This window comes from Pipistrellus kuhlii, unplaced genomic scaffold, assembly GCF_014108245.1.
Source record: "Pipistrellus kuhlii isolate mPipKuh1 unplaced genomic scaffold, mPipKuh1.p scaffold_m20_p_3, whole genome shotgun sequence".
Taxonomy (NCBI): domain Eukaryota; kingdom Metazoa; phylum Chordata; class Mammalia; order Chiroptera; family Vespertilionidae; genus Pipistrellus; species Pipistrellus kuhlii.
Genome location: NW_023425529.1, coordinates 47,209,678 through 47,339,138, shown reverse-complemented (window position 1 = coordinate 47,339,138; position 129,461 = coordinate 47,209,678). Strand labels below are relative to the sequence as shown.

The following is a 129,461-nucleotide window of genomic DNA, read 5'->3' as shown; positions in this document are numbered from 1 at the left end:
TGGCTGTTGGGGCTGGGTGATCTGTGAATGTGGAAGGGGGTCCTCAGAGCTGCTAACAGAAGGGATTTCTAAAAAGCAACCCATTTTGTTCTGATGCAAAAGGACAGACTAAAAATCTTAAAAGTGTGCCGGCTGCTTGGACCCAAGGGGGGTAGGGGGGCTGAGCAGACTTGTGCGTAGCCCCCGTTGTTCACACACTTGGTATTTTTCCTCTTCAAATACTTGCTTCTGATTACTAAGTCCAATACACAGTATCACCCAGTTGGGGACACCCTGGGAGACTGCAGGGGAAAGTTGTTTTTCTGGAACCTGGGGATCGAAGCAGAAAGTGACCATCGGAGAGCCAGCTCTGGGGCAGCCCACCTCCACAAATGGTACTGAGTGCCACAGAGAAAGAAGGCTCTATACCCAGGCTAGAGAGGCCATATATAGACCTGGAAGTCAATAAGGAAACACTGCCACCCAGGGGCTGAATCACAAATTGACTCTGGGTAATAAAAAAGTAAAGGAATATGAGAAATTAAGACACCGCCTGCTTAAAAATCAGGCCTGGCTTACTACACTAAGGAGCAGTGGAACGCAGGGATCTGCAACACTATCCTGACTGGGAAACAGGCGTGCCAAACAGAACAACAGAGGAAGTGAATAACCTTCACTACTGCAAATTTAATTTTTTTATATTTTATATTTTTTATTTTAATTTTCTTCATCTTTTACTTAAGAAACTAATTTTTTCCTTTTTCCTCACTTGATTTTACCTTTTTATCTTCATTTCTTCTTTTTATTTTAAAATTTTAAATATATTTTATTGATTTTTTTACAGAGAGGAAGGGAGAGAGATAGAGAGCTAGAAACGTCGATGAGAGAGAAACATCGACCAGCTGCCTCTTGCACACCCCGTACCAGGGATGTGCCTGCAATTAACGTATATGCTCCTGATCGGAATCGAACCTGGGACCTTTCAGTCCGCAGACCGACACTCTACCACTGAGCCAAACTGGTTCCAGCGATTTTACCTTTTTAATTATTACATTTTTATTTTCAATCAGTATTATTATTATTACTATTACTACTATTATTTTACCTATTTTTTAATGTATCATTTTATTTTATCTTTATTTTACTTTGGGATAGTGTTCTACTTTCTATTTTCATCTTTCATTTAGCATTGTTTTACTCTATCTAAACTCTATCTTTATGCCATCACTCTATTCCTAACTCTTCCCCTTCTAGTGTCCTGTTTCTCTTATCCTTTTCCTGCTTTAGATTTTCCCTATTCTTTCTGTTTACCCCTTGATAAAATTTCACCCTACTTATATATCTAATTTCCAATGCTCTGCTCCAAGTCCATACACACCTTTCTCTTTGTTTTAACTTTCCAAAAAATTGTTTTTCTCTGTCACCTTATGTTTGCTTGGATGTTGACTATATCAATTCTTTATGTTTTTTATGAGATTGTTTTCTTATTCTTTTTTGTTTATTTTGTTTTTGTTTGTTTTTTGCTTCTGTTTTTCCTTGCCTTGCTTGATATTAGTTGTTGTTTGTAGTTTGTATTAATCTCCAGGTACTTGTTGCTGGCATTTGCTGTGATTAGTAGCTGTTCTCTTGGAGTTTTCTCCCCATATATATAGTTCCCATTTTTTTTCTTCATTTCTTTCTCTTCTCTATTACTTTTTTTTTTCCTTTTCCCAGTTACATTTTGACACTCTTCTTTTTCTTCTTCTACTTTCCCTCCTTTCCCTTAATTTGCCTTTCTCTAGTGGTCATCTTTATTGGAGGTTATTAATATTGTGAATAAATTTCTGTTCAGTGCATTGTGTTTTGTACCTGGTTGTGTTGTATCTCGTGACTTTAAGTCAATGCAGGAGAGAGAGAACTACATAACTAGACACCTAGAGAAGAGAGACCATGGGGAGACAAAGAAACAGCCTGTATATGAAGGAAAAGCAGGTATCACCAGAAAAGGAAGTAAATGAAACAGAGGCATGCAATATTTCAGACAAATAATTCAGAGAAATGGTCATAAGGTGGTGGAAAAGAATGGAAGACAAATTCAATAACATGAGTAAGAATCAAGAAGAAATGAAAAATGACATTGCTGCCGAGACCGGTTTAGCTCAATGGATAGAGCGTCGGCTTGGGGACTGAAGGGACCTGGGTTCGATTCCGGTCAGGGGCATGTACCTTCGTTGCGGGCATATCCCCAGTAGGGGGTGTGCAGGAGGCAACTGATTGATGACTCTCTCTCATCGATGTTTCTAACTCTCTATCTCTCTCCCTTCCTCTCTGTACAAAATCAATAAAAGATATTAAAAAAAATGACATTGCTGCTGTAAAGAACTCAATAGAAAGATCAAGAGTAGACTAGAAGAAGCAGAGGACTGCCTCAATGAGTTAGAAAATTCTAGAAAACTTGCCAACAGTCATACAATTCTAGCAAACCAGCTCCAGCAATACATCAGAAAGATCATACACCATGACCAAGTAGGATTTATCCCAGAAATGAAAGGATGGTATAATATCTGCAAATCAATAAATGTGATACATCACATAAAAAAATTAAGAGATAAAAATCACATAGACTAATCAATTGATGAAGAAAAAACATTTGACAAAAATCAAACATCGTTTATTGATAAAAACTCAGCAAGATGGGACTAGAAGGATCATATATCAACATAATAAAAGCTATATATGATAAACCTACAGCTAACATCATACTGGGCAAAAATTGAAACCATTTCCTCTAAGAACAGGAATAAGAGAGGGATGCCCACTTTTACCACTCCTGTTTGACATAGTTCTGGAAGTATTAGCCATTGCAATTAGACAAGAAGAAGAAATAAAAGGCATCCAAATTAGAAAAGAAGAAGTAAAGCTGTCCTTATTTGCAGAGGACATGATATTGAAGATAAAAAACCTGAAAAATGCTATAAAAAACCTGATAGACTTAATAAATGAATTCGGCAATGTAGCAGAATACAAATTTAATGCCAAGAAACATATGGCATTTCTATACACCAATAGTGAACTTACATAAAGAAAGACTAAAAAAAAAAAAAAAAAATCCCATTTACCATTGCACCAAGAAAATTAAGATATCTAGGAATAAACTTAACTAAGAAGGTAAAAGACCTATATGTGGAAAACTACAGGACAATGAAAAAAGAGATATAGGAAAATGTAAACAGATAAAAGAACAAATCATGTTCATGGATTGGTAGAATCAACATCATTAAAATGTCAATACTACCCAAAGCAATCTATAGATTCAATGCACTCCCCATTAAAATACCTACGGCATATTTCACAGACTTAAAAAGAACTATCCAAAAATTAATCTGGAATAAAAAATGACCCCGAACAGCCACACAATCCTAAGAAAGAAGAATAAAGTAGGAGAGATCTCAATACCAGATTTCAAGCTGTATTACAAAGCCACTCTTCTCAAAAACAGCCTGGTACTGGCACAAGAACAGACATATACACCAATGGAATAGAATTGAGAATCCAGATATCAACCCAAATCACTATGCTTAATTAATATTTGACAAAGGAGGCATGAACATACAATAAAGTCAAGACAGTCTCTTTAATAAATGGTGTTGGGAAAATTGAACAGATACTTGCAAAAAAAAAAGAAACTATGTCAACAAGTTACACCATACACAAAGATAAAATGGATACAGGACTTACAAGTAATATGGTAAACCACAAAAATACTAGAGGAATCCACAGGCAGCAAAATCTCAGACATATGCCAAAAAAACTTCTTCACTGATACTGCTCCTAGGGCAATGAAAGCTAAAGAGAAAATAAACAAATGGGATTACATCAAAATAAGATCTGTCATATCTAATATAAAATTATCTCTTTGTCTAGCATTCAGACATCAAGGATAACCCACAAATAAATGCCCTCTCCCCTAAAGCTCTAGACTAGATTGCATTAATCCGTTCTTTTGAAAGTTATACTGCTCTTGTTCTGCTACTCCATGATTCTTGCCTTTTCCCCATCACCTATTTTACTGGTGTATATATTATTGACTCCAATAATCTCTCAAGATTATCTATGTTGATCTTTCCACAGCAAAATAAACCATCAACAAAACAACAAGAAATCTCACTGTATGGGAGAACATATTTGCAAATGTTATCACTGATAAAGGTTTAATCACCAACATCTACAGGCAACTTATACAACTTAATAAAAGGAAGATAAATGATCCAATAAAAAAATAGGCAGGCAATGTACCTAAATAGAGTCTTTTCAAAAGAAGCAGAAGGAAGGCCAAGACACATGAAAACATGCTCAAAGTCACTAGTTACCTGAGAGATGCAAATCAAAACGACAATGTGGTACCATCTCACACCTATCAGAATGGCTATCATCAATAAATCAACAAACAACAAGTGCTAGCGAAGATGTGTAGAAAAAGGAACCCTCATGCACTGCTGGTGGGAATGCAGACTGGTGCAGCCACAGTGGAGAACAGGATGGAGTTTCCTCCCATTTGAACCACTAATCCCATTCCTAGGAATATACACTAAGAAACTGGAAACACCAATCATAAAGGATATATGCATCCCTATATTCATAGCAGCACAATTTACAATAGCTAAGATTTGGAAACTGCCTAGGTGCCCTTCAGCAGATGAGTGGATCAGAAAACTATGGTACATCTACACAATGGAATACTATGCTGCCATAAAAAGAAGGAATTCTTACCATTTGTAGAAACCTAGATGGAACTGGAGAACATTATGTTAAATGAAATAAGCCAGTTAATAAAAGAAAAATTTCACATGATCATACTCATTTGTAAATAATAAAGAACATTTTAAGCCAATGAACAAAAAGATAAATACAGAGGCAGTAAAGCATCAAAGAGGCTGTCAAATTACAGTGGAAGGGTTAAGGAAATGTTGGGGAGATAAGAGATCAACCGAAGGACTTGTATGCATGCATATAAGCATAACCAAAGTTCGCAAAACATCAGCTAGGGGATGGGGGGGGTGCGATAAGGGCATGTATAGGAGTGGGATGGGGGCACAATGGTAAGATATGTACACATTTAATACCTTAATTTTTAAAAATGGAGAGAGAAAAATAAAAAAAATAAAAACACTTCAACAATGAGATACCATCTCACACCTGCCAGAATGGCTATCATCAACAAATCAACAAAGTACAAGTGCTGGCGAGGATGTGGAGAAAAAGGAACCCTTGTGCACGGTTGGTGGTCAATTGTAGGTGGTCAATTTACCCACCCATACACTGTACCTAACTGCAAATTTCAAACAACAGACTATAATCGACTCCACTTGGCTCCTATCTACACCTAGTCATTCTCCTCTGTCCAAGTTCTCCTAAAAGCAGCTGGGGACTAGGAGGAAAATAAGATCTGTCATATCTAATATAAAATTATCTCTTTGTCTAGCATTCAGACATCAAGGATAACCCACAAATAAATGCCCTCTCCCCTAAAGCTCTAGACTAGATTGCATTAATCCGTTCTTTTGAAAGTTATACTGCTCTTGTTCTGCTACTCCATGATTCTTGCCTTTCCCCCATCACCTATTTTACTGGTGTATATATTATTGACTCCAATAATCTCTCAAGATTATCTATGTTGATCTTTCCTAAAGCACTCTGTAATGTCATAACACATTAGCTTTCTCAAAAATCCATATTTTCCACACTTATCCATTAGTTTTGTCTGTCTAAAGCCAAACTGGGAACAGGGGGAGAGATTGCTCACACAGGTGGCTCAAAGTAAATCTTAATCACAGGCTGTTTGTCTAGAAATAATCCCAATAAATGCATTCCTCTCACCAAACATAGTTTGAAAATTAATGTCACATCACCTAGGATCTTGGTTGAAGTGAATCGCTGATTCCTCTAAGATCATATTCCCCTGCTTCATGCAATCCGAAAGTTCTTCTGTCAAGGAGCTTCTTATTTGAAAGCTCTCGAAGAGCCACATGACAATTGCCATTTCTATGTAAAGATGTAAAGGTTGAGACTGTGTGGATTTGTAAAGGTTTTCAGGGGGTGGCGATGAACAGGGGAAGAGGGTTTTCCAGCCTTGTAGAGGAGATAGAGGAAGGACACTGGCCTCCATTTTACAGCAGAGAACACTCATCAGGACACCAAAGACTAATGGGAGGGAAAAGGCACTATGGAGAAAATGCTAAACCCTCCTTGCATCTCATGTTATTTGACCAATAGAACATCGCCACAGCGACAGAAGACAAAGCTCTCACTGCTACCATCGTGCTCTTGGGGACTATATGAGCATTATGAACGGGAACAAATAATAAATGTACAGTTTATTCAATGTTACCTGTCTGTGATTATAGAACATAAAATCCTATAACTGTGACTTTTTAAATTCTTTATCTAGCATTGTACTGTGACATTTTAAGTATTATCCAGCATTGTACTTAAATATAATAAAGACATATTGCCCAGCACAAAGTAAACTGTTCAAAATAAATAGGTTTTTCTACTTTCTGTAGTTATTTTTAATAATTCTCATTACTGCAGTTTCCACAAAGTTTTCTTACTCTCCTGATGTTCTCCTGTTAAATTCCTTGGCGTCTCTTTGGACTTCTTCCCCAATCTCCTATTAAAAGTTCAATTCCAGAGTTCTCAACAAATAGGGTTCATTAGCACACTCTCAATTTGGGCCTCCTGGGACCTTTCATTTCTTTCCTATGCTCATTATCTTAAGGTATTCCTAAATACAAACATTTTAAATATGTTTCAGCCTCGTATAAAATCAGATACAGCATATATCCGGGCTCAAACAAGTCAGAACAGAGGAATTAAGACTTTGAAGTGAGGATGCTTTTATTACCACTAATATAAGTATGCTTAACTTAAGTAAATCACATCTCAAAGGATTATTTTACAGGCCAGGGTACAATTTATTTTTCATTTTTTAACCAAATTTATTGAAGTTACATTGCTTAATAAAATTATATATGTCAGGGCACATTTTAAATTAATGTGGAAATAAGAAGTAGCAAGTGACAGATAAGCTCATATATGGAAGGACCAGTAGGGTTTTTTTCCTACTAAATTTTCATAAGCTTGTAAGTTTTTGTGAATAATTAGGTCAATAAGTACTGGTGGGAAAGCAAACAAGTTCCGTTTTATGCCACCTTTCATTCACATCTGACTTCTAACTTGTGATTCATCCCACGACATGTATGGGTAATATCCCACACCACTGCCCGGAAGTCAAGTGAGTGTAAGTATATTCTCAGCTTATAGTAATATAAATGTTATTTGTCCATGATTGTAGGACATAAAATCTAATAACTGTGACCTTTTTATTTAAAATGAACTTATACTTGTTTTATAGCCTTCATACAATATAGGCAGGTATAAGGGTATGAAAGTATAAAGTAAAAAGGGACAGTTCCCTGTATGTCCCCCACTTCCTCATTTAACTTCACCGAAGTAATACTGTTTATTGTTTTTCAGACATATGTGACAATATACATAAAATACGGTTTTATATCATATAAAAGATGTTTCTATCTATCTATCTATCTATCTATCTATCTATCTATCTATCTATCTATCTATCTATCATCTCTAATTGATTCCAGAGAGGAAGAGAGGGGGAGAGAGAACTAGAAACATCAATGAAGAGAATAATTGATTAGCTGCCTCCTATAGGTCCTCTACTGAGGACTGAGCCTGCAACCCAAGCCTAGGCCCTGACTGACCAGGAATCAAACCATGGCTTCCTGGTTCATAGATTGATGCTAAACCACTAAGTCTCTGCAGCTGGGCTGCATATATATGTCTTTTTTACAAAATGGGATGATACAATACACTATTGTTAACATATTAAAGTTAATTTGAGATACAAAAGAAAATGAGAGTTAAAATATGGGGAATCGTGCACCTATGGATGAGTACAGTGGGACCCGGAGGTCAGAGGGGGGAGAGGACTGGGAGGAGGAGAGCTATGAGGGGAAAAAGAAACAACTGGAATAATCTGAACAATAAAGATATATTAAAAATATGGGAGAGTTAATAATTCAAGCCTAGAAATATTTATTTGAGAGTTAGCAAGAGGATAGGATTGTTTCACTCATTTGGAAACTAGAGCGAGCAAGAGCAACTCCCGACAAATGTGTGTTTAGAAGAAAAAAGAGTAAGACATGCATGTTTAGAGTTCAAAGAAAAGAGGAAAAATTATGAAGTACCCATTAGTTAAAACCAGAAATTAAGAAGATACGAGAAAAAAATGCAGAAGAAGATATTAGAAGAAAAAAATCAAAGATAATGTAGAGGCAAAATATAAATATGCCTAATATTTTTCCATATGCAATCACCATTTAATAAATTTGTTAAGAAATTAAGAAGCAAGTTTGGTCCACCTGTGTCTTAGATTCAGAAGAATTTGCTAGCTGTGTGTTCTTGGTCAAAGCACTTAAACTTCCCCAGCCTCAGTTTCACCATCATTATCATTATTATCCTTACAGTATAATTAATCCACATTATCTCATCTGTAAGGTTGAGATAATGATCATAATCGCTCTTCCCTGTGTGAGGATGGGAAATCAGCACAACCTGGGAGTCAATTGTGCAGACCATGGAATCAGGTGGCACTGGGTCAGACTCCACAATTCACTAGCTGTGGAAGTTGGAACAATTTATCAACTGCTCCAAAACTTAGTTTCTCAATTTGCATAATGGGGATAGTAATAATACCAGTCTCAAAGGATTATTATGGGAATCAAGTAAAATAAGTGTCTATTCAAGTCTTTTGCCCATTTTTTCATTGGGTTGTTTGTTTTCTTGGTGTTCAGTTATATAAGTTCTTTATAAATTTTGGAAATTAACCCTTTATCAGATGCGTCATTGACAAATATGTACTCCTATTTAGTGGGTTGTCTTTCATTTTGCTGATGGTTTCCTTTGCTGTGTAAAAGCATCTTAGTTTGATTTTTATTTTGTTTGATTTTTATTTTGTAGTCCCATTTGTTTGATTTTTATTTTGTTTCCCTTGCCCATGAAACATATTAAAAAATATCGCTATGAAAAATGTCTATATTTTTTTGCTGCCTCTGTTTTCTTCTAGGTTCTTTAAAATTTCATAACTTACATTTAACTCTTCAAATCCCTTTTGAGTTTATTCTCGTGCATGGTGTAAGTTGGTGATCTACTTTCCTTTTTCTTTTCCTTTCCTTTTTTTTTCTTTTCATGTATCTGTCCAACTTTACAAATACAATTTATTGAAAGAGAATGTCTTTACCCCATTGTATGTTCTTGCTTCCTTTGTAAAATAATTTTTAAAAATTTCTTTATTTTTTTATGTTTTGTTAATTTTCACCCGGGGATATTTTTTCATTGATTTTTAGGGAGAGAGAAAGAAAGAGGGAAAGACAGAGAGAAACATCATGTAAGAGAAGCACGTTCATTGGTTGTCTCCTGCACAAGCCACCACCCAGGCTGGGTCAGGGAGGAACCTGCAACTGAGATATGTGCCCTTGAACAGAATTAAATCTTGGACCCTTTGGTGCATAGGCCAACACTATATTCACTGAGCCAAACCAGCTGGGATGCTTTGTCAAATATTAATTGACCATAAAGGTGTAGGTTTAGCTCTCTATTCTGTGCCATTGATTTATATGCCTATATTTATGGCAGTATCATGCTGTTTTGATTACAGTAGCCTTGAAGAATAGTTGGATGTCAGGTAGCATGATGCCTCCAACCTTGTTCTTCTTAACTCAAGATTCCTGAGGCTATTCCGGGTCTTTTGTGGGTGCATATAAATTTTTGGAATATTTGTTCAAGTTCTGTGACATATGCCATTGGTATTTTAATAGGAATTACATTGAATTAATAGATTGTTTGGGTAACGTGCATATTTAATGTGTTAATTATTCCTATCCATGAACACAGAATATGCTTTCACTCATTTGTAGCTTCCTCAGTTTCTTTCTTTAGTATCCTATAATTTTTAGGGTGTAGGTCTTTTACCTCTTTGATTCAATTTATCCCTAGGTACATTATTGTTGTTGTTGCAATTATAAATGCGATTGTTTTCTTAGTTTCTCTTTCTGATAGTTCATTGTTGATATGTAAAAATGCCCCCAATTTCTGAATATTAACTTTATTTGACATCTGAAATTTAGTTTTGTATCCTGCTACTTTACTGAATTTATTAGTTAATACTAGTTGTTTTTGGTGGAATCTTTAGAGTTTTCTATATACAGTATCATGGCATCTGCAAACTGGGACCTGAGGGAAAGCAGACACTGACTGCAAAGATTTAGAGACTGATATTAGTCACAATAGTCCACAAATTCAAAAAAATCTAAGGGAATTTGGGGATCTCTTTGGATACACAGTTATGATAGTATTGCTTATTCCCTCCTAATGGTCCCTCAACTATGACCTAACATAGTTCGCTTTCTTTCTCACACTTAGACCAAGGGAGTGATGGAAATAAGACACCACTACTAAATTAGCAGATAAAAGGTTAAAAGTCAGTATTCAAAGAGACACTAAAGGGAGAAAATGGTAACTTAGGCATTGGGTTAGAAGATGCACTAGGAAAGTATCGATACATGAATACCCTGAAAATGAGTCAAGGAAAAAAAATCCTCCTAAGTGGGAATTTAACAAAAATTCTTGTGAAGAGGCAGCCTCTATCCAATAGAAAAATCTCATTTGAGTCAAATTGATGGGTGGGAGTGGAGGTGAGGGGGTGGTGAGGTTGTTGAATCAAGTCAACAAAAATACCTTAGCTTCTCCTGAATGCTCCTGTGCTCTTCTTTCCTTCTAAATACCAGCTTTTTTCCCTTGTTTTTTCCTAGGATGTGAAAGTTAATGATGAAAAACCATACCTTTCCAACAGAATTCATTCTTCTGGGACTAACAGACATCCCAGAAATTCAACTTGTCATCTTTATACTTCTCTTTCTGACCTACATATTTAGTATTATTGGAAACCTGACCATCATCACCCTCACACTACTGGACTCACACCTCCAGACTCCCATGTATTTCTTCCTCCGGAATTTCTCCTTTTTAGAAATTTCCTTCACAACCACTTTCACTCCTAGGCTCCTGTTCAGCATCTTAACTGGGAAGAAGAGCATCAGCTTTGCCGGTTGCCTCACTCAGTATTTCTTTGCCATACTGCTCGGGGCTACAGAGTTTTACCTTCTAACTGCCATGTCTTATGACCGCTATGTGGCCATATGTAAACCCTTGCATTACACAACCATCATGAGCAAAAGGGTTTGCACCCAGCTGGTTCTCTGCTCTTGGCTAAGTGGTTTCCTGATCATCATATCCCCAATCATCCTGACCAGTCAGCTGGATTTCTGTGCCTCCAACATACTGAATCATTATCATTGTGACTATGGGCCCCTCATAGAGATAGCATGCTCAGACACAAGACTCCTGGAGATACTTGACTTTATCTTAGCATTTGTGACCTTGGTGGTCACTCTGGTGCTGGTGAGTATTTCCTATACAAACATCATCTGGACCATTCTAAAGATCCCCTCTGCTCAGCAAAGAAAAAAGGCCTTTTCCACCTGTTCTTCCCACATGATTGTCATCTCCCTCTCTTATGGCAGCTGTATCTTCATGTACATAAAACCCTCAGCAAAAGAGGGAGTTGCCTTCAATAAGGGAGTCGCTCTGCTCAATAACTCAGTAGCCCCTTTGTTGAACCCATTCATTTACACTCTAAGAAATAAACAAGTAAAACAAGCTTTCAAGAATGTGATCAGAAAGTTTATGACTCTTTAATGAACATAAAGACCTCTGCTGAAGGCTAAGGCAAACAGCAATTAGCATAAAAGTGCAAGAGAGACATTGGAAGGCCAATGGACTATCCTGCTGTGATTGCAATGTCTCAAGGCAATTTCCTGAGCTGATACTTTACATTGTATACCAAACTTTACCTTTGATTTACCTGTATGCATCGCTAAAAGGAAAATGTGTACTCAAAGTGAATAAAAAGCAGACAAGACTGGTCTCGGGTGCCACTTCAAGAAAAGGACTCCACCTGGCCCCCACCCCTTAATAATTCATATTTTTGTCTAGCATTTTCATTTGGGCATCAACCCCTCCTCTAGATCCTGAACCCTGCCATGCAGGTTTCAGAATACCTCAAACTCAAAGAAAAATCTGAACACATTTATGAAGTTCCTCTCCATGAAAACACAGGAGAAGTTCTCTAACACCCACCTTATTAAAACAATATCTAAGAGGAATTCATTAGGAAAAGATATCAAAGTTATATTTAAAACTTGACAATGAAGGGGAAATCTGCTAGAAACCCCCCCCCCCCCCCAGATTAAATATTTCTTTCTAGTTCTGAGCACTTCCTGCCCCAGACAGTCACTGTGCAATTCAACCCCTTCTTGACCTTGGACCTCAGCAAAAACTGCAAATGCCACTTGAAGGCCCCCTCGCACATGTGCCCAAGATCACGTCTTCCCCACTCTCCAAGGAGCTGCGGCAGAAGTACAGTGTCAACTCCATGCCCATCCACAAGGATGACGAGGTCCAGGCTGTTCGAGGATGCTACAAAGGTCTGCAAATTGACAAGGCAGTGCTGGTGTACAGGAAGAGACATGTCATCTGCATGGAGCTGGTGCAGCGTGAGAAGGCTACAGCACACCTGTCCACGTGGGCATTCACCCAGCACAGTGGTTATCACCAGGCTAACACTGGACAAAGATCGGGAAAAATTATTGAACAAAGCCAAATCTCAACAAAATGGAAAAGAGAAAGGCGAATATAAGGAAGAACTTTCTGAGAAAATGCAGGAATAAATGTAACCTGTTGGGCAACCATGGTTTAGCTGTATGTTTTGAGCCTGGTGTGTATTCCTTTAAACTTGTTCAAGATATCTCTGGAATATTTTGTTTCCTTCCTGGTTTGTTATTGATATGTGGCTCTATATATCTATTCTGCTGTTTGGATTAATTTTATGAATAAAAATTGGAAAGGTTTCTTAAAAAACAAATATAACTTTGTAGCAAATAAATTTTGAACTAGACATTTTGAAAAATTGCAAAAAAGAAAAAAAAAGAAAGAAAAAAAAGTAAAAACAACACCACACTTCTCATTCTTTTTTTGGAGATGACAGAGGATCCTCAGGTTATGTCTGACTTGATGTACATTGTTTTGTTATATTATCATTTCCCATTTATTTATAAAGGAGAAAGGTACATAATTTTGTCGTATATACATATGTGCTTTATGTTTTTTATTATTTACTATGGCCTGGTGCATGAAATTCATGCACAGGGCATGTCCCTCAGCTCAACCTGCACCCTGTCTGATCTGGGACCCCTGTGGGGAATGTTTAGCTGGGATTTGGCATTTCTCTCATAATCCAGGACCACTGGCTCCTAATCACTCCCCTGCCTGATACCCCTAACCACTCTGCCTGATGGCCTAATCCCCCACAAAGGCCCCCCTTCTGGCCTGGTGACCCCTAACTTCCTCACCCACCAGCCTCATTGACCTCCAACTGCCCCCCCTTGCCCACCTGCTCACATGCAACTGCCCTTTCCTGTGAGCTAGATCATGCCCAACGGCCCTCCCCTGCCAGCCTGTTAGCCCCCAACTCCTCCCCTCACACTGCCAGCTGCTCAGCTCCAAAGTTCCTCCCCTCCAGCATGTTTGCTCTTAACTGCCTCAGCCTCGGCCTTGCCACCATGACTTTGTCTGGAAGAAGGTCCAGAAGTTCTCTCAATCTAATCAGCATATTATACTTTTATTAGTATAGATTTCCCACAAGTTAAGGTCAGGAATTGTTATCTTTCTTTGAATTTTTTTTATTGTTTCACTTTATTACTGCTGTGTATGTGCTCCATACACAGGGATATAAGTGCTTATATAGGTGGGTTCCTATTTATGGGGAAAATCACATTACATTATGCCATAGGAAGGGATCTCTAATGTAACCCAATGACCTACTGTATGTTAAATTATATTAAATTAAAATACATTATTTGTTTTTTTAAAAGATATGTTTATTTTTTAACTTCTTTATTAAATTATTACATATGTATGCTTATTTCCCACATCACCCTCCCACCCCCCACCCCTGCTTTCTGTGTCCATTGGTTAGGCCTATATGCATGCATGCAAGTCCTTCAGTTGATCTCTCCTCCTTACCCCACCCTCCCTTACCTTCCCTCTAATGTTTGATGGTCTGATTGATGTTTCTCAGTCTCTGGTCTTGCTTTTGTTCATCAGTTTATGTTGTTCATTATATTCCATAAATGAGTGAGATCATGTGATATTTATCTTTCTCTGACTGGTTTATTTCATTTAGCCTAATGCTCTCCAGTTCCATCCATGTTGTGGCTAATGGTGAGAACTCCTTTTTTACTGCACCGTGTAGATATACCACTGTTTTTTAATCCACTCAGCTACTGATGGGCACATAGGCTGTTTCCAAATCTTAGCTATGGTGAATTATGCTGCTATGAACATAGGTGTGCATATAACCTTTCTAATTGGTATTTCTAATTTCTTGTGTATATTCCTAGAAATAGGATTACTGGGTTAACTGGGAGTGTCATTTTTAGTTTTTTTTTGTGTTTTTTTTTTTACTTTGGACCTCAGCAAACTCCATCCTGTTCTCCACAGTGGCTGCACCAGTCTGCATTCCCACCAGCAGTGCATTAGGGTTCCTTTTTCTACACAGCCTTGCCAGCACTTGTTGTTTGTTGATTTATTGATGATAGCCATTCTGACAGGTGAGATGGTACCACATTGTTGTTTTGATTTGCATCTCTCAGGTAACTAGTGACTTTGAGCATGTTTTCATATGTCTCTTGGCCTTCCTTCTGTCTTCTTTTGAAAAGATTCTATTTAGGTCCGTTGTCCATTTTTTTAATTGGATCATTTATCTTCCTTTTATTAAGTTGTATAAGTTGCCTGTAGATGTTGGAGATTAAACCTTTATCAGTGATAACATTTGCAAATATGTTCTTCCATACTATGGGCTTTATTTCAGTCAATATAGATGTTTCTTTCAGTTAATGTTTTGTTGATGGTTTATTTTGCTGTGCAAAAACTTTTTATTTTGATGTAGTCCCATTTGTTTATCTTCTCTTTAGCTTCCATTGCCCTAGGAGCAGTACCAGTGAAGAAGTTCTTTAGCTTCCATTGCCCTAGGAGCAGTATCAGTGAAGAAGTTCTGAGATTTTTCTGCCTGTGGATTCCTGAAGTATTTTTATGGTTTCCCATCTTACCTATAAGTCCTGTATTCATTTTAAGTTTATCTTTGTGTAAGGTGTAAGTTGGTGATTTAGTTTCATTTTTTTTGCATGTATCTGTCCAATTTCCCCAACATCATTTATTGAAGAGACTGTCTTGACTCCATTGTATGTTCATGCCTCCTTTGTCAGATATTAATTGAGCATAGTGGTTTAGGTTGATATCTGGATTCTCAATTCTATTCCATTGTTCTATATGTCTGTTCTTGTGCCAGTACCAGGCTGTTTTGAGAAGAGTGGCTTTGTAATACAGCTTGAAATCTGGAATTGAGATCCCTCCTACTTTATTTTTCTTTCTCAGGATTGATGTGGCTATTCAGGGCCATTTTTTATTTCAGATTAATTTTTGGAGGGTTCTTTCTAGGTCTGTGAAATATGCCATTGGTATTTTAATGGGGAGTACATTTAATCTATAGATTGCTTTGGGTAATATGGACATTTTAATGATGTTGATTCTACCAATCCATGAACATGATATGTTCTTCCATCTGTTTACATTTTCCCCTATCTCTTTTTTCACTGTCTTGTAGACTTCTTTAATTAAGTTTATTCCTATGTATCTTATTTTTTTTTTTTTGGTGCAATGGTAAATGGGTTTGCTTTTTTAGTCTCTGTTTCAGTAAGTTCACTATTGGTGTATAGAAATTCCATAGGTTTCTTGGTGTTAATTTTGTATCCTGCTACATTGCCGAATTCATTTATTAAGTCAATTTTTTTGATGGAGTCTTTTTTTTTTTTTTTTTTACAATATTTCATCTGCAAATAAGGACAGCTTTACATCTTCTTTTCCAATTTGGATGCCTTTTATTTCTTCTTCTTGTCTAATTGCAATGGTTAATACTTCCAGTATTATGTCAAAAAGGAGTAGTGAGAGTGGGCATCCTTGTCTTGTTCCTGTTTTTAGGGGAAATGGTTTTAGTTTTTGCCCATTGAGTATAATGTTTGCTGTGGGTTTATCATATATAGCTTTTATTATGTTGATATATGATCCTTCTATTCCCACCTTGTTGAGAGTTTTTATCAAGAAGGTGTGTTGGATTTTGTGAAATACTTTTTCTGCATCAATTGATACGACTATGTGATTTTTATCCCACATTTGTTTATGTGATGCATCACATTTATTGATTTGTGAATATTGTATCATCCTTTCATTCCTGGGATAAATCCTACTTGGTCATAGTGTATGATCTTCCTGATGTACTACTGGATCTGATTTACTAAAATTTTGTTGAGGATTTTGGCATCTATGTTCATGAGGGATATTGGCCTGTAATTCTCTTTCATTGTGCTGTCTTTATCTGGTTTGGGTATTAGGGTGATGATGGCTCCATAGAAGGACATTGGAAGTGTTTCTTCCTCTTGTATTTTTTGGAATAGTCTGATGAAGATTGGTTTTAGTTCTTACTTGAATGTTTGGTAAAACTTTACTGTGAAGCCATCTCCCTGGGATTTTGTTTGCTGGAAGCTTTTTTGGTGACTGCTTCAATTTCTTTCATAGTTACTGGTCTATTGAGCTGTTTAGATTCTTCCTGATTGAGTTTTGGAAGGTTATATTCTTCTAGGAATATGTCCATTTCCTCCAGGTTGTCCAGTTTGTTGGAATAGAGTTGTTCGTAGTATTTTTAACAATCCTTTGTATTTTGGCAGAATCTGTTGTTATTTCACCTCTTTTATTTCTGATTTTGTTTATTTGGGTCCTCTCTCTTTGCTTCTTGGTGAGCCTGGCTAGAGGTTCATCAATCTTGTTTTTCCTTTTAAAGAACTAGCTCTTGGTTTTGTTGATCTTTTGTATTGTTTCTTTGGTCTCTATGTTGTTTATCTTGGCTCTGATCTTTATTTGTCATTCCTTTTGCTTACACTGGGCTTTTCTTCTTGCTCTTTTTCTAACTTAGAGTTGTAGGGTTAGGTAATTTACTACCAATGTTCCTTGTTTTTTGCAGTAGGCTTGTATAGCTATGAATTTCCCTCTCAAGATTGCTTTTGCTGAGTTCCATAGATTTTGGATTGTTGTGTTTTCATTGTCATTTGTTGCCATGATGTTTTTTAATTTTTTCCTTGATTTCTCTGGTAACCCAGTCATTGTTTAATAGCATGCTATTTAGTCTCCATGTGTTTGATTTCTATGGATTGTTTTTATTGTAGTTGATTTCCAGTTTTATGCCACTATGATCTGAGAAGATGCGTGATATGATTTCTATCTTCTTTAGTTTGTAGAGACTTTGCCTGTGACCCAGCATGTGGCCTATCTTTGAAAATGACTGATGTGCACTTGAGAAAAATGTATATTCTGTGGCTTTATGGTGACATGTTCTGAAGATGTCAATTAATTTCATCTGGTCTAGTGAGTCATTTAGGATTGATGTTTCTTTGATGATTTTTTGTTTAGAGGATTTGTCCAATGGTGATAGTGGGGTATTAAGGTCTGCTACTATTATTGTATTGCTGTCAATCTCTCCCTTGATATCCTCCAGGAGTTTTTTTTTTAATGTATTTTGGTGCTTCTGTATTGGGTGCATATATGTTTACCAGAATTATTATTATTATTTTTTTAAAATAAATTTTTATTGTTCATATTATTACAAATGTTCCCCCCCCCCCCATTGCTCTCCTCTACCAGGTTCCCACCCCACCCTTTGCCCTTTCCCCACTCCCCACTCCCCTTCCATACCTCTGATTCTATTATATTCAACAGTTAATATTGTTCATCAGATTTAAAAAAAAAATTTCCTTGGTTTTTAGATTCACTTGTTGATAGTTATGTATTTGTTGTTCATAATTTTTATCTTTATTTACTTTCTCTTCTGAAAGAACCCCCTTCAGCAATTCATATAATTCTGGTTTGGTGGTGATGAACTCCTTTAGCTTTTTTTTTTTTTATTAGTGAAGCTCTTTATCTGACCTTCGATTCTGAGTGATAGCTTTGCTGGATAGATTATCTTTGGCTGTAGGTTCTTACTATTCATCACCTTGAGTATTTCTTGCCATTCTCATCTGGCCTGCATGGTTTCTGTTGAGAAATCAGCTGACAATCGTATAGGTGCTCCTTTATAGGTTACTACCTTCTTTGCTCTTGCTGCTTTTAATATTCTCTCTTTGTCTTTTGCTCTTGGAATTTTAATTATGATTTGTCTTGGTGTGGTCCTCTTTCGATTCCTTTTGTTTGGAGTTCTATGCGCTTCCTGGACTTGTAGGTCTAATTCTTTCACCAGGTGGGGGAAGTTTTCTGTCACTATTTCTTTCAGTATGTTTTTGGTATCTTGCTCTCTCTCATCTTCTGGGACCCCCATAATTCTGATGTTGGTTCGCTTGAAGTTGTCCCAGAGGTTTCTTACGTTATCTTCAATTTTCTGTATTCTCTTGCCTTCTAGCTTCTGCGAAGGAGTGTCTTCTGGCTCTTCGTGTTCCAACTCTTTGACTTGATTCTTGCAATCTTCCCTTCTGTTTTTAGGACTCTGTATAATATTTTTTATTTCAGTCAATGTATTCTTTATTTCTTGTTGATCCCTTATCATTTCTTGTTGATTCCTTATTAATTCTAGTTGATCTCTTTTCATATCCTCATAGGTCTTATCGATCTTTTCTAGGAAATTCTTGAAAAACCTTATAAGTGTAGATTTGAATTCTATATCCAGTCGCTTTTTGTCCTCCATTTTTTTTGTTTGTGATCTATTTTGTCTCGGCATTTTCGCAGCTTTCCTGAGTTGGTAGCCTTAAAAGTCTCTGTGCTCTGCTTGGATGGGGCGGGGTTTTAGGGTGGAGCCTACAGCTTTGGCTTCTGTCAGCCCCGCCCTACGTGGGTCCTTCAGTACTCATTGCAAGCACCTCTGAGAGAAAGGTGCCCTCGATTTTCGCCTGCTGCCAAACAGTCTATGCTCTCCCCCAATGAGCCCGGTATTGGGGTTCAGTTCAGTTGAAAGTGGAGTTGGAGGTGGCGCTCAGAGCAGTCTGGAGCCCCAGTCTCCTTCCCGTCATGGCAATCCCGCGGCACAGCCGACTGTCCCTTCTCTGCGCGCAGTGTGCGCGCCGTTGGGACCTCCTTTTCCCTCTCGCCGGGGTTCCGTCTTACAGCCAGGCTCCCTATGGCTGAGCCTGAGTCCCTGGGGTCTGGCCTAGAACTGGGGTTCAGAGCAGTCAGAACTGGGGCCCAGCACAGTCGGAGTTTTATCTCCTTCCCGCCAGCCAGGCACTCGGCCTCCCTCCTCTCCGGCTCCGTCCTCTCCGCGCGCCGCGTGTCTCTGTACCTTGGGCTTTTTCCAGCTCCTCCGCTCTTCCTTCTGGTTTTCTTCTTGCTTCTCGTTGTAGAATTTCCAGTCAGTCGACTTTCCTGTAGTTCTGGGTAATGTCCATTTTATATTTTAGTTGTATTTTATTGAAATTGTTGTGGGCGGCTGCAGCTAGGTGTTTACCTGTCAGCCATCTTGGAACGACTCTTCAGGTTTTTTTGAGAATTATTTCTTTTTTGATTTTATTTTCCATTAGTATTATGAAGTGGTCTTCCTTATCTTTTGTTATGTCCTTCACTTTGATATCTAATTTGTCAGATATAAGTATTGCAACCACCAGTTTTTTTTTTTTTTTTTTCCATTTCCATTCACGTGGAAAACCTTTTTCCATCCCTTCACCCTCAGTCTGTGTGCGTCTTTTTTTCTGAGGTGGGTTTCTTGTAGACAGCAGATATATGAGTTTGTTTTCTTATGCAATTGTTACACTTTGTCATTTGATTTGGACATTTAATCAATTTACATTTAAAATTATTATTGATAGATACTTATTTGTTGCCATTTTATTCTTTACCCATGTGTTTCTTCACTTCCTATTTTTCCCCCCACAGTATTTAGCATTTCTTACATTGCTGTTTTGGTGGTAATAAATTCCTTTAGTCCTTTTTTGTCTGTGAAGCTCCTGATTTCACCTTCAAGTTTGATTGATAGCCTTGCTGGGTACAGTATTCTTGGATTCAGACCCTTCCTTTTCATGACTTTGTATATTTCATTTCATTCCCTTCCAGTCTGATGAGATTCTGTTGAGAAATCAGTTGCTTGACAGATGGGTTTTTTTTTTGTAGGTAACTTTCTCTCTCTCTCTCTATGGCTCCTTTTAAGATTCTTACTTTGTAATTGGTGTTTGCAAATTTAATTATAATGTGCCTTGGCATTGGTGTTTTGGGGTTTATTTTTCTTGGGACTCTGAGCTTTTTAGATTTATGTTGGTTTTTTCTTCCCTATATTAGGGACGTTTTCTGGCATTATTTCTTCAAACAGGTTTTTAATTCCTTGCTCAGTTTTCTCTTCTTCTGGAACCCCTATTATGCTGATGTTGTTTAGTTTCATGTTGTCCCAAAGTTCCTTTTGGCTCTCCTCCTGCTTTAAATTTTTTTTTTCTAGAAGCTGCTCTCCTTGGGTATTTTTTCCCATTTATATTCTAGCTCACTGATGTGGTGCTCTGCTTCTGCTAGTCTACTTTTGATGCTTTCTATTGAGTTCTTTACAGCAGCAATGTCATTTTTCACTTGTTCTTAGTTCTTCCTCATTTTCTCTTTGTTCTTACTCATATTGTTGAATTTGTCTTCTATTCTTTTCAGCCACCTTATGACAATTTCTCTTATTTATTTTTCTGACAGATTGCTTGCCTCTATTTAGTTTACTTCCTTTTCTGGTGATGCATATGAAGTAAACTTTTATATGCAGGCTTTTTTTTTTTTTGTCTCTCCATGGTCTTTCCCCCCCCAGATGTCAGGTTATGTAGTTCTCTCTCTCCTGCATTGATTTAAAGGCACAAAATACAAAACAACCAGGTATAGCACAAAAGGCCCTGAACTGAAATGTATTCATGATATTAATAACCCCAAATAAAGGTGACCACCAGAGAATCACAAATTAGAGGATAGGAGAGAAAGAAGAAGTGGAAAAAAAAAAAAAAAGGAATGCCATAATGTAATTGGGAAAAGGAGAAAACAAAGTAAGAGAGAAAAGAAAAAGAGTAAGAAAGAAAAGGAGAACAAATATATCTGGGGAGAAAACTCCAAGAGAACAGCCACTAATCTCAGCAAATGCCAGCAACAAATACCTGGAGATTAATACAAACTACAAACAACAACTAATATCAATTCAGGTGAGGGAAAACAGAAGAAAAAAAACAAAAACAGAAACAAATCAAACAAAAACAAAACAAAAATAAAAGAATAAGCAAAACAATCTCACAAAAAAGCATATAGAATCTATTATCAACATTCAAGCAAAAAACATAAGGAGACAGAGAAAAACAATTTTTTGGATAGTTAAGACAGAGAAGAGAGAGGTGTGTATGGAGTTTGAGCAGGGGATTGGAAATTAGATATATAAGTAGGGTGAAAATTTACCAGGGGGTAAACAGAAAGAATAGGAAAATCTAAAGCAGGAAAAGAATAAGAGAAACGGGACACTAAAAGGAGAAAAATTAGGAAGAGAGTGATGGTATAAAGGTTGACATAGAGTATAATGGTGCTAAAGGAAAGATGATAATAGAAAGTAGAGCACTACTTCCAAAGAGAAATTAAAATGACCCATTAAAGAAATAAGGAAAAATAGTGTAGTAATAATACTGATTAAAAATAAAAATGTAAAAAAAAGGTAAAATCAAGTGAGGAAAAAATAAAAAAATTTAGTGTGTTAAGTAAAAGATGAAGAAAAAAATTTAAAAAAAGATATGAAAAAAGTAAAAAAATGTAAAATAGTGACAGTCAGTATAAAAGGTAAAAAAGTAGTAGTGAAGGTCATTCACTTCCTCTCTTTTTCTGTCTGGCACGCCTGCTTCCCAGTGAGGACAATGTTGCCGATCCCTGGGTTCTACTGCTCCTCAGCATTGTAAGCCAGTCCTGATTTTTAAATAGGTGGTGTCTTGATTTCTGGTATTCTTTTATTTTTGATTACACAAGAGTCAATTTGTGATTCAGCCCCTGGGAGGCAGTGTTTCTCCATTGACTTCTGGATCAATATGGCCTCTCTAGTCTGTGTTTAGATCCTTCTTTTCCTATGACACTCAATACTGGTTTGTGGTAGTGGGCTGCCTCAGAGCTTGCTCTCTGACAGACACTCCTTGTTCCAATCCCCAGGTTCCAAAAAAACAACTTTACCAAGCAGTCTCCCAGGATATGCTCAACTGGATGATCCTATGTATTAGGCTTAGTAATCAGAAGCAAGGATTTGAAGAGGAAAAACAATGGGTCTGCAGGCAAGTCTGTGCAGTTCTCCTTTCCTCCTTGGGTCTAAGCAGCTGGCACACTTTTAAGATTTTTAGGCTGACCTTTTGCATCAGAACAAAATGGGTTGCTTTTTCGAGATCCCTTCTGTTAACAGCTCTGAGGACTCCCTTCCACATTCACAGATCACCCAGCCCCAACAGCCATGGATTTTTCCAACCACATACTTCCCATGGTCCTCTGCTCCTGCAGTGTACGTGTTTCTCTCTCCTGTGGGGAACAGAGACCTCACCCTATCGCAGGCGAAATCTGACCTTTCTGTGGTGGAGTGTAGAGCTCCTCTGAATCCGTGTGTTTGTGCCAAGTGGGGACTGGTGTTCTGGGGTTCGTAGCTGTTCGGTGGTTGCCACAGTTATAGATTTTCAGGCTTCCAATAAGGCCCACTTTCCCCTTCAAGATGGCGTGGTCTCCGCATCCAAGCCTGTAGCTCTGGGAAGGGACCCAGCAGCAGTGGGGGCTGCCTGGTCAGGGAACCCTGTCCAGCAGTATCCCACCTTCTCCTGGAGTATAGCTGTCCCTTAACTGGCCAACAAACACTCCCTGTGTTTTGTAGAATCCACTCATGGAGCCATCTTGTCCTGAGCTTTTCTTTCTTGGAAGGTTTTTGATTACTGATCAAATCTCCTTACTCATTATTGGTCTGTCCAGGTTTTCATTTTTTCATGATTCAATTTGGTAGATTATATGTCTAGGAATTTATGCATTTCTTCTAGATTTTGTCTAAGTTGTTGGCATATTATTAGTCATAGGAGTCTCATTATCTAAAAAAAAAAAAAGTCCATATGAGGTATGACTTACTAATTTGTTGCTCTCAGTATATAAATTCTCAAGTTATCAAGTTTCTTCACCTTAAAAATATTCAATTCTAAGCTCCCTCATTCATTTGTCCATCCATCCATTCATCCATTCATCCATCCATCTATCCATCCATCCATCCATCCATCCATCTACCCACCCATATTTATTCATCTATTCAACAACTATTTATTGAGCTATCATTGCTTAGCTTTGTATATTTAATTGTGATCAAGAAGATATTATACTTGAACTCCTGGATCTTATAGACTACAGGTGAATACAGACTTTGAATATGCAATCATTACTTTAATATACTAGTAATGAGAAAGCACTGATACTAGTAATGAGAAACCATAGGGAATGTAAGTAGATGGATGGATATTTTATATAATTTTCTGGAAAACATGAATATATATCTAACTTAAATAAGAATTTTACAGAACTTAAATAAGAATTTTACAGAAAATGTGATGCAATTTGAGAGTTTAAATTTTATTTGATTAAAATTTTTTTCCAAATGCTGGTTGCAACTAATTAAATTTGTTAGGATTTTTTTTTATATCTTTATCATTGCGAGTATTACAGATGTCTCTCCTTCTCCCCCTACCCCCTCTAGCCCCATTGATCTCCTCCAACTGGATCCTACCCTGCCCCAGATGGTGTTCAGAGCAGTCTTGAGCCCCTGCCTCCTTCCCGCCAGGGCAATCCCACGGCACAGCCAACTGTCCCTTCTCTGCGCGCAATGTGTGCGCCTCCGGGACCTCCTTTCGCCTCTCCCCCAGGGTTCCGCCTTACAGCCCAGCTTCCTCTGGATGTGCCTGGGTCCCTGGGGTCTGGCCCAGAACTGGGGTTCAGAGCAGTCGGAACTGGGGCCCAGCACAGTCGGAGCTTTTATCTCCTTCCCGCTAGGGAACGCCAGCCAGGCATTCAGCCGCCCCGCCCTTCCTCTCCGGCTCTGTCCTCTCCGCGCACCATGTGTCCGTACCTCAGGCTTTTACAGCTCCTCCGCGCCTCCTTCTGGTTTTCTCCTTGCTTCTCGCTGTAGAATTTCCAGTCAGTCGACTTTCCTGTAGTTCTGGGTAACGTCCATTTTATATTTTAGTTGTATTTTATTGAAATTGTTGTGTGCGGCTGCAGTTAGGTGTTTACCTGTGCAGCCATCTTGGATCCTTCTCCTGTTTGCTAGGTCTTTAAATCTGATGTGTGCTTCAGTTATAGCATATCTCACTTTGAACTAGCTATATCTCAAGTTGTCAACAGCTACTCTTTGGACTGTTGAGGCCTAAAACATTGAATAAAGATAGCAAATAGTTGAATTGACTAATGTAACTAATTGGGTTATTTCAAGAACAACTATTTCTCCTCTACCCCCATTGACTCCCTCCACTCCACTCTCCATTCCTGTCCCCTCCCCAGGCTAGAACAACTATTACATGCTGTTATTGCTCAGATCCCGACTTACCACTCACCATGTGATATCACATTGAAAGATAAACTGAGTAGATAGAAAGTGTATTAATAATAGCTAATTAACTGCTTGGAAGACATGATATATATTTTTTCTTTTTAAAATATGTTTTTATTTATTTTTAGAGAGAGAGGAAAGGAGAAGGAGAGAAACATTAATTGGTTGCCTTTATACCACCTACTGGGGATTGAGTCCTCAACTCAGACATGTGCCCTGACTGGGAATTGCAGTGACAGCCTCTTGGTGCATGGGATGACACTCAACCAAGTGAGCCACACTGGCCGAGTGTGATATTTGGTTTTTGACTATGTCAATTAACAATTTTCTAAAGTTAAAACTATATAAAGTGTATACTGATGGAATTGTCACTCCCAAACAGTATGTTCTTCCTCTTTTTTTAGTATAGAGGAATATCATGTCTGTATGCTTATGAAATCAATCTAGAAGAGTGGAAGAAATTGATGATGCAAGGAGAAAGAGAGAGAGAGAGAGAGAGAGAGAGAGAGAGAGAGAGAGAGAGAGAGAGAGTTCTTAATTGTAGAATTAAGTGCCTCTTTGAGATGAGAGTGACTTTAGAAAATAAAAAATACCAATATGTATATAATGTTAATTATGTGCTAAGTATTATTATAAGCATGTTATGTGATTTATTTCATTTAAACCTCCCAGTAATTCTATGATGTAATTCTTGTTAAATCTACTTTACAGATTAGAACAGAGCACAGAGAAATTGAATACTTGCTCAAGTTCACTCAGAGAAACTGTTTCAAGCTCCCATGCACTTAACTCCTAAAACATGTATCACACTTCTGTTGTCATGAATAAGGGAACACAAAGTATGTCTTGATATCCTTCAGCTATTTATATTTGTTAACCAAGTGTTTTTAAATTATCTATTATAATAAAAGCATAATATACCAATTAGAATGGACAGCTAAATGACCTTTTGGACATCATTCTGGAAGAAGCAGTGTCAGCGGAGACTGAGGCAGAGGTAATTAGGGGTGATCAGGCAGGCAGGTGAATGGTTAGGGGCGATGAATCAAGTAGGCAGAACTGGAAAACTAATGAATATCTTGGGCACAACTGGAAAACTAGAGTTGATTAGGCAGGTTGGTAGGTGAGTGGTTAGGAGCCAGTGGTCCTGGATTGCAAGAGGCCAGTCGGATATCCCCAAGGATTCCTGGATTGTGAGAGGATGCAGGTCAGGCTGAGGGACAACCTTCCCCCCGCCATATGCACGAATTTCATGCACTGGACCTCTAGTCTCTCTATATAAAAGTCTAATGTGCAAAATGTCACCTTTGGAGTTCAACCAACCAGGAGTTTGATTGCTCATTATGATGTGTGCTGACCACCAGGGGGTTCCCTAATTGATGTCTAACTGCTCCCCTGCCAACCTGTTTGCCCCCAACTTCCCTCCTTTGCTGTCCTGGTCACCCCTAACTGCCCTCCCCTGCAGGTTTGATCACCTCTAACTGCCTTCTCTTCACGGAATGAAGAAGGCCCTGGCTGTCAGTTGGCAACCAAAGAAGGGAGGTGTCGGCTGGCAGCCAGTATCTGCTAGGAACCCTACCAATGCATGCATTTTTTGCACTGGGCTTCTAGTATTAAAATAATCATTCATCAAAGCCCTCTGCTGAGGACAGAGATGGAAAATAAGGGAATAGCCGAAACCAATTTGGCTCAGTGGATAGAGTGTCGGCCTGTGGACTGAAAGGTACCAGGTTTGATTCTGATCAAGGGCATGCACCTTGGTTGTGGGCACATCCCCATGGGGGATGTGCAGGAGGCAGCTGATCAATGTTTCTCTCATCAGTGTTTCTAACTCTCTATCCCTCTTTCTTCCTCTCTGTAAAAAAATCAATAAAATATATATATTAAAAAACAAAAGAAAAAGAAAAAGAAAATAAGGGAATAAGAGAGGAACTTAGAGAAAGTCAAGAGAAGGTTTCATCAAATGACTATTTTTTTTAAAGTTTATTTTATTGATTTTTCACAGAGAAGAAGGGAGAGGGATAGAGAGAAACATTGACGAGAGAGAAACATTGATCAACTGCCTCCTGCACACACCCACTGGGAATATTCCAGCAGCCAAGGTACATGCCCTTGACTGGAATTGAACCTGGAACCCTTCACTCCACAGGCCAATGCTCCATTCACTGAGCTAAACTGGTTAGGGCAAATGACTAGTTTCTTGACCTTTAAATAGTGCCCAGTTCCCTGGAGGAACAATCTGGAGAGTCTAGGTAGGGGATCCTCCATATATTTGCATTTAACCAGGTACTACAACTTGAAGCAAAGGAATTTCAGGATTTGTTTTTGAGCACAAATGTTTTGAAATAAAGCACTTCTATGATCCATCAAAGTATAGTGCTAGAGTGGTCAACTATTTAAAAATTTGAAAAATTAAGTTTATTGGGGTGACATTGGTTAATAAAATTATATAGGTTTTACATGTAAAATTCTATGATAATTTGTGCACAGGGTGTGTGTCCCTCAGGCCAGCCTGCACCCTCTCCAATATGGAACCCCTCAAGGGATGCCCTACTGGCTGTTTAGGACAGTGGATCAGGCTTAACTGGGCAGTCGGACATCCCTCTCACAATCCAGGACTGCTGGCTCCCAATTGCTCTCCTGCCTGCCTTCCTGATTGCCCCTGTTTCTGCCCACCAGCCTGATCACCCCCTACCCACTCCCACTGTCCTAATTGATGTCTAACTGCTCTCCTGCCAACCTGTTTGCCCCCAACTTCCCTCCTTTGCCGCCCTGGTCACCCCTAACTGCCCTCCCCTGCAGGGTTGATCACCTCCAACTGCCCTCCCTTGCAGGCCTTGCCCCTCCCAACTGCCCTCTCCAGATTGTCTGATTGCCCACAACTGCCTTCCCTTGCAGACCTGGTCTTTCCTAACTGCTCTCCCCTGCTGGTCATCTTGTGGTGGCCATCTTGTGTCCACATAGGGGCAGGATCTTTGACCACATGAGGGCAGCCATATTGTATGTTGGAGTGATAGTCAATTTTCATATTACTCTTTTATTAGATAAGATAGAGGCCTGGTGCATGGATGGAAGCAGTCTGGTTTGCTCTGAAGGGTGTCCCAGGTCAGGTTGGGGGTTCCCTTGGGACATGGGACAGCCTGGGTGAGGGGCCTGTGGTGGTTTGCAGGCCACCCACACCCCCTGGTGACCCAAGCAGAGGTTCTGGTATCTGGAATTTATTTACCTTCTACAATTGAAACTTTGATTTTTTTTTTTTCAGAGAGGAAGAGAGAAGAATAGAGAGTTAGAAACATCAATGAGAGAGAATCATCGATCAGTTGCCTCTTGCACACCCCCTACTGGGGATGTGCTTGCAACCCAAGTACATGCTCTTGACTGGAATCGAACCCAGGACCTTTCAGTCCGCAGACTGACGTTCTACCACTGAGCCAAACTGGTTTCGGCTACAATTGAAACTTGGTAGCCTGGAGTGGAGCCAAGCCTCCTGCTTGCTCCATGGCTGCCGCCATTTCTGTTTGGATTTGTTTACCTTCTATAATTGAAACTTTGTAGCCTTGAGCGAAGGCCTAGGCTGGCAAGGGCAGGTGGAAAGCTTGGTTTCTTTCATTGCCTGGGAAATCCAAGCCTCCCTCCTGCTCTCTGTGGCCGTAGCCATCTTGGCTGGGTTTATTTGCATACTCACTCTGATTGGCTGGTGGGCATGACTGGTGGGCATAGCTTGTGGGTAAAGCAGAGTGATGGTTAATTTGCATTTTACTCTTTTATTAGTAGGATAAGCCCACAGCCTCTGAGGGCTTAGGGAGAGAGAATAGAAAAATGGTGCCCTAAGAGTAGAAGAGAAGCCACTGTTTTTTTTTTTTTTTAAATATTTTATTGAGATTTTTACAGAGAGGAATAGAGAGTTAGAAACATCGATGAGAGAGAATCATCGATCACTTGCCTCTTGCACACCCCCTACTGGAGATGTGCCTGCAACCCAGATACATGCCCTTGACTGGAATTGAAGCCGGGACCTTTCAGTCGGCAGACCGACGCTCTACCACTGAGCCAAACCATTTTCAGCAGAAGCCACTGTTTTTATCTCCTTACTCTAGCACTGCTTGGATATTATCCTCAGAATACTAGACAGGTAAAACTGTTTCTTTTGATTGTTGTCCACAATAATAAAAGGAGGAATAAAACCCACCAACTTATACATTTAGGCATTGAACTTACCAATAGCTCAGGTGCAGAATCAGTAATTTTATTTCTTTGCTTATCAATACCTTGCATTATGTTCCAAGTATGTATTAACATAAGCCAGCTTCAATGAATAGTTTCATTAAAGCATGACATATTTTTCTTGGGCAAGCTCATTTAGAAGGAATTATATTCCTTCTCAAATTAATTTCTAAATACTCATATTGTAAAGGCTGGGTGAAGCCCTGGCTAGTGTTCTTAAAATGTGGCTTACACTAAATAATGTTCTTTCTTACCTCAGCATACTCAGAGATATCCAGGGCATGAATCCTTGCACTGGGCCTCTAGTATGCATATAAGATCTTTGGTTAATCTTTTCCTGCCCTTCCCCCTTCTCCCTCCTCTCTTCCCTCTCAGATTCATTAGTCTGTCCTATGTTTCCATGCCTGTGTGTTGAGCGTCTGCCCCCTGGTGGTTAGTGTGCATCATAGATACCGGTCAAATGGTGGAACAGTCAAAAAGTCACTTAAGCTTTTATATATATAGATGTGCAAGTACTCAGATTTCCAAAATGTTCCTGGTTCCATTGAAATTGAGCCCCTCCCACCACGTATTCCAATTTAAGTTGCTACACTGATCCATGTGTGAAGTTCTTGGTAGGATAATCTATTCCTAGTTAGTTGCTAAAACTCATAATTTGGAACATTCTAGATATAAAACTGTGTTGATTATGTGCATACATATGAGCCTAACCAGTGGTCAAGGACAATAAGGGGGTGGGGGCATGAGTGGGGGGGACTAGAATAGGGGGTTGAGGACAAATATGTGATACCTTAATCAATAAAGAAATTAAAAAAAAACTGTATTGGCCGAGACCGGTTTGGCTCAATGGATAGAGCGTTGGCTTGGGGACTGAAGGATCCCGGGTTCGATTCCGGTCAAGGGCATGTACCTTGGTTGCGGGCATATCCCCAGTAGGAGGTGTGCAAGAGGCAGCTGATCGATGACTTTCTCTCATCGATGTTTCTAACTCTCTATCTCTCTCCATTCCTCTCTCTGTACAAAATCAATAAAATATATTTAAAAAACAAACAAAAAAAAAACTGTATTGATATCACTAATTTCCCCCCCACTTTATGAAACAGGCATCCATGGCTAATATTAAAAAGGAAAGCAAAAACTTGTGGAAAAGTTAAAAGAATGGAGCCATGTCATAGGATTTGTCTGTTCTAATATCTAATAAAAGTAGGCAAAAGATAAAAAAAAAATCACAATTAACAAAAAATTACCAGAATCTGCCAAAAAGAGAGAGCGGGAAATATAATATAGTAACTTAAAAAGATATCAGCTAAGGAAAGCAACACTATATCCTTTTAAGGTATGTGAAAGGCTTCTGACCTTGCCTCTAGAAACCTCTTTGAACCATAACTTCTAGAAAAAGAAACGTGAGTTGGCAAAAATCTGATTATTTTTACTTCATTTGGAGAAAAATGGAGTGAATGTATATCCTTTAAGAAACTCTTCCTTTGTGGAAAGATGGAAGTTATAATGACTACAGTTGGAAAATAAGTAAAAAAGGGGAGGAGAATAAAAATTATTGACACTTAGAAGCATAATCTCCAGGGCTCCAGGATGAAGAGCAATGTCAATGCTAGACTTCCTTCAAGACAATGCTGGGAATATAACTTCCTTTCTTAAACCTTCAAGTAACTCTATAGCTAATCATTGAATACCTTCATGATTTGGCCTCTCATTTTCACCTAAAATTCATATTTTCCTAGTCTCCTAAATAAGTAATATGCTTTTTCCTTATATGGCAAATCATTTCTGGAAAACAGTTAATTTCTCCAATTGTTTTCTATAAATTTTCATTCATCCTTCTCTAATAACACCATGATATTTTATTTGAAAAATAAACTCATTACACAAATTTACAGTTCATACATCTTTCTGTCACACTAGACTATAGATTTCTTGAAATTAGGAGAGATGCTTTTCATATTTTTACCTTCAAAAGCCAGTTCAGCACTTAAAATATGGTACACTCAATACATTAAAATATATCTTTTTTTTTTTTTTTTTTAAAGTTTCACAATCTTTCTGATGGTGTCCTTGAATGCCTTCTTCACTTGCTGATTCCTTAGAGTGTAAATGAAGGGGTTTAACAAGGGAGTAACCGAAGTGATCAGCACAGCTATTCCTTTGTTAAAAGCACCTACTTCTTTTGTAGAGGGATTAATGTACATAAACATGCAGCTGCCGTAAGAGAGGAGGATGACAATCAAGTGAGAGGAACAAGTGGAGAACGCCTTTGTCCTCTGCTGGGCAGAAGGGATCCTCAGAATGGTCCTAATAATATACGTATAAGAAAGGGTCACCAGTAACAGCGTAACCACTAGAGTGACAGCAGCCACGAGGATAACCACGAGTTCTAAGAGCCTTGTGTCTGAGCAGGCAAGCTCCAGGAGGGGCCCATAGTCACAGTAATAGTGATTCAGCACATTGGAGGCACAGAAATCCACCTGGCTCATCAGCAAGATTGGGGGTAAGATAGCTAGGAGCCCCCCCAGCCAGGAGCAAAACACAAGTTGTATGCAGACTCTGCTGCTCATAAGGGTCAGGTAATGCAGGGGTTTGCATATGGCCACATAGCGATCATAGGACATAGAGGCAAGGAGGTAAAACTCCGTTGCCCCAAGAAATATAGCAAAAAAATATTGAATAAAGCACCCAGCAAAGCTGATGACTTTATTTCCTGTTGTGATGCTGATCAGAAATCTGGGAATAAAAATGGACGTGAAGGAAATTTCCAAGACAGAGAAATTCCGGAGGAAGAAATACATGGGGGTCTGGAGGTGTGGGTCGACCAGTGTGAGTACGATGATGGTCAGATTTCCTAGAACACTTAGCATGTATGTGAGGAGCATAAAGGTGAATATCATGATCTGAATTTCAGGTTGGTTTGTGAGGCCAGACAGAATAAACTCAGTAAACATGGTCCTGTTTTTCATTGTTGATCTTCAGTTGATCTAAAAAATAAAAACAAAAATGAGAAAGGTGAAAACTGAATTTTCTCAGGCTGGGAGAGATAAAGCTGACTGTCACTAATAGAATCAGGTTATATATTAATTAGTACTCTCCATCTAATTGACTCAAGCCAGTGTCCCATTGGACTGGACTAGACTCTATGGGCGCCCCAGGTCTTCTGCAGAAGTGACCTTTCTCTAAGTCCTATAGTTCCTCAAGTCCACCTATTCCTGTACTCTTAACAGAATATGTTACAAAATTTTTTTTTTCAGAACAATATGTTTTGTAACCTATTCTTTCCCCCTAAAATCTTCAGGAAATCTCCACATTTAAATCACTTTTCTCTGACTCTTATTAGTCTCTCCTACTTCTGTGCTCTTGATAGAAATATCTCTATCTCATTCTGTTTTCTGTGCTTTCTTTCCCTTCCCTGGTGCATTTCCCCTTTGTTTATTTATTTTTTCTTCTCCCTGTACCACTTGATGCTTCACTGGATATCTGTCATGGATCCCCCTCTCCATTACTGTCCGCGTCTCTGATTTCCTTGTTTTGTGCACCAATGAGAATTTCCCCTCACTGATTATGCTGAAGATCTGGATATAGAATTGATTTTCTCTATACCTCCACTCCTTTTGTGGGATGAATTTGTAATAGGCCTTTAGAACTTTTAAAATCTTGGTCCAACACTATCTTATTTTATGCCATGAGCATTTTTGTCTACGTGAACAAGGCTCAGGCATCAGTAAATAATATTAATTAGCATTTTTTTACATGTTTCTCTGCCACATTCAGTGTCCTAGGAATTTATTTTGTATATATCGCCAAGAAAAGATGTCTTTAGAGAGCCACAGGCAGCATCTCGGAGTGGATTTTGTCCCAGTCTTAAAGGCTCCCCAGTGGCAAACCCAGGACCACAATTCATTATGCTTTACACTTTCCTGTCTTCTATTCTTGGGATACAGAATCAGGAAGAGGGAGATCAAAGTTTCTAACAATAAGATTCTTTTGTAAATAAATTGGTAATCCCCAAGGAAGGAAACTTTGATGGAGGCATTTTGTGTTCATCTTTAGGTTTTTCTGATTAAGAGGCAAAGACAATTCTCATGCATATAGGTTAGAAAAATCATATCCTCACAGTCATTCTTGTCAATCTCTCTATTATTCCATACAGATTTTTGAGAAACTATTAATAGGTGATGTTAAACATTTATCTGAATCCCTTACAGCCCTCCCTCCTCTGTTTGTACTAACCTGTGGTCTTTGGCAAGTACTGTGTTTTCATCCAGATTTTCACAATTGATTGAGTTCATGATCCACTTTTATGGAATAACATCAGTGACTTTAAAAACATACATCCTTGACAATCTGAATGACTGCAGAGGGCTGTTTATCTTACTGTTCCTAAGAGGTAAATCAAAGGTGAAACATGCCATGTGAATCTCTGAATTGTAGGAAATGTAACATGTTTTCTATTAACTTCCCATCCACATTCTATCATTTTCTTAATAGAAGTAACCAAGTTTGTAGAGATTAATTAGGAAGGAAATATATTACCTTTCATTCTATGAATTCAAACCAGAATAAAATCACAGTTTCTGAGGGACACAGTCCTGCACATACATAATAAAAAGGAAAAGTAAATAAGCTACCCATCTCCTAGCAATGACAGAATTAGAAGAGAGGACTTCAATAGACTGAACATTCCTTAATATTTCTGTTTTAAGAGAGATTATTGTGAAGACCTTAGAAGACAGGGTATGAACTTTGCAGAGTTTATATTAGCCAGAGTGATACAGATTTTATCTGCCTTTTTTTTTTTTTTTTTTTTTTTTTTTTTTTGAACGGGCACATGGGGATCAATTTCCTGAAGAAGCTAAAGATGCCCTGAGGACCCAAATTCAAAATGTGCAAATAGAACTCAGTTGTTGATAATTTTGAGAACAAGTTGCCAACATGTGGCTGCAAAGAGAAGTTCCTGAGAGACATGATAAGGGTTCCATGAAAATCTCTGCCACAGCCATGAGGTTTGTGGAGTTGAGAGCAATGTAGTGAGACCTCTGGGAACTGGTATGTCTGACAATGCATAGTTCCTATTATGCATTGTTCTCATTATTTTTGCCTTTAATAACCAAATTTGGCCAGTGCTCAATCTTGGTATAAATGGATGCCACTTCACAGCGGATTACAGCCATCTTAATACCAGAGAATCCTTCATTAAGATCTCCATACTAAAATCAATATTCAATATTATAGTCAATATCACTCAAATTAATATTCTACTCATCAACTAGAAAATATTTTGCTTTTATAAATTTGGCTACTATGTTTCACTCTATGCATAGTTTCACAGTCTCTCAGAAGCATTTTTCTTTACAATAAAATTTCACTTAACTCCCCATGAGATATTTCAACAGCCCTGTCAGTGCACATACCTTTACGGGCAAGATCTTAACCACATCCAACTCATTCCAGGAACACAGGTGTGACATTATATTGATAACACCAACTTGCAAGGAAATTCAAAGAATATACACACTGACAAGGGATCTACAAACAATTGTCACAGAACTTTCCAATCAGGTTGGGCCATTGAATCCTGTGAAATTTACTTCAGTAAAATTTCAGGACATTACTCATCAGCCCAAGGATGATTTATACCTGATGCAGTAAGGAACCAACGCTTCCCTTTCATCAGCACTTTCTACTTTAAAATAGACTCAATATTTACTGTTTACTTGTTCCTCATTTAAAAATTTTAAGTCCATTATATTACTAGTTTCAGGTGTATAGCATAATGATTTGGTATCTCTATATTTTGAGAAATGATTACAACAAAAAATCTAATTAACATCCTTCATTATATATAGTTACAGATTTGTTTCTTGTGATGAGAACTTTTAAAATATACTTACTTAGCAACTTTCAAATATGCAACACATCATTATTAACTACTAGAGGCCCGGGCATGGATTCATGCACTGGTGCGGTTTCTCAGCCTGGCCTGCGAGGATCAGTTTGAAACTGGAAGTCTGATATCTTCCAAGGGGTTCTGGATTGCGAAAGGGTGCAGGCCAGGCCAAGGGAGCCCACCAGTGCATGGGGCCTCTAGTATGCATATAAGATCTTTGATTGATCTCTTCCCATTTTCTACCTTCCCCTTCCCCTTCCCTCTTAGATTCATCACTCTGTTCTACGTTTCCATGCATTGAGCATCTGGTGGTCAGTGTTCATCATAGTTACCAGTCAAATGGTCAAATGGTTGGAGGGTTGAATGGTCAGATAGTTGCTTAGGCTTTTATATATATAGATAGCCATTATATTGTATATTATATATCAGGTTCTGCAAGGCAGACAACATTCTAAGACAAGGATTATTATTAAAGTTTGCAATAACTTAGTTGCCATAATCTTAGATTTAAGAATCTGGGCTACCAAGTATATATCTATATCTATATCTATATCTATATCTATATCTATATCTATATCTATATCTATATCTATATCTATATCTATCAATATATATACTTTGGTATATATATATAGTTAAACTTCACCTGAGAATATTTTACCATTGATGTTTTTTAGAGAGAGTGGAAGGGAGAGGAAGAGACACACAGAGAGAAACATTGATGTGAGGGAGAGACACATTGGTTGCCTTCCTCATACACCCCACTATGGGGCTGCAATTGAGGTATGTGCCCTTGATCGGAATTGAACCCAGGATCCTTCAGTACACAGCCAGTGCTATATTCACAGAGCCATGCTAGCAAAGGCCAAAACATACTTTTAAATAATTTTTACTTACTTATTTAATTTTATTTTTTCCCATCACCATTTATCCCTTCTATTTCCTCTTCCACCTCCATCCCCTCACCTCCTAACACCTCAATCACCCCTATCCCCCGAGTTGTATGCCTGCTCTCTATCTATGAGTCTGTCTTTATTTTACGTGGTAGTTCAGATTATTCATTAAATTCCACACGTGAGTGGAATCATATGGTACTGGTCTTTTTGACTGGATTATTTCACTTAGCATAAAGTTCTCCAGGTTCATCCATGGAACAGACTGATGAATAAAGGGTAATACTGCCTTATTTTTTTTTATGGCCAAATAGTATTCTATTGTGTAAATGTACCACAGCCATTTTATCTACATTCATCTACTGAGGAACCCTGGGGCTGCTTCCAAATCCTGGCTATTATAAAAAATGCTGCAATGAGCATTGGGGTACATATTTCTTTTGGATTAGTATTTCTGTTTTTTGTTTTTTTTTTGAATTCCCAGAAGTGAAATCATTGGGCATAAGGTAGTTCTATTTTTAACTTTTGAAGGTAACTCTACAACCAATATGATGGCATAGGTACATGCCTGTACTCACTGTCTCCCACAACCACATCAAAATTACAACTGAAACACAGAGAAACCATTATCCAGAACCTCCTTAAATCTGGCTTAATGGAAGCCCTACAACTAGAGAAGTAAATAAGAAAGCCACTGAGCCGGGTAGGAGAAGTGGAGGCATGGAATGGGCTAGTCCGGCACCCATGTGTGTCGCTTTTTTGATCAGGAGGGAGATCGCCTCTGTGGAGGCCCTCTGTGAGGAGCAAAGTGGTCCCAGCCCCACACCGGACCCCTAATCCAGGTTCCCAGAGCTGGGAAGAGAAGTCCCCATAAATACAGGCTATAAAAACCAGTGGGGATTTCAGCTCAGTGACACGGAGGCTGTTGGAGACACAGGTGTTCCTTTTAAAGGGCTTGCACATGAACTGAACTTACAAGGTCCTGCTTCCTTTGGTCTCCAGGGCCAGGGTAAGGCTCTGGCAGACCCAGACACATACAAGGAGGAATTGGATTGTCTGTATTTGGACAGGAACTTGGTGATGGATTCCTATCAGAGGGAGGTGCTGATAGATGTTATTGTTCTTATGCTGGCAGCCATTTCTGTTTATTCCCTGAGATCCTGCCCCATCCAATTTGTAGCCACACTCAATCCGTGTTCAGCAACTTTTGAATATTAATGGCCTGTTCTTCTTCAGGCTTCAGACTTTGCTAAAATCTCTCAGACAAACTGCAGCTAGGTCAGGGAGCCCCAAACCTATTATATCAATAAAAGACCCAAGACCTGGCACTAGGACCAGCCTGTCTTGTTTCAGAGCTTGGCCTTTACTGGGTACTTTCTAACCCAATAAAAATAGAAGTCTGCAGATCTCTCTGTAGCTGCTGCTAGGTGTCCCCAGACAGTGGCTGATTTTGCAATTTCCTGAATACCCAAGAGCTAGGGCACACAGAATGAGACCATACCAAATTAAAACTCTACATATTCATAAGCTACACATTGAAGAGACAGACTCAGTGAGCACCAAAGTCCCACTGAAGGAAATACACTTACTGGGTGTCTCCATAGGGTATCTCCTGCACAGTAGCTCTCCAACTATAGTTGCAGCTGGCCCCCACAGCCAATTGGCCTAGGGGTCAATTCCTCCCAGTGACATCAACAGCAATCAAGTCTCAATGACAACCAGACTGCTCACAGCCCACAAAGGGGTGCACCTGGAGCTCCCAGCTCAGGTGACTGGGAAGGCTGAGCCACTGGGACCTATAGGACACCTACTACACAAGGCCACTCTACCAACTCAAAGAGACATAGCAGCCGAGATAGGTTTGGCTCAATGGATAGAGCGTCGGCTTGGGGACTGAAGGGTCCCGGGTTCGATTCTGGTCAAGGGCATGTACCTTGGTTGCGGGCATATCCCCAGTAGGGGGTGTGCAAGAGGCAGCTGATGGATGACTTTCTCTCATCGATGTTTCTAACTATCTCTCTCCCTTCCTCTCTGTACAAAATCAATAAAAATATATATATATTTAAAAAAAAGAGAGACATAGCAGCTGTATCCCATACTTAGAAACAAACACAGGGAAGCAGATAAAATGTGGAGACAAAGAAACATGTCACAAATGAAAGAAATGGAATAAAGCAAACTACTGGATATAGAGTTCAAAATTACGGTTATAAGGTTATTCAAGAATCTTCTTGAAACCTCTAAGAGACTTAGTGAAACTTTGAAGGATCTTAGTGAGAATAAAAAAAAAGAAAGAAAGAAAAAAAAAAAAAAGGAAAGGGATCAGTCAGAAATTAAGCATGCACTGACTGAAATAAAGAATAATATAGGATTCAACAGTAGAGTAGAGGATTCCAAGAATCAAATAAAAAAATTTGAAATATGAGGAAGCAAAAAATATTAAATCAGAAGAACAAAAAGAAAAAAGAATTAAAAAATATGAAGATAGTGTAAGGAGCCTCTGGGACAACTTCAAGTTTATCAACATTCACATTATGGGAATGCCAGAAGAAGAAGAGAGAGAGAGAGAGCAAGATAATTAAAAAGTTATTTGAAAGATATTGCTAAGACATATGTCTGCTATTTTGCTGCCAATGGAGTCTTGTAGGATTCTTATGGTTTCCCATCTTACATTTAAGTCCTTTAGCCATTTTGAGTTTGTCTTTGTATATGGTGTAACTTGGTGATCTAGTTTCATTTTTTTTTTTTTGCATGTATCTGACCAAATTTCTCAGCATCACTTATAGTATTTATAAAACCTATTTGAAGAAATATTTACAGAAAACTTCCCCTACTTGGTTTTTGTTTCTTGGGAGTTTTTTGATTATTGCTTCAATTTTACTAGTTGTAATCTGTCTATGCAAATTATATGATTCTTCCTGATTTAGTTTTGGAAGGTTGTAAGTTTCTAGAAATTTATCAATTCCTTCCAGATTGTACAATTTGTTGACACATAGTTGTTCATAATATTTTCTTACAATTCTTTGTATTTCTTTGTTGTCAGTTACTTCTCTTTCATTTCTGATTTTATTTATTTGGGTTCCCCCTTTTTGTCTTGATAAGTCTGGTTAAAGGTTGACCAATTTTGTTTATCTTTTCAAAGAACCAGCTCTTGGTTCATTGATCTTTGTATTGTTGTTGTTGTTTTTCTTTCTTTCTTTCTTTCTTTCTTTCTTTCTTTCTTTCTTTCTTTCTTTCTTTATTTTTTAAAGACACTATTTAATTTATTCTGCTGTTTATTATTTCCTTCCTTTTACTGACTCTGGGCTTTGTTTGCTGTTCTTTTTCAAATTTCCATTAATGTAAAGTTAGATTATTTGAGTTTTTCTTTATTTTTGAGGTAGGGGTGTAATGTTATGAATTCCCTTCTTAGGTCTGCTTTTCCTATTTCTCACAGATTTTGGTTTGTGTTCTCGTTTTCATTTGTTTCAAGTTCTGATTTTTTCCTTGACCTCATTGTTAACACATTTATTGTTTAGTAACATGCTATTTAGTGTTCATGCCTTTGTGTGTTTTCAGTTTTCTTCTTGTGATTGGTTTAAAGTTTCATGGCATTATGGTTAGAGAAGATGCTTGATATGATTTTAATCTTCTTAAAATTATTGAGACTTGCTTGTGTTCTAAGCTTTGTGTGTGTGTGTGTGTGTGTGTGTGTGTGTGTGTGTGTTCTTAGCTTTTTCTGACTGATTTCACTTAGCATGATATTTTCCGAGATCAGACGAGAATCGGGCGCCGTAGACCAAGAGGAAGATTTCTAGCATGATATTTTCAATGTCCATCCATGTTGTCACAAATGGCAGTATTTTATTTTTTCTTATGGAGAGTAGTATTCCAATGTATATATGTAGCACATCTTCTTTATCCAATCATCTAGTGAAGAACTTTGATTGTTTCCATTTCTTGACTATTGTGAATAATAATGAAATGAACATAGGGGTGCAAATAAATGTTTTTTGCATTTTTTAGGTAGATATCCAGAAGAAAAGTTGCTGGGTCATATAGTAACTCTATTCTTAATTTTTTGAGGAACCTACATACTGTTTTCCATAGTGACTGTACCAGTCTACATTCCCACAGCAGTGAATAAGGGTTCCGGATTCTCCACAACCTCTCCCACATTTGTTACTTGTGTTGTTGGTAATAGCCATTCTAACAGGTGTGAGGTGGTATCTCATTATAGTTTTGATTTGCATTTCCCTTTTAGCTAGTGAAATTGAGCATTCATATATCTGTTGGTCTTTTGTATGTCTTCTTCACCATTTATTTTTAACATTGTATATATGGGCTTTTAATCAATATAATAAGGAAGGAAAATATAAAATCCATCCTGATTGAAAATAAAGCATTAAAATAGTTTTTATTTTCAGATGACATGAACATCATTATGAAAAATAAAGGGAAATATAAAATAGGTATTAAAACTAACAACTGAGCTTCCGACAGGAAGAAGGTACAATGTCAATGTAAAAACAGCAATTGCATTTCAATAGACTAACAATGAACAATTAGAATTTGAAAATAAAAAAGAAGTTTATATTAAAACATGAGTTACTTAGGGATAAATCTAATAAATCTGTGTCATTTTTGAATGCTTAAAACTACAAATCATTGATGGGAAATACAGAAGACCTAAATAAGTGGAGAGATGGTCCATGTTCATGGATCTGAAGACTTCATAGTGTGAAGACTAGAGTTCTCCAAAAATTTTAAACAAGCTCTCTTTTTAAGAAGAACTTGACAAGCTGCATTTACAAATTTATATGTAAAAGGGAAGGACTAGGTAAACAACAATTTAGAATAAGAATAACATTGGAGGGAGGTCTTTTATAATACTGATCCTCCATGTTCTTTATTTGTGTCAAGAATGGTGTATTTCCAGTCATCCAGATTTAAACTTTACGAATGACTTTATTTTCCTCTTATTTCATACTAATCAGTCAGTAATTATCATAATTATTTATAACTTTTATGTCTGCCCTAAACATTTTACCCAGGTAGTAAGATTTGCTTAAAGAATTTTGAAGCACAGTCTCATTTGTTTGATACAGTTTTCTTGTAAGAAAGGCTTTCTGCTTACTTTTTTACCTTTCTCAATATGTCCTGGGTCTGATGAGAGTTCTATCTCTTCACAGGGCTTGACAGACTAGGAAACAGAATATCATGTTCTGGTCATATACATGAACTCTGGATCCAGGTGACCTGGGTTTGCATCTCAGCTTTTCTGTGTATTAGTTGTGTATCTTAGGCTCTATGCCTCAATTTGCTTATTTGAATAGTAAAATGATAACGGTAGCATGTTATTATTAACAAGGGGCCCAGTGCATGAATTTGTGCACGGGTGGGATCCAGCCAGCCCAGCCTGATAGAGGTGTGGGGGCCGATTAGGGGTAGGGCCAGCAGAAGGAAGAGCCGCAGGCAGTTGGCCAGCTGGCTCCACCCCCTGGTTGAACTCCTGGTCAAAGGGGACAATTTGCATATTAGTCTTTTATTATATAGGACTAGAGGCCCAGTGCACAAATTCATGCACCAGTGGGATCCCTCCCTGTCCTGTAGGATTGGGATGAAACCGGCTCTCCAACATCCCCCGAGGGGTCCTAGATTGCGAAAGAGTGCAGGCCAGGCTGAGGGACTCCACAGCTGCATCGGGGCCAGCTGGAGGGAGACTGGGGGAGGGCTTCAGGACATGTCTGGCCCATCTCACTTAGTCCCAATTGGCCTGACCCCAGCAGCAAGCTAACCTACCGGTCAGACCATCTGCCCCCTGGTGATCAATGCTCATCATAGTGACTAGTTGAGAGGTGGACCAAATGATCAAACAATTGGTTGGACATTTAGCATATTAAGCTTTACATATATATATATATATATATATATATATATATATATATATATATATATAAAATTAAGCGTTTTATACACATATATGTATATATATGTGTATGTGTATATATATTAAGCTTTTTATACATATATATTATGCTTTTTATGCACATATATGTATATATGTATACACATATATATTAAGCTTTTTATACATATATATTAAGCTTTTTATACATATACATATATATATATTAAGCTTTTTATATATATGTATATATATACATATATATGTATAAAATGCTTAATTTTATACATATACATATATATATATATATATATATATATATATATATATATATATATATAAAAGCTTAATATGCTAAATGTCCAACCAATTGTTTGATCATTTGGTCCACCTCTCAACTAGTCACTATGATGCGCATTGATCACCAGGGGGCAGATGGTCTGACCGGTAGGTTAGCTTGCTGCTGGGGTCAGGCCAATTGGGACTAAGTGAGATGGGCCAGACATGCCCTGAAGCCAGTCTCTCTCCAGTTGGCCCCAATATATATATATATATATATACATACATATATATATATACACACAGTATATACACAGTATATACACAGTATATACACAGTATATACACAGTATATATACAGTATATATATATATATATATATATATATATATATATATATAATATGCAATATATAGGGTTTCTAATACATTCTATTATCACCACACATATTACTTAGAGCAATGCCTGGCACATAGTAAATACTATTATGTGTTTTTATTATTTCACTTGACCACAGGGATCTCCCTTCTGTATTGAAAGGACACATAATCTGTGTCATCCACATGGCACTTAAATACAATATATAGTGCTCTGTGCAATTTCTGTAAAGTTAACGTTTTTAATGGTTGTATATTTTATATATTGTATTGTTAACAGCCTTGGGAAGATCAACTTTGTTGAATTTTCTGTACAGCATAGCAAAATGCAAAACACATATTCAAATACTTGTTAAATTATGAACAAACGGAATTGAAGGACAGATAATTTCTAGAGCTTTTTCTATTCCTAGGAGAACTGATTAACTCAGCAAGAGCCACATTAGCATTTTGGAGGTTTTTAAAGATTCAAGTAACAAACTTTGTCTCCCCCCTCAGATTTGGCCACTTTGGGATCAATTGTGCTGATGAACAATGCATTCCCTAGAGGTCTTGGTTCTGGGGGACTAATAAAGACCTTTTGTTGTCTTAAAGAATAAAAATTAAATAGTTGCTTAGCAGAAGTCAGACAACAAAGATTGGCGAGGAAGGTACAATGGGAGCATCAAACAGGTCACTAGCAGGTTAAGGAGAAGAATGAGAGATGGATTAATGAGGTTGAAGGGCATCCTCACATTGAGTGGCCTGCAAAAGTGATCTTTAAATTTTCTTTCAAATCCATCATTTAAGTAGCCATAGATTTTCTCAGCATAAAGAAAATAGTTGTCATTTAACTTGAGGATTGTATTTATTTTTAATAGGCTTTACTTTCTTTAGAATGATTTAGATTTACAGAACAATTGCAAAGATAGTATAGATTGTTCCTGTATATCAAATACTAAGCTTTGTGTATTAATATCTTACATTAGTATGATGTATTTGTTGCAATTAATAAACCAAAACCAAATCATTATTTTTCAATATTATTTTTCATTCTTTTATTTTTAAATTGAATTAAATTCCTCCATCACCTATACCCTCTTCCATCTCCATTCCCCCTCCTATCACCATAATCATCACACTGTTGTCCCTGTCAGTGACTTCTCTTTTTTTCTCTCTTGCCCAATCCCTCCAACCCCCAGCTGCCACCCCTGAACAGCTGTCAGCCCGCTCTCTATCTATGAGTCTGTGTCTACTTTGATTGTTAGTTTAGTTTGTTCATTAGATTCCACATATGAGTGAAATCATATGGTGCATGTCTTCACTGACTGGCTTATTTATCTTAGCATAAAGTGCTCTAGATCTCTCCATGTTGTTGCAAAAGGCAAAAATGCCTTATTTTTAATGGCCAAGTAATATTACATTATGTAAATATACTTCAGCTGTTTTATCCTCTCATCTGATGAAACCTTGAGCTGTTTCCAGATATTGACTATCCTATATATAAAAACCCTGGGTTATAATGTCCAGGAATAAGTGAGCTCAACCAACAGGAAGTCAGTTCTGCAGTCAGCTTCTGCAGCCAGTTCTGACTGCTTTCTCTGGAGGTACAGTGCTCCAGCACTGACTGCTGAAGGGACTGTGAATCAGGGACAGAGAGAGACCTGAAGAGATAATCAGGGACTGTGGCAGCTTTTGATCAGCACCTGCCTCTCTTTCTCTCCCAGTCTAGCCAGCAGCCACACCTCCAATTCTCTCCAGGCCTCCACTGGGGAGGCTGATCAACCCTGCCTTTCTGATCAGGCCCTGTTGATAGGCCTAGAGATACTGACTAGCATAGAAACTGACCAATCAGAACCAAATCTGGGTGAATTGTGAAGAGCCAAAGGCTGCCTAGGAGGTGGAGCTTTTTATGCTGACTGGCATAGAAACCAACCAATCAGAATCAAATCTGGGTGAGTGTGAGTAGCCAATGGGTGCCTAGGAGGCGGAACTTTTGCAGTTGACTGGCATAGAAACTGACCAATCAAAACCAAATCTGGCTCAACTATGAGGAGCCTATGGCTGACTAGGAGGTGGAGCTTTTGATGCTGACTGGCACAGAAACCAACCAATCAGAACCAAATTGGCTGGCAGAGGAGGGCAGTTAGGAAGATCAGGCCTGTAGGGGAAGACAGTTGGGGGTAAGATCAGGCTGGCAGGGAGGGCTGTTGAGGGTGAGATCAGGCTGGCAAACGAGGGCCGTTGGGGGCAAGATCAGGCCAGCAGGGGAAGGCTGTTGGGGGCGAGATGAGGCTGGCAGGGGAGGACAGTTGGGGGTGAGATCAGGCAGGCAGAGGCAGTTGGGAGCAAGATTTGTTCCGCAGGCAGAGGCAATTAGGAGAGCTCAGGCAGGCAGGCAGGTGAACACTTAGGAGCCAGTGGTCCTGATTGTGAGAGGGATGTTAGACTAAACTGGCTGTTGGACATCCCCCAAGGGGTCCCCAATTGGACAGGGTACAGGCTGGGTTGAGGGAACCCCATCTCCATGCATGAATTTCATGCACTGGAACACTAATTGTAAATAATAGTGCAATAACCATAGGGCACATATGTTCTTTCATATTGGTTTTTGGGGTTTCTTTAGATAAATTCCCAAAAGTGGGATCTCTGGGTTATAAGGCAGTTCCACTTTTAATTTTTTAAGGAAATTCCACACTGCTTTCCACAGTGGCTGCACCAGTCTGCATTCCCACCAATAGTGTGTGAGGGTGCCCTTTTCTCCATATCTTCACCAACATGTTGTTTGTTGATTTATTGTTGATAGTCATTCTGACAGGTGTGAGATGATATTTCATTGTGGTTTTAATTTGCATTTCTCCCATGATTAGTGACTTTGAGCACTTCTCATATGCCTGTTGGTCATCTGTATGTCCTCTTTGGAAAAATGTCTACTTAGGTTCTTTGTCCATTAAAAAAAAAAAATATATATATATATATATATATATATATATATATATATATATATATATATATGTATATTATTGATTTTGTACAGAGAGGAAGGGAGAGAGATAGAGAGTTAGAAACATCGATGAGAGAGAATCATCGATCAGCTGCCTCTTGCACACCCCCTACTGGGAATATGCCCGCAACCAAGGTATATGCCCTTGACCGGAATCGAACCCGGGACCCTTCAGTCCCCAAGCCGACGCTCTATCCATTGAGCCAAACCGGTCTCGGCTCTTTGTCCATTTTTAAATTGGATTCTTGTTTTCTGGTGTTGAGTTTTATAAACTTTTCATAAATTTTGGATATGAAGTCCTTATCAGATGTATTGGTGAATATGCTCTCCCATTTAGTGGGTTGTTTTTTCATTTTGTTAATGATTTCTTTTGCTGTGTTAGTTTGATGTAGTTCCATTTTTAAAATTTTTATTTTTTCCCCCTTGCCCAAGTATATCAGAAAAAATATTGCTACAAGAAATATCTGAGGTTATACTGCCTATGGTCTCTTCTTGAATTTTAATAGTTTTGAGTCTAACATTTAAGTCCTCATCCATTTTGTGTTTATTCTTGTGTGTGTTGTAAGAAGGTGGTCTAGTTTCATTTTTATGCATGTATCGTCATATTTTCAACAATGTTTATTAAATAGTCTATCATTGGTCCTACTACAGGTATTTAATTATCCATTAAATAGTCTATCATTAGTCCTAGTTTTAATTGATTTTCTGGAGAGAGGGGAAGGAAGAGATAGAGAAAAAGAAAGAGAGAGAGAGAGAGAGGAGAAAGTTGCCTCCCATACAAGGATTGAACCAGAAACCTAGGTATGTGACCTGACCAGGAATCAAACCCACAACCTTTTGGTGTATGGAATGACACTCCAACCAACTGAACCATTTGATCAGGTCCTTGAAATGTATTGTGTTTTTTTCTTCAGATATTGAATTCTTCATTTCTGACAGGTCCTTTTTTTATGGCTTCTATGTCTTTTTTCATGCTCCTGAGCATCCTTGTAATCATTGCTTTGAACTCTATATCTGGTAAATTGCTTGCCTCCATTTTATTTAGCTCTTCTTCTAGAGAATTCTCTTATTCTTGCATTTGGGTTCTGTTTTTCTGTCTCCTCATATGGCTGCTTCTTTGTGTTTATTTCTGTGTTTTAGGTAGATCTGCTATGAGACCTACCTTGGTAGTGTGGCCTCATGTTGTAGGTGTCCTTGGAACCCAGTGGTGTAGTCTCTTTGATCACATGACCTGGAGCTCTAGGAAAGTCCCTTTTGTAAGTTATGTAGGCTAACCTGTTGTAATTAAATCTTGACTGCTATTGGGCTGTTCAAGCATGGGATCCATACTTAGGCTGACTGCTGTGAGGCTTAAATCCCAACATGGCATGTGAGCTGCTGTTCATGTTCTGATCATATGATGTGGTATTCTCCTCAGCAGGCTTTGGTGTCTGCTGAGATCTTGCTTTGGATATACTTTGTGTGAAGCTTACAGGATCCTGCTCTGTTGTTATCTGAAGCTGGTCACTAGGTGTATTGCATAGGGGCCTCTTGCAGGGACTCTGATGTAGGACAACGTCAGATGTTGCCTCTGACTGGCCCTGGGAAACCTGTTTGGAGCTATGAATGATCCAGTTTGTGTCTGCCTCTGCTGGACCTGGGTGTGTGTGCAGAAAGGACCAAGTTGCACACCAAGTCTGGCCTTTTTTTTTTTATTTTATTTTTATTTTATTTTTATTTTTTTTTTTTTTTTTTTTTTTTTTACCAGCACTGAGTTTGGGAAAGGCAGCAAAGTTCTCTAAGAACCCTACTTGTTTAGTTTAGGCACTGTAAGAACCTCTGGCTGTACTTCTCTACAGGGCATAAGCTCTACCACTGAGCCAAACCGGCTTCAGCTCGATAGTGTCATGTGGCTTCTTCTATAAGTCCTTGGTGTAAGGCTTCTCTGCAGCTCTTCTTCAGGATGATTTTTCTGTAATTTAGTTGTAATTTTAGTTTGGTCTCAGAGGTGGTGAGTGAAGCTTCCACCTAATCTGCTGCCATCTTGGGTCTCAAAATGTTTTGAGTACATTTAATTATAAAACAAATTCTGTTTCCTGAAAGCTGTAGCCAGCAGCCCTGGCAGAAGAGCTTCTTTGAAGGCAGAGTGAATGACTTGAATCATTATCATTAAATGAAGTCCATAGTTTATTCAGATTTCCATAGTTTTAACCTAATCTCTGTCCTCCTCTCCCCACGACCCCCCTGTTCCACAATCCCCTGTAGGATACCACATTACATTTAGTTGTCCTGGGTTGGGGCTGAGGAGGATCCTGTAACCAAGGTAGGTGCCCATGACGTGCATGGAACCTGGGATCTTTTGGTCTGCAAGTCGATGTTCTATCCACCGAGCCAAATGAGCTAGGTCCAGGGCATGACTTATGGCTATTGATGTTGACCTTGATTGCCTGATTGAATAGTGTTTGTCAGTTTGTCAGTTTCTCCTCTGTAAAGTTTCCCCTTCTTTGGGATAGAGTATCTACATAAATTATTTGAAATACTTCTACACAGGAGATTTCTATCTTCTCTCTCATTTATTAATTTTTAAAATCATTTATTTATATCAGTAAGGGCTCCAGGAGTTTAGAAATTTTAAATGAAAAAAGAAGAAATGCCTTGGAGAATAGAGTCCTTCTTTCCCTGAATCCTTGTGAAGTCTAAAAGATGTTTGTACTTAAACTCTAGGCATTATCTTGTAGGAACAACTGAAAATATGATCAAAAGTAAAGGTACACTCAAAGAACCAGATAATGTTAATAGACATAGGTAATAGTTGCACATGTACTATAAAAGCAAACAATTTTACTTTCACAATTATACAACCTGAACAATAAAATGGCTTTTTAATTATTTAATGGCAAGAATTTCAATTATTTGGTCCAAAGTTCCTACATGACTATTACCTGTTTTTCCACCTCTCTCCCTCTTTCCTAAGTTTATCCTTTTTTTCTGCACTATATCTGGATTTGATCTTCAGTAGTCAGTCTATGCTAAGCAATCAAATGCCTCTTAGATGTCTTTCCCAAATTATGAGCTCTTTTGATATTTTATTGTAATTAATTCTCTTAATCTCTAACATTCTTCTTAAATCAAGGGACAACGTAAGTCTGATTATTGGAGAACTTATTTAACCAAGATTTAGTTATCCTACCCCTAAATTCAGGCTTATTCTCCTTGAGTCTAAGACTTGGCACCATCAATGTTAATGTTAGTGGAAGGCATCCAGCACTTGAAAGTCCTGTTTTTTTCCTCCCCATATTTCCCATGCAATAGTCTTCCAGAAAGGCCAGTAGAAACACTTTTTGTGTGTGTGTGTGTGTGTGTGTGTGTGTGTGTGTGTGTGTAAATTGGCTTAAAGAAAAAACATAATTATTTTCACTGATTTTGAAATTGCCCTATTAACATCTCATTTCTGAAAAATGGACATTGTAAAATGAGAAGAAGAGCTCTGGAATGCACACTTTTCTTTGTGATCACTTTTTACAGCTTCAGAAAGAATCTTCCGTTACTTTTGTGTAATCAGAGGCTAGATATTGAAGTATTCTCAACAAGTGAGAAATGGTCTCTCAACATTTATATTCCACATCATAAGAAGACTTTATGGCTAGACATACAACTTTATTTATTTGCATTTTCTTTTTATGACATTCCATATGTTGAGAATCTAGTCTCTAAAATGTGCATTTATTGAAGAAACCATTCAGAATGAAATAAACTCAAACAAAAGAGAAATAAAGAGCTTGATTTTGGCTTTTGCATTATAAGAGACAAAGGTTCTTGGGGGCAGAACAGCTTGATCAATCTCAGAATAAGAAGAAACCATTTATTTGGCAAATTAAATGAATGTCACCCATGGGTTAGATTTAAACTTAATTTAACAACCTCTAAAAACACTCATCGTCTCTCACTTCTTTGTGAGAAATGCAATCCATTTTATGGTGTCCTTGAAGGCATCTTTCACTTGTTTGTTGCGAAGGGTATAAATGAATGGATTGAGCAATGGGGCAACTGAAGTGGTGAGCACAGACACCACTTTATTTATGGCCACTCCTTCCTTCGCTGAAGGTTTGATGTAGATGAAGATGCAGCTGCCATAGGTGAGGGAGACCACAATCATGTGGGAAGAGCAGGTGGAAAAGGCCTTTTTCCTTTGTTGGGCAGAAGGGAACCTTAGAATGGTCTTGATGATGTATGTGTAGGAAAGCACTACGCACACTAACGTAATAATGAGTGTCAGCACGGCAAAACTCAAAACAACTCTCTCTATTAACGCTGTGTCCGAACAGGTTATTTGTAAAAGAGGAGATGTATCACAGCCAAAATGATCAATCACATTCGAATCGCAGAATTCCAGCTGGAGGCCCATGCTTAGAGGCGGGAAGATAATCAACAGGCCAGCAAACCAGCAGCAGAGAACGATTGTAGTGCAGACTCTGCTGTTCATGATGGTTGTGTAATGCAGGGGCTTACAGATGGCCACGTAACGGTCATAGGACATGGCGGCAAGGAGAAAAAATTCTGTTGCTCCAAAGAGGACAACAAAAAATATTTGGGTGGCACAAGCGTTGTAGGTAATGGTATTATCTCCAGTTATCATAGTATACAGGAATCTGGGAATACACACGGTGGTGAATGAAACTTCTAAGAAAGAGAAATTCCGGAGAAAAAAGTACATGGGAGTTTTAAGGTGGGAATCCAAAAGTGTGAGGGTGATGATGGTGAGGTTCCCAGACACACTCATCATGTAGGTGAGAAACAAGAATACAAAAAGCAGAACTTGCAGGTTTGGGTCATCTGTCAGTCCCAGCAAGATGAATGTGGTTATGGCTGTATAGTTTTTCATGCCTGCTTTGTGCCAAGTCAAATGTACTTCCACCTGAAGAGAGAAGTGTCATAAGAAGCTAGCAGCAGAATGTAAATGAAAACTCCCCAACAAGCTAGCTCACTTTATTCTTTTGCTTAATAAGCAATTTGTTAACAAAGTGCCCTTGACATTGTACTAAGAGGCATATATAGGAAATATCTAATACAGAACAAATGCTTATAATTCTTTGATTAGAAAGCACATGTACAAAGATGTCAATTAAAAACTATACAAACCAAAAAAAGTAAGTCAATTCTTCAACAATATTGCCTAGTAGTACAGATTTTGTCTTTATCATGAAGGAAATAGCCATTTTTGAAGTTTCTCCCTCCCATCCTTGTTTTTCTTTGCTTTTCCACACCCTACTGAAATGTTCCATTTTCAAAACCAAGAACGATCTGTTAATGAGTATTTTTGGGTTTTAAATAAAACTTTTTTAGAGCAATATTAGGATCACAGTAACACTGAGGGGAGATACCCAGAGTTCCCCTATACCTCCCTCTGTCACACAGGCACAGCCTTCTCCGCTAGCAATAGGCTCCTGCTGTGAGGTCCACTTGTTACAACTAATAAACCTACATGGATGCATCAAAGTCCATAGTTTACCTTATGGTTTACTCTTGGTGTTGTACATTCTATGGGTTTGCACAAAGTTTTAATTAGTATTTTACATTAATAATCTTCTATTGTTATGCCAGATGTTAACAGCGGCACATTCATTTGAAAGTGTTTTACTCTTTGTCATTTAAATTATCTCTAGATTGAGAGATAAAAAGTTTACAATACAGATATATCTATGTTTTGTTCGCCCATAGTTAGGCAAATGAAAGTATGTCTGACTGAGCCTCTTGGGGGACGGCTTATCCAGTGGGTTTCCTGAAGTGGCATAAAGAAATGTTTTGAAACCTGTGGTTTTGAGATAAACCACAATTCGTCCCACTCTGGAGTGAGCGCTGGGGCGTGGACGGAGCCCAGAGAGACTGACCCGAGGCTGTGCTTTCTTTGGCAGCCTGGCCAGCCCTGTGCTCTCCACAGCATTCAGCCCTCAGAATCTGTCTCGGGATATATCTTAGTGACTTCTGTGAATAATTGCTGCTGCCCTCCTCCTCGAGTCAGCTCTCCCTACTAATTTACCAACCAGCTATGCTCTCTGAGTTAAGAAAACAACAACACATTTTTATTCATTTCAGAGAGGAAGGGAGAGGAAGAGAGACAGAAATATCATTGAGGGAGCATCATCCACAGCTGCCTCCTGCATGGCCCCTGCTGCGGATCAAGCCTGCGACCCTGGCATGTGGCCTGACCGGGAATTGAGCCGTTACCTTCTAGTTCATGGGCTGATGCTCACCACTGAGCCACCCTGGCAGGGCTGTCCTAACTTTTGACACGGTAACTTGCTGAAGCAACATCCAGGAACAAGCGAACACACTTGAGCTAATCTTTGTAAACAAACAATACAGAGCCCTGTTGTACTTTCTGTTTTTCTCATGGCATATATCGCTGTCCATTTCAGTGCTTCCTGGGAGTTTTAAGCCTCCCTGGTATTCTAAGTTACATTTTTTCAGGAATCCCATAGAGGCTCAGGAAATTCCCCGTCTTTCATGTCAAAACTTACCCTCATTGAGATTCATATTTCAAGCAACTACTCTCAGGTACTCATCTGTAAAAGAAGACCTGGTAAGTGCATTCTCACTGGGCATATCAGTAGTTCATAATAACTCAGCCTATTGTCCTATAGTATGTCTCTGTGTTTTATTAGGGAGGATTAATTGTAAAAAACTACCTGCTCTTGCTGCAGGTTAGGGAGCTGGGTGAGTGGTTGAGATTCATTTCCTCCTTTCATTGATTTCCTATTGAGTAGCTGTTCATAGTTTCCTATGTTCACTCAGTGTCTCTCAGTTCTTTTCTTTTTACTAAAGTTGTCAATGCCATCTGTCACCACAAGCTGAGTTGGCAAAGTGCATATCACAAATATGATTTTGGAACAGAGAAAAGCTTCCCTTACCATATACTTATCAGGGGAAGACTCTGATAGGCCAGATTAAATGGTAGGCCAGATTTATCCCTGCACTCCTGATTTCCCTCTCTCCCATGGTAGAAGAATTAAATCCTTGTACTGGCTACTGGCATTGCTAACTCCAGCTCCCCTGGGCCTATGAAGTTCCTAGAATCTAAAATTACCCCCTGCTTCTCTTACCAAAACTCTGGTTCTTCTGTATTGGTAGGAAAGACCGGTGAACTCAATCATGATAGCATTTTCAAGATCATGAATTTCATGTTTCAAAATGGCTAATGTAATGTGTGTGAACCTTTAGCAGCATTGTGTTTTAACTCATGAAGCTTGTTAAACAAACACTACATGTAGTAATAGAATTAAGCCTGTGGTGGCAGCTCCTTTGGACATATAAATCTGCTTCAGACGAATTCAAACAACTTCAAAGAAATTGCTGGCCTTTACCAGCAACCATAGTGATGGTCTCTCTTATTTTGGGAAAGTTTTCCTGGGAGAACGGGTTATTTATTTATTTTGAGATTGGGTCAATTAAAGTTTAAACAATTTCATTACATAAACAATTTCATTACATAAGTAATAAATTTCACTGCCTCCCTCCCATAAGCGGTGTTAATTAACATTTTAACTAACATTCATAGGTAGGCCTTGATGATTTAACCCGTACAAAACTACCTGCTCTTGCTGCAGGTTAGGGAGCTGGGTGAGTGGTTGAGATTCATTTCCTCCTTTCATTGATTTCCTATTGAGTTAATGAAAATATATCTGAGGCACTCCGACCTTACCTCTGTTTGGAACAAACCTCATTCGGTCTTCATTGGGTCACGCTTCCTGTGGGCAGGAGAGTAGAGATTTAAGAAGAGTGAATGCTGTGCCCCCAGTGTCTTACTTCCTGAAAAAAAAAAAAAAAAAAAGGCAAAAAGGACGTAAATAGCAGATGGAAAATAAGATGAGGTTCCCTGTTAGATAATTTATAAGCCGATATCATTTAATTTCTGGGAAACCAGTGGATGTTACTGATTGGTGATGTCTTATCCATCACCTTCTATTATTCTGGCTCATCTTCCTCAACGCACAGTTATGACTGACTCTTTCCAAGGCGAAGGTGACTACGGCAGCAAATTCTAATTTTATGTTCCCTAAGAATAACAACATGTCAGAAGGACTGTTAAATCCCTTTCTTTAGTGCCAGTGACAATGACCTGAATTCCAGATTTTAAAACTGACTGTATTCATCCTCCGCCTATGTTTAGAGAATGAGGAAAAATATGTCTCGACAACAATATACTTACTTTTCTTTAAAACAATACATTTTTTTTAATTGAATTCAGAGAGGAAGGGAGAGGGAGAGAGAGAGAGAGAGAGAGAGAGAGAGAGAGAGAGAGAGAGAGAGAGAGAGAGAGAGAGAGAGAGAAACATCAGTGATGAGAGAGGATAATTGATCGGCAGTCTCCCACACACTGCACACTAAGCATCTAGCCTGCAACCTGGGAATCAAACTGTGACCTTTTGGTTTATAGGTCGACACTCAGCCACTGAGCCCTGCCAGCCAGGCTATACACTTACTTTTCTGACAGATCTGCATGAGGCCCTTGATGGAACCACAATCTGAGGAACACTCAGTTTGTGAGTTTTATGTGTTCTTCTGCTCCCGGTCTCACATGCCACCTATTTCCACACCAGGCTCACCCTCCACACAGGCATGTGTGTGTGTGTGTGCACGCGCGCATGAGACAGAACTCTCGTAGATTTGTATATATCTGATATAATTGAGCCCAGTCTCAGCCTCCTCTTCCCATACCAAGTCTAAATGCCATCTGTTCCTAGATTTCTCAGTTACTCTGTTCAGAGGAAGGAAAGAGTGGTGCAGAGATAAGGAAGGTTTCTCTCTAGCTTTGTCAGAGGGGCATTTCTGAATCTCCTGGGCAGAGGCAGGCTTCCCTGCAAATTGTATAACAGCAACATTTCTTTTATATGTTTAGTCTGCTACCAATGCACAGGGAACATGGGAGTGAACAACCAAATAGTCCTTGGTGACCCCGTTTCAAAAGTTACTAATGAGCTGACAGTAGTTTAATCAGCAGTGTAAACACACACGTAGCAATGGGAACAATGTCCTCAGAGACATGGAAGGTGGCCTGATGTCATCTGAATTCCATTTTGATCTCTTTGTTGAATCTTTATAATTCTCCTAGAATTAGACACTCTATTTGGCATTTTATATATCCCATATAATAAAGAAGTAATATGCAAATTGACCTTCATGCCCTCACACAAGATAGCTGTCCCCATGTGATCAAAGATTGCCACCACAAGATGGCCAGTAGGGGAGGGCAGTTAGGGGTGACCAGGCCTGCAGGGGAGGGCAGTTTGGGATGACCAGGATGGTAGGGGAAGTCAGTTGAGGGCGATCAGGCCTGCGGAGGAGGGCAGTTATGGAGTATCAGGCCTGCAGGGGAGGATAATTGGGTGGGGAACAAGCCTATAGGGAGGGTAGTTGGGGGTGACCAGGCTGGAAGAGAAGGGCAGTTGGGGGAGATTGGGCCAGCAGGGAAGCAGTTAGGTGTCAATCAGGCTGGCAGAGGAGAGGTTAGGAGTGATCAGGCTGGCAGGCAGAAGTGGTTAGGGTGAATCAGGCAGGCAGGCAGGTGAGTGGTTGGGAGCCAGCAGTCCCAGATTGGAGAGGGTGCAGGCTGGGCTGAGGGACACCTCCCCTGCAGTACACAAATTTCATGCACTGGGCCTCTAGTATAATATAGTATTTATCTTTGGTGTAAATCTTAGTAAAGTAAAAAAAAAAAAAAATCCCAAATTACCTATTTTACATATGAGGAAACTGAGGAGCAGAGAAATGACTGCACAAAACCACCAATTAACCAAAAAATGCGAACAACAAAAATCCAGAAAAAAGGGGGAAATTGAATCTGAAGAGGCAGAGCTTATTTCCAGAGGTGAGGTAAAGGAATTGAATGAATGTGGTATGGCCAGTATTCAGTATAGAGGAGGTAGAAAGAGAATGAGTGTATAGGAAGAAAAGTAAAAAATAAAATACTCAGTAAAATAAATAAATAAAAAATAATTAATTAAAAAATATATTAAAAATATATATTAAAAATTTTTCCTTTCTTTAATCTACTGTATATATGTAACTATTCATCTATTTTTAGAAAATAAGAATAGAGTAGAGAGAAGATAGGTCTACATTTGGTGTGTGAAACTAATTTAGCTATTAGTAAGAAGAGAGCAAGTAAGGAGGGGGAAAACAAAAGCATAAAATAAAAATAAAACAAACAAACAAAACCAATAAGAAAAAAATTGGCTAGTGCAGAAAGAGAAAAGAGCAGGGTGGATGAACTTGTGGCAGGGGAAAGAAAATTAGATATAAGAGTAAGCCAACAGAGACTACTATACTAGTAATGTTTCAATAAAGTGGATAAAGAAGATCAATTTTTTTAACAAGGAGTAAAAAGAAAGAGAGAAAAAATAAAGCAGGAACTTGAGAAGAGAAACAGGATGAAAAAGGGAGAAGTGAGGAAGAAAAGTTTGGCAAAAAGAAAAAAAATGAGATAAAGTAAAATAATGATAAAATATAAAAATAAAATGTAGAGCACTAGTCCACAAGAAATAAAAGGTTAAAAAATAAAAAAAAATAGAAAAAATTTAATTTTTTAAGTAAAAGATAAAAAATTAAAAAGTGAAAACTTTAGTTGAGTTTTTAAAAAATTATATTTTATTGTTTTTTTACAAAGAAGAAGGGAGAGAAATAGAAAGTTAGAAACATTGAGAGAGAAACATGGATCAGCTGCCTCTTGCACACCCCATACTGGTGATGTGGCCACAACCAAGTTACATGCCCTTGACGGGAATTGAATCTGTGACGCTTCAGTCTGCAGGGCGATGCTCTATCCACTGAACCAACCGGTCACGGCTCAGGTGAGTTTTAATGTCCTATGAGAGCTGGTTTAAGACCCCTCTCTACTGTCTATCTGTCACATTTTAAAAATTTTTTTTAAAATTTATTTATTTATTTATTTATTTATTTACATATTTTATTGATTTTCCCCCCTTTCCTCCCTCCCACATATCCCCTCCCTCCCCAGAGTTTTATGTCCATTGGTTGTATTTATAGGCATGTATACAAGTCCTTCAGTTGATCTATTATCTCACCCAGATCCTCCTCCCTTCCCCGCTGTAATTTGACAGTCTGCTTGTTGCTTTACTGTCTCTATATCTATCTTTTGGTTCATTAGTTTATAATGATCTTTATTATCCACAAATGAGTGGGGTCATGTGGTGTTTCTCTTTCATTGATTGGCTTATTTCACTCAGCATGATGTTCTCCAATTCCATCCAGGTTGCTGCAAATGATGAGAATTCCTTCTTTTTTATGGCAGCATAGTATTCCATTGTGTAGATGTACCATTGTTTTTGGATCCAATCATCTGCTGATGGACACTTAGGCTGTTTCCAAATTCTGGCTATTGTAGATTGTGCTGCTATGAACATAGGGGTGCATATATCCTTTCTGATTGGTGTTTCTAGTTTCTTGGGATATATTCCTAGAAGTGGGATTACTGGGTCAAATAGGAGTTCCATTTTCAGTTTTTTGAGGAAACTTCACACTGTTCTCCACAGTGGTTGCACCAATCTGCATTCCCACCAGCAGTGCACGAGGGTTCCTTTTTCTCCGCAACCTCGCCAACACTTGTCGTTTGTTGATTTGTTGATGTTGGCCGTTCTGACAGGTGTGAGATGGTACCGCATTGTTGTTTTGATTTGCAGCTCTCGTATAATTAGTGACTTTGAGCATATTTTCATGTGCTTTTTGGCCTTCCTTCTGACTTCTTTTGAAAATATTCTATTTAGGTCCATTGCCCATTTCTCAATTGGATCATTCATCTTCCTTTTATTTAGTTGTATCAGCTGTCTGTAAGTGTTGGAGATTAAACCTTTATCAGTGGTGTTATTTGCAAATATGTTCTCCCACACGTTGGGCTTTCTTGTTGTTTTGTTGATGGTTTCTTTTGCTGTAAAAAAGCTTTTTATTTTGATGTAGTCCCATTTGTTTATTTTCTCTTTAGCTTCCATTGCCCTAGGGGCAGTATCAGTGAAGAAGTTCTTTTGGCATACGTCTGAGATTTTGCTGCCTGTGGATGCTTCTAGTATTTTTATGGTTTCCCGTCTGATGTTTAAGTCCTGTATCCATTTTGAGTTTATTTTTGTGTATGGCGTAAGTTGGTGATCTAGTTTCATTCTTTTGCATGTGTCTGCCCAATTTTCCCAACACCATTTATTGAAGAAACTGTCTTGACTCCATTGTATATTCATGCCTCCTTTGTCAAAAATTAATTGAGCATAGTGATTTGGATTGATATCTGGGTTCTCAATTCTATTCCATTGATCTATATGTCTGTTCTTGTGCCAGTACCAGGCTGTTTTGAGAACAGTGGCTTTGTAATACAGTTTGAAGTCTGGTATTGAGATCCCTCCAACTTTACCCTTCTTTCTCAGGATTGCTGTGGTTATTCGGGGTCTTTTATTGTTCCAAATGAACTTTTGGAGAGTTCTTTCTAGGTCGGTGAAATATGTCGTTGGTATTTTAATGGGGAGTGCATTGAACCTATAGATTGCTTTAGGAAGTATGGACATTTTGATGATATTGATTCTACCAATCCATGAACATGGTATGTTCTTCCATCTCCTTACATCACATGTGTCAAACACAAGGCCCGCGGGCCAAATCCGTCCCGCCAGGCCTTGCAATGTGGCCTGCACCGCGCTGTCATCACTGCACTCCGCTGCATTTCCATCACAATGACAGTTTATGACTGTTCAGTAAACCATTCGGCCCGTGATTTAGGCTGGATTTTAGATTTTGGCCCCTTCTCTGATTGAGTTCGACACCCCTACCTTACATCATCCTCTATCTCTTTTTTCAGTGTTGTGTAGTTTTCTGCATATAGGTCCTTTACTTCCTTAGTTAAATTTATTCCTAGGTATCTTAATTTTTTTGGTGCGATGGTAAATGGAATTGCCTTTTTAGTCTCTGTTTCTGTAGTTTCACTGTTGGTGTATAGAAATGCCATGGATTTCTTGGCATTAATTTTGTATCCTGCTACACTGCCAAATTCATTTATTAAGTCAATAAGTTTTTTAATGGAGTCTTCTGAGTTTTTTATGTACAATATCATGTCATCTGCAAATAAGGATAACTTTACTTCTTTTCCAATTTGGATGCCTTTTATTTCCTCCTCTTGTCTAATTGCAATGGCTAGTACTTCCAGTACTATGTCAAACAGGAGTGCCGAAAGTGGGCATCCCTGTCTTGTTCCTGTTCTTAGAGGGAATGGTTTTAGTTTTTGCCCATTGAGTATAATGTTGGCTGTGGGTTTATCATATATAGCTTTTATTATGTTGAGGTATGATCCTTGTACTCCCACCTTGTTAAGAGTTTTTATCAGGAAAGGGTGTTGGATTTTATCGAATGCTTTTTCTGCATCAATTGATATGACTATATGATTTTTATGTTTCAATTTGTTTATGTGATGTATCACGTTTATTGATTTGAGGATATTGTACCATCCTTGTATTCCTGGAATAAATCTACTTGGTCATGGTGTATGATCTTTGTGATGTTCTTCTGGAGTTGATTTGCTAGAATTTTTTTGAGGATTTTGGCATCTATGTTCATGAGGGATATTGGCTTGTAATTCTCTTTCATTGAGTTGTCTTTATCTGGTTTTGGTATTAGGGTGATGCTGGCTTCATAGAAGGAGTTTGGAAGTGTTCCTTCCTCTTGGATTTTTTTGAATAGTCTGAGGAGGATAGTTTTTAGTTCTTCCTTGAATGTTTGGTAAAACTCTCCTGTGAAGCCATCTGGCCCTGGGCTTTTGTTTGCTGGAAGCTTTCTGATGACTGTTTCAATTTCTTCCCAAGTCACTGGTCTATTGAGATTTTTAGATTCTTCCTGATCGAGTTTTGGAAGTTTGTATTTTTCTAGGAATATGTCCATTTCCTCCAGGTTGTTCAGTTTGTTGGAATAGATTTGTTTGTAGTATTTTGTAACAATCCATTGTATTTCGGTAGGTCTGTTGTTATTTCAACTCTTTCATTTCTGATTTTGTTTATTTGGGTCATCTCTCTTTGTTTCTTGGTTAGCCTGGCTAGAGGTTCATCTGTCTTGTTTATTCTTTCAAAGAACCAGCTCTTGGTTTTGTTGATCTTATGTATTGTTTTTTTTTTGTCTCTATGTCGTTTATCTGTGCTCTGATTTTTGTTATTTCCTTCCTTCTGCTTACACTGGGCTTTTCTTGTTGCTCCTTTTCTAACTCTTTGAGTTGTAGAGTTAGATAATCTGTCACTCCTTTTTCTAGTTTTTTTTTGCAATAGGCTTGTAAGGATATGAACTCCCCTCTCAAAACTGCTTTTGCTGTGTCCCATAGATTTTGGATTGTTGTGTTTTCATTGTCATTTGTTTCCAGGATGTTTTTAATTTCTTCCTTGATTTCTCTGGTTACCCAGTCCTTGTTTAATAGCATGCTGTTTAGTCTCCATGTGTTTGATTTCTTTGGATTATTTTTATTGTAGTTAATTTCCAGTTTTATGCCATTATGGTCTGAGAAGATACTTGATATGATTTCTATTTTCTTGAATTTGAAGAGACTTTGCCTATGTCCCAAAATGTGGTCTATCTTTGAGAATGTCCCATGTGCATTTGAGAAGAATGTATATTCTGTGGCTTTGGGGTGGAGTGTTCTGAAGATGTCAATTAATTCCATCTGGTCTAGTGAGTCATTTAGGATTGATATTTCTTTGCTGATTTTTTGTTTAGATGATTTGTCGAAGGGTGACAGTGGGGTATTAAAATGTCCAACTATGATTGTATTGCTATTAATCTCTCTCTTAATGTCCTCCAGCAGTTTTTTTTTTTTTTTTAATGTATTTGTTTGCTCCTGTATTGGGGGTCATATATATTTACCAGGGTTATTTCTTCTTGTTGGATTGTTCCCTTTAGTATTATGAAGTGGCCTTCATTATCTCTTATTATGTCCTTCACTCTGAGATCTAATTTGTCAGATATAGGTATTGCTACCCCAGCTTTCTTTTCATTTCCATTTGCCTGGAAAACTTTTTTCCATCCCTTCACCCTCAGTCTGTGTGCATCTTTTTTTCTGAGGTGGGTTTCTTGTAGACAACAGATGTATGGGTCTTGTTTTCTTATCCAATCTGTTACCCTATGTCTTTTGATTGGAGCATTTAATCCATTTACATTTAAGGTTATTATTGATAGGTACTCATTTGACGCCATTTTTATTCTATACCCGTGTTCCTTCTTCACTTGCTATTTCTTTATTTTTACAGTAGACCCTTTAGCATTTCTTGCATTGCTGGTTTGGTGGAGATAAATTCCTTCAGTCTTTTTTTGTCTCTGAAGCTCCTGATTTCCCCTTCAATTTTGATTGATAGCCTTTCTGGGTACAGTATTCTTGGATTCAGACCCTTCCTTTGCATGACTTTGTATATTTCATCCCATTCCCTTCTTGCCTGATAAGTTTCTGTTGAGAAATCAGTTGCTAGTCTGATGGGGGTTCCTTTGTATGTAACTTTCTGTCTCTCTCTGGTTGCTTTTAAGATTCTTACTTTGTCGTTGTTGTTTGCTAATTTGATTATAATGTGCCTTGGAGTCTGTCTTCTGGGATTCATTTTGCTTGGGACTCTGCGAGCATCTTGGATTTGTGTGGGTTTTTTCTTCTCTATTTCAGGAAAGTTTTCTGTCATTATTTCTTGAAATACTTTTTCTATGTCTATCTCAATTTCTTTTCCTTCTGGAACCCCTATTATTCGAATATTATTTTTTTTGTATTGTCCCAAAGCTCCCGTAGGCTCTCCTCCTGCTTTTTAATCTTTTTTTCTAGAAGCTGTTCTACTTGGGTATTTTTTTCCATCTTATCTTCTAGCTCACTGATGCGGTCCTCTGCTTCATCTAGTCTACTCTTGATGCTTTCTATTGAGTTCTTCATGGTAGCGATGTCATTTTTCATTTCTTCTTGGTTCTTCTTCAATTCCTCATGGTTGTTCTTTAATTCCTCATGGTTCTTCCTCATTTCTTCTTGGTTATTGTCAAATTTCTCCTCCATTCTTTTTAGCCATCCTATGATCATTATTCTGAATTCTTGCTCTGGTAGGCTGCTTACCTCTGACTCGTTTACTCCCTTTTCTGGTGATGCCTGCTTTTCTTTCATGTGCGGACTATGTTTTTGTCTCCCCATGGCCTCTCTTCTCAGGATGTCTGGTTATGTGGTGTTCCTTCTCCTGCATTGATTTAAAGGTACAAAATACAACACTAACAGATACAACATAAGAGGCACTTAACAGGAATGTATTTGCAATATTAATAACCTCTAATAAAGGTAACCACTAGAGAAAGGCAACTTAGGGGATAGGAGAGAAGGAAGAAAGGTAAAAATCAAATAAAGAAAAATTTAAAAAAGTAAAAATTAACATTAAAAAAATTAAGTAAATTTAAAAAAATTAAAAAAAGATGGATAAAGAGATAGAAAAAGAGGAAAAAAGTAATGACAAAATGAAGTTGGAAAACAGGGAAAAAGAGAAAGGAGAGAGAGAGAGAAAGAGAGAGAAGAAGCAAACTAAAAGAGAAATGGGAAACAAACTATATATATGTGGAGAAAATTGCCATAGAACAACCACTGAACCCAGCCAATGCCAGTAACAATACTTGGTGATTAATACAAACTACAATATCCCCTATTATTAAGTAAGGCTATGATATACAGAAGTAAAAGAAACAAACAAAAACAGAGGATTTTTTAAAAAAAATACAAAGCAACAATAACAACACAGTAATAAGCATAACAATTTCACTAACCAGCATAAAAATTCACAATAATCAGCCTTCACTCAAACAATGCGAAAAGGATAGAGGGGAGAACAGTTTTTTGTTTTTTTTTTAACTAGTTAATATAGTGCAGAGATTGGTATTTATACACTTGGATCAGGGGTTGGAAGTTAGGTCTATAAGTATAGTGAGAGTTTTAGCAGGGGGTATACAGAAAGAATAGAGGAAAAACTAAAGCCAGAAAGGGATAGGATAAACCGTAGACTAAAAGGGTAAAGTTTAGTAAGAGAGTGATGGTGTAAAAGTCGAGTTGAGATAGGGTTGAATGATGCTATAGTAGAGATTAAAATAGAATGAAGGTTACTCCCAATGTAAAATAAAGAAAAAATAAAATGGTACTGGAGAGGAAAAAAGAAAAAAAAAGAAAAAAAAAAGAAAAAAAATTGCAAAATAGCAGTAGTAATAGTGATGATAGAGATTGAAAAATGTAATAATTAAAAAGGTAAAATCAAGTAAGGAAAAAAGAAAAAAAATCGTTTCTTAAGTAAAAGATAAAAAATGAAAATTAAATAAAAGATGTAAAAAATGAAAATAAAATAAAGAATAGTAAAATTAGCATAAAAATGTCCAGTAGCTGTCATTCACTTCCTCTGTTAATGTATTTGACACTCCTGATTCTCGGCCCAGACAGTCTTGCAGTTCCTAGCATTCCACTGCACCTCAGATTTGTAAGGTAATCCTTAATTTTAAGTAGGCTATATCTTAGTTATTTGTGTCCATTTATTTTTGATTAATTAAAAGATAAAAGAAAAGAAAAAGAAGAAAAGAAGGCAGTTTGTAATTCAGCTCTTAGGTGTCAGTGTTACCGGTTTGACCTCCCAGTCTTTTTGGTTGCTCTGGCCTTCTTTCTCTATGGCTCTAGCTGGCAGGGTGCCAGCTGGCTCCCAGACTCTCTTCTGGCTCCGATCCCTTGTTTCCAGGAAGGCAATTTTCCCCTGCAATTTCCCCGGATATGCCCAACTGGGCAGTCCTTCCCTAGTATTCCGAAGCAAGGGGGTGAAGGGGATCAGGCGCCAAGGTGTCCAGATGTTCCGCCCTTGGCGAAACAGCCGCGATTCTTAACACTCTGTCCAGTGTCCCCTGGTGTTTTAAAAAAGTTCCGCTTCTGGGGAGGATTATGTCAAACCCAGCACTAGGTGTTGCTGCAGCCTTCTTTGGGTGCCACTCGGCGTGCAGTAGTGCGCGCTCAGGCTACAGTGGGGGAGGGGCCGGAGCTCCCCGGCTACTGTAGCTGCCTGCGCCACGGGACCCCGATCCCCCAGGCTGTCCCCGCAAACTCTGACCTTTCCGTGAGTGACCGAAGAACTCCCCCAAATCCACGTGTTTGCGCCGATTTGGGCGTCTCAACTGCTCGACGGACTTCTCCGCTGTGGGTTTTCCAGGCCTCAGAGCTATCTGCCACATTTATTTCCTGTTAGGTAGTCAGAACCATTTTGAACTTCCCAGCCATCCATTGCTCCTCTGTGTCAGGCTCCACAACCTTGGTTTCAAGCAGGTAGGATCAATCCGGCTGCCTTGTTTTTCGTTGTATTTACACAGCATCTGTTTCTGATATGGGCTCTAGGTGGTGGTGTTCCTGTATTAGTTTCTGGGACCCCTTTACCCAGTCCCCAAGGGCTGCCTTGGGGTACTCAGAAATCTTATTTCCTTGCCGAGCTCAAGGCTGAGTGTGGCTGCGCTGCTAGGAGGAGTCTGGTCTTCAAGAGGAAAATGCCTGTTCAGGGTTGGAGGGAACATACTGTCCTGGAGCTGCCTTCCTGTTTACTTCTCCCTATTTTACTCCCCAGCTTCCACAAAGCCACCTTCGCCTGCACTGGAGTTTCAGTGAGTGTGATTGGAAGATCTCATGCACTGGGTTTAGTCAGTAAAAGCAAGGAAAATATAAAGACAGAACCCCGGAGTGGCTGTGTGTCTCCCTCCAACCCCCCTTCCCCTCCCTTGGGGACACTGCATGGCCCGTGCAGAGAATTTCTGGATGTCTTTCTGGGCACAGCCTCCATGGCTGTGGAGTTAGACCTAGAATCCTCAGCTGCCAGCAGCCCTGTTGACATCTTTCCACAGTTGAGTGCCAGGCTTGTCCCCACAGGACATGGACTTGGTACAGCGCAGTTTCCTTTTGACCCTCTAGTCCTGTTTGTGCGTGTCTCTCTCTCCAGCCCAGACCTCCACTCCTACCATTCTCCAGGCATCCCCCATCCCTTCTAACCATGAATTGTATGACCAGCTGTGTTTAATTGCCAGTTCCAGGAGGAGGTTATTTGATTCAGCTGTTTTTTCTCTCTGCTCCATGAAAAGGTAATGGACATGTCTGCCTGTTCAGCCACCATTTTGTCTCTCCCTGGACAAGCTTTTTAGGAGCCTGTGGTGGGGCAGGTGGGGGGGGGGCGCTAGAGTCTCAGTGTCTGTGGGATCACAGCTGAGGCAGCTGGTCCCTGGATGGTGTGGCTGTAGGGTCCTGGGTGGTGTCCAAGGTCTCCCCGGTGGAGGTGAGGCTGGGCTCCCAGTCACAGCCACTCTCCCCTTCAAGACGGCATGGCCTCTGTGGCAGAACAGGTTGACCTGGGAAACATGGCAGTAGCAGCAGAGGCTGCCCGACTAGGGGAGACTGGTCCACCCGCTCCAAACAGTCCTGTGTAATATAACTGCCCCTTAGTCACATATACACACATGCCCCCTTTTCACTCCCTCCCTCATTGCTGTTCTGTCGGCCGCCATCTTGGATCCTCCAATCTGTTCTCTTTGTTAGCTTTTTAATTTTATTTTAAAGGCTACAATTAAGTAAGATCACATGGTATTTGTCTTTCTCTGACTTATTTCAGTTGGCATAATGCCTTCAAGGTTTGCAGAAACATACAGGCTTCAAGCATACAATTCAATAAAACATCTGCACGCTGCATCGTGTGCCCATCACCCCAAGCAAAGTCTCTTTCCATCTCCATTTTCTTCCCCTTTGCCCACTTCCACAGAGCCGCCACCCTCCTTTCCCTCTGGCTATTACCATATTATTGTCTGTGTCTATGTATTATGTATACATGTTCTTTGGGCAATTCATTCTCTTTTTTTCCTCCATTCCTCCCCTCCCCTCCTCCTTCTGACAGCCATTAGTCTGTTACTAGCATACATGCCTCTGTTTCTATTTTATTTGTCAGTTTATTTTGTTTATTAGATTCCACATATAAGTGAGATCATGTGGCATTTGCCTTTTACTGGCTGGCTTATTTCACTTAGCATAATAACCTCCAGTTCCGTCCGTGCTGTCCCAAAAGGTAATAGTTCCTTCTTTTTTATGGCCCAGTAGTATTCCATTGTGTGAATGTACCACAATTTTTTAACCCACTTATATGCTAATTGGCTGTTTCCAGATCTTGATTATTATAAATAACTATGGGTGCTATGAACATATGGGTGCATTTTTTTTTGAATTTGGGTTTTAGGATTCTTAGAATATATACCCATAAATGGGATTGCTGGGTGAAAAGACAGTTCCTTTTTTATATTTTTGAGGAGAGTCCCTATTGTTTTCCACAGTGGTTGCACCAGTCGCATTCCCCCAAACAAGGGTCTCCTTTTCTCCACATCCTTGTCAGCAAGTGCTGTTTGTTAATTTATGATGGTAGACATTCTGGCAGGTATGAAGTGATATCTCATGCGATTTTAATTTGCATCTCTCATGATTAGCCGTGTTGAGCATTTTTTCATATGTCTATTGGCCATCTGTATATTCTCTTTGGAGAAATGTCTATTCAGGTTCTTTGCCCATTTTAAAAATTGGATTGTTTGTCTTCTGGTGTTGAGTTTTATAGGTTTTTTATTCATAGAGTGTCCCCCCAAAACGTATACACACACTTGGAATAATTATAAATGCAGTGTTTATTAAAATACATTTCATTTTCAAAATTGAACTATCAGTATATACACTGATGTTGTAACTTATAGTGTTGTAACTGTTACAGTGTATATACATTTTTTGGGGACACCCTGCATTTTGGAAATTAATCCCTTGATCAGATGTATCATTGGTGAATATGTTCCCCATACAGTGGGTTACCTTTTCATCTTGTTAATGGTTTCTTTTGCTGTACAGAAGTATTTTGGTTTGATCTAGTCCCACTTATTTAATTTTTCCTTTGTTCCTTTGCTTTAGGAGGCATATCAGCAAAAGTATTGCTATGAAGATATCTGAGGATTTACTACCTATGTTTTCTTCTAGACTTTTTATGACTTTGCATCTTACATTTAAGTCTTTTATCCATTTTGAGTTTATCTTGAGTACGGTATAAGTTGGTGGTCAAATTTTTTATTTATTTTGCCTTATAAGTCTTGAATTTAAGGTGTAATTGTCTTCCAATATTGTTCTCTCTCAAAACTATTTTAGGTATTCTATATCCTTTGTATCTATATCTGAATTTTAGAATTAGTTTGCCAATTTTTACTAATATATCTACTGAGATTTTGATAGAAATTATATTAAATGTACAGAAAATTTTGAGGAAAGTTGATATTGTAACAATATTGACTCTTGAAATCTGTGAACAAGGTATATTTCTCCATTTATTTTAATCTTTTAAAATTTCTCTCACCATGTCTTTTAGATTGGTATACAGATCTTGCACATATTTTGTCAGATTTATTACTATTTCATATCTATCTATCTATCTATCATCTATCTATCTATCTATCTATCTATCATCTATCATCTATCATCTATTTGTCATCTATCTGTCATCTACCTATCTACATCCTATATTTTTTGTTAATCTTCACCTGAGGATATTTTCCCAATGTTTTTAGATAGAGTGAAAGGGAAGCAGAGAGAGATAAAGAGAAAGAGAGAGAGAGAGAGAGAGAGAGAGAGAGAGAGAGAGAGAGAGACATTGATTTGCTACCTCCCTGTCAATGATATTATTTTATAACTTCAATTATTGATTATTTGTTGCCAGTACATAAAAATAAAAAGTGATTATTGTATATTGACCTTATATTTTGAGACTTGCTAATTAGTTCTAGTAGTTGTTTAAAAAATTACATTGGATTTTCTACATAGACAACCATCTGGCCTGCAATTAAAGAGGAATTTCTTTCTTCTTGTCCATTCTTAACACTTGATTCCTTTTCTTATTTCATAGGTGAGAACCTTCAGTATAGTGTTAAAGAGATATGTTGGATGAGGATTCCATGATCTTAGGATAAAAGCATTCTATCTTTCAACATTTACTATTAAGGAAGTCACTATATAAATTCTTATCTCACCTTTTATATTGTTTTATTTTTCATATTAATCAAGTAAATACAATTTTATTTATTTCCTTTACACATATGATAAAATTCTGGCTTTGAATGCATTCAGAAAAATGTCCATTATGGTAAGTCGTAGTTTGCCAAACAATATTCATGTCAGGATATATGGTGCTAGATAGTGACATAAGTGAAGACATAAATATCAATCATTAACTCATCACATTCCTTCTTAATGAAGAGTGATTTCAAAAAGTGATAACAGAAACACAGACTAAAAATCAGCTAAAGTTGTCTTCTGAAGATTTCCAAATTCTTTGTCCTTTGACTTTAATTAGATGGGCCTATAAGTTACAACATCAGTAATTCTTGAACCAAAAAGATGACATATTGTTATAGATGGTGGTAGGCTTTTTGTCTCAGGGATTCTAAAAACTTTAAAAATCTTAAGCAGAAGTTAGACCACCCCACTTGCTTTTTTTCTAGAAACAGTCTAGAGCAATGGTTGGCAAACTCATTAGTCAACAGAGCCAAATATCAACAGCACAATGATTGAAATTTCTTTTCAGAGCCAAATTTTTAAAACTTAAACTTCTTCTAATGTCCCTTCTTCAAAATAGACTCGCCCAGGCCATGGTATTTTATGGAAGAGCCACACTCAAGGGGCCAAAGAGCCGCATGTGGCTCACAAACCACAATTTGCTGACCATGGGTCTAGAGATTAGACTATCCTATATGATAAAAGGCTAATATGCTAATTAGACCAAACAGTAGAACGACTGTCCAGACGATCCTCTGGGCTGTGAGGGCTGAGCCCCTTGCAGGAATTTCATGCATTGGGCCTCTAGTAGACTATAAAGATAGTGTTTATATTTTTGGATTTAATACATATTTGCATTAAAAACTGTAAAAACACTCGATTTAGACATCAAAACATTAAACTCCCAGGACTGTCAGAAAGATCAAAGATTAAGTAATTTTCAATGTTCTTCATGATCACTGAGACTATCTAGGATTAAAGTCTATTCATTTTTCAGATACTTAAGTTATTTATTCATCTAAAATCTAGGTGTAAAATAGTTAATAACAGGGACTCAAGCATCAAGAAAAACTATGAAGGTATTTTCAGTTCTATGGCATATTAGAGGATGTAATAGCAGAAAAGAGATATGGTACTTATGTACAGCATGTTTTGATAAGAGACTTTTAATAAAATTGTACTCAGTATTAAAGGGAACAAGAAAGAGATGATGTAGTAGTGCAAGAATAGCAACATGAGGAGCTGTTAATGCCCCTTTGAAAAGATGAGGAAACGGTTTCTGGAATGTGGAGAAAGTGACTCTAGTGTAGGAGGGATGGACTGCAGCAGTTCTGGCTTTTAGTACAAGGATGCAGCCAACCACTGCCAACTCCAACCAAATAAATGGACAAAATGGATACCCAACTCCACTCTCCTTTTGAACTCTAATCTCTAGTCAGATCCTTACTTTGGTTAAACTCTCCTTGAAGTCAGAGATCAATGGAATCCACTTGTGGAATTCATAAGGTGAGTCTCATAGACATAGGAAATACTGAAAATATTCTGGAGCTTTGGGTCATATGCTCATTTTAGTGCTATTGTATGTTTGGTCAATCAATGATTAGGACTTATTAGCAGGCATATGATAGGGCTTAGTTCCATCCAACAGCCCAGACCTTAAAATATCAAGTATATGCATATGCCTGAGGGAATGATGCTAGGTCTTTTAATTTTAAGATTATGTTTAAAATACAACTTTCCTATCAGAGTAGATTCACCACCACCACCCCCGAACACACTTCTTAAAAATTAGGCACTAATTTTGTGTTATATTTTTTCTATCATTTTACATTTTTGAAATATTGGTTAAGCTGTAGAAGTTACAATATTTAACATATTTACTATAACATATATAGTCATGTTTTCTGGTAAGAGATATTATCTTGACAGAAGTTCATTTATAAAAAGAGTAAAAATAACGAATATTTTGGTTTTAGGATGCTTTGAGGAAGTTAACCTGAATTAGAATACAGATGAAGAGGATAGACTGATTTTGTAGCTTAAAAACATTCTATTTAGGGTGAATATAATAGAATCAGGGGCATAGAAAGGGAGTGGACTGACAATTCTCAGGGGGAAGGGTGTATGGGGGATTCGGGAAGAGATTGGACAAAAATTTTACACTTATGGACGAGGACAATGGGGGGATAAGGGCATGGGGGGGTGGTGGGAACTGGGTGGAGGGAAGCTATAGGGGGGAAAAAAGAGGAACAAGTATAATAATCTGAACAATAAAGATTTATTAAAAATTTATATTTAGGCATCTGATTTTTTTTTTTTTGAAAACTTGATTCCTAGATTTCAGCATTCTTTTACTTCTTTGAGGGCAATGCAATTCTTTTGAATGAGTCACTGAAAGCTTGTCTCACTTGTTTGTTTCTCAGAGTGTAAATGAATGGGTTCAACATGGGAGCAATGGATGTCATTAGCAGTGTCACACCCTTATTAATAGCCACTGATTCTTTTGCAGAAGGCTTAATATAGATGAAAATACAGCTCCCGTAGGTGATAGAAACCACAATCATGTGGGAAGAACAGGTGGAAAAGGCTCTTTTCCTTTGATGGGCAGAAGGGAATTTTAGAATGGTCTTGATAATGTAAATATAGGACAGAAACACACCTAGAAGGGTTGTGATGAAGGCCAATACAGCACAGGCTATCACCATCTGCTCTAAAAGCCATGTGTCTGAGCATGAAATCTTCAAGATAGGAGATGAATCACAGAAAAAATAATCAATTACATTAGAGTCACAGAATTCTAGATTTACTATTTTTATAAGTGGTGGGAGTATGATCAATACCCCAGCTGTCCAGCAGCAGAGAACAAGCCTTCCACACACTCTGTTATTCATGATGGTTACATAATGCAGTGGTTTGCAGATGGCCACATAGCGATCATAAGACATCATGGCTAAGAGGAAAAATTCTGTAACTCCAAACGCATCAATAAAAAACACTTGAATAACACAAATATTGTATGTAATTGACCTGTCACCTGTTGCTATGTTGTGCAAATATCTAGGAATACAAGCAGATGTAAAAGAAATTTCTAGCAAGGCGAAATTCTGAAGGAAAAAGTACATGGGTGTTTTAAGGTGGGAGTCCATTAAAGTGAGGAATATGATGGTCAGATTCCCAGTTATACTCAACATGTAAGTGAGAAATAGAAAAATAAAAATTAGAACTTGAAGTTGAGGGTCATCTGTCAATCCAAGCAGAATGAAAGTTGTTATTGTCTTGTTTTTCATCATTGACCTCTAGTTTCTTTATTATTTTCAAGAACAATCCAGAGAGATTTCAAGTGAACAGAGTAGTATCAAGGCAAGTGTGAAATAGCATCTCTTGTTAGGGTATAGAGAGTCACGTTCTGTTGCTTCCTCCTCTACAACCAAACAAACTGGATTAGTGATGAAACCATAGTTTGAAAAATCCTCTCAGAGGTCTGGGGATCCAAAGAAACCTAAATAAAATAAGCGACATAAAGTAATGTACTCTTCATAGGTGAGAAATGACTTTACACTACTCTCACCTATGGCAAAGAGCACATGTGTCAAACACAAGGCCCGCGGGCCAAATCCGTCCCGCCAGGCCTTGCGATGTGGCCCGCACCGCGCTGTCATCACTGCACTCCGCTGCGTTTCCATCACAGTGACAGTTTATGACTGTTCAGTAAACCATTCGGCCCGCGATTTAGGCTGGATTTTAGATTTTGGCCCCTTCTCTGAGTTCGACACCCCTAGCAAAGAGGATGAAGGTGGAGGGGTTTGCCAAAGGTAGGAGTAAAAGGAAACCAGCCAAAGTGTTAATGAACGTATAGTGTTTGCATAAGGGCTTTTCTGATAGGTTGTAATTCCAAAATTTCCCAGTCAGAGTGAATTTTCACTTACATTCTTTCCCACAAATTGACACCAAGTAATTGAGGTAGTATATCAACACTTTGGAGAGGGAACCAATATTGTCCCTAACACAAGTCTGAATACATTTCAAGCCTTCCAAATATAGAACGATGAGGAATGGGGCAGAGTTGTGAGAAACCTTCCAAAATATTTTAAATCTACACAAAATGCAGGATAGCCAATCTCCATAAATGGGGGCAGTTAGCAAGACAGAAAAATCTCCTATGACCCAGACAGATGGACTGAAAAGCAAAATCACCATTGTGAAGAAAATGGAACGTCATCCTTATAATGCTGAAAGGAGCAATGACAAAATACTATCTAAAATTCTTTACTTAGCAAAAATATCAATCAGTTATGAAGGCAAAATAAAACATTGTTATACAGAGAAAACTGAGATAAATTATTTCTGGCAAAGCTGCAATTACAAGAATACTAAAAAAGTTCTTTGTGTTGAAAATATATGACACCAGATGTAAACTAGGTATGTAGAAATAAAGTACCATCAGAATTTTCAACTATAAAAGCCTCCATTTTCTTAGAATCTGTAAGAAAACCTAAGAGAAAATCTTCGTAACCTCAAAATAAGTAAGATTTCTTGGACAAAAACACAAACAATGTTAATCATAAAAGAAAAAAATAACCTTACAAATTAGGTAACATCAGAAATTTATTGTTTTTCACACAAAATATGTCATTAAATAAATAAAGAGGTAAACATGGAAAAATATTTGCACCTTACATCTGACAAAGGACTCACAATGAGTTATATCAAATATCAAAAGATAAATATTTCAGTCAAATTGGAGAAAATGCTTGGGTACTCCACAACAGTTACTATGTGAATGACTCATGAACACATGAAAAACTGTCAACATCATAAGTCACCAGAATAATGTAAATTAGAGTAACAGTACAATCCCTTTTAGAATCACTGGGATGGTTAAAATCTTAATGCTGACGATACAAAATATTGATGAGGATTTGGAGCAATTGAAACTTATTTTTCATGAGAATTAAAATGGTACAATGACTTAGAAAAACTCTTTAGTAATATCTTATACAATTAAAAACACCTACCATATAGCCCAGAAATTCCTCTCTGGCTTTTACTAGTAGAAATTGCTATACTTCTCTATATCAGCCTTTGTACAAGAGTGCTCATAACCATCTTATTTTCAAGAACTCTAAACTAGAAATAGCCTTCCATCAAAAGGTGAGTATATAAACAAATTATGGAATATTGGTATTATGGAATATACTCAGAGATTAAAAAGAACAAAAATGCAACAAAAATTATGAATTCCAATACAGTTATGTTGAGTAAAAGTACTAAGACTCAGAAAAATACCATCTTATTGCATTTATATGAAGTTTACAAACAGGTAAAACATGTCTATGGATAACCATCAGGACAGTGATAGCCTGTAATGCGCAGGCTGGAGGTAGTTTTCAGAACAGTGGCATGAGGAAACATCCGTATCTTCTTTGGATGGTGGGTTGCTTTGGTATTTACAATAACCAAAACTTAAAGAACAAGTAAAATATTTGCATCTTATTGTATATAAATTATAACTCAATAAAACAGTAGTTTAAAAAGTCCAGACATGATAAAAACGATTAGTAAAGCTAAGCAAAACTTGTAATTTCTTCTTTATATTTCTAAATGGTCTATATATTGTTTGACCAAAATTCTCAATTGTGTACTTTTTTGTAGGCTTTCCGGAAGCTTCCTAGTCAGCACCCCGGCCTCACCACCCTTCCCTCTCCCAGCTTTCCCGGGACTTTACAGGATCCTCTGGACCTCTTTTCATGGGCCCTGGATAAGCCACTGCTCTCCCGTCTCCTTCCCAATCCCAGCTGTCAGAGTCCCGCGCGTAAGAGAGAGCAAGTAGGAAGGATTTCTTGGGAGGACTATGGCCAAAGGACTGTTGACAGGTGAGCTAATGGCCTCAGGGTGAGGGTGCTTACCCAGAGGCCACAGATAAAAGGATTTACAGGTCCTGTAGTATTGCTTGTATTTATACCCAAGAGACTTCTCTATTCACTAGTTCAGTGGTCAGCAAACTCATTAGTCAACAGAGCCAAATATCAAGAGTACAATGATTGAAATTTCTTTTGAGAGCCAAATGTTTTAAACTTAAACTTCTAATGCCACTTCAAAATAGACTCGTCCAGGCCGTGGTGTTTTGTGGAAGAGCCACGCTCAAAGCCTGTGGCTTTGAGCCGCAGTTTGCTGACCACGGCACTAGTTGATAGTCTTCATAAGCAGTATTATGCTTTTGCTGGAAATTCTGGAACTTGATAAAATAAAGCTCCATGACGAATAGTTGCACTGCATTAAACAGGCTTTTTAGGTTTATTTTTAAAGTGAGGTTTCGGTTTCAGCACTGTGACCAAAGGTAGTTTTTATTTTAAAGAGAAACACCAGTTTTTGGGCTCCTGTCTCTGACTCTTTTGAGTGTTTCTCTGTAGTATTGTAGTGGTGGAATGCATGGGAGAATGATCAGCCAGCACCAGGAGGGAGGAAAGTTTAACCTTTATTTCACAGATCTGCTGGTCCAGGGGAATTCCGAATCCAAATCCTGAACTGAACTCACGGGAAGGCCTGGCCGCTGTATCTCCTCTTGTGGCCGGGCCCTGGGTTAGGCTCTGCATCCCAGCCCAAGTCGGTCAGAGTGCGGAAGTAAGACTACAGTTTTAACCAGATACTGAACTAGGTTGCAAACTCCCCTCCCCGCACTGCCCCATTTTCCTTTTCAGTAGAATCTACACAGAAATCATTTCAACACATAATTTACTTCACATGCTGAAATGCTGAGTGCAGTACCTTACTGAAGAGCAAAGCAGTAATTGCCTACTTCTTCCTCAGTTTTTCTCCTTCAATAATTGCAGTTTCCCTTTGATTGAGTTAGTGCAATAATAAATCTATTAGAGGCCCAGCACACGAAATTCGTGAGTGGGATTGGTCCCTAGGCCTGGCCTGGGATCAGGGCCATTTTCCACAGCTGCCCACAGCCACCCCGCTCCCTGCCGCCACCCACCCCCAGGTCCCCGTTCGCCATTGGGTGATCAGTGCCTGATGGCTGGGGAAAGGGACTGAGAGGTTGGCTGTTCCCCGCCATTCTCCAGCCCCGCCCCACCATCGGGGCCATCAGGCGATCGGAGCCTGCTGGCCAGGGAAAGGGACCAAGAGGTGGTCAGTGCACCTCATAGTGACCGGTCCAGTGGTCCTTCTGATGTTAGGGTCAATTTGCATGTTACCCTTTTATTATACAGGATAAATACTTTCTTATACTCTCCAACATTTAAAAGAAAGTCTATTTCAAATGGGTTAGGAACATAATAAGTTCTCTTCAATTGTAAATGTTAATATTCTCACAATATCAAATTTAACATTTGTTTTACTTGCAAAACATGCAAAAAAATTAGTCAACTTAATTTATTTATGCCTTTGGAGGCCCAGATACCAAAGACATGATGAAAATTTTCTGTTTCACAGGGAACAATGGGAAACATGTTCTCAAATACAGGAGAATGCAATGGAAATAGCAGACACAAGATAGTAGATCAAAAAAATAGGGCCATATTTTAAGATAAAAGTTTAGGTTATTCTTCCTATCATGTTGGGAAAACTACAAGGCATCCTTTTTCTTCTTTATTATGATTTTACTATAAAAATAATGTATATCATTGAAACACCCTAATCTGATAAGCCAAAAGAAAAAAATGTAAAATCACATCGGATAGAAATAACTAATCCAAATATTTTGAGGCATATCTTTCCGAACTTTGTCTTCCTCAATGGTCACTAGAAAATTCTATATTAATGTAATTAGTAACTGTGTTACATATAATTTAACACATCCCTTGTCACCTATCATATTATCCTTAAAACATTTTGTGCTCCTATTTACATCTCAATAATAAGAGTATGAATATATTTAATTTTGGGCTCTGTGTATATTTATTATCCTATTTTAAAATTCATCCCCAGGTTAAGATTTTGTGTTCTTTTCACAAGAATTCTCCATTTTAATGTGGTACTATATCTCATTTTTAAATCATGACTAATTATAATTTTTAGATTTCTCTTTGTTTTTGCTTCTAAAATTATATGACATTTTTCAACAGCATCCTTGTTCAAACATTTCACACATGTCATAACAATATCAGTGGAGTTTCTAGGACAAGAATGTATTTATTTTTAAAAAATTTTGAAGGTTGTAAAACTGACATTTTTATATTTTTATCAGTATTATATTTCAACTCTATGATATGAAAGTTTGATTTTGCTTCCAAAAATTAAGTTGCATGCTATTTCTTAAAAAAAGTTTTAAAGAGCATTGGTACTTTGGTATAGGAATTGTGAGTGGTTCTGAAATCACCCATAAAATGCTTACCTATTCATCCTGTGCATGAAACGTTTACATAAAACAAAACAAATTAGCAAACAGCCATTCAAAAATTTCAATCTTGAGTAAGTATCTCTTGGGGGTCACAGCTTTCTTAATTTGATGAGTTTAAAGAAATTTTCCCTGGAGACTCCGTTTAGTTTGTTATGTTAATGGTTTTAATTGGTTGTTTTAAAACATTCCCTTTCTGTTGATATTGGCTCTGTCAATTTCCACTCTGTGTCCAGTTTCTATAGATAAACTGCTATCATGTTAGGGAAGGAGAACAGACCTAGAGCCACAGTTTTCTGCTGAGCTGTCACACCCACCAGGCCTCTCTGTGTGATATACTTAAAAGCAATAACTTTACAATCCACCCACATTCATCCATCATCCTATTCTCAGTCTGGAAGTTTCTAGAGAATTAAGTGGTAATAGGGTCCCTAGGCCTAGCTGGAGATTAGGGTTGATCTGCAGGGGGACTAGAGGGATGATTGGGGGCCCCTGCTGGCACCCACCTTGGCTGGCCTGGTGCCACCCACTCACCAGCCCCACCTGCCGCCACTGCTGGTGGGGGCCTGTGGGCTGGGGGCAGCTCCTGCATTGAGTGTCTGCCCCCTGGTGGTCAGTGTGTATTATAGTGACCAGTCATTCCACTGATTTGCATATTAGGCTTTTATTAAATAGGATGTTTTCAGCCCTAATTGACCTGGGAAATACCTAACAATTTTTTTTTTTTCCTTTCTCTTTACTCTCTTTTATTTTCAACCTTATTATAAGGCAATGTTTGGGAAAATACTTTACCCTGAAATATTATATACTTATGTCCAGAAATATTGTATACTGAAATATAACAATTGTGACAGATTGAATTGTATTTACTCTATTGGCTTTCAAAGATTTTTTTTTTTTCATTTTAAAAGAGTTCATGGGTCTCTAAATAAATCAATGTTAGGTTATGTCATTAAATACATTTTATACCATCTATATCTATGTCTATATATATCATATTTACATCTATGTAATGAAATTATACTATTTTGGTAAACAATATACAAAAATATCATGCACCTGTGATGAAAACATTTCAATCAATAAAGATTTTATGACTGTTTTTACAATTTTTTAATAGTATTCTTATCACAATATTGGAGGAACTGAATCAAATCTGTCACTCAGAGGAAATTGTCATCTAGATATCTTCAAAGGAAAAATAAGTGAAATGCAAACATACTTACTTTTCTGAGTGCCAGTAATAGCTTCAGATGATTGATCTACCTTAATATCCCTGAAGGTTAAAAAGACAAAGAGGAAAATGTTAACATAGGTTTATATGTTTATTTCCAGTCCCTCTTATTCATGAGCTCACAATCATATTCAAGGGAGCTCTGTGATAGCCTACTGTGAATTTCCCCCCCCCCCCAATATTGCAAATATTTTCGCACTGAGATCTTATCATTTTTTAATGGTAAATATCTTCTAGTTCTCACCACTTGAAAATAAAACACTATTCAAAAGCTTCCAGACTATGAGGAATTCTCTTTAGTTGGGAGAGTTGATAATTCTCATCATTCTAATTTTATAGAATGCCCCCCCCTTTTTTTTTTTAAAATGTTGTTGACAAGACTAAAACTAAGTATATAAACAAAAGGGTTGTTGGTGTCTCAGATTAAAAAAAATTACTAATGAATCCCTTGTGTAAGTCATGAGCAAGAATCCTGAAAGATGTAACAGTGGGGACAGTTCCTTGGAGACATGAAAATTCAACAATAATATTACATATAATAACAGTCTACTTCAAAACAGTGAAAATTAGTTCAGAACCAGACTGACTTCTCTTTATTTTGTTGTCATTGTTTACAGCAGCTAAATAATAATAAAATATTATTTTCTTATTAATTTTGCTGTATATACTTAAAAAGTAAAAATGCAGATAATAAATACTTGTAAGTTAATATATTTATTTACTATTTTTGAATATATATTTAAAATAATTTTTGATAAATATAACAATGCTTTATATGAACAAATTAAAATATGCAACTGCTTCTTTTTAAAGGAGAAATGGTTAACCATAAGTACTTCATAAGGCTCAAAAAAATTTCATATGGTTCAATCACATATATTTCTTTTTTTTTTTTTTTTTTTTTTTTTAAATATTTTTTTTTTTTTTTTTTTTATTGATTTTGTACAGAGAGGAAGGGAGAGAGATAGAGAGCCAGAAACATCGATGAGAGAGAGTCATCGACCAGCTGCCTCCTGCACACCCCCCACCGGGGACGCGCCCGCAACCAAGGTACATGCCCTTGACCGGAATCGAACCCGGGACCTTTCAGTCCCAAGCCGACGCTCTATCCATTGAGCCAAACCGGTCTCGGCCAATCACATATATTTCTGTATTTTTATTAAAATATAGAATACATGACCAACATATTTATATAGGTATTACAATATAATGAATATAAATATATATAATCAATTTAATGTTTCAATCTCAGATATTTCTGTGTTTATAGAAATAATAAATATTGAAATCTATTTTACATTTTTATAACTTATAATTTTTCTTAACAAAATGACAAGTTCTTATATTTATGAAGAATTTATGAATATACATAATCATTTTGATTGTTCTTTTTATGTCTTTTAACTATTCCATTATATTATCAGATCATTCTAAATTTGAAAACTGAATGGTAATTTTCTTTATTATTAAAATGTCTTTATAAATGTCTTTGTATGATTGTACAACTTTTAAATATTGAAATTTTCCTATCAACAAATAAATGATTTTCTCATTTTTAAATATTATGAAAAAAATGTAACAAGAAGCATTGTTATAAAAATATATTTATGAAAATCCAAATTTCTAGAAGTGGAATTTCAGTTAAAATATGTTTACATTTTGAGACTTGTATATATTATCTATAATCCCTCTGAAATGTAATATGTCCCTTTATATACACAATCCTAGTTCATGAATTACCTACATTTTCCTATTACGCATTTCTAATCATCATATTAAATTTAATTGTAAAATTAAATTAAAATATACATAACAAGGAAGACACAAATCTCAAGTGTACAATCCAATGAATATTACAGTGAAAATACCATGTGACTAACAGGAAAGTGATATAGATGGGAATATAGATCTGCACAGAGGAATGAAGAGCACCAGAAATAGTAACAAATGGATAAATATAGTATTTTTATTATTTAAACTTTAAAATGTGATTGCTCATAAACTTACTAATAATGTAAAATACATAACAGGAATAACACAAATGATAAATTGGGAGAAATAGAATTATGTTGTTAGGTTATTATAATGCCTGTAAAATGATATGCTGTTATGTGAAGGTAAACTGTGGCAAACTGAAGATGTACACTATAAATCATAAATTAACTACTCAAATAACCAAACAAAAGATTATAACTAGTAACCCATCAAAAGAGATGTGGTAGGCAGAATAATGTCTTCCTCTCTCCCCCTACCCCCAAAAGATGTCCATATCCTAATCCAAAAATCTACGAACGTTATCTTAAAATTTCAAAGGAAAATTAAAGTTACAGATGGAATTAAAGTTGTTAATCACCTGCCTTTCAGAAAGAGAATTTATCCTGGATTATCTAGGTGGGCTCAAAGCAGTAACAAGGATCTTAAGTGGAAGAGGGAGGCATAAAAAAAGAGACTCGCAGGGATATTTGACCAGTGAAAAAAGTTCAGAAAGATATAATGTTGCTGACTTTGAAGAAGGGATCCTTTAGTTAAACCATGGGAGCAGCCACTAGAAATTGGATTCAAGGAATTGGATTCCCCGCTGGAGCCACCAGAAAGGGACACCTTGGTTTTTAACCCACTGAGATTCATATTGGACTTCTAATCTGAAGAGTAGTTAGATAATAAATTTCTGTTGTTCTAAGTCACTAATTGTATTATTTGTTACAGCAGTAGTAGGAAAGTAAATAAGGTATAAAATCAAAGTATAAAAAAATCCACTTAATCTAATAGTAAGCATAAAACAGAGAAAACTGGGAAGTAGTTACAGATGGTACAAATAGAAGACAATTAGCTAGGTGAAAGATTTAAATTTAGACATAAAAATTGCATTAAGTGTGAATGGAAGGAAGCTATCTTACAGAACAAAGGCAATGTGTGAAGCCCATAGCTAACATCATCCTCGATAGTAAAAAATGAAAATATTTTCCTCTGTTATCAGGAACAAGACAAAGATATCGACTGTAGTCAGTTCTGTTCAAAATAGTAGTGGAATCAGATAAGAAAAAGATATAAAAAGTATAAAAACAGGAAATGAAGTAAAATGATCTGTATGTAGATGACTTGATCTTATATGTAGCAAACCCTGAAGACTCCACTAAAATCTGTTAGAACTAATAAACAGATTCAGCAAAGTTACAGGGTGAGAAGTAATATGCAAAAATCAGTTACATTTTTAGATACAAACAATGAGCTATCTGAAATGGAAATTAAGATAACAGTTCCATGCATAATATCATCAATAAGAATAAAATAGGAGAAAGTGACAGTGAAAGACTTGTACATTGAGATCTATAAAAACTAATGGAGAAATGAAAGAAGACACAAACAAATGGGAAGACATCCATGTTCATAAATTGGAAGATATAATATAAAATACCTATATTACCTGAAGTGCTCTATAGATCCAATGTAATCCCCACCAAAATCCCAATGCCACTGGTAGTGGTGCCTCAGTGTTTGAGCATTGACTTATGAACCACTAGGTGACAGTTCAATTCCTGCTCAGGGCACATGGGTTGTGGGCTCAATCCCCAGTAGGGGGCATGAAAGAGGCAGCCAATCAATGATTCTCCCTCATTATTGATGTTTCTATCTCTCTCTCTTTCCCTTTCCATTCCTTTCTGAAATCAATAAAAATATAAAAATAATCCCAATGCCATTTTATTTTACTGAAATAGAAAAACAATCCTAAAATTCACAAGGAACACAAAAGGCCCTGAATAGTTAAAGCAATTTGTTTTTAAAAAATGTTTTTATTGATATCAGAGAGAAGAAAGGAGAGAGGGAGATATAGAATCATCAATGATGAGAGGGACTGGGATTAATCCTACTCCCTGGGCATGTGCCCTGACCTGGAATTAAATCCTGGTTTATGAGTTGATGTTCAACCACTGAGCAAAACAAGCCAGGCTAGCCAAAGCAATCTTGAGAAAGAATAACAAAGCTGGAAACACCATACTTACTGATTTAAAAACATATTATAAAGTGACAGTAATCAAAACAGTATGGAACCAGCATAAAGATAGACATCTAGACAAATGGAACAGAATAGAGAGCCCAGAAATAAATTCATGAATATGTATGTGGTCAACTGATCTCTGACAAGGGTGCTAATAAACAAGAAAGGAAAAATAGTGTTGGGAAAGCTGTTTATCCACTTGAACAAGAATGAAATTTGGCTCTTATGTCAGATCACCCACAAAAATCAACTTAGAATGGATTAAAGACAATATAAGACTTGAAACCATAAAATTACTACAAATTTCTTTACATGGATATTGATGAAAATATCTTGGATATGACACTAAAAGCACAGGCAGCTAAGCAAAAATAGACAAATGGGACTACATCAAATTACAAAAGCTTTGCATAGCAAAGTAAAACATCAATACAAATTATAAGTCAACTTACTGAATGGAAGAAAATACTTATATATCATATATCTGACAAGCAGTTAATACCCAAAATATAAAAGAAACTCCTACAACTCAATAATAATAAAAGCAAATAAGTTGATTCATAAGTGGGCAAAGGACTTCAGTTGACATATCTCAAAGCAGGTGTACCAACAGTTGTATGAAAAGATAGTCAACACTAATTATCAGGAATTGCAAGTCAAAACACAATATCACCTCACACATGTTAGGATGGCTAGTATAAAAAACAAACTCACAAAAAAATGCTTAACAAACAAAAGGTAGTAAGTGTTGTTAAAGATGTGGAAAATTAGAACCATCTTATCTAATAAAGAGGGAACATGCTAATTGACTTTCACACCGCCATAAAGATGGCTGTGCCCACAGCCAATAAGGAGGGAGTATGTTAATTGACTGCCAAGCCCTCAAAGATGGCAGCGCTCAGTCCCCTCATTCCCACATGGATGAATTTGGATGGATATCCAATTTTCAAATAGTCAGAAATTTGAGATTTTCTGATTAGAATTTTCCATAATTTTAAAAGTATATTTTATTTTATTATTATTATTTTTTTCTTTCAGTTTTACAATACTTTGTGTTGGTTTTAGGTGTGCAGTTTACTTGTTAGACAATCAAATATTTCACATAGTGTTCCCCTTGATATTTCCAGTATCCCAACTGGCATCATACATAGTTATGGCAATGCTGTTGACTATATTTCTTATGCTTTGCTTATGACCCCATTACAATTTTGTTACTACTCATTTGTGCTTCTTAATCCTTCACTTCTTTCATCTGGTCCTGCAGCTCTCCTGCCTCTATCAACCACAAGTTCACTCTGTGTCTATAGTGTATTTCAATTTTATTTGTTTATTTATTTTGTTCTTTAGATTCTACATGTAAGTGAAATCATTATTTGTCTTTTTTTTCTGACTGACATTTCAGTAAGCATAATACTCTATAGGTCCATCATGCTGCTGGCAGATAGAAAGATTTAATTCTTTTTTTTTAATGGCTGAGTAATATTTCCTTGCATATATGCACAACTAATTTTTAATCCATTCATCTATGGATAGGCACTTGGGTTGTTTCCATAGGTTGGCCATTGAAAACATGCTGAAATGAAATTAGGGGTGCATATATGCTTTTGAAGCAGTGTTTTGTGTTTCTTTGGATAAATCCCCAGAAGTGGAATCACTGAGTAGTAAGGCAGATCCATTTTTAATTTTTTGAGGAAACTCAGTGGCCGTACCCATCTGCACTATCACCAACAGTGCACAAAGGTTCTCTTTTCTCCACATCCTCACCATGTGTGTGTTTACTGATGATGCCCATTCTGACAGGTGTGAGGTGATATCTCATTGTGGTTTTAATTTGCCTTTTTTTTTTTTTTTTTTACAATTAGTGATGTTGAGCATCATTTCATGTCTCTTGGCTATCTGTATGTCCTTTTTAGAAAAGTGTATAATTCAGTCCCTCTGCTCATTTTAAAATTGGATCCTTTTTTGGTCTTGAGTAGTATGAGTTCTTTATAAATTTTGAATATTAATTCCTAGTGGACATATCATTGGAGAATCTTGTCTCCCATTCAGTAGATTACTTTTTCATTTTGTCGATGATTTTCTTTGCTGTGCAGAACTTTTTAGTTTGATGTAATACCATTTGTTTGTTTTTCTTTTATCTCCCCATTGTGGCTGCCTCTTTGTATTTGTTTCTGTGAATTTTTGCTATATTTTTGTATAACCTTATGCTATAGGTTATACAAAGACTTTGGGGCTCAGAGGCATGGTCTCCTTGGTTGCCTAGCTAGTTGCTCTAGGAATGTGGCTTGTGTGGGTTATGTAAGTCATCCTGTGGTAGTTGAGTACTAATGGCTCTGTGGGTGGGGGTGCCCCTGCAGCTGGCAATGAGCAGCAACCCCAGAGTAATGTATGAGCTGTTATGTGGGGGTTGGCTCCACAAAGCTGAATTTGCCCAAACAGGGTCTGTTGTCAGCCAAGATCTCTTTTTGTATGTGCCTGTTGTCTAGCTAAATTGGGTCATGCTCTGATGTGGCCTGAACCACTGGTTATATTGGTTCTGGGGACTTTTGGGAGAGGATCCAGTGCCTATAAATGTCAGGCATTGACAGTAAGCGATAGGCCCTGAGCTACCTATTTGGAGTACAGAGCACCAGTTGTAGCTGCCTTTGAGGGCTGTTGGTGTGCATGGAAGGGGCCTGTAGAGCACAAAGGCTGGTTTTCACTAGCACCAATTCCAGGGGCAGGTCAGCAAAATGCCCAACCGTCCTCAAGGTTTGCCTACATCTGTTAAGCTCAGTCACTGAAAGATCCTCTGGCAGCACATGTGTTACTTTAAGAAAGCTCTCAGTGAGTCACCAGGTAGGAGTGACAGCTGTTTATCAGATTGATGCAGATTCAAACTCTGTGGCAGTTCTGGTATTGAGGCCCTTCAGAAACAGTGTCAGGGTACACCATTGTCAACTGCCACCCATTGTGTGCCCGTGGACACTCTGTGGTGGGGCCAATTCTCAGGGATTAATAAGGGTGAAACTAGCCGTGTTTATCAGGCCCAAACAGACCAAGATTTTGCCATGCGAAAGGAGGGCCCCACTCAGGAATGGTGGCACTGGTCTGGGATACAGGTATTAGGACTTCTGCTTGTCTCTTAAGTAACATAATAGTGCTGGTGTTCAATGAGGTAACATTTTGGGTGGTGATATAGGATGCAAAATAAGCTCCTTCTCCAACCTGTGCTAGAAAAGATGAACTATGGTTTATTAGTAGATTGGGGCCCATAACAAAGACATAGGGGTGAATGGTGCAAATCAGGCTATTGTCAGTATGATTATCAGCAAAATTCATACTACAGTGGGCAGAGGAGTTCTAGTAGTCACCGTGCCACGATTTCAAAGGGCTGAAAACATGGCCTCATCTCCATAAAGTTTACTGGATTGGCAAGTCTAGTACTTGAGGTCGTGGGGGACTCATCCCTCCCTCAGTCCAAACTATAGGCATGCCTGTGTGCCGATGTAACTAGTGTTTGATGCCCGGTGTACCAGAATGTCTGTGGTTGGCTTGCAAATGACCATGTGGGCTCTAATCTATAAATTGTTGGTCCCCTAGGACTGTCTAATGAGCATGATTTTCTTGACTTCCCAATGGAATGCCTCAGCAGAGAGTCCCACTGCTTATTTTGCTTACACAGAGGGATGGGAGGCACAGTAGCATTAGTCAGATTGCTATAAGCCAGACTGCCTGCTGAGAGAAAGGTTGTATATATATATATATATACACACACACACACACACAATAGAGGCCCGGTGCACAAAATTTCATGCACTGGGGGGTGGGGGAGGTCCCCTCAGCCCGGCCCCTGCGCCCTCTCACAGTCCAGAACCCCTGGGGGGATGTCCGACTGCCAGCTTAGGCTCGTTCCCCAGAGAGTGGTTCTAAGCCAGCAGTCGGACATGAATATTGCAGTCTGGACCTTACTGTTCACCTGCAGCAGAAGCAGGAGAGGATTCTACTACAGCTGCTGCACTCACCAGCCATGAGCACAGCTTATGGCTGAGGGGCACTCCCCCTATGGGAGTGCACTGACCACCAGGGGGCAGCTCCTACATTGAAGGTCTTCCCCCTGGTGGTCAATGACTGTAATAGTGACTGGCCATTTCACCATTTGGCTGATTTGCATATTAGGGTTTTATTATATAGGATAATTAAAATGATTATGTTATGTTAATCAAGAACTTGATTACTTTAAATAAATAAATTACTTAATACTGTTTAATAATAATAATATATAATCTTTTAATCTAATGTTTTTGATTATCCTCTCAAGGTTTGAATTTTAAGAATTTTTTCCTTGACCTAGAATTGGCTTTATTAATAGATCATTCCAATAGGCTCTAGAATACCTCAAGTGTTTGTTTTATCTCTCATGAAGGAAATTTTTCTGCTTAACATACATGAGAAGCTTTGGGAAATAATAATAACTATATTGTGCTTTCATTTATAGCTCTAATTGTTATTCTGGGATATTGTGTTTTGCCAAAAGGACAAGATACCATGTCATTTGCATTGCTCCATAAAGTATCTCGAATTAGCCGAAACCGGTTTGGCTCAATGGATAGAGCGTCGGCTTGAGGACTGAAAGGTCCCGGGTTCGATTCCGGTCAAGGGCATGTACCTTGGTTGCGGGCATATCCCCAGTAGGGGGTGTGCAAGAGGCAGCTGATCGATGACTCTCTCATCGATGTTTCTAACTCTCTATCTCTCTTCCTTCCTCTCTGTACAAAATCAATGAAAAATATTAAAAATAAATAAATAAAACAAAATAGCAAATCCCAATACTCTAGCTCCCCTTAAAAAAAAAAAAGTATCTCGATTTATAGAAGTACTGGCAGGAAAAATCAGAAGAAACAAAATAAAGTGGGCATAGTGCAGATAGAAGGAGAGCCCACAAAATTAATGATAAGAAGGGCACGCATTTTTCCTGACCCTGATTTTCCTTTAATTCTTGCCCATTTGTTCCCAGAGATTAAGATCTAGCATCAGGGAACCAAGTATTATAAATTATAAGAGTCTGTAGCAGGCTCATTAATTGCTCCGTGACAGAGGCACTGTGATATACTGCTGTTTTCTGTGAATAGCTCTTGTCCCATTGTGAAACCTTAGCTGAGAAATAATCCCTAGAACAGTGGCTGGCAAATTCATTAGTCAACAGAGTCAAACTCATTAGTCAAACTCATTATCAACAGTACAAAGATTAAAATTTCTTTTGAGAGCTGAAAATAGACTTCTGCGCATGGGCCATGAAGTTTCAATCGCACTGTACCTGAGCACCCAGAAGTGGTATTTTGTGGAAGAGCCACACTCAAGGGGCCAAAGAGCCACATGTGGCCTGTGAGCCGCAGTTTGCTGACCACTGCCATAGAACTTGGAAATCCCAAGCAGGCTCCAATGACTTACTGCGCAGTTACTTTCGCTTTCTTACTCTTCATTTTCTTTCTTTCTTTCTTTCTTTCTTTCTTTCTTTCTTTCTTTCTTTCTTTCTTTCTTTCTTTCTTTCTTTCTTTCTTTCTTTCTTTCTTCCTTCCTTCCTTCCTTCCTTCCTTCCTTCCTTCCTTCCTTCCTTCCTTCCTTCCTTCCTTCCTTCCTTCCTTCCTTCCTTCCTTCCTTCCTTCCTTCCTTTCTTTCTTTCTTTCTTTCTTTCTTTCTTTCTTTCTTTCTTCTTTCTTTTAAAATATATTTTATTGATTTTGTACAGAGAGGAAGGGAGAGAGATAGTTAAAAACATCGATTAGAGAGAGTCATCGATCAGCTGCCTCTTGCACACCCCCTACTGGGGATATGCCCGCAACCAAGGTACATGCCCTTGACCGGAATCAAACCTGGGACCTTTCAGTCCCCAAGCCGACGCTCTATCCATTGAGCCAAACCGGTTTCGGCTTACTCTTCATTTTCAAGGTTTCTGCCATGTCTCATTGCATCCCTCCTTACATGGGGCACCACTTGCCAGTGCTGATTAGCAGACCCTGAGCTACAGATGAATAATTACTCTGACTCATGTTTCTGTGAAATAGAGGGCTAAGGGACTGCTTGGCCATAGGAATCAAACAGCCCCATTTGCCTGCCTCCTCAGGCTTTTATTAGAACAACAACTTGAACTAAAATTAACTATTAGATACTATCAGTAAGGTAAGCATCCTTGAGAGAACACATGCGTTTGCAGTGTCTTTTAAGCAAGAGCATCCAAGACTAAACATAAAGATTCCAGTAAAACACCCAGGGGCTCAGATTTGTGTGGAAAAGTCAAGGCAGGGGCAGCCACCTTTGGCTAGCTCCCCCTGGAGGCTCCTTCCCTTTTGAAGATTCCTTCTTACAAACTTCCCAACCAAATTCTGTGCTTCCCCACAGAGAGTAATTAAAAAGAAGAAGGAGAAGGAGAAGGAGAAGGGGAAGGAGAAGGAGAAGGAGAAGGAGAAGGAGAAGGAGAAGGAGAAGGAGAAGGAGAAGGAGAAGGAGAAGGAGAAGGAGAAGGAGAAGGAGAAGGAGAAGGAGAAGGAGAAGGAGAAGGAGAAGGAGAAGGAGAAGAAGAAGAAGAAGAAGAAGAAGAAGAAGAAGAAGAAGAAGAAGAAGAAGAAGAAGAAGAAGAAGAAGAAGAAAAATGAGAAAGTTATACAGACATACCCCTTCCCCCAAATGACCTCTTCCATTCTGCCCCCACCCTTTACCTTGGGCCTTCACCTCTCTATTGTCTGTGTCCATGGGTTATGCATATCTGCATATAAATTCTTTGGTAAACCTCTTCCCTCCCACCCACCCTCACCTTCCTTCTGAGATTGATCAGTTTGTTCCACATTTCTATGCCTCTGGATCTATTTTAGTTCATCAGTTTATTTTGTTCTTTGATGCCACATATGAGTGAGATCATGTGACACTTGTCTTTCTCTGACTGGTTTATTTTGCTTAGTATAACACTCTCTAGGTCCCTCCATGCTGTCTCAAAGGGTAAGCAACATTTTGATGGGAGGACTGGAAGAACAGTTTAAATCAATTGTTTTCTTTCAAGTCGAAGAAAATAAAGAACAACAAGTGTTTATTTCCTTGTTTGATTTGTATTTGTTTTAGTTTTCTTTATTTCAACTTTATAGATTATAAGTAACATTAGGCTAATATTCACTAGAGAATTATTATTATCTCTTCTGATTGGGATCTTACCCTGAAAGAAGTTTGCTTGCAGGAGGATTAAAGGAGTGAACCCACATGGTGGAGGGCATTCATTCTGGGTGCAATTAGTGTTTGAGAAAGTTCATGTGAATAGGGATCAAAAAGAGACAAACAGATTTGTAGCGTAATGATTTATGCTTAGCTTGATATATATATATTTGAACATTCTCTTACTTGTTTGAGACCAATGCAATATTTTTGAATGAGTCACTGAAAGCTTGTCTCACTTGTTTGTTTCTTAGAGTGTAAATGAATGGGTTCAACATAGGAGCGATGGATGTCATTAGCAGTGTCACACCCTTGTTAATAGTCACTGACTCCTTGGCTGAAGGTTTGATATAGATGAAAATACAGCTTCCGTAAGTGAGTGAAACCACAATCATATGGGAAGAACAGGTGGAAAAGGCCCTTTTCCTCTGTTGGGCAGAGGGCAATCTTAGAATGGTCTTAGTGATGTAAATGTAGGACAAAACAACACACACAAGGGTGAGAATGAAGGTCAGCACAGCACAGACAATAACCAGCTGCTCGATGAGCCATGTGTCTGAGCATGAAATCTTCAACAAAGGAGATACATCACAGACAAAATAATCAATGGCATTTGAATCACAGAATTTCAAATTTAGGAACAAAGTAAATGGTGAGAGTATGATCAATAAGCCAGCCATCCAACAACAGAGGACAAGGCTCTTGCAGACTCTGCTGCTCATCATGGTCACATAATGCAAGGGTTTGCAGATGGCCACATAGCGGTCATAGGACATCACAGCTAACAGAAAAAATTCAGTTACTCCAAAGACGTCAGTAACAAACAATTGAACAACACAAGCATTATATGTAATTGATCTGTCACCTGTTGCTATGTTGTACAAATATCTAGGGATGCAAGCAGATGTAAATGAGATTTCTAACAAGGCAAAATTCTGTAGGAAAAAGTACATGGGTGTTTTAAGGTGGGAGTCCACTAAAGTGAGGGATATGATGGTCAGATTCCCAGTTATACTCAACGTGTAAGTGAGAAATAGAAAAGTAAAAATTGGAACCTGAAGTTGAGGGTCATCTGTCAGTCCCAAGAGGATGAAAGTTGCTATTGTGTGGTTTTTCATTACTGAATTTTATTTAATGTCATGTAAAGTTTTGAGATATTCTATTTGAAAAGAGTGATATCAAAGCCAGATTAAGATCAACAGTGACTATTAGAGACAGCAAACTAATTCACATGCAGTGTCTTCTATAAATTAGTGGTTGATATTGCCAACACTCTGGTGGGCCTTGCTACTTAATTGCTTATTGTTTTGTGATAGATATTAAAACATATTTTAAATAAAAAAATTGTTTTAGCACCATCGTTTCCTTTTTTTATTTCAGTTTAACTTATATCAAAGACTGAACTTTCTCACTTGGGTAGTTTTGACCTGTATAATGTTTTGTGATTCGACAAAATTATAATTTCTTCTTATGTCTAAGATTTCTTACCTCAAAGGTGAGTATTTAAATGTGATGCCCTTTTCATGTCTTTCAGTGAAGATCTGGTCACGACAAGATGGAAACATGTAAGAAGTAATCCGGGCTCCAGGCACAGGCGCTGTTGGTCCACCTGTAACTTGTATTTTACATTTTGCCACTATGACCAAATGCGTTTACGTTGTTTTGTTTTTATGTTTTAACATGTAGCTTACACATTGTTGGATGACTCCTCTGACTCTCCTTATGTTTCTCTGCTAGTAATTTATGCTCAGTGTCTAGGGGATGTACAATACAGAGGACTTTACTGCATGATGTATTTGCTGTAGGTGAAGAAATGTCAGGCCCAATGATGTACAGTTGGGAAAAACTCACATTTTTTTAATGCTTTCATTTTGTTTGGTTAAGCATGGAAACTCTGACACCTTTTTGCCACTATTACTAAGTCCAAAGTCAAGTCTAAATTACAAAATATACTCTCCATGGACATGTCTTATCGTCTCCCTCAGTCTTAGCCTCAGCGGCAGTACATTGAGATTAAGAGCAGATCCAGAGCACCTTTGTCTGTATGACTGTCGGCAAGTTTTCCAACTTCTCAGGCATTCAGTATGTTAATCTACAAAATGGAGATAAAAACAGTGTCTACCATATTCACCTAAAATGATAACCTTAAAATATAAATATTTTACATTTCTATAAGATAAATGCATTTAATTAAATTCTATTCAATTTCAATCCAGTGTATTTGTGTGACTCCCATCTTTAAGTCCCTTAGTTTTTGTATTTTTGTTCTATTATTTCAAAATGTCACCTACATTGAAATAGGTTTATGAATGTACCATAAGTTTAAAATCAATTTCCAACACACTTCTATGTATCTCTTTGTTTTGTATAAAATCTGATGCATGGTACATGCTTCATATATGGCAGTTGTTACTTTCTGGCCTCTTAATTTATGTGCTGTGAACTCAAAATCCCAAGTGGGACTTACACTTTGTATAACCCATATAGTCTTCTTTCTATTCCATGTCCCTTCAAATAGAAAGAATAAATTCTATTTATTGAGAATTTACTTTGTGGCAGTTCTTGTAAAGCATTTTATATTGATTATCTGTCTGAAAAAAAACCTCTTCTTATCTTTCTCTTTCCACATTCCATCTTTTCTTCCCAGTCTCTCCAACTATCCAGGTGTAACTATATATTTGTGATTTTTCACTCGAGCATCATTTCTACTGGAAAGTCCTTTGGCACGCCATTGTCTGTGTTAAGTGGTCCTCATTTGTGCTTCCATACAAATAACTGTTATTTCCACTTTAGCACTTCCTCTGAGAAAGTGAGTTTGTTGAAATCAGGGACTGTTGTCTTCTTCTTTACTGGGATAGCTGCCAAAACTAACAATCTGAGACTTAGAGTCCATGGTAAGACATAGTGTTGTATAAATTATATACACACATATATATGGATATATATTATTCATTTGCCTACACATTCCAACCTATATTCAAGTTTCATCTTGCCATACTTATTTTAAATTTTACATATACTTGTATTTAACACTGAGGACTTTTATTTTTATTTTTCGCATTTGAAACAATAGTTTTGCTGGTGAATAAAGTCATGCATACCTTGAAATATCACCGTTTTTGCTTATGTCATTATTCCCTGCTTGCCAGACTGTTAACTTCCTTTGCTCTAGCTCTCAAGCAGATAGTTGTATCTTTCTCGGTGGCTATTTTTTGTTTCTTTGAGGAAATCTATAAGATATTTAAACTGGAGGTCAAGGAGTTTGCATATCTGAATATGTAATTTGTTCACATGCTATTCATTTTAAATTATAAATATTTTACATTTTTATAAGGTAAATTAATTTAATTTAGTTCTGTTTAATTTCAATCTAGGGAATTTGTGTGACTCCAGTTTTTAAATCCCTCTTTATTTTTGTTCTTATTTCAAAATGTCACCTACATTGATATAGATTTATGAATGTACCACAAGCTTAAAATCAATTTTCAACACACCTTTATGTCTCTCTTTGTTTTCTATAATTGTTACAATGTCTTCAAAAGTATCTTTTTATAAACATTATTGCATAATTTCATAATAATTCCTGGAAATGAAATTTTAAGGAAAAAGGAGATAATAATTTAGAACTTTTGTAATCATTTACCAAGTTATGATTAATAAACTTTGTATCAACCTTTCCCTTCAACTCAAAGTGTGACTGTATCCACACCACACTGTAATGACTATGATGTTTAATGTGCCTTTTCCCACGTTTGTTGACATTTTTTATTTGGAACAGGTTTTGGTGCCACTGAATATTCACAATTTACACTGTGGAATATTTATCTGTTCAGTCTACATTTAAAGATTTCCTCCTTGTCTTGTTGAAGATAAAGATGTTTCCCTTCTCAGTTTTACATTTATGTCTCTTTAGTGCATATTTTAATACTACTTTAAAATCAGAGTCCAAGAATCTTCTAATTATTGATTTGGCTTAATGGTTGTTCTATAGTTTTTCCTCAGCTAGGACACTTAGTTGTACTAATATACTCAAATACATTTTTAGTTTTGAAATAGTATCTCCAGGATTTGAATGTCTCATTTATAAATGAATAAAAAACAAGGTGCTTTTCAATTTCCTAGCAAAACTCTAGTAAGTTGTTATATGATTGTCACTTGTTCCTTTAAAATATTCCTTTTCTCCAGAGTTTAGAGCAAGGTCATCTCTCACTGTATGACTGGGTAATACAGTTAAACCTCAACGTTTACTGTCACCTCCGTTGAAAGAAGAGATGACAATGGTATTTTTGAAGAACTTGAACATTCCAACGAATTGTAAGGACACATAATAACTAAATAGATAATTTTAATTAAAGGAAAGGATACTCTTTTCAGCCTTTCTAACCCCCTTACTCCCGCTATGTACTTAGTAACCTTGTGGATCCTAGAACTTTACACTGTAACATGCTCTTTCCTCTACCCTATGTGGCAGCCCTTGTTGAAAAATATTTTTTATTTATTCCATTTATCAATGCTAGTTTTTAAGAGGAAAAGTTTACAAAAATAGTTTGCATCTTTTAAATATTTTTATATTTTAAAAAGTGCAAAGAAAGCTAATTTTCCCAATATTATGTCACGAGCTGTCACATCAGGTGATTTTAATGTAGATATACACTTTTCTCTTTAAAGAGGAAAGTGAGAGTGTGGCAGAGATAACTTCTCACTGCATATAAATTCACAGTATCTTTATGTGAACTATAAAAAGCAGTATTGAATGATGCAATTCAGAAAAACCTGTGGATCTTCATATAATAATTCACATATTAATTACATCTGATTTTGGTAAGTCAATATCAAATCTTCTCAAAGAAAATTAACACCCAGATTTACCAAAGATGAAAGTAAGTGAAATAGCCAATGTACTTACTCGTCTGAGAGTTAATAGCTTCAGATGACTCTTCAGCAACCAGAATCCTAAGGGCTAATTTGAGGAAGAGACTCTATTAGAAAAGGTTTGTATACAATTTTCTTTGGGTTTATGACTCTGCTTACCCTGACCCATGCTCTGGGAGGATCTAGCACTCTTTGAATTTTTCATCTCCAACATGAGGAGATTTTCAAACTAATAACTTGATGCCTAGGGAAAGTTTTCTACTCTTTCTTGGTTGAAAGTAAAATATTGTTCAACTATTTCCCCTTTTTGCATTGAAATCATTGACATTATGACTTTTCTGGATAGGATAAGAGGCTTTCACCCTATTAAGACTTACATTTGATTTATTTGCTGTACCTCAAACTAAATATTAAACAACTGGGTCCTTGGTGACACAGGTACAAACATCACTAATGAGTTTCCTTTGTAATGAACGAGGGCAAAAACACTGAAAGATGCAGCAATGGGGGCCCTGCCCCTAGAGACACAAAGATGTGACAATAGCAACAGGCACAGGTCAGGATAAAATAACAAAAAACCAGAGGTCAAGAAGTGGGCTGCCTTTCCTGTATTTCTTCCCAACTACCCATGGAAGCTGAGAGATCACACAGCTCTGTTCCACCTCCTGTTTTTCTCAAGCATTATAAAAGATAAAATAGAAAATTAGAAAACTCAAAGCAAGTGATAATTCTTTTTTACATTTTAAAGAACTATATGAATATTTATGACTATTTAAAAAATAAAAATACTATTATTTCCAAGATAAGGTTGTGAACGCCGCATCCATTTGAGGCTAGGGTTCAAGGTCTGGAGAAGGGTCTGTGCACAAACGGATACACTACCCAGGAAGTATACATTTAGAAGGCATGGGGGAGCCAGGAGGATAACTTACTCTCCAGTGGAGAGGCTCTCTGAATCCCAGGATCCATTAGCTTTTATTTACTAGAATACACATTTGCCCTTTAGCAAAGCAAACAGGCATATCAATGATAAATTTTGGTAAACAATAAAAGGATTATCAGGTTAGGCCAGGGGATTGCCTTCAGCCATTCAGCCAAAGCAGGGCAGCATTATGCTGATTTTCAGCCTTTGCTGAATAGCAAAGTCAATTAGCCTTCCAGCAGAGAGGAAAGGGGAGAGAGAGAGAGAGAGAGAGAGAGAGAGAGAGAGAGAGAGAGAGAGAGAGAGAGGGAGAGAGAGAGAGAGAGAGAGAGAAATAAATGTAAGAGAGAAACATTTCATGGTTGCCTCCTGTATGCAGCCCTACAGGGTCGAACCTGGAACCTGGGTATGCACACTTAGTGGAAATTGATCTAGTGACCCGTTAGTGCATGGGACAACACTTCAACTAACTGAGCTATCTGACCTGGGCAAGATAGCATTTAAAAAAATATAAATTTACTGGGATAACATTGGTTAATAAAATATAAGTCTCAGGTGTAGAACTCTATAATACTATATCTGTATACTCTATTATGTGCTCACTACCTGGGGTCTAGTCTCCTGTCACCTTGTATTTTTTAAATTTTTATTTTTCAATTACAGTTTACATTCAATATTATTTTGTATTAGTTTCAAGTATACAAGCATAGTGGTTAGACAAGCATGTACTTTATAGTGTTCACCCTGATATTTCCAGTACCCACCTGGCACCATACATAGTTATTACAGTATTCTTGACTATATTTTCTATGCTGTATTGACATCCCTATGACTATTTTATAACTACCAATGTACTTCTTAATCCCTTCAGCTTTTTCACCAGTTCTTGAACCCCTTCCCCTTTGGCAACTATAAGACTTCAAATACTGTGTTGAATAAACACCAAGAAAAAGGACATCCCTGTCTTGTTCCTGATATTAAGGGAAACACTAAATTTTTCCCTGTTGTGTGTGCGTTTGTTATATATGGTATGACATATATTGAGGTATGTTCCTATTGTGCTAAATTTTTTATCATAAATGGGTACTGGATTTTGTCAAATGTTTTTTTGCTTCTATTGATATGATCATATAATTTTTATCCTTCATTTTATTTGTGTGACTTATCACATAAATCAATCAATTTGTTAATTGATTTGCAGATTACCAACCTTGCATCCCAGGAATGAACCTCATTTGATGATGGTGTATGTATGATCTTTTCAATGTATTACTGATTTCTGTCTGCTAATATTTTGTTGAGAATTTTTAAATCTATGTTCATCAGGAATGCTGGCATATAATTTTGTTTCTTTGTAGTTTTCATATGTGGTTTTGTATTAGAATAATTCTGGCCCCATCAATTGAGCTCAGGACTCCTCCCTCCCCTTAATAATTTGAGACGGATAGGTGTTAGTTCTTTGAGTGCTTCATAAAATTCACCTGTGAAGCTATCTGATTCAGGACATTTTTGTTGTTGTTGGGACTTTTTAAAATTAAATTTACTGAGGTGAGAGAGAAACATTCATTGGTTGCCTCACATACAATCCCAACCAGGGATAGAATCTGCAACCTAGGTATGCGGTATGTGCTCTGACTGAGAATTGAACCCATAACCTTTTGGTAATCAAATGTAGGCAAATTAACTAGCATCAAGCTAGATTTTGGTATTTCTTAAATTTGTATTTCTATATGCTTGTTTTTTTATTATTTAAAAAAATGTGTGTGTGGTTTTGAAAAAAAGTTATTGTGGCAAGAGCACTTAACATATCTTTCCTCTTAAAAAAAAATCATACTGAAAATGAGATCTTTTCTCTTAAAAATTGTGCATTATTTTTGACTTAAGATACAGTGTTGTAAAGCAGACCTATAGTTCTTATTAATCTTAACTGAAACATATGCCTGTTTATTATTAATTCTCTATCCCTCAGAACTTGGTAACCACCATCTTAGTTTTTAATTTTATAAATTTGACTTTTTAGACACTTCATGTAAGTGGGTTTATAAAGTACTTGTCTTGTGTCTGGCTTATTTTACTTAGTATAATGTCTTAAAGGTCAATCCATGTTGTTGCATGTTGCAAAATTTCCTTCTTTTTCTTTATTTTTAAATCCTCACCTTAAGATATATTTATTGATTTTCAGAGAGAGAAGAAGAAAGGTAGAAAGAGAAATATCCATGTGAGAGAGAATCATCTATTGTTTTGTCTCCCGTATACACACCAACTGGGAATAGAACATGGAACCAAGATATGTGCTTTGGCCAAGAATCAAACCCACAACCTTGTTGGTTAATGGGACAATAATTAAAACAACTGAGCCACCTGGCCAGAGCAAAATTTTTTAAGTGTGAATACTATTCTTCTCTATGTTTATATTACATTTTTCTTTTATCCATTAACCAGTTGATAGATATTTAGGTTGTTTCTACTAATATTTTGTTGAGAATTTTTAAATCTTAGTTATTGTGAATAGTATTGTAATGAACGTAGGAGTGCAGATATCTCTAATTTCCTGGTTTTAATTCTTTTGGATAAATACCCAAAAGTAGAGTTGCTGGCTCACAAAGCAGTTTAATATTTAATTTTTGAATAACCTGAGTGACTTCTAAATTTAAAAAATTAAGGAGAAAACTGAGTCAACAAAGAATGAGGAAAATATTTTTGACAAACAGAATATAGAAAAGACTAGACATGAAAGCAGAGGGAAAATGTAGGTTCAAATTTCTGGAGTCTCAAGTGTAGTGGTGTCACAGAATTTGCTAGGTGACTGGAGAATACACTGGAGTACTTGGAGTTATAGGAAAAACCCACTTATTTTCAGATGTTTTGCATGTACCCTGTTTCCCCGAAAATAAGACAGTGTCTTATATTAATTTTTGCTCCCAAAGATGCGCTAGGTCTTATTTTCAGGGGATGTCTTATTTTTCCATGAAGAAGAATACGGTACACATTTATTGTTAAAGAAAATGAAGGAAATTTATTACCTGTATACGGTACGGTAGGACGGTAGTTGTCAACACAAACCAGACAAACTGTGAATCCTACAGTATCAAGAATTTACTCATTTATTCAATGACAATCATGTCATCATCTTCTGGAACATCATCATAACAATCTAATTCCTGAATTTCCTGATGAATTTCTTGTGACTCCATTTCTTTCAGAATCAGTGGACCAAATCTCTCATGTTTAGCCTAGGGGCCCTTATTTTCTGGGGGATGCCTTATATTTCACTCAGAAGGAAACCTGTAAGTAGGTTTTGTTTTCAGAGGATGTCTTATTTTCGGGGAAACACGGTACTAGTACAGTGACTCAGGGGAGTTTCCAAATCCTGACCAAACCAATATGGAGGAAGCTCTCCCTTTATACCCTTTGGTTTCTTTGTCCCCCAAATATGGATGGGACTTCCAGACCTTCCGCAGGCTTTGCAAAAGCCCTGTATGTTGGGATGGGGGCCATGAGACCACACCAAAAGGCCTGGCCTGGCGCCAGCGCTGATAACCCCCTCTGGGGTTGTGTATGGTTCATGGTTTATGGCCTCTGTAAAATGGGAGTACTTAGGTAAACAGGTCTTGCAAGACCAGATTGTGAAGAAAGGGGCAGTGACTTAATTAAAGGCTATCAAGAATGTACATTAGTCTACTGGCACAGATTCAGAATGCTAGCCACCTGCCCCCCTGCCCCCCACTTCCCCCTCTAAATGTCTTGTTTTCCCCATCAGTGGGATGCAGGAAATAGTTACAGATGATAACCTATGAACTTCTATTTTTTTTTTTTTTGAGGAAATATGGTAAAGAGTTTGGGTTCTTCCCATGTATAACTTTTCATATATAAAAAAAGATGTAATATTTTAACTATGCTTTTCATATTCCATTTGAATACTGTTCCTTTTTAGTGACATTCTCTGTTGGCATTTTGGTATATGTGTCTACATCTGGTAGAGTTTTTATAATACTAAAATGTTTAAATTCCTCAAAATAGTAATTATTTATTGTTACTATCTTTTCTTTAACTATTGGATATATGGATTTTTTTGAGGAAAATGTATAACAGTTAAAAGTTTTGGTTATTAGCATTTAAAAAAAATATATATTTTATTGATTACTTACAGAGAGGAAGAGAGAGAGATAGAGAGTTAGAAACATCGATGAGAGACATCGATCAGCTGCCTCTTGCACACCCCCTACATGCTCTTGACCAGAACTGAACCTGGGACCTTTCAGTCCACAGGCCGACGCTCTATCCACTGAGCAAACCGGTTTCGGAGGTTATTAGCAGTTTGATATTGACACAAATCTTATAATTTTTAAGCTTTACAGTTTGATATTGACACAAATCTTATAATTTTTAAGCTTTAGTACTTCAGATGTTTTCCCATTATTATAAGATTTATATCCCCTTCTATGAAAAAAAATATTTGCAAGTTAACCATTTTGTGTTATTTAACATAGGATTCGTTTTGTTTACCCCTGAGGGTATAGGGGAATATGTTTTTGCTAGTTGGTTAACCCTTCTCTGTTTTTAGCGCTTAAAACAGTAGCTCTTTCAAAGACAGTACCCAATATGTATTTGTTAAGTGAATCAATGAATAAATAACTTGAAAGTTTTGGATTGGATAAAACAATGGTCACTATTACATACTGTCTTTCTGGAAAATGTAAATCTTTACTAACCTATGCATTTATCGTTTTATATTTCTAATTTGGAGATATACTTCTTATTTTATTATTTTTATTTTGGCATTCCTAATTTGGAGGCAAAATCAGGATTTAATTTTAAAGAAAATAAACTGATGAACAAAACAGATCCAGAAACATTCCATGCAACAGACTGCCCTGTTGGCGGGGGTTGGGGGGTGGGGGCAGGGAGGAGGGTAGGAAGAGATTAAGCAAATAATTTATATGCATATATGTATATACCATGGACAAACAATAGTGTGTAGTGGCCAGGGGAGCGAACGGAAGTGGGGTGGAGGGGGTCAACAGTGGGGAAATCTGTAATAGTTTCAACAATAAAAATAAAGAAGCTACTAATATGCCTGTGTATAGGAGGATCTTAAAAGAAGGTTGTGAGAAGATGGCAATAGATCAGGATGAATAAGTGTTTTGAATAAGTGAACCTGAGTATGGAATTTGGAAAGTTCACTATATAGGTGTATATTTGGCTTCACATTCTCTTATTTCTTGAAAACATCGCAATTCTTTTGACTGAGTTATTGAAGGCTTGTTTTACTTGCTTGTTTCTCAAGGTGTAAATGAAAGGGTTGAGCAGTGGAGCGATGGATGTAGTGAGCACTGTCACACCCTTGTTAATAGCCACTGACTCCTTTGCAGATGGTTTGATATAAATGAAGATGCAGCTGCCATAGGTGATGGAGACCACAATCATGTGGGAAAGACAGGTGGAAAAGGCCTTTTTCCTTTGCTGAACAGAAGGGAATCTCAAAATTGTCTTGATGATATAAATGTAGGACAGCACTACACACATGAGTGTCATAAGAAGGGTCAGCACAGCACAAATCATAACAGTCTGTTCCATGAACCAAGTATTGGAACAAGAAATTTTCAGGAGGGGAGCTGCATCACAGATAAAATGATCAATGACATTAGAATCACAGAATTCCAGGTTGAGGCCTAGGCTAAGTGGGGGGATTATAATGAATAGACCAGCTACCCAACAACAGAAGACAAGTCTTCTGCAGACTGTGCTGCTCATGATGGTCACATAATGCAGGGGTTTGCAGATGGCCACATAGCGGTCATAGGACATGGCTGCCAGGAGGAAAAACTCAGTTACACCAAAGAGGTCAGTGAAAAATACTTGGCTGACACAGGCATTGTAGGTGATGAGCTTGTCACCTGTTGCTATGTTATACAAGTATCTGGGAATACATGCAGATGTGAATGAGATTTCCAAGAAGGAGAAATTTTGTAGGAAATAGTACATGGCTGTTTTAAGATGAGAATCCAGTAAGATGAGGGAGATGATAATGAGGTTCCCAGTTATGCTCAGCATGTAGGTGAGAAGGAAAAAGACAAAAATCAGAATCTGCAGCTGAAGGTCATTTGTCAGGCCCAGCAGAATGAATGTTACAGTACCATTTCCCATTGCTGATTCTTGACTTCAGTTATATCTGCATGTAACATTGAGACATCTTATAGAACATTTAAAAAGTATGAAACCTATCATATTCAGGTTTTAAAATTCTATTATTTAAACATATCTACAATTTAAATTCTGCTCTGTAGGGGGCTACCTTTCATGCCTATGGGTCTGACCTTCAATAGGAGCAAGATATCTTGACACTTTGCTTTTAAAAATATTAATATATGTGAGATACCCTTGGTTCTCTCTGCACTCTCTGTAGTCACTTGAAGTCTCTGTTCCAGCTCTATGATTAAAGAAATTTGTTTTCCATTTTTGTTTATTGCACATGTGTGTGTTTTTCTCCTGAACACCTCTAAACTCTATCATGCCTGCACACACACACACACACACACACACACACACACACACACACAGACACACACACACACACACACAGACACACATTTTTTCAGCTCTTCTCCTGACTGCTTCTTTCTATAGTTTCTCTGTCCCTAAGTAATCCCTTATAGTTCACAGTGGTGCAGGATACAAACCTTCTTAATGCACAATATATTTATGCTTATGCACAGTATGCATTTATACTTTTCGGAAGTGCTCTGACAAACTTGAAAGATATTACTACAGATGGTATATTTCTCTGACCCTTTTATCTGCCTGTTAGTGTTTTCTTCATCTCTTTTCACTTCTCACCATACTGAAAATACATTTCTGTATTTTCATCCATTCCTATGTTTTGAAATATCTTTCAGGTGATTATTACTAAATCAGTACCTTTATTTTCTAATAGTCCTTCCTGATTTTTAGATGCTAACTGACATACCTATTTGAACATTACACATGGACGTCAAGTCCATTGTCACAAATAAAACCGATGATCTTCTCTTTCCCTCTTCCTCCTCTTCCTCTTAATGTTTCTTTCAATAAAAGTAATAGCTATATTTATCAAGCCCATTTTATGTGACAGGTATTTTAGTAAATATTTCTCACAGGACATATGTTCTGTCTTCAACTCACCTGAATATCTTCTATTCTTCCATTGGTTTTCAATTTCCTTTTTAAATCCTCTGGAAAGTTTCCTGCATGTCTGGTAACTGTTAGCTGTATTCCTTGTCACTGGGTTCCCATGGAAAACAATGCTTGCTACTATTTTAATGCATAAGAAGAAATACTAATTTGTGGGGATCATTTAAAAAGTGTCTTTTTCAGATACAACTAACATAGCCCCAGATATGTTGTTAACTGTCCAATAAATGTTTCCAAATGAATTTATCTATGCATGTTTTCCAGACACCTATGAAGCTATTTTCCTTTCTGTTTGGATTTATAATTCAAAGCACTTTGCTATTAACCTTGGGGCGCATAATGCAATATACAGATGCTGTATCACAGAATTGTCCACTCAAAACCTATATAATTTTATTAACCAATGTCACTCCAATAAAAATTATTTTATAAGGAGCTCATTTCGCCCTGAACTGGCTAAGGAATCTGAGGCTAGGTAACCAGAATGTTCATTTTTTAAATCTTAAAAATGTGGAATTTTTATTAAATAATTATTGGATTTCCAAATTTTTTTTTCTATATTAGAATCTATTGCTGAATATTTTCTTTTGCTTTCAAAGAGGATCAACTTTTCTGCTTTTGTTTATCACCTTCAGCGGATGAAGAGAAACTGTGTTCTCTGCTCTATCTTCCAGCAAAATGCTGTTGATACAGTTTTTGCATTGAGAGCACCTATGTGGAAGACAACAAATCCAGAGCACATGGTCTTTCTAAATTCTTATTTTGTGTTAATAACTTTTTCACAGCCTGTTTGAAGGCATTGGCAATTACAATAGTAGGGACTCAAATATTTTTATTCTAAAATAAGTCTCCAGGTTAGAATTTTGCTACAACAGTGAATTATGGAAAGTTTCCCTTGGAGACCCCAATTTATTTGTATGTAGACTTACTTTATTGTGAATACATACTAATGTGTTGCTCTACCGATGTGAGACAGGGTCAGCTCTGATTTTTCTAGTAGAGAATGCAGTTAAGGCCTCAGGGATACAATATCAACATAAGGAAGAAGAACTAAACCAGGCTAGTGGTTTCCTGACAGAACCCACCAAGGGAACTGGAGATACATGCAATGACTGTATTAGATCAAATTGAGATAGGAGAAATATTTCTTTTGGCCATCTACTATCTTTCTTCAACCCTCTTTCTGATCTCTTAGCCATCATCTTCCTGAGTAATCTTTCAGCCCTGTCATTCTTTTGGAAGTCAAAGAAGTATGCCCATACAAATAGATGAATATATATCTTATTTTTAAGTGATGATATATATGATAATATATTTATTTCTAGATAGATATCCAATTTTAATCCTTTTAAATGCCAATATATTTCTGTGCATAAAATCTCCAAGTAAATGGCAAAGAAACTGCATTTAAAGAAAGTGAAAATATGTATGCTTCACTGATAGAGAAATTGTCATTCACATTGCCAATTTTAAAACAAAAGATGCATTACATTTTCTCAAGCATGATGAAACACGGTAAAAACTACACAAAACTAAATGTAATTAAAATGATAAATTTTATCAAACTTACTGTTATGATTGTCAATCATAGTTTCTTCTGATTGTTGAAATACATGAAATTTAAAACTCCTAAATTGAAAATCATAGTTGGGATGAAAATTTTCATATGAACTTCTGGTCACTTTTGCTTACAAATCCACTATTATAGTCACAGCAGTTTTAAGAATCATAGATATCTCAAAAGTATCCATCTTTAACCAGTTACATGTAAATACTGTTGTATTATTTTAACCCTCCTAAAATATAAAATAATAATAATAACAATAAATAATATTAATATGTGAGTTTTGTGAAATGTGAGGAACCTTCTCCAGTTTTTGGAAAGTTGCTATTATGGGCTCAAGGTTGTGAGCACATTTACTATATCTAGTTTGGCATTGTCTTTATTTGATAAAAATTCAACTGAATGAATAAACAAAGAGTCCCTGGTGACCCTAGAACAAAGCCACTAATGAATCCTCTGAGTAATAAAATAAGGCTAAAAAAGTATGTTAACTATGGCTTCTTCCGAGACAGTGTCCTTGGAGATTGGAGGATGCAGCAGCAAATAAAGGCCAGTAGGACAACCAAAGAATCTGGTTATAAAATACAACTTCAGCTCTTTTGTGCTATTACATAACATAAGCTGAGACATACCATCTGGAAGTATCATAAAGTCATCACACTTATCATTTACTGGTTTGTTATCTGAATAACATTGCACTTGAGAAGTTTTACTAAGACAAGAAAAAAGAAATATATGTAAACTATAACCCACAGTGCTTAATTGTAGTATCAAACATTCAGACTTTTCTCTTCAGATATAGCAATATATCTAAAATGTAAAAAGTCAAAGTCAAATACAGATAGTAGAAAATTGGTTTCCAGGAATGAGGGAATGAGATAAACAGGGAGGGGTTGGTAAAATAGTACCAACCTTCAGTTTTAAGATAAGTAATTTCTGAGAATCTGATGTATAATATGGTGACTATAGTGGATAATACTGTATTATAAAATTAAAATTTGCTAAGATAGTAGAACTTTAATGCATTAAGAAGATGAAAAGAATCCTTTCACAATGTACACATATAGCAAATCATTATGATGTACACTTTAAACATTTTATAATTTTGTTTTTCAATTATACCTCAATAAAGCTGAACAAAAAAATTTAAAACAAAAAATAAATGTTCTTGAAATGTGTTACCAAAGATGAACTAATGACTGAGACAAAGACCTGTTTATGTCCAGTCTTTTTGGAGAAGGCCATTGAGAGGATGTGACTGTCAATTGATGTTGAGCTGATCTCCGGGCAATTAGAGGCTCCTCACCTGTTCCTCTGTCCTCGGAACAAACATCCCTGAACACATTCCAAGGACACAGACTTGAGAGAACGATGTGTTGTTGAGACCATCTGGATGGCACATGTGACTAAACCAGTTAAGGCCTTTATATAAACTTTTAAGGTTCTAGTGGGCAGGTGTGAATATCTCCTCTTGTGGCCTCCCAACACAAGCCTTGTAAGTAAATTCCCTTGCTCATAAACCTGCTACTTACTAATCTGGAGTGGTCCACCTCTCTCTTGGGGTTCTCCTTTCCCTCCATCTATGAGGGTCTGTTTCAGATTTCTTACTGGAAGCTCTCGAGGGTGCAAACAAACAATATTTTATAGCTAAAAAATTCATATATTTTGGATATTAATATCTTGTCAAAGTTGTAGTTTGCAAATACTTTCTTCCATTTGGTTGGTTGCCAGTTTTGTTGGTGGTGTCTTTTGCTGTGCATAAGCTTTTTAATTGGATGTAGTCTCATTCATTTATTTTTGCCCTTACTTCCCTTGCCTTTTGGGTCAAATTCATAAAATCCTAAGATTAAGGTCCATAATTATGGTACCTTTGTTTTCTCCTATGTAAGTTATTGATTGTTTCAAGTCTTGTATTTATGTCTTTGATCCATTTGGAGTTAATTTTTATGTAAGGGAGAAACAGTAGTCTGGTTCATTCTTTAGCATGTGGTTTTCTAATTTTCCCATCACCAGTTAAGGGAAGAGGCTTTTCTCCATTGTATGTTTTTTTCTCCTTTGCTGAAAATTATAATGCCTATATACCTATGGGTTTATTTCTGGACTCTCAATTCTGTTCCTTTAGTCTGTATAACTCTTTTTCTGCCAAACCATGCTGTTTTGATTATTGTTGCTTTGCAGTATAATTTGAAGAGAGGTAGTGTGATACTTCAAGCTTTGTTCTTTTTTCTTAGGGTTGCTGTGGCTATTCAAAATCTTTTGTGGTTCCTTACATATCTGATGATTTTTAAAAAAATACAATCCAATTAAAAAATGGGTAGAGGACCTGAAAAACACTTCATCCAAGAAGACATACAAATGACGAATAGATATATTAAAAGATGTTCAACGTTGTTAGCTACTAGGGAAATGCAAATCAAAACTACAATGAAATACCACCACATACTTGTTATAATAGGTTATTGCTATCAACAAGACAAACAATAACAAGTTTTGGAGAAGTTGTGGAGAAAAAGAAACCAGCATTCTGGTACATACAACTACTATGGAAAACAGTTTGGTTGTTCCTCCAAACTCATAAACATTGACAATAGTATGGTGGTTACCAAAGGGGAAAAGTGGTGGGGAAAGGATAAAAAGGATAAAAGGAGTCAAGTACATGTTGACAAGAGAAAAATAGACTTTGGGTGAACACACAATACAATACACAGACAATGTATTATATTATAGAATTGTACACTTGAAACTAATGTAATATTACTAACCAATATCTCCTGAATAAATTTAATTAAAAAGAAAATAGTTTGGTGATTCTGCAAAAATTTAAGAATAGCTCGGCTGGTGTGGCACACTGGTTTAATTCCCAGTCAGGGCACTTGCCCGGGTTGCAGGCTCGATCCCTAGTAAAAGCCATGGAAGAGGTACCCGATCATGACTCTCATCAGTGATGTTTCTATCGCTCTCTCCCTCTCTGAAATCAATAAAAATATACTTAAAAAATTTAAAAACATAGTTACTATATGACTTAGCAACCTCTCTTCTGGGTATCTACCTGATGTATTTGAAAACAATTATTTGCAAATATGTATGCACCCATATGTTCATTATAGCATTATTTCAGTGGCCAAGAAATGGAAATTACAAAAGTTTCCTTGAATTGATGATTGAATAAAGGAGATGTGGCACACATACACAATAGAATACTATTGAGCCATAAGAAAAGACAAAGCACTACTGATAATTTGCAACAACATGGATGGACTTTGAGAATGTCATGCTAAACAAAATTAAGTCAGACAAAAAGTCAAGTACCATATGATCTCACTCATATCTATTTATATAAAAGGCTAAGTGACTAACTGACTGTCCAACTGGCTGGTAGGTATGACACACACTGATGCCTAACACAGGAGCTGCTGAGCTGTAGTGACTTGGCAAGGGCGGTTCTCAGGTGATGCACTCCGGAACCATAGAGGAGGGAGCCTGATTCCCTGGTGCATCACCTGAGAACTGTCCTCTCCGAAGCTGGGACCCCTCGGGTGATGTTGGAGAGCCAGTTTCAGCCCGATCTCCGCAGGCCAGGCTGAGGGACCCCACCTGTCAGAGGGACCCTGCTCACCCCACAGACACCCTTTGAGCAGCAGCACTGCCCTAGATGCAGCTGGCTGGGGAGGGACCACCGGATGTTGGATCTAGGGCATGTCCAGCCTGTCTCATCCAATCCCACCCTGCTGGCCACCTTTTAATGAATTTCCTTTCAATGTGCATGAATCTGTGCACCAGGGCACTAATGTAGGATATAATACTGAAAACAACAAATGGATAAATAAGTAAGACAAACAAACAAAAACTCATAGACAATGGTATTGTGGTTCTCAGCAGGAAGGGCGGGGCGGGGGGCAACTAGTGAGGGTAAAGGGGTCAAATATATGGCGATGAAAGGTTTGAATTTGGGTGGTGGACACACAATGCAATATCCAGATGGCATATCGTAGAATTGTGTACTTGGAACCTATATAGTTTTATTAACTATTGTCATCCTAGTCCAGTGGTCAGCAAACTCATTAGTCAACAAAGCCAAATATCAACAGTACAACAATTGAAATTTCTTTTGAGAGCCAAATTTTTAAAACTTAAATTTCTTCTAAAGCCACTTCTTCAAAATAGACTCGCCCAGGCTGTGGTATTTTGTGGAAGAGCCACATTCAAGGGGCCAAAGAGCCGCATGTGGCTCGCAAGCCACGATTCACCTACCACTACCCTAGTCGATCTAATTAAAAAAATCTAGCAAAAGTCAGTCTGCATGTGTTTACATAAATGTTTGGAAAAATGCTTGTTTTTATTTATTTCTTAATGTATTAGAGGTTTCCTATTGCTGAACCAAATTACCACAAACTTAGTGGCTTAAAACAACACGAATGAGTTCTCTTATGGGTCTGCAGGTCAAGAAGTCTAAAAACAAGTTCTTCCTCCTGGAGACTTTAGGAGAGAAACTGTTTCTTTGCTTTTTATTTATTTATTATTAATTAATTAATTAATTAATTAAGTTTTTTTTCAGCTTCTAGATACTGCATGCATTCTTTGGCTCCTAATCCCTTCTTTGTATTATTCCAACCTTTTATTTTCATTGTCACATCTCCTACTACTGGTGTGATATTTCATGCAGGATTCTTTTGCCCAACAAAAGATTAAAGGAAGCAGAGAGCTGTCACAGTGGAAATGTCTCTGATGTTCTATGAGGAGGTCACAGAAATGGGGCTGCAGAAATTCCACAAGCCTCTCACCACCTTCTCCTTCGCAAACCACACGATCCAGATCCATGAGGACTAGAGGCAGCTGGGAGTTTGCAGCCGTGGTTTGGGACGCAGTAAGCAAATCCTGAGGGGGCCTCTGAAAACATCTGCAATTGATTATAAAACTGGTCTTTATTTAAAAATAAATAAAAGAACAACTTTGTTGAGATATAATTCATATACTGTACATGTAACCTAAAGTGTACAATGAACTTGTTTTTTCAAGTAAATTTGGAGTGGTACTACCATCACCATGGTCAATTTTTAAATATTTTCATGACCCCATCCTCTCCAAAAAGAATTCTACCCATTAGAATCACTTTTCTGATCATCTTCCACAAAATAGATTGTATTTTTAGTGTGGGTAAAGGAAAGTTGAAGGAAGTTAAAATTCTGCACAAAGGATATTGCAAAATGACAAAGCCCAAAGTGAAGATGATGTGTTTTCTTTTGTTTTTAAAAAATATTTTTTTATTGATTTCAGAGAGAAAGGGAGCGGGAGAGAGAGATAGAAATGTAAGTGATAAGAATCACTGATCAACTGCCTCCCACAGACCCCCTATTGGGGATTGAGCCCGAAACCCAGACGTGAGCCCCTGACCAGAATCAAATCTGGGACCCTTCAGTCCACAGGCTGATGCTCTCTCTATTAAACCAAACTGGCCAGGGTCATGTGTTTTCTTTAAGTTCTTCATGATTGTAATGGTACCCAAATCTATACTAATAAAAGGGTAATGTGCTAGTTAGAGTGGAGGTCTTCCAGAGTTCCTTCCAGACAAAGCCGCAGTGGTTGCGAGAGCCGAGGCTCATGCAGCTGTGAATAGCTGCAAAGGGCTGAGGCTCAGGCTGGCAGTGCAGCAGCAGCAGCAGCGGGGTAATGGGGCAGTGCCTTCCCCTGATCCACTAGGTCGCCTCCTGCAGAGGGAGGCCAGAATAGGGGCTGAGGCAGAGGCAGTTAGAGGTGATCAGGCTGATAGGGGGAAAGGTAGGGGTGATCAAGCCAGCAGGGGTGCAAGGTAGGGGCAATCAGGCCATCAGGAGGACAAGGTAGGGGTGATCAGGCCTGCAGGCAGAGAGGTTAGGGGCTATCAGGCAGGCAGGCAGGCAGAAGGGTTAGAGGCAATTGGGTAGTTAGGAGCCAGCAGTACCGGGTTATAAGAGGGATGTCCGACTGCCAGTTAGGTCCAACCCCTAAACTGGCAGTCAGACATCCTTCGAGGGGTCCCAGATGGGAGACGGTGCAGGCCAGGCTGAGGAACCCTCACTCCATGCAAAAATTGCGTGCACCAGGCCTCTAGTGCTGCTATAAAAATGAAATAACTCCTACCATTTGCAACAACATGGATGGACCTGGAGAGCATTATGCTAAGCGAAATAAGCATGTCAGAGAAAGATAAATATCACATGATCTACTCATCTGTGGAATATAATGAACAACATAACACTGATGAACAAAAATTGATCCAGAGACATAGAAGCATCAAACAGATCATCAAATCTCAGAGGGAAGGCAGAAGTGGGTGGGAGGGGTGGGGTAAGAGATCAACCAAAGGACTTGTATGCATGTATATAAGCATAACCAATGGACACAGCCAGTAGGGGCATGAGGGCCTGTGCTAGGGTGTGGGAATGGGTGGGAGTGGGTGGGGAGAAGTCAGTGGGGGAAAAAGGAGACATATGTAATACTTTCAACAATAAAGAATTAAAGAAAATTAAGGAGAAAACTGAGTCAACAAAGAATGAGGAAAATATTTTGACATAGAAATAGCATATGAAAAAGACTAGACATGAAAGCAGAGGGAAAATGTCGGTTCAAATTTCTGGAGACTCATGTGTAGTGGGATGGGAAAAATAGCTACAGGTAATGAACTGTGACCTTCAATTGTTTTGGAGGAAATGTGGTAAAGAGTTTGTGATTTTTCCATGTATAACTTTTCATATGAAAGATGCAAAACTGTAATTACTTAATTACAGCTTTCCATATTCCTTTTGAAAACTGTTTTTAGTGATATTCTGTGTTGACATTTCAGTATATGTGTCTACATCTGGCAGAGTTTTTGTAATACCAAAATATTTAAATTTCTCAAAATAGCAATTATCTATTGTTACTATCTTTCCTTTAAGTGTATGGATTTTTTGAGGAAAGGGTATAACAGTTAAAAGTTTTGACTATTAGCAATTTGATATTGACACAAATCTTATAATTTTTAAGCTTTAGAACTTCAGATGTTTCCCTATCATTATGAGATTTATATCTCCTATGAAAAAACATTTATTTGAGTTCAAGTTAACCATTTTGCTTTATCTAACATTGAATTGGTTTTGTTTACCTCTGAGGGTATAGGGGAATAAGTTTTTTTAAAAAAATATATTTTATTGATATTGTACAGAGAGGAAGGGAGAAAGATAGAGAGTTAGAAATATCGATGAGAGAGAGACATAGATCAGCTGCCTCTTGCACACCCCCTACTTGGGATATGCCCGCAACCAAGGTACATGCCCTTGACCGGAATCGAACCCGGGACCTTTTAGTTCCCAAGCCAACGCTCTATCCATTGAGCCAAATTGGTTTTGGCTATAGGGGAATAAGTTTTGTTGGTTGGTTAACTCTTCTCTGATTTTAGTGCTTAAAACAGTAGCTGTTTCAAAGACAGTACCCAATATATATTTGTTAAGTGAATCAATGAATAAATCACCTGTAAGTTTTGGATTGGATGAAACAATGGCCACTGTTACATACTCTCTTGCTGGAAAATGTAAGTCTTTACTAACCTATGTATTTCTTTTTTATATTTTTAATTTGGAGATATACTTCTGTTTTATTTTATTTTATTTAATTTTTATTTTGGTATTCCTAATTTGGAGGCAAAAATCAGGAATTAATTTTAAAGAAAATAAACTGATAAATATAACAGATTCAGAGACATTGAAACATGAAACAGACACCACTGCTTGGTGGGTGGGAGGTGGTGAAGGATAAGATTAACAAATAATTTATATGCATATGTGTATAGGCCATGGATAAACAATAGTGTGGAGGAGGCTTGGGGGCACTGGGAAGCTGGCAGAAGTGAAGTGGAGGGGGGTCAACAGTGGTGGTGGAAGGGGTCTTCTGTAATAGTTTCAAAAATAAAGATAAAGATGCTACTAATATGCCTGTGTATAGAAGGATCTTAAAAGAAGGTTGTGAGGAAGATGGCACTAGATTAGGATGTATAAGTGTTTTGAGTAAGTTATTTGGTATGGAATTTGGTAAATTCATTATATAGGTGTTTATTGTATTTGGCTTCACATTCTCTTATTTCTTAGAAAACATCACAATTCTTTTGACTGAGTTATTGAAGGCTTGTTTTACTTGCTTGTTTCTCAAGGTGTAAATGAAAGGGTTGAGTAGTGGAGCAATGGATGTAGTGAGCACTGTCACACCCTTGTTAATAGCCACTGACTCCTTTGCAGATGGTTTGATATAAATGAAGATGCAGCTGCCATAGGTGATGGAGACCACAATCATGTGAGAAGAACAGGTGGAAAAGGCCTTTTTCCTTTGCTGAACAGAAGGGAATCTCAAAATTGTCTTGATGATATAAATGTAGGACAGCACTACACACATGAGTGTCATAAGAAGGGTCAGCACAGCACAAATCATAACAGTCTGTTCCATGAACCAAGTATTGGAACAAGAAATTTTCAGGAGGGGAGCTGCATCACAGATAAAATGATCAATGACATTAGAATCACAGAATTCCAGGTTGAGGCCTAGGCTAAGTGGGGGGATTACAATGAATAGACCAGCTACCCAACAACAGAAGACAAGTCTTCTGCAGACTGTGCTGCTCATGATGGTCACATAATGCAGGGGTTTGCAGATGGCCACGTAGCGGTCATAGGACATGGCTGCCAGGAGGAAAAACTCAGTTACACCAAAGAGGTCAGTGAAAAATACTTGGCTGGCACAGGCATTGTAGGTGATGAGCTTGTCACCTGTTGCTATGTTATACAAGTATCTGGGAATACATGCAGATGTGAATGAGATCTCCAAGAAGGAGAAATTTTGTAGGAAATAGTACATGGCTGTTTTGAGATGAGAATCCAGTAAGATGAGGGAGATGATAATGAGGTTCCCAGTTATGCTCAGCATGTAGGTGAGAAGGAAAAAGACAAAAATCAGAAACTGCAGCTGAAGGTTATTCGTCAGGCCCAGCAGAATGAATGTTGTTATAGTACGGTTCCCCATTGCTGATTCTTGACTTCAGTTATATCTGCATGTAACATTGAGACATCTTATAGAACATTTAAAAAGTATGAAACCTAACGCATTCAGGTTTTAAAAATCCATTATTTAAACATATCTACAATTTAAATTCTGCTCTGTAGGGGGCTACCTTTCATGCCTATGGGTCTGACCTTCAATAGGAGCAAGATATCTTGACACTTTGCTTTTAAAAATATTAATATATGTGAGATACCCTTGGTTCTCTCTGCACTCTCTGTAGTCACTTGAAGTCTCTGTTCCAGCTCTATGATTAAAGAAATTTGTTTTCCATTTTTGTTTATTGCACATGTGTGTGTTTTTCTCCTGAACACCTCTAAACTCTATCATGCCTGCACACACACACACACACACACACACACACACACACACACAGACACACATTTTTTCAGCTCTTCTCCTGACTGCTTCTTTCTATAGTTTCTCTGTCCCTAAGTAATCCCTTATAGTTCACAGTGGTGCAGGATACAAACCTTCTTAATGCACAATATATTTATGCTTATGCACAGTATGCATTTATACTTTTCGGAAGTGCTCTGACAAACTTGAAAGATATTACTACAGATGGTATATTTCTTTGACCCTTTTATCTGCCTGTTAGTGTTTTCTTCATCTCTTTTCACTTCTCACCATACTGAAAATACATTTCTGTATTTTCATCCATTCCTATGTTTTGAAATATCATCTTTCAGGTGATTATTACTAAACCAGTACCTTTATTTTCTAATAGTCCTTCCTGATTTTTAGATGCTAACTGACATACCTATTTGAACATTACACATGGACGTCAAGTCCATTGTCACAAATAAAACCGATGATCTTCTCTTTCCCTCTTCCTCCTCTTCCTCTTAATGTTTCTTTCAATAAAAGTAATAGCTATATTTATCAAGCCCATTTTATGTGACAGATATTTTAGTAAACAGTTCTCAAGGGACATATGTTCTGTCTTCAACTCACCTGAATATCTTCTATTCTTCCATTGGTTTTCAATTTCCTTTTTAAATCCTCTGGAAAGTTTCCTGCAGGTCTGGTAACTGTTAGCTGTAATCCTCGTCACTGGGTTCCCTTGGAAAACAATGCTTGCTACTATTTTAATACATAAGAAGAAATACTAATTTGTGGGGATCATTTAAAAAGTGTCTTTTTCAGATACAACTAACATAGCCCCAGATATGTTGTCAACTGTCAAATAAATGTTTCCAAATGAATTTATCTATGCATGTTTTCAAGACACCTATGAAGCTATTTTCCTTTCTGTTTGGATTTATAATTCAAAGCACTTTGATATCAACCTTGTAGCACATAATGCAATTTACAGATTTTGTATCATATAATTGTCCACTCAAAACCGATATTATTTTATTAATCACTGTCACTGCAATAAAGTTATTTTATAAGGAGCTCATTTCGCCCTGAACTGGCTAAGGAACCTGAGGCTATGTAACCAGAATGTTCACTTTTTAAATCTTAAAAATGTGGATTTTAATTAAATAATTATTGGATTAAAATTTTTTTTCTATGTTAATATGCTGCTGAATGTTTTCTTTTGCTTTCAAAGAGGATCAACTTTTCTGCTTTTGTTTATCAACTTCAGTGGATGAAGAGAAACTGTGTTCTCTGCTCTATCTTCCAGCAAAATTCTGTTGATGCAATTTTTGCATTGAGAAAATCTATGTGGAAGACAATAAATCCAGAGCACATGGCCTTTTTAAATTCTGAGTTTGTGTAATAACCTTTTCACAGCCTGTTTGAAGGCATTGACAATTACATGAGTAGGGACTAAAATACTTTTATTCTAAAATAAGTCTCCAGGTTAGAATATCACTACAACAGTGAATTATGGAAAGTTTCCTTGGAAACCCCAATTTATTTGTATGTAGACTCACTTTATTGTGAATACTAATGTGTTGCTCTACCGATGTGAGACAGGGTCAGCTCTGATTTTCTAGTAGAGAATTCAGTTAAGGCCTCAGGGATACAGTACCAACATAAGGAAGATAAACTAAACCAGGCTAGTGGTTTCCTGACAGAACCCACCAAGGGAACTGGAGATACATTCAATGACTGTATTGGATCCAATTGAGATTGGAGAAATATTTCTTTTGGCCATCTACTATCTTTCTTCAACCCTCTTTCTAATCTATGAGGCATCATCTTCCTGTGTAATCTTTCAGGCCTGTCATTCTTTTGGGAGTCAAAGAAATATGCTTACACAATTAGATGAATAGATATCTTATTTTTAAATGTGAGGTTGATGATATAGAGAATATATTTCTAGATAGATATCCAATTTTAATCCTTTTATATTTTTTTGTGTGCATAAAAATCTCCAAGTAAATGGCAAAGAAATTGCATTCTAAAAAAACAAACACACAACTAAAACATGTTTGCTTTACCAATATAGAAATTACCATTTACATTTCCAATTTTAAAACAAAAGGTAAATTACGTTTTCCCAAGCATGATGAAACTCATGATAAAAACCACACAAAAGTAGGTATAATTATAATGATAAATTTCATCTCACTTACTATTATGATTGTCAATCATAGTTTCTGTTGGTTGTTGAAGCACATGAAATCTTAAAACTCCTAAATTGAAAATGGTAGTCTGGTCACTTTTGCTTAGAAATCCACTGTTATAGTCACAGAAGTTCTAAGATGCATAGACCTCTTGGAAGAATCCATCTTTACCAGTCACATGGATATCCTTCTTGTATTATTTTAAACCTAAAAATATAAAAAGTATAAAAAAATAATAATCTAAAATGAGGATTGTGCAACGTCAGAAATCTTCTCCAGTTTTAGGAAAATTGTTATTATGGGCTCAGGGCTGGGAGCACATTTACTATATCTAGTTTGGCATTGTCTTTATTTGATAAAAATTCAACTGAATGAATAAACAAAGAGTCCCTGGTGACCCTAGAACAAAGCCACTAATGAATCCTCTGAGTAATAAAATAAGGGTAAAAAAGTATGTTAACAGTGGCTTCTTCTGAGACAGTGTCCTTGGAGATTGGAGGATGCAGCAGCAAATGAAGATCAGTAGGACAACCAAAGAATCTGGTTATAAAATGCAATTTCAGCTCTTTTGTGCTATTACATAACATAAGCTGAGACACACCATCTGGAAGTATCATAAAGACATCACACATCAATGAATAACAGTGCACTTGGGAAGTTTTACTAAGAAAAGAAAAAGAAAATATATGTAAAATATAACCCACAGTGCTTAATTGTAGTATCAAACATTCAGACTTTTCTATTCAGATATATCAATATCTCTATAGATATTATTTAAAAATAACATAATTTGTATAACTGGATATATTCATCAATATTCTTAAACTTCTAGACATGTCATTGTATTTATGTTCAATATCTTGGATTTCCATCTGATCTAAAATTGAATATACTATATACCCATGTTATTTAAAAATTTCCATCCTACTATGGTGAACTAATTTATGACAAAGGAGCCAAAATATACAACAAGGATAGACTGTCTCTTCAATAAATGGTGTTGGGAAAACTGGATTGCCACAGGTTCAAAATGCTACATGTGAATATTCAGCCTCCAGAAAGAATGAAATCCTGCCATTGTGATCACAAAAATGGAACTTGTGGGCATTATGCTAAGTAAGATAAGTAAGACACAGAGAGAAAGATAAATACCCAATATTACTCTTATTTTTATAATATCAAGCTTTTAATTTAATAAATTTAATATTTTAATCACCAATAATTCCACTATACCCTCTTTTAGCTCCACATCCCCCGACAAACACCACACTTTTTGCTAATCCTCTCTGCCTTCCCCTGCCACAGCTGTCTGCCTGCTCTCTATATTATCTAGAATATAAATAAAAAGTAAAAGTAAAAAAAAACAGATAGTAATTGGTTTCCAGGAACAAGGGAGTGGGAGAAATAGGGAGGAGTTGATAAAATAGTATAATCCTTCAGCTGCAAGATAAAAGAATCTAACGTATAACATGATGACTATAGTTGATAATACTGTATTGTAAAATTAAAATTTGCTAAGAGAGTAGAATTTTAATGTTATCTATATAGTGATGGGTGTATTAATTAAGAAGATGGAAAGGGCCCTTTCACAATGTATGCATATAGCAAATAATTCCCATTCAGGGCACATACTTGGGTAGGGGGCATTTAGGAGCCAGCCAATCAATGATTCTCTCATTATTGATGTTTCTATTTCTCTATTTCTCTCTTATAAACTCTGTAATCAGTAAAAATATATTAAAAATAAGTAAGAATAGAGTTGTTATATGATTTAGCAACCTCTCTTCTGGGCATCTACCGGAAAGATTTAAAACATTTATTTGCAAAGATTTATGCATCTCTATGTTCATTGAAACATTATTCACAATGGCCAAGACATGGGAACTACCAAAGTTTTCTTGGATAGATGATTGGATAAAGAAGATGTGGTACATATATACAATAGAATACAGCTCAGCCATAAGAAAATGCGAGGCACTATTGCCATTTGCAACCACATGGATGAACCTTGAGAATATCATGCTAAACAAAATCGAGTCAGATAAACAGTCAAGTACCATGTAATCTCACTCATATGTGGGATATAAAACTGAAAGCAACAGATGAACAAACAAGACAAAAACTCATAGACAAAGACAACAGTATTGTGGTTTCCCGTTGGTGAAACAAAGTACAAATTTAGTGGCTTAAGACAACACAAATGTGTTCTCTTCTATAGGTCCCAAGGATACAATTCTAATGGGAGTTAAGTGGTCAATTACATGGTGATGAAAGAAGATTCGAATTTGGGTGGTAGGCACATAATACAATATACAGATGGTGTATCAGAATTGTATACTAAAACCTATATAAATTTTTTATATTATTATTTTTATTGATTTTTTTTTATTTACAGAGAGGAAAGGAGAAGGATAGAGAGTTAGAAACATTGATGAAAGAGAAACCTTGATTAGCTGCCTCCAAGCATACATTGGGATGTGCCTGCAACCAAGGCACATGCCTTTGACTGGAATCAAACCTGGGACCTTTCAGTCCACAGGCCGACGCTCTATCCACTGAGCCAAACTGGTCAGGGCAAAACCTAATAATTTTATTAAACAATGTCAACCTCATGCATTTAATTAAACAGATCTAGTGGAAGTCAATTTGAATGTGTTTACATAACTATTTGGAATAAATACTTCTTTTTATTTATTTCTTGATATATTATAGATTTTCTATTGCTGAAACAAATTACCACAAACTTAGTGGTTTAAAACAATACAAATGCGTTCCGTTATAGTTCTGGAGGTCAGAAGTCTAAAACCAAGTTATGCACAGGGGTGCATTTTTCCTGGAGGCTTTAGGAGCAAAACTGTTTTTATTTATTTATTTATTTATTTATTTATTTATTTTTATTTTTGCTTTTTTTCAGCTTCTAGAGGCTGCATGCATTCTTTGGCTCCTAGTCCCTTCCTTGTATTATTCCAACATTTTGTTTTCATTGTCACATCTCCTAATGGTTTGATTTTTCTGCTTCCTTGAGATTACACTGGACACTTGGACAATCCAGGATAATCTAATTTTTCCCTTTACTTTAAGATCCATAACTTTATGACATCTATAAAGTCCCTTTTGCCATGTAAGATAATATTCACAGGTTCAAGGAATTAGGACATCTTTGGGGTTGTGGTTATTCAGCATACTACCCATGAGTAGGATTATTTGAGAGACAGAGTCATGTTGTACAGTTGGTAGGTAGAGTTTATTCTAGTCCTGTTTCTGGCTGAGAAGGTGGGAACAATTCACAGAGTATAGAATAGTTCTTATCCTATCTCTAAATATTTTGTCTGATCAAATTTTTATTTTCAATAGAGATTAAATGGAACTCCTCAACTGGCCACTATAATTTCTAGAGTCACCAAAAAAGGTAATTTATTCAATATAATGATATACATATTATAGTAGTTGTTTTAAATAAACATGAGTTTTGAGAAATCACGTCAGGACTTACTCAGTATCTCATCAGGTAGATTTAATGGGCTACTTTTGGGAGAGAGAATAGGACATGGCATTGACCTGCCACCAAGCTTATCCTTAGAAAAAGGCCTTTATCCACACCCTACTCTCCCTTTGAGTGGCTGAATTCCCTATGCCATGGTGTTGCTTCCTTCTTTGTTCATAGTGTGTTAGTGTTGTTTCTTCTATTCATCGTACATTTGGGAAGCTTTCAGATGTTACATTGCTCAAGCGAGAGTGACCATTGTAAATTCAATCATGTGATAATTTAATTTCTAAATAATTAATCCTACTGAAATAGAACAGATAGTGGGATTGTTGGATGAATTGCAATCACAAAGATTATAATGCAGGAATTTCTGCAAAGAGTTATGTGAAAAGCTGGAGAAATCATTTACAATAAAACCCAGATATGTGAAAATCAAAATTAATGATCTTGACTGAATGAAAGCTTATATAATTTGGTAGAGAGAATTAGAATGTGCTGAAAACCTCAGAACCTACATCATATTAATCAAAGGAAACTAATTCATTGAATGGCCTTGATGTGCTATTAGAATAGAGCATATAAATAAGAGTTGATCGAAGGAACGTCTGTGGCTAAAGATGGCAGGATATTTAAGAAGAATTTCTGCATCTGTTACCAGTGCCATTTTTAAGCTCATTGCTCTGATTTCACTGGCCTTTCTGGGGACATTCACAATTGTTACATTCATGAATTCATTTTTATATACCAATTTATAGACAATTTCACTTCTAACTAACTTCTTAGAGAGAGTGTACATACACTTTTGACTTTACCTCTTGTTTGAAATCTTTTTGCTCCTCATAGTTCTATATTAAAGTATGTTTTTTTTTTTTTGTGTAAATATCCTATGTAATAAAAGGCTAATATGCAAATTGTCCTCTCAACTGGGAGTTCGTCCAGGAGTTCTACTGGGAGTTTGACCAGGAGGCGGGCCTGCAGGCCAACCACCCTTGGCCCCTCCCCTCAGCTGGCCCTGCCCACAATTGCCCCTCCCCACCACCAGACTTCACCCATGCACAAATTCGTGCACTGGGCCTTTAGCATTAATATAAATTATTTTCAAATATAAATATTTTTAATTCTTATACTTTTGAATGCTTATATTAAAATGGCCTGCTGTATTTAAATAAAATTTTTTCTTAAAATTATAGAAAAAAATTTCCCATTTCATAAATTAATACACTTATTTGGCATAGGTAATTTTTTTTAAGGTGTCCCTTGAGAACATTATAATGTTAAAATCTGCTTCACACTATAACAAACACAGGTCTAGAGTCATGTACAAATGAATTCGCTCCATGAAATTACCTCTTACTAGCAATAACTTTGCTGAGCTTTGATTTACCTATCTTTGAAGTGAAGATAAAATAACTTTTAAGTTTATTATTACATATAATAAAATGTAATAGGTCTGTAGTGATTTTCTGTGTTAGCTGCTGCAATATTGTCATCATGAAATAAAGCTTAAATCTTTAACAGCATGAATACTTAATATTTAAATATCTCATCTTTAATATTGAACCCATTTTTCCCAAACCATTCTCTGGTTTATTGTTTAAAGTAAGAAATAGAGTAACTTAGAATGGTGACTGGAATAAAAATGCACTCAAAGGTTGGAGTTGGAATAAACACTGGCACAATTACTAAATCCAAAATATTAAGGTGAATTCCTTGTTTCTGCTTGCTTTGTATTGTTTGTCATTTTATTAAGGCTTGGTTACATGTGAAGTTATTCTTTTGTTTCTTGAAAATGCATTATGTTTTTCTTATTGAGAAATGCAATCTCAATAAAGCTTCATTGTGAGGAAGAAAGGATTAAAAGTGTAAGGATAAAGCTTAAGGATGTCTGATTCTTCCACATTAGCAAGTTGCTTTATTTTTTAAAGAACAATGTAATTATTTTGATGGAGTCATTGACAGCTTGTTTTACCTGCTTGTTTCTCAAGGTGTAAATAAAGGGGTTCAGCATAGGAGCGATGGAAGCCGTGAGAACTGCCATACCCTTATTAATAGCTACTGATTCCTTTGATGAAGGTTTGACATAGATGAAAATACAGCTTCCATAGGTGATGGAAATGACAATCATGTGGGAAGAGCAGGAAGAAAATGCCTTCTTTCTTTGCTGGGCAGAAGGGAATTGTAAGATAGTCTTGATGATGTACATATAGGATAGAATTATGCAAACCAGGGTCATGATAAAGGTCAACACAGCACACACTGTGATCACTTGCTCAATGAGTCATGTTTCTGAGCATGAGATCTTTAGGAGGGGGAATACATCGCAGACAAAATGATCAATAACATTAGAGTCACAGAATTCCAGATTCAGGCCCAGTCTAAGTGGTGGGATCATGATCAACAAGCCAGCTGTCCAGCACCAAAGGATGAGTCTTCTACAGACTCTATTGTTCATGATGGTCACGTAATGCAGGGGTTTGCAGATGGCTACATATCTGTCATAGGACATGGCGTCAAGAAGAAAAAACTCTGTAGCCCCAAAGAGGTCTGTAAAAATATTTGAATGACACAACTGTCATACGTGATTGTCTTGTCACCTGCTGATAAGTTGTACAAATATTTGGGAATACAAGCGGATGTAAAGGAGATTTCCAAGAAGGAGAAATTTTGTAGAAAAAAGTACATTGCAGTCTTAAGGTGAGAATCTATGAAGGTCAGGGAGATGATTGTCAGATTCCCAGTTCTCTCAGCATGTAGGTGAGAAATAGGAAGATGAAAATCGCAGTCTTCAGGTGTGGGTTGTCAGTCAGTCCCAGTAGGACAAAGGTTGTTACTGTGTGGTTTCTCATCATTGAGTCCTGATTTCTATTCAATCCGCATGTATAATTCAGAGATACTTGGTATGAGGAGAATGATGTTAACATCACATAGCAAGAATTAGTTGCTCAACAACTGATTCGAAACCATCTCACATGAAATTTAAAAACTTTTGGTTATAAGTATTATTATCTTTATTATTACTAGGTTCCACAGTGTATGTTTTGATAATTTCAAGGAATATTTTAAAATATAAGATTACTTTATGTATACCAGATCCCAAAGAATCATGAATTACGAGTCCCTTTCCACTTTTTATTCCTAATTTATGTTTTATTTTTATCTGCACACTGGTTTGGAGTTACATAGTTATATTTTACTGCTAACTAAAGTTAAAGCCTAAAGCCAAATCTTACACTTCAATGTTTTTCTTTGTAGTTGAATATTGATAAAGTGCAAATATAATACAAATAGTTTGGGGCTTACTATACGGCCTTTCCAGCCCATTGCTTAAGATTTTGTTTAGCATTATTGTAATTTTTTAAAACTCATGTTTGAATCTCTAAATAACATTTTCGTCATTCATTTATTCTGGTCTCTCCCTCTCTCTTAGACTTTCTTTTTAAGATTTATAGTCACTGTCTATGCGCAGAACATAGTATTCTGTTGAGAAATATGTTGTTTAGAATATTAAGATATTGTTGGATGTGACATTCATAGGATTACTTGACATCACCACTGTTTTTTAATCTTCCACCTATTTAGCTAAGATGTATACATTCCAACATCTTGGTATCAATGTTACTAAAGTACAAAAAAAAATCAGGTATAGATACTAGTCACATTCCCCACTTTAACTGCTGTTTAAAAAAATAAATTTATATGTATCTGAAATTTAGAAAAGTGCCTAACTGATAATAACTAATAAATATAGTCTCATTATTTCCTCATCCTGGTTCTGAGTTATTTTCCTTTTGTTATTCACCAGTCATTCATTTTTCACCATATTGTAATCACAATTTTGCTGGCACCATTCTAATGATACGATTTTTGCTAAGGCTATCAAATACCTTTTTTTTTGTATAAAATAATTATAGGCTTCTATGTGGAATGAGTACTTTTGACCACACTATTCATAACATTCTCTTAATTTATCTTTCCCCCCCTTCAGATTGTGAGAATTTTCATTTATTTATTGTTGATACTATTACAGATGTCTCCCATTGCTCTCCCCACCCCCTACAGCTTTACCCACCTTCACTCGGCCCCACACTCCTCGCTCAGGCCATAACCACACTGCTGTCTGGGTCCTTGGGTTAAGCATATATGTTCTTTGGCTATAATTTATCTTAACGTCCACCTTTCCCCCTCACTTTCAAATTTCTAATTTCTGGATATTTTTCTTCTTCCTTGTCTCTATTATATTCATGTTTTCAGTCTCTTCTTTTAGTTCCTTTAATTTAACAAGTACAGTTAGTGGATATTCTCTTGAATGCCTATTGCTTGATCGCCAAAATAATTGCTCTTCAGAATGTCAGGAATGTAGTCAAATAAACCTCAAACATAAGAATGTCCACACTTCCCTCCTGTTTCTTTCCTTGAGTTTCTTTTTTTTTTTTAATTTCTTTATTGATTAAGGTATTACATATGTGTCCTTGAGTTTCTTATAATTAATCCAATAAATTTGGCTGTGCATCAAATTAATCACTTTACATGGTTTGCCTAACTGGAGTAATTTTTTCTTCACTTATCTCTGTTCCCCAAACCCCAGTTCCACTTGAGATGCAAATGCTTGATCATTTTTTTGTTTGTTTAAGTATCTATTCTTTCTGGAGTTTAATGAAACTCTGAAACAGGTTGGTGTCATTCATAGCAATCAATTCTTACTCCAATTTTAGTACTATTCTGCGGATGTACATTGCTTTGAGATTTAACTGGTGCTTTTTAACCTAGAACAGAACCCTATAAGTAACACAATTCCATATATATTCAATGCCTAAAATAATTACTGGTAAAAATTTAAGTAAAAATTTCCACCTGAAACTACATTATTCATATTTGAGGTAAATTTACTTATTAAATTTGCTATAATTTGAGTCTAACATTTAGATTTCTCTTTTTTTTTTTTTCCTGGCTAGTGTAGTAATTCGTATCATTTGATCTTATCAGATCAAATCCATTACCTTTATTCCTGAGAAAAAGCGATAATTGTCTTCCCCTCCTTGCCTTTTCTTCCAATCAGAGGAATAGCTATATATTCGTTGATACTGCTTTCACTTTCCTGATGCATCTCTCTGTAGAGTGTTAAAACTGGAAGTTGAGGACTTTGACGTTCTAAATTTGTGGCAGTATGTTGCCTACAGTTTTTTTCTCAACTAGCACAAACCGAATACTGCATCAGCTTCTAAAATATTTAAAAAATTGAGTCAAAAGAAAAAGCTGCCTACAATTTGTGCTGGAGCCACTGATTGGTTGATGATGTGGAAAATTTTGCTATATTACTTTATGATATTCCCTCCCTATGGAGCAGGGAAAATGTCAGCTTTGACCATGTGTTTAGTAAGTTCTGGAGTTAAATTCCAGTAATGGAAGTCACTGTCACAGAGAAGGGGCATGGACTTGCTCATGGTTTGCTTCAGCCCTAGTGTATGCTCCCAGGGAATGTTGCTCCACACCTGAAATTTAGAACATCATTTAAAAAAAATATTTTTTACTGATTTTTCACAGAGAGGAAGAGAGAGGGATAGAGAGTTAGAAACATCGACGAGAGAGAATCATAGATCAGCTCCTCTTGCACACCCCCTACTGGGGATGTGCCCGCAACCAAGGTACATGCCCTTGATCAGAATCGAACCCAGGACCTTTCAGTACCCAGGCCGACATTCTATCCACTGAGCCAAACCGGTCCTGGCTAGAACATATCATTTTGAGACTGAAGGGTCCTCCCTCCCTTTGCTTCTCCCAGGCAACTAATGCAGCCCAACTGACTTGGAATAGCACTTAGTTATAATATCACTTTCTCTTCTAGTCACTAAAACTATCCCCCCCCCCCCCATGAGAACTCTGATATTATAATGCAGGTGTTGAGTAATGTTTTATATAGATTATTATTGCCTGGTTATTGTTTCTATTATAGTTAAAGAACTTACATTTTTAAAAAAAATTTCTAAAGAGATGATGCAATGTGAGCCAATTTGTCAATCCATTTTTTTTTTCCTGTTGGGAGAATGTTGCTTCTTCATGTTCCTCAAGTTATACTACCTTTAGAAGACATTCTATTATACTTGTGGTATAAAACTGGTCACACCATTCATGGAATCTGATGAACAAAATAAACTGATGAACAAGAGAAACAGAGGCATGGATACATGGGACAGACTGAGCTTTGGGAGGGGTGGGGGAAGGGGACTGGATGAAAGAAGGTAAAGGGTTTAGTCAAAGAACATATATGTATGACCCATAGACACAGACAACAGTGTGGTGATGGCCAGAGGGAAGGGGGCGGGGCCCGAGTGGAGATGGGCAAAGGGGAGAAAATGAGGACATCTGTAATAGCGCCAACAATAAAGTTAAAACCTGGTCACACCAATTAATACAAATTATTCAGGAATAATGCTTTCTAAAAATAACATTTCATTAAAAGCCATATTAAAACTCACATCTTTCAGTTTTATACAGTAAGAGAAAATCCATTCCTTAGAGTCAAATAGGACCCAATCTCATCCAGAGAGAATATAACTGAAAAGATAGAAAATAGCGTATCTATACGTCTAACAGTTAGTCATAGCCTCTTTTTGATGAGATGTTTAACTACTGTTATTATTCTTAGAGATACAAATTGGAAAATGAATGTAACGTTGAAAACTTGCATGAGAGTTTCTGCTCACTATTGACTGAATCCAGGCCCACAGTTACAGAAGTCTGGAAATGACTTGTGTTCCCATCTTCAATCAATTGCACACATTTCTTCACAATAGATGTGTGCATAGCCATAAAAATATTTTCTTTTAGTCTTGATTGGTAGAAAGAAATGCCAGTACAGAGAAAGCTCCAGTAGTTTTGGAAGGTTGATGTTCTGAACTATCTTCTCTTGGAGAGAGGTTTTTCCAATTCCAAGCTTAATATTTGTTTATTTGTCAAATCTGCACAGTTGTTTAATAAAAGGGCCCTTGGTGACCAAGTTCAAAAATCACTAATGAATCATTTGTGTAATAAACTTTTGGAGAAAAAAAAATCAAACATCACAGTCTTTAGGGACAATCGAAAGCAACAGAATCATTTAAATGAGACCGGTAGAAAAATAATATGAATCTAATAAAAAAATTAGTTCTATTTTTAAAAAATTAATATTTTTCATGTAAAGTAGTTAAAAGGTCATAGAAATTTATTTTTTCCTTTACTAATATTTATGAAGTGAGTATATTTCTAAGACATTTGATAAAATAAGGAAAAATGCTAGTCAAAAGTACAAGGAAAATAACTTAAAAAAGATAACAAAAACTAGTATTTTGGAGCATAAGCTTCCATAAATTTCCTCCTGCAAATATGTCCATATATATGACATATCATATTTGCAAATGTGTGAACATTAATTAAACATATAATATTGAGATATACACTGAGTGGTCAAGTTATTATGATCTCTGAATGCATAATAATCTGGCCACTCAGTGTACATCCTATATAATAAAAGGTTAATATACAAATTGTCCCCTCAAATAGGAGATGACCAGCAGGCAGGCTGGCCAACTGCCCATTTCCCTTCCCCCTGGCCAGGCTAGCCAGACCCACCCATGCACGAATTCATGTACTGGGCCTCTAATACACACACACACACACACACACACACACACACACACACACACACTAGAGGCCTAGTGAATGAAATTCATGCTCGGAGGTGGTGTCCCTCAGCCCAGTCTGCACCCTATCCAATCTGGGACCCCTTGAGGGATGTCTGGCAGCACGTTTAGGCCTGATCCCTCTCACAATCCAGGACTGCTGGCTCCTAACTGCTCACCTGCCTCTGCCTAATTGCCCCTAACTGCTTCTGCCTACCAGCCTGATCACCCCCTAACCCCTCCTCCTCCCTCCTACTGGCCTGGTCCTCCCCAACTATCTTCCCCAGCAGGGCTGGTACCCACCCAACTGTCCTCCCCTGCAGGCCTGGTTCCCACCAACTATCTTTCCCAGAAGGCCTGGTCCCCATCCAACTGCCCTCCCCTGCTGGCCTGGTCTCCCCCAACTGCCCTTCTCTGCTGGCCTGGTCACCACTAACTTCCCTCTCTGCTGGCCTGATTGTTCACAACTGCCCTCTCCTGCAGACCTAGTCTTTCCTAACTGCCCTCCTCTGCCTGCCTGGTCAACCCTAACTGCCTTCCCCTACTGGCCTGATTGCCCACAACTGCCCTTACCTAGTGGCCTGGTCCCTCCTAACTGCCTTCCCCAGCTGGCCTGGTCCCCCCCAACTGTCTTCCCCAGCAGGCCTGATCCCCACTCAACTGCCCTCCCCTGTGGGCCTGGTCCCACCCAACTGTCCTCCCCTTCTGGCCTGGTCTCCCCCAACTACCTTCCTCTGTTGGCCTGGTCACCCCTAATTGCCCTCCCCTATAGGCCTGATTGCCCACAACTGACCTCCCCTGCAGGCCTGGGTCTCCCCCCGCCCCAACTGTCCTCCCTGCATGCCTGGTCTCACCCAACTGTCCTCCCCTGCAGGCCTGGTGTCTCCCAACTGCCCTCCTCTGTTGGTCTGGTCACCCCCAACTACTCTCCTCTGCTTGCCTGGTCACTCCTAACTGCCCTCCCCTGCAGGACATCTGTAATAGCCATCTTGTGTCCACATGGGGGCAGCCATTTTTTACCTCATGGGGGTGGCCATCTTGTGTCTTAGAGTGATGGTCAATTTGCATATCACTTTTTTATTAGATAGGGCATACACACACACACACACACACACACACACATACACAAACACACACACACACACACACACACACACACTGAATGACCAAATTATTATTCATTCAGAGATCATAATAATCTGGCCACTCAGTGTATAGTTAGCTGCATGCTATTTTATTTGTTTAGTTTTAATTAAATTGATTGGGGCAACATTAATAAGATTATATAGATTTTGAGTGTATAATTCTTTGATACATTGTAAATTGCATTATACTTAGATATATATGAATCTTTTTAAACTTAATAATAATTTCCATGCATCATTTTAATTCCATTTAATTTCAGTGCACCCTATAAGTGTAGCATCATAACTTAAGTCAAACTTTGAATATATGCTCTTTACAATGTTTCAGAATTTTAAAAAATGTAGTTCTATAGTTATCCACCACTTTAGTCCCTTCTGAACCATTTTAAATTCTTTTCTACTTTTCACAATTATAGAAAAATCTACAAGAAAGATACTTGTACAATTTATAGTTTTTTGAATATTGTCAGAATAATCACTAGAAGCAACATTTCTTCAGTGAATTGGATGACTAATAAAGTAATTAAGGTATTCTTTCAAATTAAGAATATCAGAGAGCTTTGGATATACATTTATATTATTAATTAGCATTTTTTTTCCTGTATAGAATATAAGAATTATTACCTCATTTTAACCAAGAACTGGTCAAAATCAAGGTTGGGTTTCAGATTTTTCTTGAGATATAATTTACATAGAATAAAATGTACTAATTTTAATTGTATAGTTTAATGAGTTTGACAAATGTATATGTCTCTATAACCAGAATCACAATAAAGCAAAATAATTCCATATTTCCCCATCAATTTTTTAATGTTCTTATCATTTACCCATCTTCAGCACCAGGCAACTAGCCACCTACTTTCTGCAATTATAGATTGGGCTTTGTAGAGTTTTATATAGTTGAATTATACCATGTGTATATTGGGCTTTGTAGAGTATTATATAGTTGAATTATACCTTATGTATGTTTTTGAGCCTGGCATCAATTTTTTAAAATTTAAATTTACTGGGATGACATCAGTTCATAAGATTACAAGTGTACAATTCTACAATACATCATCCATATATTGCATTGTGTGCCCACCACCCAAAGTCAGATTTTCTTCCTGTTTTATATCCTGATTATGAATGAGATCATATGATTCTTAACTTTCTCTGACATATTTTTCTTAGCATGATATTCTCAAGATCTATCCATGTTGTGGTAAATGGGATATTTTTTTCTCTTTATGTCTGAATAATATTCCATTGTATACTAACATTTACATTTTCAAAGGACTTTTATTTTTTACATTTTAAATTTATTTATACTGAGTTAGTGTTAACAAAATAAATTACAGCATATCTTTTTTCCTTGGCAACAGATGTTTGATATTCTATCATTGTGTATATGGAAATCTTTTTGAAAAGAAAAAAAAATTATATAACTGAGATTAAACCATCAATTTTTCTTCCTTCCTTCCTTCCTTCCTTCCTTCCTTCCTTCCTTCCTTCCTTCCTTCCTTCCTTCCTTTCTTTCTTTCTTTTTATTATTATTTAAAAAAAATTCTCACTCAAGGATATTTTTCCATCAATTTTTAGAGAGAGTGGAAGAGAGAGGGAAAGACAGAGAGAAACAGTGATGCAAAAGAAATACATCAATTGGTTGCCTACTACATGTGCCACAACCAGGGCCTGGGTGGGGAGGAGCCTTCAACCAAATTACATGTCCTTGACCGGAATCAAACCAAGGACTCTATGGTCCACAGGCTGATAATCTATCCATTGAGCCAAACCGGCTAGGGTTTACTTATTTTTAATTTCAATGTATTTGTATGACATTGGTTAATAAGGTCATATAGGTTTCAAGTGTATATTTCTATGGTACATCATCTATATATTGCATTGTGTGTTCAACACCCAAAATCAAATCACTTTACATCATCATATATTTGGCCCTCTTTACCCTTTACTACTTCCCCAGTCCCCTCCCCTCTGGTCACCACCAAACTGTTGTCTGTGTTTATGAGTTTCTGTTTTATATTGCACATATGAAATCACATGATTCTTAGCTTTTTCTGATTGATTTATTTTTCTTAGCATAATATTCTCAAGGTCCATCCATATTATTGTAAATGGCAGTATTTAATCTTTTCTTGTGGCTGAGTAGTACTCCATTGTATATATGCACCACACCATCTTTTTCCAATCATCTACTGAAGGACATTTTGGTTGTTTCCATATCTTGGCCACCATGAATAATGCTTGATTTTTTTCTTTTTGTATTTTTGATTGTATCTCTTAGTTTCTGCTTCAGATAACCTGCATTAAAATTTGCCTTTCTTTAATATTCTATGTGCTTAGTGACTATATACAAATACATAAATAAATAAATGTTTCTACCATACCTAAATAATATATATATATATATATATACACACATATACATGTTTATATTTAAATTTCCCAACCAAAAATATTGATTGTTCTTTTTCATCATATTTCATATCTTTGAATATATATATTATACTTTATTTATATGTACACTGTACTTTTTGCTAAATTTATTCTCTTGGTAATTAAGTTTTAAAAATAAATATTTTTTTATTGATTTCTCAGAGGAAGGGAGGAGAGAGAGATAGAAACATTAATGATTGATTGGCTGCCTTCTGCACACCCCACAGAGCCCACAAACCAGGCATATGCCCTTAACCAGAATCTAACTTGGGATCTTTCAGTCTGCAGGTTGACACTCTATCCACTGAGCCAAACTAGCTAGGGCAGTAATTAAGCTTTTATGACGTGTTACTGAAATAATATTAAGAAAACAGAGGTATAGATTCTAATGAATATTTATTCATTTTTATCCAGTATTTCTGTGTTCATGGTAATAATATTTTCCTCTGTTTTCTTAATATTAAATG

The 129,461-nt window shown here is 37.3% G+C and overlaps 7 protein-coding genes and 2 pseudogenes across 7 annotated transcripts; 2 read left to right on the top strand and 7 right to left on the bottom strand.

Annotated features, from left to right (window-relative positions):
- Window positions 1-10,866: 10,866 nt before the first annotated feature.
- Window positions 10,867-11,796, top strand: LOC118730582 (olfactory receptor 6C4-like). The gene has a single exon (XM_036458635.1). It carries the CDS (start codon window positions 10,867-10,869, stop codon window positions 11,794-11,796), a length of 930 nt encoding a protein of 309 aa, XP_036314528.1.
- Window positions 11,797-11,873: 77 nt separating this feature from the next.
- Window positions 11,874-13,021, top strand: LOC118729496 (annotated as a pseudogene).
- An 18,032-nt stretch (window positions 13,022-31,053) lies between these two features.
- Window positions 31,054-31,983, bottom strand: LOC118730285 (olfactory receptor 6C4). The gene has a single exon (XM_036458146.1). The coding sequence runs from the start codon at window positions 31,981-31,983 to the stop codon at window positions 31,054-31,056; it is 930 nt and encodes a 309-aa protein (XP_036314039.1).
- A 17,265-nt stretch (window positions 31,984-49,248) lies between these two features.
- On the bottom strand, window positions 49,249-50,187 carry LOC118729295 (olfactory receptor 6C2-like). Its single transcript, XM_036456719.1, has one exon. It carries the CDS (start codon window positions 50,185-50,187, stop codon window positions 49,249-49,251), a length of 939 nt encoding a protein of 312 aa, XP_036312612.1.
- Window positions 50,188-69,761: 19,574 nt separating this feature from the next.
- LOC118729908 (olfactory receptor 6C2-like) lies at window positions 69,762-70,700 on the bottom strand. The gene has a single exon (XM_036457464.1). The coding sequence runs from the start codon at window positions 70,698-70,700 to the stop codon at window positions 69,762-69,764; it is 939 nt and encodes a 312-aa protein (XP_036313357.1).
- A 17,643-nt stretch (window positions 70,701-88,343) lies between these two features.
- LOC118730043 (olfactory receptor 6C2-like) lies at window positions 88,344-89,279 on the bottom strand. The gene has a single exon (XM_036457725.1). It carries the CDS (start codon window positions 89,277-89,279, stop codon window positions 88,344-88,346), a length of 936 nt encoding a protein of 311 aa, XP_036313618.1.
- A 9,881-nt stretch (window positions 89,280-99,160) lies between these two features.
- On the bottom strand, window positions 99,161-100,102 carry LOC118729495 (olfactory receptor 6C2-like). Its single transcript, XM_036457027.1, has one exon. The coding sequence runs from the start codon at window positions 100,100-100,102 to the stop codon at window positions 99,161-99,163; it is 942 nt and encodes a 313-aa protein (XP_036312920.1).
- Window positions 100,103-110,777: 10,675 nt separating this feature from the next.
- LOC118729865 (olfactory receptor 6C2-like) lies at window positions 110,778-111,713 on the bottom strand. Its single transcript, XM_036457413.1, has one exon. It carries the CDS (start codon window positions 111,711-111,713, stop codon window positions 110,778-110,780), a length of 936 nt encoding a protein of 311 aa, XP_036313306.1.
- A 7,957-nt stretch (window positions 111,714-119,670) lies between these two features.
- Window positions 119,671-120,607, bottom strand: LOC118730080 (annotated as a pseudogene).
- Between the last annotated feature and the right edge of the window lie 8,854 nt (window positions 120,608-129,461).

Coding starts and splice junctions, on each gene's coding strand:
- LOC118730582 (XM_036458635.1), top strand. CDS start 10,867: ATGAAAAACCATACCTTTCCAACAGAATTCATTCTTCTGGGACTAACA.
- LOC118730043 (XM_036457725.1), bottom strand. CDS start 89,279: ATGAAAAACCACACAATAGCAACTTTCATCCTCTTGGGACTGACAGAT.
- LOC118730285 (XM_036458146.1), bottom strand. CDS start 31,983: ATGAAAAACAGGACCATGTTTACTGAGTTTATTCTGTCTGGCCTCACA.
- LOC118729295 (XM_036456719.1), bottom strand. CDS start 50,187: ATGAAAAACTATACAGCCATAACCACATTCATCTTGCTGGGACTGACA.
- LOC118729908 (XM_036457464.1), bottom strand. CDS start 70,700: ATGATGAAAAACAAGACAATAACAACTTTCATTCTGCTTGGATTGACA.
- LOC118729865 (XM_036457413.1), bottom strand. CDS start 111,713: ATGGGGAACCGTACTATAACAACATTCATTCTGCTGGGCCTGACGAAT.
- LOC118729495 (XM_036457027.1), bottom strand. CDS start 100,102: ATGGGAAATGGTACTGTAACATTCATTCTGCTGGGCCTGACAAATGAC.